At 32.3% G+C, this 144,179-nt stretch overlaps 6 protein-coding genes across 17 annotated transcripts in view; 4 read left to right on the top strand and 2 right to left on the bottom strand.

The window, feature by feature from the left end:
• Positions 1 to 52,414, top strand: part of LOC125065471 (disintegrin and metalloproteinase domain-containing protein 10) — a 57,776-nt gene extending 5,362 nt beyond the window's left edge. The window contains exons 2-16 of the mRNA XM_047673063.1: positions 17,788 to 17,981; positions 19,947 to 20,013; positions 31,826 to 32,017; positions 42,897 to 43,065; positions 43,349 to 43,514; positions 45,202 to 45,366; positions 46,407 to 46,578; positions 47,923 to 48,134; positions 48,540 to 48,774; positions 48,905 to 49,022; positions 49,113 to 49,282; positions 49,456 to 49,718; positions 49,983 to 50,215; positions 50,332 to 50,504; positions 50,582 to 52,414. Of these exons, the coding sequence (XP_047529019.1) occupies positions 17,788 to 17,981; positions 19,947 to 20,013; positions 31,826 to 32,017; positions 42,897 to 43,065; positions 43,349 to 43,514; positions 45,202 to 45,366; positions 46,407 to 46,578; positions 47,923 to 48,134; positions 48,540 to 48,774; positions 48,905 to 49,022; positions 49,113 to 49,282; positions 49,456 to 49,718; positions 49,983 to 50,215; positions 50,332 to 50,504; positions 50,582 to 50,676 (2,624 nt within the window). The 3' untranslated portion in view covers positions 50,677 to 52,414. The remainder of the gene's footprint in view (positions 1 to 17,787; positions 17,982 to 19,946; positions 20,014 to 31,825; positions 32,018 to 42,896; positions 43,066 to 43,348; positions 43,515 to 45,201; positions 45,367 to 46,406; positions 46,579 to 47,922; positions 48,135 to 48,539; positions 48,775 to 48,904; positions 49,023 to 49,112; positions 49,283 to 49,455; positions 49,719 to 49,982; positions 50,216 to 50,331; positions 50,505 to 50,581) is intronic.
• Positions 52,415 to 55,148: 2,734 nt separating this feature from the next.
• LOC125065211 (membrane-associated protein Hem) lies at positions 55,149 to 59,240 on the bottom strand. Its single transcript, XM_047672714.1, has 2 exons — positions 59,062 to 59,240; positions 55,149 to 58,762 (listed from the first exon to the last, which is right to left on the bottom strand). Exon 2 carries the CDS (start codon positions 58,759 to 58,761, stop codon positions 55,384 to 55,386), a length of 3,378 nt encoding a protein of 1,125 aa, XP_047528670.1. The 5' UTR covers position 58,762; positions 59,062 to 59,240; the 3' UTR covers positions 55,149 to 55,383.
• Positions 59,241 to 59,516: 276 nt separating this feature from the next.
• Positions 59,517 to 68,070, top strand: LOC125065106 (cell division cycle 5-like protein). Of its 2 annotated transcripts, none has more exons than XM_047672536.1 (16): positions 59,517 to 59,728; positions 59,837 to 60,102; positions 60,251 to 60,381; positions 60,589 to 60,748; positions 61,203 to 61,371; positions 61,612 to 61,746; positions 61,893 to 62,053; positions 62,793 to 62,951; positions 63,434 to 63,509; positions 63,594 to 63,686; positions 64,049 to 64,168; positions 64,849 to 64,969; positions 66,145 to 66,350; positions 66,717 to 66,879; positions 67,153 to 67,292; positions 67,775 to 68,070. In XM_047672536.1, exons 1-16 carry the CDS (start codon positions 59,684 to 59,686, stop codon positions 67,919 to 67,921), a joined length of 2,292 nt encoding a protein of 763 aa, XP_047528492.1. In that variant the 5' UTR covers positions 59,517 to 59,683; the 3' UTR covers positions 67,922 to 68,070. The 2 variants fall into 2 exon arrangements, with proteins under 2 accessions (XP_047528492.1, XP_047528491.1); XM_047672535.1 differs by having other exon boundaries at positions 64,049 to 64,217; positions 64,787 to 64,969.
• LOC125065105 (Fanconi anemia group M protein) lies at positions 68,054 to 80,763 on the bottom strand. 3 transcript variants are annotated; one of them, XM_047672531.1, is made up of 18 exons: positions 80,552 to 80,763; positions 79,868 to 80,000; positions 79,374 to 79,557; positions 78,438 to 78,703; positions 78,219 to 78,365; positions 77,152 to 77,276; positions 76,580 to 76,823; positions 75,734 to 75,842; positions 75,171 to 75,272; positions 74,855 to 75,038; positions 73,980 to 74,049; positions 73,078 to 73,266; positions 72,706 to 72,868; positions 72,160 to 72,348; positions 69,688 to 71,939; positions 69,438 to 69,613; positions 68,845 to 68,947; positions 68,054 to 68,621 (listed from the first exon to the last, which is right to left on the bottom strand). In XM_047672531.1, exons 1-18 carry the CDS (start codon positions 80,683 to 80,685, stop codon positions 68,403 to 68,405), a joined length of 4,989 nt encoding a protein of 1,662 aa, XP_047528487.1. In that variant the 5' UTR covers positions 80,686 to 80,763; the 3' UTR covers positions 68,054 to 68,402. The 3 variants fall into 3 exon arrangements, with proteins under 3 accessions (XP_047528487.1, XP_047528489.1, XP_047528490.1); XM_047672533.1 differs by having other exon boundaries at positions 69,438 to 69,610; XM_047672534.1 differs by lacking the exon at positions 78,219 to 78,365.
• A 1,184-nt stretch (positions 80,764 to 81,947) lies between these two features.
• LOC125065296 (DNA excision repair protein ERCC-1) lies at positions 81,948 to 84,870 on the top strand. The gene is made up of 5 exons (XM_047672829.1): positions 81,948 to 82,161; positions 82,270 to 82,325; positions 82,590 to 82,784; positions 82,900 to 83,085; positions 84,581 to 84,870. The coding sequence occupies exons 1-5, from the start codon at positions 82,065 to 82,067 to the stop codon at positions 84,860 to 84,862; spliced, it is 816 nt and encodes a 271-aa protein (XP_047528785.1). The 5' UTR covers positions 81,948 to 82,064; the 3' UTR covers positions 84,863 to 84,870.
• A 1,636-nt stretch (positions 84,871 to 86,506) lies between these two features.
• LOC125065079 lies at positions 86,507 to 143,743 on the top strand. 9 transcript variants are annotated; one of them, XM_047672488.1, is made up of 6 exons: positions 86,507 to 86,747; positions 92,375 to 92,615; positions 119,402 to 119,494; positions 138,218 to 138,520; positions 138,611 to 138,730; positions 139,153 to 143,743. In XM_047672488.1, the coding sequence occupies exons 2-6, from the start codon at positions 92,448 to 92,450 to the stop codon at positions 143,476 to 143,478; spliced, it is 5,010 nt and encodes a 1,669-aa protein (XP_047528444.1). In that variant the 5' UTR covers positions 86,507 to 86,747; positions 92,375 to 92,447; the 3' UTR covers positions 143,479 to 143,743. The 9 variants fall into 9 exon arrangements, with proteins under 9 accessions (XP_047528444.1, XP_047528452.1, XP_047528451.1 ...); XM_047672496.1 differs by lacking the exons at positions 86,507 to 86,747; positions 92,375 to 92,615 and adding an exon at positions 111,945 to 112,129 and having other exon boundaries at positions 139,153 to 143,742; XM_047672495.1 differs by lacking the exons at positions 86,507 to 86,747; positions 92,375 to 92,615; positions 119,402 to 119,494 and adding exons at positions 130,488 to 130,583; positions 135,735 to 136,025 and having other exon boundaries at positions 139,153 to 143,742.
• Positions 143,744 to 144,179: the final 436 nt, after the last annotated feature.

The following is a 144,179-nucleotide window of genomic DNA, read 5'->3' as shown; positions in this document are numbered from 1 at the left end:
CGTTGCACTCTAGAATACGTGCAGTGGTTGAAGGACAAATAAACAAAAATACTTAAACACATACAAAATATACTTCCACGTTTATCACATTAGAATGATGCTCTTAATCTATGTTTTAAGAGTTTCCTCGTTGCTAGCAATGTTTATTTTATAACATACATTTAGGTTGGTAGTGCCATAAACTTTTACGACGCTCATTATGTATAGATTGCGACTCGTTTTTTTATTTTTTATGACCAAAATAGTTAGTGTTCTTAGCTTTCCACTATAAAACACGAGGGTTTTCCCTGAATGAAACCTATGTACTCTTTTAAACTTTTAAATGGTTCTCTATTCATGAAAACATAAAATGTATTATAAAGTGGACTTACCTATTACCTAAGTCAACGATAACGAGTAGAATATGTTTTAGTTAGTCTTTGTTTATTCTGAAGTAAATTGATTCAGCTGCGTCAGTAAAGTAAGAAAGACATTTGATCGATTTTGCTAGCGTTATTTAAACAAAAGTCAAAGCGATACAGACGAACGTAAGTTTGAGAATGGTAAATATTGGAAGTTTGGCAGCGGTTTGCAGTCTGGGAGGCCGTCGAACGTATTACGGGAAGCGTTTAAAGGCAGCACACGTCACGATGGTCGTGACCTCGCCGGTTCAACGAACGCACCGCCCGTCACCGTCACAGCCCGCGCGCACTGTTCGATGCGTCAACCGTGTCTTTTTGCACGCTCTCGTGTGATTCAACGTACGATTACAACACCAATGTAATGTAGCTTCGGCTTATCAGTAATCATAAACGGATGACACGAAATCCGGTCGCATTGACAATGATAACAGACATAAGGGGAATAAACTTAAACCGTCATTGTAATCATATGGTAGGTTGTATGCCGAGGTAGCGTGACTAGATTGTTGTAATTAAAATTCATAAAGAGACATCGTTTTAAACCGTTTTGCGAGCCGTCTCGGTGTCATTATCTGCAATTATGAAACGTTGTTATACTCTAACATCATAATACACTCTCAATAGTGATGTCAGTTCACAGGTTAAAAATTCTCATGCACTCGCGCTCAAACGATAATAATTGTTTGCAAAAAACGTCTAGCTTGAGTTTGTACGTTAAGTTATCCCTAAGAGCTGCTATTACGAGCTTTTTGTCATTTAACTTTTTATTTAAAAATATTTGTAAATTGTTAAGCACTTTTTAACATTTAAAATTATAATGTTTATTTAACAATTTAAAGAACTTACAACAAAAAAAAAAGAAAATGAGAATAATAAAATAGACAAATAAATTAACACGTGAATGTTCAAATGTAATTACTATTACATTATTTGGTCGTGAAATGTTTGAGGTTCTATCTAATAAAATATATTGTGTATTTTCTTTATGTTTTTAATAAATTAAAAATAATGTTTGAAGAATGTTTGTAATTGTGAAGAAAATTTCGTATAGTATGAGGCTCTGACCAAAACAAACAAATATAATTTTTCTTTGTAGTATTTGTCCTTCAACATAAACTTCATGTATACACTTATTCTAGCCGTACGAAGCCGGGTCGGGTTGCTAGTATTTATTTAATTATATTTTTCAATAGGACAACAAACAGTAGATCACATTAAAATAAAAAAAAATACATTTCAAAATTATCTTTTTAAATGTTTTACTATATTTACAGGTAGTCTCACCATGCACTATCATTTTGCACAATATGTATTAAAAATATAAATTAAACATAATCAATGGTTAGAGAGATAAGAGAGAGATAAGTATTATAATACATTTGGTTAACTATTATATAATAAATAACAATTAATAAAACCAATAAGATATACATACGATAAAATTACTAATGGTCAAAAATAAAATTCTTCATTTTTCCATTGAACTGAGGATTTTTCGATTGGCTATCGTGACATATGTCTAAATTTAAATTTGATTATTATGCGTTGATGATGATATATTTCAGTTGATAGTGGTGACACGTGAAACCGATAGTGATGTCAATCTGCGTAACTATTACTGAGTTTAAGCGACGTACTTAGACGTTGCTAAAACCCTTCCATGTCTAATTTGTTTTTTTAATTCTACTTATTCTCGACTGTGACAAAACAAAATAAATTAAAAAACAAAAAATGGTCTGTCTCTTATGCGTATAATACATATATAAATATGTATAAAATTTTCGTTCAATATTTGATTTGTCATGCAAATATTATTATTATTTTTTTTTTTATTAATATGATTGTAATTTTAACGCTCATGCTTGACCTCTATAATATGAAACATAGTGAGCAAACTGATATTTTTTTTGCATCTGGTTGCATTTAAAAATTCATTAATTACGTGTACAACATTGACTAGTATGGGTAACTAGTAAAGATTTCTTAACATTCAAATTGCAAAACTTGGCGTGTTATCGTCGACTCAACCCTATGATAGTGTTCCGACTTAAGTGGGCTGAAGTCCCCTTAATGGCGTACGTTGCGGAAGCTAAGCGACGCCCCACTGAGCTACATGCAGGTAATCCCTGAACGCGATATCTGTTCAGAAAGGGGACGGACTAGTTCCCCCTATTTAAAGACCTTGGAAAGCTTATACGCCTTCAGTTAGGCTGCCATTGCACCACAATTTAAATATGTGTAAAAACTGTCAATTTCAGACTTTTAATGATAAAAATGTTTAAGTTATTTCGTATTTCAGTAATAATTATTATCGTTATTTGCTTTACATAACAAAAAAAAAACATATATTAATTTGATCCAGCAATTTATTTTGCGAAAGAAATTTATAAAGGCTTATTTATAAGCCAATTAAAATGTACGTCCTGATTTAAAAAAAATCCTTTTCGTAACGGGGTGCCCGGCAAATATGAAATATTAATTGTTGACGGTATTGAAAGAATTTATAATTAAAGAAAATGTATAAAAAAATATGAACTTCAATAAATAAAAACATAGAGCTTCGTTACTAAATAAATATATTTTTATTATTAAATAAAATATAATATATAATATATATTACAACGAAGTATTATATAGCTATATATAGGATAAGAGCCACGCAGCGGAGTTAAAGAGAATTTCATGTCGTTTGCCGTCACAGCAGTCAGCATACGAGTCGGTTTTATCCCAGAGGGGCGCCAATAGATGTTTCAAATCAAAACACTGAAATAGGAAGTTTAAGTGATTGTATAAGTTAAATGTTTTAACTCTTATTTTACATGCGTATACATTTCTAAATGAAAGTAAAATATTTTTTACGCGGGGACTACAAAAAACGAGTAGATTGGGCCGAGGTAATTGTTCCTGTGGTAATAAAAAAAAACTAGGTGTAGGGCTTAGCTCGAGGCGATTTAAATCGCGTTACAACCTTGGAAGGTCACGCTTGGCCGAGCATGACTCGCCACACGCAGTACCAATATCTAGGTTTAATCTTTGTTCCTTCCATATCTTGAATTCACGAATAAGAAATATTTTATTGCTCCGTTGATAACACGAAACTGACGAAAATTTGAATTATGTAAGGGCTTAATGTTCTTTTGTGCTTTGATGAAACAGTGTTTAATTTAAACAAAAAAAATTCAAGTAAAATTGCTCAATATTGCTCGAGAGTTAAACAAAAGTTAGGTAATTTCTTTTTATTAGTGATAATTTAGTAACATTTTTGTGATGCTTATAATATAATTGTATTTGTAATTGAAAGTACTCGCGAAAATGCAGTGGCGAAATTCTAATTAGGTTAGCCAGCCTTGGACGCGGTCGCTGACAATTTATTTAATTGCACAAAAAATGAAGTATTTATTATCTTGAATTTTATGTCTTCCTAATAAACGTTTGCAAAGTATCGTGTTTCTTATGTTATCACATTATATTTTTTTACACATCGTTTTCAAATATGCCTTTGCTAAAATATCTTATAAACGGACATTTTTTGTTAAAATGGGGGCTCATTAGGAAGCAAGAGTCAGCCGACTTGAATGGTAACAGGGAACGGACGCTTTGATTAAACACACTGAATGGACAGAGATGCGACGCCAGACGTCTCGGTCACCGGCTTATGATAATAACATTGACTCATGCTTTGAAGACATCAAGGGCTTAATTACTTTACTGCGTTGCCAAGACGTTATATTATTTGAATAATGGCCGTCTGTGGGGCCAAAAGATGCGACGCGACGGTCTCATAGTCTCGGCGATAGTACGCCGAGGTTGCTGGTACGTGAATACATACCGGCTCGTAGGATGACTCATATAAACAAACAATAATATGTTCTATTCATATAAAGTCGATATTATTAATATTACAAATTTTAAAATAATGTCTTTTTTTTGGTCTGGTTCTAAATCTACCAAAAAAAATATATACACTGATATTTCTTAACATTATTTTTGTAGTCATATAATTAATTCGATTAGAACAAAGTTTAAGTTTCTCTGTACTATAGTGTAATATATAAATAGAAGTCGTTTTTTATAATTTTGTATCATTTGAATGATATAAACCCGTTTTTCCCCCAAGCTCTTGTTTTCAGATGTCGTTACCGTCACAACTGAGGGTCATGATTCATTGACCATTAAAAGATATGTATATTCCGATAGAGCTCACTTTATCTCGGCCGTTTCTTATTCACAATAATAGTCTTAACGACCGAATAACATACCTACATATTAAAATACAAAACACAATTTTCGTATTAAATAAAAGATAAGATCCGCGGTAAACTGATGTCTTATATTATATAATATTTATAATGAAAATCAAGACGACAAGTAAAGGTTCTGTTGACAGACTTAAATCTTTATTAAGTATTGAATGCACGCTCTTAGAAAACTGCTAAATGCTGGAGAGTTTTATGCCATTGTGGGTGCTTTAAATTTATATTTCAAAAGGTATGATCATATTTTCAAGAAGTTCAACGTGCAGCGAAGCGATTAAACTTAACTTTGTAAAACTAAATAGCGGTCTTTATAATTACCCTTTATTTACAACGTTTAATCCATGACTTGCAATACATGCTCTGAAGTATTACTGAAATAATAATGAAACATTAATCTCCTACAAACATGCAGTACCAGATGAAATCCCAGTGGGGAGTAAAAGGTCGTTGACCTGTACAACCGCACTTTAGGGCGGTTTTGGACGTCCATGTACATATAGACAAATTAATGTTACATTCAATTTAACATACCTAAGTTTATGGAAAAATATTATAATAAATTTATATCTGGTAAAACTTCGTGTAGGTGCAAAGCTTTGTATTTGTGTATCCGGATTTAAATAGGGGGTGAAATAGTGTAAACTTCTTGGACGGTATTACACGTGGTTTAGTACAGCACAAGAAATGACTGCATGAGTTTCTGACCGCCACTTAGCGTAACAAACAAATTCATTTTTATATTTATAATACTGAGTTAAGATTAATCTGAATTCTATTAATTTAGGACTACAGTTAAATAAAAATAAAGGTATATATTTGTATATGCTATAATCTTGTCGTTATGTAGTCAATTTGACTATTAGCTATATTAAGTCCTGATATTTCAATTCAATTTCTCGTGAATAGTCGTAATTGACCTGAGTTTACTGCCTAACTAGATCGGCAGGTATCGATCGTCAGGATATGGTTATACATTGTAAACGTACACATTTCAACCCCTTTCCTACGCCTAACGTATACGGCTTTTAGAATTAAACAATCATATTTGAATACAAATATTAATTTGTAAAGCTAATACGTATAATCCAATTGTTCAATTAGCAATATTGCCTGTATGTATTATTTACACCTAGTGTTAATTAGTTAGGTATATAATAAACTAAAGTATATATAATAACTTGGAATAAAAATCACAATAATATGATAAAGCAATAATAAAAAATATCAAAAACATCAAAATAAAGAAACCTATAGGCTTTTAGTTTAAGTATAAGATCAAATGCGGAATCATAATTTAGTTAAGTGTTTCAAACTGCAGTTTTAGAATGTTACTCAAGTTTTAAATAAACATATTCGCGTGTATATAATTGGGTCACTAGAACTGTGTACAAGGACTCTTCTCGCGTCACGGATAACTGCACAGGTTTCATCCGACTCTAAACACGTATGCCTCTATAATTGTACTTATACGCGAAGCAGGTTCAATGAGAGCATAACATTCTAAAGTCTGAATATAAATATGATAAAAAAGTCTTTGAAATAGTATGTGTTTACTTTTAAGAATATTTAATTATACTTAACCCGTTTGAAAGTTCTTGCAAAGAAGTTCAATGAAGTATATTAAGTATGTCATTATCATCTCATATCGATTAAGAATATCGACATGACATTGTATTATAGTATCATTTTTGCAGGAACGTTAGTAAACGTCGCGAGCACTCTTGGACAATGAAGGCAATTAGTGACATATGCCGACTGCTACAGCCGACTCCGTATCCTTAGTGTCTAAGATTACTTCAACTATTGCGGTTCCACTCTCACATTAACTGTTTTCATTTATCTCTAACAAAACCAATTCTCCTTTCTTTTATCTACTCAAGATACATTTTACTGTTTAGTTTTTGTATTACTTTTAAGTATTCGACAAGCTTTTGTCCCGCGAGGCCCAACTTAAATAATTTTATATTTTTGAGATATATTCTTATGAAACAGATACTTAGTTTTGACAAGTTAACCAAGTATTACAAAAAATATATATTACGCGACGATACGATGCGTAACTGCTTCAATGTCGTAATTACGTGGTTCTTTATATTAAGATGTGTGCAAGCTTGCAGCGAAGCACTAGAGCGTAGAGAGGAGGTTTAAGGATTGTTTTGTGTCAATTTAATTGGAGCATCGGTTCAAATTCGCTACGTCCCGTACACAGTTTGTCAATTAGGTCGTATCGATAGTTGGTTCCCGCTAGTATTTATATTGCTCAATTGTTGAGCAATTCAACCCAGTTGAGGCGCTGATTGTATAACAATAGACGGCCAAGTTCGGTTAGATACAATGAAATATTCTTACTTTCATACTTATATGCACGTTTTGTTTTTTTATATTAAAATCAGTTTTTATACGACTATGTCCCGATATTACTTAATTATTATTAGTATACGCCAATTGTCATGTCGGTCGAAGTTGATATACTACAGCGATATCTAGAAGCGAGTTACGACGAAATGGATAGTATCCTTCTCCATGAAAAGACACGTATATGTGTAAATTTTCAGCTGAACCTGCGACGTCGTTCGAATGGAATTCAGTTTGTGAAGAAAATGCTTCAAGAACTTGTATACAACTCCTTATCCCAAACATTACCCTTTCAAAGAGTAAAAATGCCTATGTCTGTCCTTAAGGTTCAAACATACTTCTTACGAAATTTCATTACTATCGATTTAGTGGTTTGACTTTGAAAGCGACAAGGAGACAAACAGACTGAGTTACTTGCATTTATAATATAAGTACATATTAAATATTTCAAAGCACACACAGGTCTGCATGTAGCACATCAGCGTGGTAAATCTATCCAAGTGGATGGTTGCTGAGTAATTGGTCGCATCCCTTAAGGACCTTCCTTTCGTTGTTTTTTATTGACAAACCGGAGGTTGGCCAACTACTTAATCGAATCCCCTTTTTAAATCTTTCGCTTAGTTTGATCGTCTTTGTTTTGTTCGCTATAAGGTTAAGAGAGTTTATGAATATCAATCCAATATATTTTATGAGGTGTAACTATTATATCGATATAGCGTAAAATAAAATACAAATAAGTATTGCAATAAACTAGTTGATTTAGTGGATAGATTATAAGGTACTCACGTATTACGTAGTCGTAGGTTCGAATTCCGAATCGGCCTAAAAGCATAGTTTTTTCTTCGACGATATTCAGTCCGGACATCCATAACAGTTATTTAAAAAAAAATTCAAAACATACATTTATAACCATATCATTACGTACTTATATACATATGTACATAATTTTGTTCTGTTTTTTTCTGAAAAATGTGATTTCAACAATGCAACACAACTTTATATAAAATTTACGTATAATATTGTAACGAAGTATTTTATATGATATTGGTATTATTTAAAAAACCTTTTACTGAAAATATTTTATAATGAAAAATATTTTATAAGGCAACTTTAAATTATTAATCGTTCTCCTTTTCTTGTTTTAATATATTTTTTATTTGTCGTTATAAAAAGTTTGTAAAAACACCTAAAGTAGATGTTAATGTTTCGAAGACACCAAGTGAGCCTAATCTCCTGCATCAAGTGAAGTTTTTAAACTCGAGGGACAATCGAGTAATCCATAATCTCCCGGGAGCTTTTCTTTTTAAGGTTGGGTCGGGGATTACAAGTGTACAAACAAAGGATCTCGTTCGGTTTTTTTAATTTATTCTTTGGTTAATTAATATCTGCAAGAGTCAGCCATGACTAATTTTTACCTTTGTATATATTGTTCATAAAGTGGTCGCGAAGTGAATATTATCTTATGAATAAATTCATCAAGTTTATTGTTCTTGTTTAAAAACTTTATAGTTTAATTAGGGTCTTCTTTATTCAGTTGCTAATTAGTATGTATTTCAAATTCAGACTAAAGCGAAAGTGAACTGACATAATATAATTCGAAAAGCAAATAAATAACATAATATTTTTTTTGCAGTTAATTTTGATTCATTTAGTTTAATAAGTAATACTACCCTCATATTACAAAATTGCTTTATATGGAATAGGTATATATTATATCTTGCTTTATTTTTATACTATTTTCAAATACGAACTGTAAATTAATTCCCTTTACCTTCTTCGAAATTCAATCCAGGGAAGCGAAACAAATATTGTATGAAGTTATTAATATCAGCTCTACATGTTTTCTATTGAAAGTTCTACGAGTTATTTTTGAAATATATTCGAAATTTTCTTCAAAAGTAATATCATAGCCCATAAGATTTAAGCTCTTAGACCTTAAAGCGTATTTCAGCAGTTCTCGACGATCGGTAGATATACCACTTGGCAGAACCTTAATCGACTCATGCATGCTCTGACGATGTTTCCTTTCACTATCACGAGTTTAATTAAATACACAAATTAAGTACATGAAAACTGATAGGTTTTGTCCGGATTTAAAACCGCGATCTTCGTAAGCTTCCCGTTTTCGATTCAATGGTCATGTCGGCTCGCGGAAATGGTATATACAAAGCTTTAAATATATTATTAAGAATTCTATTGGAAAGATTATGAATGTTATCTAAGTCCGTCGGAAACTTTCTCGGTCTCGATGTAATTGTTACATATTTACTTTATATTACGAACGATTTCAAATTATATATTTGAGACACTTTTACTAGCTATTTTCTCTTTAGCGGTAGTCGTGTATCACGTAATATAGTGTTTAATCATGTTAAACATGTAATCATTTTAGATTGACTCAGAAGTAGAGTATGTGCTTTTTTTGCTACGTAATTGTATTCGCGTTTGTATTTAAAGTTGTTTTTTTAATCTTAAATTAGTAATAACTTTTTTTAAAATGCATATCTTTATAATTCATTACCTTTAAAATGCACGTAGGTACATTTAAAATGTTCAACTATGTACATAACTTTCGTTTTAATGCAAAAGTAGAATAAATTTTCATTATCAGACAGAACGCTTTGTGGAATAGTATTTACAGAGCATATGCTTAATTAAAAAATTCAAACTTGGCAAAATAAAATTTATGAAAGTTTTTGCAGGCTTTGCTTCACATAATTGGACGTTGCCTCTAGGTGCAGAGCAAATGTAGTTGTCTGCAAAAAATATGAGCAGACAGTATTGTTTTCGTGAATATTGAAGAGGCATTGTTTTAGTTTTTATAACGTAGGTATGAAAATAATTAATATATTTTGGATACGTAACGGTTATACGTTCAGATAGAATATAATAGAGTAGTAGATATCTATGCTAATATTGTAATTGCTAAAATAATTCTGTCTGTCAGTGTGTATGTTGCTCTTTCACGTCCAAACCGATGAACCGAATTTGATGGAACATGGGATACTTTTTATGTCTACGTGACGACCAACCCCTAAAATGCGACCGAAGCGCCGGCGACAACTAGTTGTAAATATGATTAACTAGTTTCCTCGCACGTGTAAGGGAAGGGAGTGTGCGGGTATTTCCATTTCTGTACCCCGGACAATGTGTATGCAAGTCGGTTCAGTAGTTAAGACGTGAAAGAGTAACAAACGATTACACTTTCGTATTTATATATATTAGTTGTGAATGAGGATCGATAGCTTCTCGCTAACAGCTCCATTATTCCGATAGGCAGTTATTAGGATATGTATTGAGGTCGCTGTGTATGCAAATTTTTAAATCATTTACCAGTTTTTTAATTAAATTTTGATATTATTTCGTGGTTATAAAGTCGTATACGATAATTATCTACACGTGTAAATTAGTCTGCTATCAGCGTAACGCTCTACGTTACGTTTATAACCGTAATTTTTCCAAGTAATGTTTATCGCGTTTAGTTTGAAAAGCATTTATTAAAACATGTCTCCCTTTGAGAGGCAATTTCCTCGATCGCTGTCAACGCGTCGCATCCGTTAGAAAAAAAAAAACATTTCTGTCAGCTCAGGATGGGAAGTTCGACGGCCTTTTTACAAATAAGTTTTGAATAGCGAACGGGAACATTATTTGACCTCAAACAATACAATTCAGCTACAATTACAAGGCTTATTCATACTAACATTTGTCAAGCATTTTCTTTGTTAATAAATTTTCACATTATGTATTTTGTATGGTCGGAATCTCTTAAAACAAAAAACCGGCCAGTGCGAGTCGGACTCGCGCACGAAGGGTTCCGTACTATATATATATATACTATATCGTTCATTTTTATTTTATTCTGTTTTTTAGTATTTGTTCTTATAGCGGCAACAGAAATACATCATCTCTGAAAATTTCATCTGTCTAACTATCACGGTTCATGAGATACAACTTGGTGACAGACGGAAGGCGAAATCTTAGTAATAGGGTCCCGTTTCACCCTTTGGGTACGGAACCCTAAAAAAGGAATTGAATAATAAGATTAAAATAGCTCATGCTTAGCGTAATAGGTATTCAGTTTATGATATATATTATATATAATAAACTATATAGGTATTTTTCACAAATCGATCGAGTCTAAATTATGCAACACAAGTGTAACTAACATACGCAATGAAGTCAGCCTTGATATTATTAAATGTATCTTTTTTAAGCGTTCAAACGCATGTAAATCGATTTTACTTTTAATTACATGACTTAACATTTATTATCTGTATTTAATAATCCGATTTTATAATGTATATTCGTATAATTGTATTTTTAAAAAACACAACTTTAACAATAAAACAGGGGCAATTTTTTTTTCAAAAGTAGATCTATTGATTTATTATTGATATCAAAACAAAAAAGTTATTTAATTTTGGCTTTATTTAACATTTGAGTATGATGGTGGATGGACCTAAGAAACGGGATTCTTGTTTATGAACTTTGATTTTAAATTAAAAAAAAAAAAACTAATGATGTGTTATCAAAGTCAAAGTCTATCGATAATATGAATACCTAGTTGATTAAATTTATAAAATGAAAAAGATATGCTAAAAGATTAAATGTTATTTAAATCAAAGGCAATTAATGTACCTTGTTTAATAGGAGCAATTAAAAAAAGCCGTTAGTGAAAATTAATTAAGATAAATTGAACACATGTCGACGAGTCGGCAGTGTGTAAACGAATAATATTGTTAGTTACATAATCCTATCTACTACTATAATGCTAATTTAAACATAATTTACATGAGCATATATTAACGGTAACATTAGTAATAACATCAAAATTAACTGCTTCGTTTGGTCTAGTGGCTATCCTGTAAGGTTGCAGGCTAAGTCGGCTCAATAAAAACCGTGTTCATCAGACATGGAATTCCCACAAACTACGACTTTGAAATTTACATCTCGCATTCCCTTCCTCGTGCCCCGTAGAGCACGCGAAGTAGTTGGTCCTGCCTCGGATCTTTTCGGTCGTGTTGGATTGCCGTCCTATATGACAAAGGGCTGTGCAGCTTTGTTTGCATGCACGCAGCATTATTCGTACATCCTACGCTTTAATATTTATGTACATAAACATATTGTTAGTTTTAGAGAAATAATGTTTATTTTGGTTAATTTTGATTAAATGTAAATAAAAATAATGCTGTTTTGAATTTTTTCTCTGAAAATAAAAATAGAACACTTCCCTACTACTCGTTCATCAATATACATATTTCAAGCCGCCATTTTTGTTGGCATAGTTGGAAATTTCTATCTGATTGATTTTTATGTAGTTACGCAAAGTGCATAAACTATAAAGCTGGAAGCTTTAAAAAATAATTGCCGTCATACAAGTGGTACTTCATGTATTACAAGATTGATACTTGGTATTTGGTCTTGTATGGCATAGTGAAAAGAATATTGAAATCGTAATCAAAGATTTAAACGGGTAATGGGTTTTTTTTCATAAGATACATATATTTATGAAAATTCAATTAGTCAGATTTTAAAAGTCGAAATGATTCTCGACCTGTTCAATTTTGGCAGGTGAATCGAGCGATTGAATATTTCGATACTATCGAGTTGGCCAGAAATTGAAACCTTCATGAAATTGGCTCACACATTAGCTCAATAATGAACCGCCCTCTAAGAACCGCGACAGGAACAAAGAGTCATAATAAAATCAAAGTCACGCGCTAACTTTACCATACAATATCACAATACACATTATGATTGTCACATTGTAACGAGTCGATTGTTATGTTCACCGGATGCTGAGTCTTATCTTAGAATACTTGATGGCTAAATATACACAATGAACCTATATCGATCGTGTCGATAAATATGAAGACAAGATATATGTTTACGTATTACATGTGATATACTAAACAATCGTACCTTCTTGACATGGATATATAATTTTGACTGTACCAGGTATCCGTTTGTAATAATGTTTATATTTATTTTATTGTTTCTGTTAGTTTATTATTAATACAATCCAGTTTGGTAATTGAGTCACTGTTACTTGAATAAAAAGAACTTATTTTTTTTTTATTATATAACTAGCAATTATGACAGGCTATTCGTCATGGTGACTGGCTTCAATTATGTTAGTCCATTTGATTCTAGATGTTTTTGCAAATGTTATTTATCATAATCGGTTAAGATCTTTAGACTCTACTTGGTTGGTTAAATTTTATATAAAATAATAATGATAATATTTCTTCTATTATTGCATCTGAATTCTCAAAAAAAAATGTATAATTAATGTAAGGTATTATTATTGATACGATGGTGACAACTCGTGAACCTTACAGGTTAATAACCTTGCATGTTTAGCGGTTGACATCCACGATTCTTTGTTCGCGATGTAAACACAATGAGTGTTAAATGAGACGCGACGCTGTACTGACTTAGCTTTTGTGCTCGTATCCAGGCGGCTTGCGACCCACTAACCCAGTGACACGACACTGCGAAAAGCTCCGAACATTTGAACAAATAAATGAATGTAAATATCGGCCCAGCGTCAACAAATCAAGTGTTGATAAGTGATTGATGGTCTTGTTTATTAACATATAATACAATTACTTTTTGATCGTTTATTCTTTGTATGATTTGTGAAATATTTCACCTAATTACTCTATATAGTTAAATACTTATAAACATTGTTAATCGATAGAAATAAATATTTCGATAAAAATTGTATCTTACGCTCACTTATTATATTTCATATATTTTAGAATTGAAATGTAATATTGTTATAACTGTTGTAGATAAATGCATCTCGTTTTTGAGAGCTTATACGATTGCATTATGTTTCCTTTTTACGGTAAAATATGAAGGATTATAGGATTTTTAACAGAAGTAGATAAATGTACGTACATATGAAAACACAATTTATAATAAAAATACCTCCTCCTTGCTATGCGCGTGGACTAAGTGTCTTGCAACAAAGAAACACAAAGAGTTTGCCTTTTATACAACAGCAGTGAATAATGGTAGCATCACTCTAAACCCTCCCACTAAAAGAGGACTTACATAGACGTACAGAGTGGAATCTTAAATGTAATTTTTCCCTTATGTACGCTTCACGAAAGATATTTTGATAATGTACCAAAAGCACGTTTCGAGTCTCTGTCCCGTTACTTGATGACAAAACCTCACTGTAAACTACAATATCTATTTCTTAGCGGTGAGCAGAAAGGTCAACGAGAATGTATTGGCTATTTGGTCGAGCTAGGCTACGTGTCCTGAGTAAGTACTATCGTATAAATTCTCAGCTTCCGTATAAGTATGTGGATACACTATCCTTTTACGTTCGTTAAATAAATAAACCAAAATTGATCGTTGTTAACATCGATTTGGACTGTTTCAGCTATTCAGGATTTGCTTTTATGTATAGGCTTATATTGTGGCATTCTCGGAGCAAAGGCAATAGTCATAATTCAATTGGTTCCTCCCCCGCAAGCTACACCGGTTCGATTGTGAAGTTATAGCCCGTTTAGTTAATATCTTGGAACTGATTTAGTGTCTTTCCTTTCCATTTTTTGTACGGTTTTTTTATGAAGAAAAACATTTCACATTTAAACGTAATAAAACGTCTCTTTCGGATTCGGGGTTCGTCATTACTCGGCTAATATTTTATATATAAAGTTTTTTTTTTATGATTTTGTTATTTTAGATATAAAGTGATATTATTTATTTATAATATTATGATAATAAATGTTCCAGGAGCTGATGTTTGTAATATATTTTATAATAAATGACATTATTAAAAACGATGTTTCAACACACGTGCAACGCACATGTGCATCGTCCCAAAGCGGCGCATCACATGTGAGATATTTTTTTCTTAAAGATGTCCTAACGTCATAAAGTCAAGAGAAATCGTTGAAAGATATTATATTTGAGTACTAAATTAGTAGAGAATATTCCTAAGAAAGCTTTAAATTTCTAAAGTATGTATAAAAATAAATGGAAGAAAAAGGACTAAGTAAGTAGACAATGCTCTTATATTTTACGAGGTTACTTTGTCTTTGAAATGTTCAGCGAGTAGGTGCAAGAAATAAGTCTTAAATTCAGTCGTAGTATTCGTGTTCGAAGCTACGTCGATTGTCTTTAACTAGGAGTTTCGAAAAGTTTATAATTAATGTCAGGGAAAAATTTATCCTGAGAAAATCGAATCGTTCGCCCTGCCGTTTAATCAACGCCCGTGGACTAATGACGACCGACTCTCATTTCTTTACTCTGAACTTTAAAATTTACCAACCTCTGTATTATAATAAAACGTGTTGAAATATATTTAAGCATTTTACTTCCTAACAGGTCTTGAATCAGACGTTATAATATGATGTTCACTTAAATGTTTGCAACAATTGCAACAATCTATATTCTGTGTCATTATAATTTAAAACACTTATTTATACCAAAAACAGAAATAATAATACACACCGAATACTTTTACATATGTAAAATTCACTCTACTACAGCCATTAAACATTATATTAAAATTATTAATGTCAATTAAAATAAGTCATATTTAAATTTTAACTAAATTGAGATAAAATAATACAAAATTAATATTAATGTAATTGTATAATAATAAATATTTATTTTGAAAATTCTACTTAATATAAAAAAAAAACCTATATATTGATATTTGAATAAAATATATTCAAATATAATACTCATTCAAGTAGCCTCCGACAATTTTACAAGCACTTTTAAATCATTTTGTAGGATTAAATTGAATGCCCGAATCACCGGTTCGGAATGTACATATATTCTACTGAAAAGAATCGGCAACAAATTCAAATGTATTTATCCCACGTGGAAATCAACGAACACTAACATGTTTTTTCATCATCTATTTAATAATGTATGACTTATATGCTTTATATATTAATGTACCTTTATTTACGCTTATTGATGAAGCTTTGGGTGTATATTGGTACAGCTATACCATAACATAGACCAAACAATATATAAAATTTAAATAATGAATAATTCTAAGGAGAGGCATTCAAATTGGCCCAATTCAATCTACCGGAAACGAAGTTTAAGGACTATTATTGTTGTTTCTAAAATGAATTCACCGTGAATAAATCTTGAGTAAAAGTCGATTTCATCAATCGAACTATAACGCTAGGATTTCTTTACGACTGAAATTTATGGCTATACTATCATTTTATCAGTTTTATATTTTTTATAATAAATTGTATAATGTCGGCGTTCTTTGAATATAATGTCCTCGTGACCGATTTCAGGTTATAAGTTATATTAGAGTACCCAAGTGTGTGCAAACATAAAGTCACTCTCAGGAATAACTACCAAAGTCTTGACTGTTGAAAATTTCTTAATCTAGAATATCCAGAACATTTTATTGACATAAACGCAACCCTAGAATCTATAGCATCACAAGCTAGCAACTAGGCAATAGAGAAATGTTGTAATTAAAAAAAAAATACTCTTCCGCCAATTTTATTGATTATTTAATTTTAAAATTTATAATTTTTTTTAAAAGCTATTCATATTACTATAAAATGAACATCCGCTAGTGTAAAATAAATAAAATGTTGCAATGTAAAAGGTGGTTTTAGGTCTACCACAACCTGGTCCATATGATTGTTGCTGCAATGACGCGAGATACGGTAACCATCAAGTAACATGAATTAAGTCCATAATAATAAAATATTATTAAAAAAATAATAACCATTAATAAATTACATATATTGCAATATGTTCAAATTGGGACACTTTTGAGTATTTCAAAAACGACTACGAACTACGTAGTTTGTTAATTCTTTTTTTTAAATTATTTATGTCATTGTCAACGTTACGAATCAAGCTGTTACGATGTTACGAGTCACCTTAATCTCCCTTAATATAAATGATGTCTACTATATGCAATATATCATAAGAACAAGTTTATATATTTTATTGTTGTTGACTAATTTCAATTTGTATGTAATGTTCGGTACATATCCCCTTTATTTCTTTTTACGCACGCCACTGTGGATTGATTGCACTATGTTACAATACTCCGCGAAATTGTGAACATAAACAATACAAATTTCATCTCATTTAGATAAATAGTTTAGGAACGAGATGCATACGACATAAACATGATAATTTTTTTATACATAAAGATAAAATGAATTGTATATCCTGTACAAGATAGTTTGATATTTTTGACAGTTGTATATTTTTCTGATCGCGCAACTTTGCAATGACGAAAATATTATTTTCTTAATTTAATGATTTTAAAAATTGTAAAAATATTTAAACAAAATACATATAATACAAAAGTACATAAATACGGTAACATATATAACATGTTATATTTTCTGTTTCTCATCACTAGCCCGTCTGTCAAAAAGATCAAGCTAACTTGAACAGGGTCTAATGGGTCAAATTTTTTATCCATGCCTCTGTGTGTGTGTTTTAAGGTCTCCAATTACATGTTCAGATGTGTACGAAAGTACAAAGTAAGAAGTATTTATTTCGCCTCGTATGTATACATACGTAAAGTAAAGAGTAAAATATGTAAAACGATTAAGTTTTGATTGACTACATACTTATTATTTTTCTATATGATACGAAAAAAATCAAATTTAAAAATAAAATTCATGTTGTCCACAATAGCTTCAAACAGGATGACAATGATTTTATAGTAAAGGCCGAGTTCATATGATTGCTCTTCTTGTAATTTGCATATTTATCATTAAAAATAATTTACATATTTGTTCCAGCATCTCGACGGCTCAGCGAATACGTAGAGCACTATGAATCACTGGAATACGACGCGGGCGCGGTGCACACGCAGCACAAGCGCACGCGTCGCTCGATCGACCCCCCCGACCTGCAGATTAGCTTCCGTGCGCACGGGAAGCATTTTAATATGCGTCTGCGGCGCGACCTTTCAGCGTTCAGTGAGGACTTTAAGGTAATTATAAATAGACATGTTAATGTATATTAGTGATGAGAATGATCGCATTACTATGCGCACGTTTATTTTAAACATTCGTATAATTTGTGTAATTATATCAAATGATACGAATATATTTATTTTTGATACAACACCAAAACCTGATGGATATCAAACTTAGCCGTTTGAAGAAGCTGTAGTTATATGAGTTTATTTCTTCCAATTTCTAAATTTAATATGGTTAATTATACATTCGAAATATTCTATATATACTATAAGTACAGCATGCCCCAAGTGCTGGGCTCAAGCCTCCTCTCTTTTGAGGAGAATTTTCGGCGCTTACTTAATCACGCTGCTACAATGCGATGTGAATGCACATTACACATGGCAGATTTTCGTCCGCCGCGTGCAAGTTTTCTAACGATATCAGCGCCGAGCATAAGATGAATTATGAGCAAGAACATCAATTAAGCACATGAAAATTCAGCGGTGCTTCCCCGAGTAACCACTGCGCCATCTCGGCTCGCGGAAGGCATTTAGCCTATACCAAATTTAAAAAAAAAACATTAACTGCAGTATATTATGATGATTAATTAGTAGAGCATTTTAGATTGCATTATCGTTAGCATATAGCTTTTTATGACTGTCTAGTAATTATGCCCAGGGCTTAATTATTCGTCATTGGAATTCAAAACAATACCATATATCCATTTTGTTAAATATGATTTATTTCGTTTGTCGTTTCATTATAGTATTTTTTTTAAATAATTGTAGTCTGATTGATGTATCAAATTTCTTTAAAATTCAAGATCAAATTTAACTTTTTACTAACTGATGAATTCATTAAAAAAAACTAATTTATCACTGCACTTCTCTCATAATTTCAGTGGTAATAAAAGCATTTAAAACAGCAAAATTGGAATGGGTACATTAAAATGGCTTTTTACCTTAAAAATTCAGTTACCGAACTATTCTCTAGCAACGGCACACGTAAATTGCCCACTTATAATGCGAAATTCACGCTCCGTGAAGCCCTATTGCACGACCGGAATGGAGCTGCATTCGGATAGCGAACACTACCTTCGCCGGTAGCCCGGGTACGCAGGCAATAAAGCTATCCGATTTTCGGTTACTCTCCGGAGTGATATTTAAAATTTAAATGCGAGCAATGAAAGAGCTAGTAAATTGGAAACATAAAGACCACAGTTTTCAGTCAGCTATGCAGATAATAAGATTAAATGGACTCGCTGCGGTTACGGCCGTCTCCTTCTCTTGTTCTGATTTATGAGATTATTATAAAAAAAAATTATATTAAAAGAAAACTAGTTTTACCTTATTATCACCTATTGTACAACAATACACCTAGAGCAGAATACATAGCGCGATACATAATGTCGTTAGACTGTTTTATATATAATACTTCTATACTTAATATTTAGTCAAAGGTTACTCTGTCTGTCTAACCTCTTCACAAGTAAACTGAGCTGAAACGATTTAGATAAAATTTGGTATGGACATAGTTTAAGCCTCTGCGAAGGACATAGGTTGGTATTTATCACAAAGATCATCATCCTAGATTTGGTATATTGGAAGTTTGTATTGGAAATAAATCATTTTATATATATTAAACATGATTATATATATTAATTTAAATATTTTTTGAGCATTTTTAAACAATCAGGTTAATTAAAAGATGGTTTATTTTTTTTAAGGAGATTGAGAGATTTTATTTAGTAATGCAAAAAGTAAGTCTGTTACTCTTTCACAACGAAAGTCACTGAACAGATTTTGATGAAAATAGTTACGGAGTAAGCATAGGTTTGCATAGGATACTTTTTTTTAGTTATTTCCTTGTGGGCTGAAATGGGGGCTAAAGGTGTTTGTACTATAAAGTTTCATAAATTTTGCTCGGGTCAAGTCGGGGTTTAGCTAGTGTATATAACGAATATATGCAAATTTTTTTAAGACATTTTTTGTTTATAGGTCGAAGGATCACAGGGGCAACTGCATGAAGTCGAAACATCACATATATATCAAGGCGAAGTTGTTGGTGAGTATTTTATCTCTCGTTTCGGCTTAGAAACGTCCTAATAACTTTCCAAATAAATATGTTGTGCAAAACAATCATTATGAACTATTTGATTTATATGTAACTTAAACGTTAGTTATAATACTAGGAAATATTTCTAATTATACACATTTGAGGAAGACATTTTTATTGTGCTATTACAGAAGATAACATAATTGCTAATGGTTTAATGTTTAGAACATTTCAGTAATATCTTTACATGAACGTCCTTAGAGTATGCAGAATTGGAGAAATGTATGTACGTCTGTATGGGACTTATGTCGATGATGTTTTTAAAAAGCAATAATAAATACTAAGCAGTATTACAGTTGTTTTGCAGTAGGTATGAAGATAGGTAAGTTATCGGTCGACAAGACAGGGACAAACTTTGCAGATGACATGACCCAGCTCCACTTGTATTGTGCAAACAACCCCAGCACACGACATTATCTTTATTCAAGATAGATGTCCATTGTCTACCCTTCAAAATTACTCCTCCGACCAATTGTGTTATCATAAATGAGATTTCATATCACTAAACAGACCCTGTGGTGTAAGACGAATCTCTCTGCGCCATTAGTAATTCCAGGAGAACACCAAAACATATTCCTTTTTGCAATTACGGCGTCAAAGTCTCGGCTAATTGGGAGCTTTCGACGGCCACTTGACTTTTAATGTTGGTACGTACGCCGAATACCGACATCCGAGATCTCAGCTCGCCTACCTTGCGGATGTTATCTGTTAAAATAATTACTTTGCTGGAAATTCTACAAACATTCCTCGTCTGAATATTTTCAGGAGTTATTCAAAACAGTCCTTTGCGAGCAAAACAACGAAATTTAACTTTGAGTTCTTTCGCATGCTGTAATATAATCGCTCCATAGCACAGATAAGCGGTGTGACATTATGTAGACGCATAGAAGTGTCGGTTTAGCAATGCGTTAATATACACAAGTCCTCTTGTAATAATTGTGAAAGTTTGGTACAGTGTAAATGGATAAAGTTGCGAGGGCGGAGCGGCATCGATCGCAGTTCGTCGCCCTACTTACCGCTGTTCCGATGCACTTAGCCACCGAGTTGCGAACCGCATTATAGGTATAGCAAGCCCTTAGCTGCATAATTTTAAGAAGTTCTATATTCTAATTGTTTTTTATAACGATGAACATAAATTATTATTTATTTGATAGCGTTAGAACCCACCAAATTTAAAGGATGATAAAATCATTTGTTTTGATTTGGTATTATATATTTCTTATCTCAATTAAATCGATTTAAGTCCTAGTATTTGTTAAATTCGTTGGAAGCGATACTTATAGTAAGTACATTATATGTAAAGTATTTTTTTATGTCATTTTTAATATACTAATAAAAAATTTTATAATCATTCTTACTGGTATGTTATAAAAATTCAATAAAATCTTATTATATAGTTGTGTATTCATAAAATTAACGAGAGTGATAAACATAAAAAAACAGGTAGCAACGAGCCCCGTTGAAAATGTATGCGTATTTTTTCAACGGGCTCTTTTAAAAATTTACTGAAGACATTTTCGGAGCCCTGCGGTTTGTGCAAAACATCACATCCCTCTCATATTTACGCTCCTTAACTTATGTAATTTCATAATGTCGCGGTCTGGCTCATGTTTTTTTAAATATAATTTGTATAATGTGAACTTTTAACTCTATAATGATATATTTAAAAACATTTTTACACTGCTAGTCCAATATCATTATTTGTTCATTTATTTATTGATAAGTGTTCCAAATGAAATGAAAAAAAAATGGAGTATTTGTTTTCGGTTTTCTTTTATCTCGTTTTTGTTTTTTGTATTTATTACCTAAAAGCATTCATTATTTTTAGAATGAATATTTAGATTTCCGTTGATTTGTTAAAATACATATTTTGTTAGATATGCTATGGACGTTTACACCGGAAGTAGAATAGAAATGTTCGCTATATTTATGACTAGTGACCCGCCCCGGCTTCGCACGGATGCAAGTTATTAATAAAAAAATATGATATAGATATAATTTTATAGATCTTAGGAATAATGTAGTGTTTTTTTTAATTGAATCATTAGTTTCGGATATTAGCCCTTACAAAAAAATAAACAAATACTTGTATTATATTAGTATAGATTATAACTTGCTATGCTATATAACTCGTATTTCATATAGTTTGTTTTATTGAATATAGTTTATGACTGCTGCTTCGCTTCTCAACCTCGTAGGATAGACGTAGTAACATAATCTATAATATTTCTCAATCAACGGACTATCTAACATAACGGAGCATTATTCAATACGGATTGATAGATTAGTTGACATATCAATATAAATACAAACTATATAGATTTATGATGTAAATCTAGATAAAGTATTAAATAACACCTTAATTGAACCTATACGATACATGCATGTATTAAAAATTTAGGAGTAATTGAAAGTTCGATTAAGTTAGATAGACGAATTAAATATTATATAGTATTTATTACGAAGACACTTGTTAAAGATTTAGATAGGTAGACAGTTTGTTAAAAGTCTTTTGTTTTTCGAAAATAAATACAAAAATTATGTTCAGCCATTGATGATTTTATCTTAAGAATTTCATCCGCGGAATTATTAAAATAGAATTGAAAGTTTATATGTGAATTTCGCAATATTTTATAAAACATACGCAGACGAACGAATTCCCTGGAGACGAGCGACTTTAATATAAAATTTTAAAATAAAAAGAGTTCTTGTCCTTTTTAATAACAAAAGTTAAAAAAGTATTATTTTTCACTATAGTACCTAGTTCATATCTACAATGCAGTTTGAATGAAAGCGATGAAAATGTGTAACAATAATAACAGTTTGTATGAAATAATATTCAGAAGCAAATTAAAGTTTCATTTCCAATTGTAGCGCGAATTAGTCGTACAAAATTCAGATAACAAATAAACCGGGACCCTTTTGAATAAATTGTCATATCTCCCTCCTGTCACCTGCCGCAAATGAAATGAGTCACCGCCAGTATCTGATGTAATCAATTTATACCATAATACTATTTGAACACGAAATGTTACCTATGAAACCTACAAACAATTTACCTATAAATTTATTATCCGAACTGTCGTCGAACTCTTATATTTATGAACACTGTGTGAAACTGTATATCAATTTCCCAGTCTATTTCAAAAAACGAAGCTTGTGATGTTTTTTTAAAATAGAACATACATATGTTTGAATGGGGTAGTAGTAAAATATGTATATTCATTTATTATTGTAGATCACTGAGTACGTAATTTTTTTTTGCATTACTTGGAAGGCGCGAGTCCTTTATACTCACTTCAAATTTTATTTATAAACATCTTCTGTACTTGTCGATTTCGATGAATAATTTTATTTGTATTTGAATGGTTTGTTGTGATTCGTTTGGGTAGTAAAATAAAGTCTGTATTAAGTACTGATTTTTAAAGAGCAAAGCGGCCCAGTGGTTGGAACTGAGAACACTGAATCTTAACCGTAAGATATTATTGATACCCTGGTGTACAAGCGCTACTAAATGTTGATGTACTTAATTTGTGTTTATATATATATATATATATATCTCGTACTCAGCGGTGAAGGCTTAATTATTGTTTTTTTTATTATGATATTTTGACCATTCCTTAGATTGCGATTGCGCCACTAACCTCGGGAAGATGTTATGTCCCTAGTGACCGTAGTTACATTGGCTCACTCACCCTTCCATACAACAACACTATAGTATAAGTATTTGCTGCGTGGAGGTAGGACATATGGAGATTGGGTATTACCTACCCTGAAGGGCTTGCACAAAACCCTACCACCAAGTCAGTTGTCCAATAATCTGCACTTCCCATGCGATATAAACGGTAAAACCTGGATCGCAGCAAAGAATTAGTCCCAGGTAAATAAAGACTAAACTGTTATGTTTCTTACCACAAAAATGACGCACTTTATGATAAACCTGACCTTTATTTATAATAAAAGTCACCAATTTCCATACTTCAAACGGCAAATCTAAAGACCTTCCAAATAAACATTGATTCCTGATATAACTCCCATGGGGAATTAAAATCTAAAACTACTTATACGATTGACTTCAAGCTTACTTGCAAAAAGAAGCCTAAGCACCATTTTCCGCATTTCTGTGAACTTCAAATTTCACCTTATTTTACCGCTTACGTAATCTTGAGTAGAAATATTTTTTATTGGTACCTTTCTTTATAACAGGACCTGTCATGTCCCTCATGCTTCTAGACCAAGTTAAATATTTTAGAAAATGTATAATATAGAAAATATATTATACATCTAAATTGATATGGTGGGATTTGAAATTATTATTAATTGTATATCGTAGATTCCAGATGTATGTTGAAAATCTAATATCATGTCGAACCATTGGAATAGTTGCTTAATTTACGTCTATTCTGAAACATTATGGTAATAATTTTAGAGTTCCATATCAATCAGTTTAGTTGGGTAAACAGACTTACCACATAAAATGAATAATATATAAAAAAAATTAAATTATAAAGTTCCCAAAGATTTTTTTTTTTTCCTTTAGTGTTCCGTTTATAATTCCTTCCCAACTTACTATCATTAATTATTATTATTTATAACTCTTTTAGCTTTTGGCAAAAATATAAGCTGTATATTTATAAGTCTCGATTCATAGCTAGTAAAATGTATTATTACATGCCATTTCAGTTTTTATTGGAACTCTAAATAGACCCCAGGGCTTTTTTGAGCATTTTATACTTTCACTCCTACATATCTACACGGCAGAATAATTCGGAATATATGTAATTATCCCAAGTATTTTACTAACGCCCGTATCCTCTACTTCCAAACGACATAGCGTTTGTCGTGTTGGGTGTCACGGTTGTGTGAAAGAGTATAATTAAAGGTGCATAACAAAGAAATCCCAATGGTTACCACTGTAATATAAGCTATGATTAAAATTATATTCTTCAATAACAAGTTATATTACTATTACATACATCCAAAGTAGTTATCGCGACCATTCAACTAGCCTGCATTGGAGATATTAGTGCACAAGTGTCTGCACTCTACTTTTTCTCAACTTCATATTCTGATAGGACGGCAATCAGTTTAGGCAGACTAAACATGCTTTCCGAAGCACGTGAGCGTAAACACAGCTTACTTCTAAGCTTCGGTCCGCTCCTGAGAATTTTTCAAAAAAACACCAATATCTTTTCTTGTTTAATTCCAGTCAGCTTAGTTCTATAATCATAAAATATTTAATATTATTATTATTATTAGTTTCACTTAAGAAAATTCGTAGTATTTATTATGTAAACCAATTTGATTAGATGCCTTAAAACATACTAAATTTAAAGGACTTTTTTACGATTATTTTATCTGTAAATAAAATATATGTAGTGGAATGTATACGTTGCTTTATTATTTAACCCGCATGATTTTTTATCTATGTGTTAAAATGGAGTAATTATAATGATACAATTTTAAAATAAAACGAAAAAAAAATATTAATAAATGCGCCTGTAATAGTATAAGTGGCCAATAAACATGGATGAGTGGAAACAATGGCTACGGGGTGAAATTCGGGCAAGAGTTCCTGAGTGCCTGAAGTGTTTAGGTTAAGTTTTCGTTTCGTTTACGTATTCTTATCGTGCTTTGCGATGAATAAAACATTATGAATAAACCTGCATCTTTCAATCTGAGTCATGTGAATACGAAAGAATCATAGTGGATTTTATTCAAAATACAGGAGACTTTGTGTGTGACATCACAAACTATACATCAGTCGAGTTGTTATTACGGAAAAATATGAATATTCATGTATTTATATAGTTTTATTGAAATTGAACAAGTAGATAATAAATTAATAATTGAAGTAATGTGATTTGTAGAAGTCTTGTAAATACAGAACGAACTGGTGGGATGTTACGTACCTCGAATTATTTAAGTTGGGATAATGTATGTCCGTGTATTACTTTATTGATAAAGGAAACCTTATCCGATGGAACATATAATGTGTACCTAATCCCTACTAAGCACTGGTAGCTATAAAATAATGTGTCCATACAAATTGGTACTTTAAGTTCGGAATCGTCGAACAGAAAATGAATGAATACAATGCTCGTTGGCACGTCAACTGTAAAGATATTATGAACAAGGAAAATACGCGGGCATTTAAAATTGCCTTGTGTGTTTTTGATTGAATGATAAGCCGACTGTCTGTCAGACCGGATTTTGCAACCGTTATAAATATGAACTTGACACCATTATCAAAAAAACATTCGTATACTCGTGTATGTATGTTCACGTGTGAAAATTAATTGTAAATATATTAATTAAATAAATTGTATAAAGGCTTCAGTTTCCGTTGTTTTGAATACTTATTTCTTGATAGTAAATATCTCGTAATTGTAAATTTTATTTCATCGATGATTCATTTTATTTCATGGTGGATGAGCTTCAAATTCTCTTCAAAGGGAGAGGATGCTTTTGCCCAGCAGTGGGTCAATTTCAGGCAGTTATTTTTTAATATCATTTAATATATAATTACATTGTGTAATATGATAATGCATGGTGAGACTACCTGTAAGTAGTAGAACTTTTGCCTTGATAATTTTGAAATGTAATTTTTTATTTTGGATGTGATATTGTATCTACTGTTGGTTGTCCTAATGAAAATAAAAATAAAATATACTCAAGTCCTAATAATATTTTTCGTCTAACAAAAGCATAAAGTTAATTCATAATAATCTATTTTTAAACGTAATATGTATTTTAAAGGAATTCTCATTACATTGTTTTTTAGTAAGACGAAGCAGGTTTTTGCAGGCCCGTCTAGGTGTGTGCCACAAAACCACCAGTTACTCAAACGCTTAGCGGTAATATTTTGTACAGCTTTGTTTCGGTTTAAATAGTATTAAGTGAGCCAGTGTAATTACCAGCACCGGGGCCAAAGCGTCTGAGATCACGTCGTTGGCCGCGTATTGACAATGTATGTTATTAATTTATTATAATTCAGTCACCAGTTATACGTTCTAACCTCTAGTCTTTGTCCGGATGTTATAATAAAATGCTACATATATTTTGCTTACCCTTAGGTGTTGTTCTGCCTACCTGCAATATATTTAAAATAAAATATCATTAGACGGGGCTGAGAACTAAAACTTTGCATAATTTGAAATGTTTCGCAATATTAATCTTGCAATACAAACTTAGCGATCTTATTACCAAGTAATATTTTAAGCTATTTACCGCAACAATATATTATAAAACAATCTAAATTAACATTAAAAAGCGATTTTAAAAAACGAGTTTTAATATATTATACAAAATTTCGTGTGTATGTTGTTGACCGTTGACGAGTTCTGTCAGGACCGTTCTTGGGTAGAGGGTAGAGAATCATGTCAAGTTTAACATAAAAAAAAAAATCATATGAACTGAATCAACTGAAATTTCAATTCCGTGATACTAGGAAGTGATTCTAATTTAGATTTAACCTCAGCAAACAAACATTGTAAGCCAACTTAATGTTTGTAAAAACACCTTTCGTTTGAAGTGGCATATATTTATTTAAATGAAGTTAATAATTACATAGATTAATTTTTGAGATCAATAACCCTATTTATATTTTAACGTTGAATGATGTGACGTTTGTTTATTTAGTATTTTAACTTATGCGGTTTTTGAGAGGAAGTTTTTATAGTAGAGTGAATAAACATTATGCCCCCTCTAGGCGACTTTTCCCTTCTCTTTATATATTATACGGTTTTATATAATACTATTGAAACTATTTTTTATGACATTTTAATTCAGATATGACCTCTAATAAATTCAATTAATCAATTCATTGTCTGTTATTTAAAAGGTAAGTACATAATATATAGCACATGTGTCTTCGGTCCAATGTGTCCCATTCCTTTTATATATATATATATATACTATAATCTTTAAAATTATTAGAATTTGTAACTTAATAATTATTCGTCCAGTCTGTTTGTATTAGGTGAGTTTGTAGTAGTTTCCAGCAGTATGCTTTGGTCGATTAACCAGGTTACATTCGAGCCAACTCAGCGAACCCATATTAAACCTTTGGCACTTAATGGTTCGTACAACTATTTCGATTATAAACTTATGTGCAACCCTACTCATTTCAGTGTGTACTTGAACCTTAGCGGATTCCTCGTGTCATATCTGCTGTTTGTTAATTTAGTAATATGGTGATTTTTTTTATTTATGTAATTGCAAATACTTAATACATTACGGGATTTATATTAAAAAAGGAGTCACGATTACGTTTGTTTATGATGGAAATAGAAAAGTCAATTTTATTATTAAAAGCTTTTATTTAACTTGCAATGTATGAATATATGTATGTGCGGATGGAATCTTGCTACTCAATTATGAAGCAGATATCTTTAACCGATTTGGCTGTTTTTTTTTTATACACGTTAAGTTTGGATGACAATACATGATAAGCTGCTAGATGTCATTATATGGTCCAATATGGTGGAACATCGGGGATGGCAGAATAGTTATTTTTTATGCACTTCTACAATATAGGTATCAAATCATAGAGCTTGTTGAGAGTAATTCGAAAAATAATGTGACGTCATTATAAGTCCAATACGGTGGAACATCAGAGATGGCAGAATAATTATTTTTTATGCACTTCTACAATATAGATATCAAATGATAGGGCTTGTTCAGAGTAAATCGAAAAATAATGTGACTTAATTCTAATTCCAATATGGTGGAACATTCGATATGGCAGAATAGTTATTTTTTATGCACTTCTGCAGTATAGATATCAAATAATAGGGCTCGATATACATCGAATAGACTCAGAAACCTTTTATGATTAAAGAATATGTGTAAAATGAGGTTATAAATTGATAGTTAAAATTTTAAAGGAAAATTTTATTTTCTTCTTTTTAGATCATTAAAATAAAAACATTTTTTTTAAAAAGTATTTTGCTTTGAATTTATTTTTAGTTATAAAATATATGCGATCATAAAAGTTTATATCTTCGCTGTTAGGTTCAAATATGAAAATAATATTGCAATCAATATTAATATAAAATATACAGTACGTATATTTTGTTATAATGTGTAGTAATCCCCCCTTTATCATATTTTGCACGTAAGGATTCTCATCTTGAAACGGTAGCTGTTCTAAGTGTAGTATGTGTGTCACAATTTCTCCCACAGTGTACACGTGGAGGGGTATAGGATTACGTTGTATTTCTTCGTCGCATTTTGCCGTCAAAATAAAGTTAGAATGTTGTGATATTGAAGCGACTGCTTGAGAATTTCCGTGTAATTTCTTGTTTATTCCACAATCTTAAACATGTTCTAAGCTTAGTGGTTAACATTAATAATATAAATCGTTAAACATATATATATACGTATAACATACCTCTCTAGTAAATTAGTCAAAGTAGAAAGCGAATAAAAATGTTTTGTTAAATCTTTTGGATATGTGTAAGGTATTGTGAAGATTGTCAATACGGACTCGAAGAATCGTATTTTTTGCTGTTATACTAGTGTTAACTTCACGATAATTTGTTTTAGCTTAATATAATTGATGCTATTTGTTTCCGCGTTTATCCTGCAACAAGGAAATTAGTTGATCTGGATATCTCCAACCTCTTCTTTCTCTTTCTGTCCCAGGTCTCCTAACACGGATGTCTTGCGTCGAGAAATAGCAACGCTGAGCGTTTTCTATCGACTGTATCACGGCGAGTGCTCTAAAGAATTATTCTCTCTTATTCCTGCTTCTCCGTTCCTTCACAGATCTACGCTTTTTAAATTTAACATCGATCCCATCGCGCACAAATAAATTTGGCAACTCTTTTCTTTGTTGTACCGTCAAGAGATGAAACTCTTTACAAGCACACGTGTTCCCCTCCTCTTAAAACCTGGGTGCCTTCAAACGAGGCGTGAAAAGGCATCTTGCGGGCCGGCATGGCCGGCATGGCCGGCAGTTCAGCTCATTCTTGCTGATTGTACTAGTTGTCTTCGCGTTTGGACTCCACTTCCGCTCACCATCCGGTGGATTGGAGTCATATGCTTACCCGGATAGTATAAAAAAAGAGAGTAATATACAATGTGTACTTGTGCACATGCCTGCGTAGTCGTCTAGTTATGGATATGAATGGCGAATGAGGTAGAAATCGATTATTATATAGTAAAATATAAATTTAAAATATCCTAAACATAACAAATTTATGTTATCTATAAAGGGTATAATTACAGATAATAAAACTAATATTACTTGGCAAGTTTGATACATGCAAAAACGAATAATACGATTGATATGGAAACATAATGGTACGTTTTATAGTTTTACGGACAAATGTTATATACGTTTTTTGCATTTATTTTTATAAATATGCCAATTTAGCTACACAAAATGGTCGGACCGGTGGTTTGAAAGTGGAAACTGCAAAAGATATGTAATACATAAACTAGCTACATTAAAACTTTTTATATAATATTTTTAATGTCTTAATTATCTAGAGAAACGCCGTCGACAACTTATATGTCAGATAAGTCAGAGTAAATATTTTTATGTTTTGAAAGAATAATATACATACAAAATACTCTTTAATTAAAATAAATTTATAACAACACAATAACGTAATTTGTTAGCTTTGCTATAAACATAAAACGCTGCTTGTATTAAACTTAAATGAATGAAAAATATATGCATATATAGGGAATGAGATTAGCAACATAGTAGCGGACAATTCATGGCTCGATGAGTATTATATTATGTACAATATTTCCAAGTTTAATGAAATTTCACGGGGTTGAATATCCACATATTACCAGTGTGAAGTAGTATTTTTTAAAACCAGTAATGATACCTCAAGTTTGCAACTAGAAGTCAGCATAACAAGGATGTTGAAGTAGTAATCAAAAAACCGTTCGAAAAATTTACTTATCAATTAATTATTAAAAAAAATGTTGCACACAAAAATGTTAGGATATATTTGTTGTGTAATATCATATTATGTACCGTTTGTCTGTTTAGCGTATCCAATACGACATTCATTCATACGACGGATACGACAATCATTAATTCGTAAATATAATTCAGCAACATTGTGATTATACCCTGAATCAGAACAAACCAGTTAAGTTTTATATATAACCTAATTTATAATTACTTAATATAACCTAATTTAGTTCAATTGCCTTTAGAGTTTTGTACCTGTGTGCTTTTCTTGTACTAAAAAGTAAACATGTCTAGAAAAAATATTATTTTAAAGCAGGATGACTTGAATACAGCGAAGCGCAGCTCGTGGTCGCGTAACGAGCTACTTAAATTTACGGTCAGACCGCACTTGACCGCTTTTTATTCGTTGTTTAACTCGAGACAATAGGCAGAACGCTCTTTGATCAATAGCGGTCATTGTCACTTATTTGCCACTTTTGTACGAAATTGTGGAACCGACACCTAAAAAGATTCACGTGTTATATTCTAGCAGGATTCACGATTCACGCAATTAAACACTGAAGTAATTTCGAAAGATAGTGTTTATTTTGGAAAGAGAAACATAACCCATATCTATATATATGTATCTCTTAACCTATATATAGCATTTTTTAAATGTATAAATAAACCACTACACTTACATTATATTTGTTGGTGCTAAATTGATGTGAAAACATAGCAATTAATGTATATTATGTGTTGATCATACCTAACTTCCTAACAATCGGATGTTTTTTAAATATATAATCAATAAATATTTTAATCTATTTTTCTTTTGAACAGACGAACCGCAGTCGACGGTGTTTGGCTCGGTGACCGATGGTGTGTTCGAGGGCAAAATTGTGTTGAACGACGGCGCTTACTACGTCGAGCACGCACGTCGCTACTTTCCACCCAACGGCACGCGCACCAGAGTCCATTCCGTCATATACCGAGAAGGAGACGTGGTCGACCCCTACGCGCACAGGAGACATGGTAAGTTCCCAAAGCATGTACATTGTAATCACTGCTTATATATCTTAACAACTGAATAGTATTTTGGTCCGTACTCATTAAAATTTGTCCTAGCATAGACAGACACGACAGATTTTATTTTTTCTGATAATGAGGACTGCTCTTACGTAAAGTGTGATTACTCCTATGAGTAAAATATTCATTTTATTTCAACGTAAAATATATTTCCTGAGATAAAAGAATTATTTGATGCAGACCAAATAAAAAATACGGAACAATACATCATGCAAAATTGCTCTTGACGTGGCGGTGCGAACCCCCGCCTGACTTCGGACAATTTGTCGTGCAGATTTTATGCTTTCTTTTAGTGCATATACAGACCAACAAATGAATTCTGTAAATATGAGTGTAGCTTTTTTAATCAAATTAAATAAATAGTGTATAATAACGCGTTTCATGTATTTGTGGTATTTATATAAACAAGCTACACATTACAACAATACAAAATGTAAAATCCGTCTCCAATCAATTTATTTACTTCATCTTAATGTTTATTTGTCATGGTCGGATTTCGCAAGCCAATAATTTAAGCCTAGACCAGAACGAGGTAAGTCAGTTTACTTGCTAAATTATACTACAATAATATTACTGGCTATTGCATTTATGGTATTTAAGTTCAGAAAACAATTGAATTTGTATTAAATGAACTAAGATAAAATAATTGTATTACATATATTAATGGTTATCTTAAATTTGGGTCTGAAACGTGAATACTACTAATTACATCTAATTGTATTTTTTCATAAGACGATCGCATTTAAAGTTCGAATAAAAATTATTATAATAATGGCAAAAAATATGGTATTCAATGCTTTACTAGATAATAATTTTTATTCGACTGAAAAACCCAAAGTATGTCAATGACAATATTAAAAAGCGTAACCGAACGAATATGAGTAGTTTTTAATATGTTTAGATATTAAATTACGTAGCGTGGAAATTATGAAGTAAGTGTAGTTCGTGGATCCCAGCGCCAGCCTCGTGCAAGTTTCACCGCAGTGTGTCGCGCAGCAAATGAATTGCAATGCAAGGTCGCTTAACAAACTTTAATCTCATTTGCGTCGCGTCCGTGCGCTGATCGTCTGATTACTACATTGCTTGCATCGGAAAATTCGCTATAATTGATTACAAAGCAATTGAACTAATAATTTAATATACAATCTGTATTGATATCGGCCTTCGTGGATAATTGTTGCCAACTGATATTCAGTTATTTAAATCGTGCAAAATGTTGTTAGGGACAGAGCTTAATTCAGCATGTTGCTCGCAATTTAGTTTTCCACAGATAAATTTTTTTTGCGTGCTTCTTCAATTTTACAAACTTACAAAATATTACTTATCGAATTATTTTTCTTTGTTAAACAATTATTAAATTATTATTGCTATATATATGCATTTTCACACCTTAAAATTTAAAGTTGATTGGTATTATTTTTTATGTAATACAACGAATACTACAATCCTATGCATTTAGACAAAATATCATAATAAAATAAGAATTACAGTAGAATCATTTTAAACTCGAAGCGGCCTTGACACAGTTCTACATAAATTGATTTCTACCTTGTCTATGATAACCCGAACTGATCTTAAAATGATTTTTCACATTAATTTACTGATATTATACAACAGATAGATTAATAAAACTGGAAGCTGCGTCCGTGAGGTAAAAGCAAAGTATATAATAATAATATTTGGCGTAAGAGAAAATCGTGTTCTTTGTTCTGAAATCGATTCTCGAGTCTTACCTACGGTTGCTTTAAGATAACTTTGCTTGCCAGTATTTCGTACAGCCATGCTCGAAGAACAATTGACATTCGCCATTCGCCATTCGCTTGCATTCCTCGGATTGGAACGTTCAAATGTATTTCGATTCAGTTTACGTTATTGTCATCAAACCGGTCCGATTCCGTGTTACGTAATACATATTCATCGGTCCGTAGGCTGAAATGGTAATTTCACGTCAACAACATTGCTTGCCGTCGCGTCGTCGGGGTTTGCATTTTTGTCAACTTAGCATACAAATCTTGGTAACGCAAAAAATGCTTATTCATTGCGATTGAAAAAAAACCGGGCAAGTGCGAGTCGGACTAGTGCACTGAGAGTTCCGTACCACCAGACAAATAGACCAACAGATACTGATGACCAAGAAGTAGGTTTAGATTCCTTTTGCGAAAGTATTGGAAATGCAATATAAACGACCAAATATTTTTTTTAGATTTGTTTTTTTCTAAGCTTCAAGGGACGTCATAGCTCAGTATTTGGTATTAATTTCAACTTTATACTCTACACGTTCCTAAGAAAAGGGTTCTTGGCGGACAGACAGACAGACGAACAACGAAGTGGGGAATAAGGGTTCCGTTACTGCTTAACAGGTATGGAACCCTAAACAGCGACAGTGACTTAAATAGATCACTAATACTAATTAAAAAAATATATTGAATAGCTATAGAATCTATTCATGCGTAAACATTTAATTTGATCTGAAAAGACCGTTTACGTAAATACGTAGATAGTTATTGAGCAAACAGGAAGGGTCGTGTTTAAATGCATTTGTTTTCATTACGGCTTATTGGACGTTTGTATTGGGGTGTCCCCTTTTTATACGTTCTCTATTGAGCTTCCATTTGAATATGAAAGACTAACTCGGCAGGATACTAGGTTCATTCAGCAGAGCAATTTATATTCTTACAAAATGAATGTAAACATTAAACCATCGCGCGAAATATTTTAAGCGTACGAAAATACAAGTAGGTGGATTTATTTATATCATCTATATCTATATATTAATTATTAGAACATATGGATACTGTATTTTAGTGGGAAATTAAACTTGAATCGTTCAAAATACACTTTGTCATATAATCGTGTCTAGAATTTTATTAGGTTCTTTAACTGGTTGAGTTTCAACAACACACTATGCTAAAATAAATTCATAGATAATCATTTCAATTAATTCTTCAAATAGACAAAATCCAGTACAGTATTAATCAAATATTCCTGTGTGGCAATTCTTAACACCTTCTCTGATTAAAATATTGTGTACTTGATAAACATAACTCTTGATTTACACCAAACACTTCTAAGACTAAAACCCTCTTTATTAAATAACATGTTTACACAAAAACGTATTAGCTACATATATGTACTTAAAGCTCTGTAAATAAATAATTAAACTTGTATATTGTACACGTATTTAAATATTCACTGTTGGATGTTAATGCTTACAACTATGTCGTTTTCGTTTTAAAATTATACCCCTATTTATGTTAGGCTCTCCTTGTACTTATTAATAAATTAATACATGTACAAATTTGTATATTTGATTTTACCCGATTTTATGTTAAATGTCCTCAAAACAAAGATTATGTTAGCTAATTCCACCATGCTTCTCTGCGGATACTGGATTCACGTGTAGCGGATTTTCATGCAACACATAAAGGTTTCCTCGCGATGTTTTACTTCACCGTCGAGCACGAGATGAATTATTAACACAAATTAATCACAAGAAAATTCAGTGGTGCTCGCCTGAGTTTCAACCAACAATATTCAGTTAATATTAAGGTATTCTTAACACTGGCCCCCTCGGTTCTGAACAAATACAATAAACGAGTCTAAATCTTGTATATTTCATTCGCGATAGAACGACGTAACCTCAACCACATTACAAATAAGTTACCTGAATATTTTATTCCCTGAGAGTATACTACGAATATGTATTTCAGGATAACAAGTCTCAAGCCGCAAGTAATGCTTTGAAAAATGGTGCATACGTAAGAATTTCAGACGTAAAGGAAAGTTAAATCACCTTGTTAAATTGTTTGACAAGAATCCTTCTATAAATATGGTACGGAAAACTAAATATTGTCGCTGTATTCTTACAGTATAAATCTCTAACATTTAATACAAAAGGAGCAGTTTTATTACCCTAAATGCTCAGTTTCCATGCTCAGTTCTTTAGTTTCTTTGTATGTTTTTGTTTAATTTGAGGATGCTTCCGTTAGCTATCTCCTAAAAGTAAGACTACCAAGATTATTCTTATTATGGGTCACCATATAGCATCATAGCATATTTAACTAAAAAAAAATTAGTTTTCGTCTGAAATTATCTACACAGTTCACATTATTATAGATTATTTATTAATACATTAGTTTTTGTCGTCTGTACGAATTCTCTGAATAATTTTAATATTGACATAATTCGGACTTGGTTTTACCGGTTCATATCAAATGTGCATATTATATAAGTGGTGAATTTCACGAGAAGAAAATATCGTAACAGAATAATAACTATTTAGATAATAATTTGATTTACCTATAATTGCTTAGAATATAATATAATTTTTTTTAAGGTAAATAAAATAATATGAACACACAAAGATTCGTACGAAGTACGTAAAAAAATTTAAAACATTATATTTATTATTATGTTTTAATGTTTATATTAATTGCACGTATTGCGTGCCCTCGTTTATCATTTAAGCCTTGTACTGTGGTTTTATATAGGTATGTAAATTTAAATTTGACTTATCGCCTAAAACATTAGTCATTTGTATATTCATATCCGTTATTGACGACAATTTTTAATATAAATTTATTTAAAAACCACAGCTATGGAACTAAATAATATTTATTTTCACAAACTAAGTGAATAGTTTGGTATCAACAGTATCTGAAAAGTTTTTATATAATTTTATTTCCAATAATAAACTCTTGTGTATACAATTCAATACTTGGTTTAATGACTTTTAATTGTACCGACAAGGCACAGATTATTTTGCCAATGTCACGTAGGTAGTACATACCATTGATGTCCGATATACCTGACGTTGTATATCGGACATCAATGGTATGTAATTTTCTTAAGAATTACAAAATACTGATGCTAGAAAGAGCAAAATTATTTTAAGAGATAAACAGGATAATTAAATAATTTGACGTGAATAATTTTATGTATTCAAATTTTCAAACTAAGTATACAAGAATACTTAAATATCTCTAACAAGCTTTTATGTCATATAAATTGTGTCAAAAGTGTCAAATCCAAAATGTTGTTACAAGTTAACTTGTAAAAGTTATTTTATTTTCTTATTAGCGAATTTAAATAAAAGCTTGTTTTCAAAAAAAGTTTTTATGATTACTTTTAATTTGTTTTTATGATTATGAACAAACCCAAAAAAAAAACTTGATAAAATAAACCTCGAAAGGCTTAAACTTAAGAACACTTACTTTCAAAGAATCACTAAGTAATCATTAGAAATTGTTTAAAAAAAAAAGTAGAAAAATTGCCAAGGATCTTGATTTATCTTAATATTTTCACCTTTACTTATCTGGTTTATTTACAACTAGTTGTCGCCCGCGGCTTCACTCTTGTTTTAGAGGTTGGTCGTCATAGATAAATGATGGTTTGGCCGTGAAAGAGCAACAGACAGACAGAGTTACTTTCCCATTTTTAATAGTAGTATAGATCAGAATAATATTAGTTACTACATAAAGTATTTCACACGATCTAAAAAGCTTCCTTAGAGTTTAATTTGTTATCGTTGTTATTGTAGGCCCTTGTGGTATCTAGAGGCCCGCATAGGCGGGCCGACCGTCAGGGCGTCACGGTAGCATGCGTAAGCGATCCCGCCGCCCGCCGAAAGACGGAGAGGGTACCGCTGGTTTTTTAGTGTGTAAACCCGGCGTACCTGGGCGCACTCGGCGTCCAGGGCTCCGGGGAGTCCCCCCCCCACTTTCCATCATGTGGGGGAAGCGCGTAACGCGTTTTTCCAGCGAGAAAAAAAAGGCCCTTGTGGTATGTTTTTCCCACAGAGTGTTTCCTAAGCTTTAAGCGGAAATAGTAATAAAAAATAATTTATTCAAGGCACAAAATTACTGTATGTTAATTTTTATACAAGAATTCTATCTTTGCATTTATATTTTGTAATTATAATGTTATTAATTTTAAGTATCTATATTTGCCGTGTGTTTAGTTAGTCTACCTCATGCTTACAAATAGTTTAACGATAAAGTAATACTTTGTATGTATCCCTGTGTTCTGTGTTGTAATGCCAATAATAATCATAAAGATGTTAGATCCTAGATTCCGTGGCTGTGGTACATTGACGGTGTCGTAAATAGTTATTCTTCTTGCAGTGCTAAAGTCGTATGGACGAAGGTAACTTACCACCTGTCATCGAGTAATGGATAAAAAAAAAAACAGTTTTTTAATGCTTTCAACCTTGCTAGACTTTATTAGAATTACATTTATAAATTTTATCAAGGATGATAGCAGATCAGGTATAATATTTTTTTTGTTTTATCATTCATCGGTCGCCACAGTATTGTTCTTACTTAGAAAATATATATATATTTTGATTGTAATAAAAGTATTTGATTTGAATCATAATTTACTTCATTTTTTTCGTTCTATTGCGGAATTACTACACAAGCAACAGATGACCAAACTCGATTCAACGCAAGCGTCTGTAGCCATAATTAAGCTGATTAAAGTCCGTCCTCAATCAATTTAATTTATTGTGTCGCTTTAAATCTATGGCGGAGACAGCTGGACGAATACTTAAATGGTTAAATTTAAACGAAATGTGAGAATAAGATGGAATAAATATAATTAAAACAAAAGAGCTCTTAATACAAAGTCAATAACGTTTCAAATTCTACAGATGCTTTCAGATTTTTGTTTATATTATTGGTAGCTTTGAATTAAAAAATCTGTTTTTTTTTTTAATTATATTAATATGTATAAATATATTCGTATATGGACGTAAAATGTATTTGTAAATAGAATTTAAAGATTATATTTTTATTATAAGTATGTTGCAAAAACATTTATAATTTAGGCGCACGCATGCCTGTTTCCAATGCAGAGCTTGAGACAAAAGTATAAACAGAAATGATAACTCAACTGGTTTTGCCTGGGTTCGAATCCGTAATCGATAAACATTTAATTGTTCTGGCCACTGGACAATCTTAATTTATTTTTATCATCATATTTTTTATGTATTCTTCGGTAATAGGCCAGTATCGGATCCATCTGAGAATGTACAAGAATGTATAATTGTCATCAAGCTACTTGCCTGCGTTTGTACTATTATCAGTAACGGAATTGGTATTTTAATAGGCATTAGGTACATATACCTAACCATAGTCAGCTATCATAACAGTGCAGCAGCATAACGACTAAAAAAAAAACAAAGCTAGCGCAAGGGAGATTTAAAATTAAAAACCGCTGAATAGACGTGGTATTTTTTTAAAGCTATATGTCGTGTTAGCTCACATTGGCGCTTCGCATCCGGCACGCTGCATTTTAACGAAGCTTCTATACGCGGCCGCCAGATAACGGAAATTACTGGCTGCGGGCATACATCTCACCGCGTTAATGCCTAGCCATCCTGCCAGCCTGCCTAGCCCATTCAAATACCATATTTACGTTATGAGGGCATCATTAGTGTTCTCATGCGATTTTTAATTTACAATAGAACTACGTTCAGAGCCCGCCCCTCCAACGTTGAGCTCGGGTGGTTCAATTATACTATCACCTTGTGTCTAGATAAAAAAACGAGAATAGACTCTGATCAGAATAAAAATCTTAATAAAAATCTTGAGTATTTTCAATAGAAATGTATTTATGATTTTACTATGAATTATTCGTATTAATATTAATAAATAGAATAATTTTATAATTAACATTCATTCATTCGTTCATCGCACTTGACATATAGATACCTGACATATATGTCTTTTTGCAATAAATATTATTTTTTTAGAGATATGATTGAAGCTTCTGATGGCCACATGCTCAGTTATTGTTTAATTTAGCTTCGTAAAAACAATTTCTGATTAATCGATATGTGTTTTTAAACAATTGTAATGAGGTTACATTTAGACTAGTTTCCCCGCGGGTTCTGTTTGTTCGCCCGTCAAAAAGTTGGTAGCGCACATGTTTAGTATTTGCGAACGGGCCTCGACAGAACTCTGTTCAACTTCCCTCATTTACATCGGCCATGGCCATAGGCGCTTGCTTTTGTTTGCTGTTCGTACGCTCTCTTAAATATATTTCGCATTGCACGATCACAGAACCAATCTATTACTATTTAAAAATGAATTTTACGTAATCAAGTAGTAATAACGATCTTTTAAAAATGGGTTAAATTGACTCGAAGTTTTCTACGTTTTAATAATTCTTTAAAGAAACTTTTATATATATTGTTCAAGTATTTAAAGTGTATCGATTAGATTATTATAGTAATAAAATGTAAATAATAAGTGGAGAGAATAACAATACTATTATTATTGGGTATTATTCCATGTTCACATAAAATAATTATCTAAATAGGAATATAAAAGCGAAATACCGCTCACTGATGTATCACGAAATCTCAGAAGCTATAACTCATACAACCTTGAAATATTGCAGGTTGAGACATGTTCCTTGTAGGGTGTACTCTACCCTTAAGGTAAAACGTGTTGGTAGTTTGTGTTTTATAAATTTCGCGCGGGTAAAGCCGTAGGTTCAGCTAATTTTCAATAAAAACATAGTAATCTATATCAAAGATCAATGCACAGTGATATAATTTTTTTTAAAATATTTTTCTTCGTGTAATATTTAATTTATTATATTTGTAATTCATTAATCATTTGTTATTCGAGTATCAGTTACGTATGAGCCTAATTGGGGCATTTAATTGCCATAACCTATTAACTCGTACACGGCTTTACAACATTCGAGATTATTTATCTGTCTTCCTCCCACATAGCTTTCATTCAATTTGACCTCTGCACGCTTTTAATGTAATAACGCGTATGCTATCTCTCAAAACAAAACCTTAGTGTACCCGAGTGCCTTTGCTCGAAGTGAGTAGCAGTTTTAATGAATTGAATTCAATAATTCAGTGTAGCTTTAGAGTACGTATCCTATAATACACGTCTTTGTGCGCTAAATCAAATTAGTGTATTAAAATCTAATTAGATAATGTAAACTTTGAGCAATATTTCTTCAATATAATTATATATAGAAGCTTTTTGTACGGTTTCCCTAATAATATAATTAATAATCAGTGTTGTTATCCGAATAGGCTAACTTGTTAGGGGTTTTATTATTAAAATATTGGACAATACACCGTAAAGTCGAGTTAATTTATGAGCTTGGCTGGGTTCAAATTAAAGTATTCATATTAGTATAAATCAAATAACACAACCTATTCCTTAACCTCAAGCGCTAAAACACGTAATCTGAGTAAAGACACACATTATCGATAGGTTGATTTATGTTAAGTTCATTCGAGCTAGACTTCCGGCTGCGTTCAAACGAAGTGTTCCTTATTAGATGACTCGTTAATCACAACAGGAAACTAGACTATAAATATACCGTTCTATCTTTATAATTTGCTTCGTAATCACTTGATGGGAAAATTATACGTTTTTTTAATTCTACCTTTTTTTAAAAATAAGTTCTAAAGTTTGGCACATTTGCCATATGATACTAAGTGATCATTAATACTCATAGTACATTTGCACTGTACGAATATTTACCAAACCTGATATCGTCAATGCGCAACAAACTTTGAGGATTGTGATGATATATCGTTTGTGCTTATTTTGTACACTACACTGGCTTACTCACCCTTCAAACCGGAACACTATAATTCTAAGTATTGCCGTTTGGTGGGCAAGTGATTGCAGATGGGCTAGCTCAAAGGCCTACCACCAAGTAAATATATCTGTTTCAATTCGTATATATTTAATCTGTGTAGTACTAGCTGTTGTAATTTGTTTCATAAAAGAGGGCTATTAAAACAATGCATTGTTACATTCGCATCGTGCAAAATTGAAATCGAAACAATGAAAAGTTTATGAAACTCCAATGTGCTTGTATAAGAAAATGATTCAAATGCGTCTCCATTCATAGCCCATGGGCGATACCGTCGCGACGGCTGGCGGACGCTTCGTTTTTATTTTATTTTCACGTCGCGCTAACTCGAACCGCAAACTTGGATTTTGTCATGAATAATTTAAAACATTCCCTTGCATTACTCGAGATATTACAACCTGCCAGATCGATTGCCTCGAAATACGAATGTATAGGTATTGATTTTGTTACGGGAATCCGAGTTCGCATATATTTCATATCTTATACGAATGAGGACGTCAAAACAAGAGTTTCCTTTTATTTATTATTATATTAGTCATTTTGCGTGCTGTCTTCGTTTCAAACGAAGTATTGTCTACCTTAATAAAGCCTGTTTAACATAGTTAAGAATATGAAAATGATTATTATATATGTCATTTTTATTATATATATGATTACTAGGCGTATATGATTGATGAAAAAGAATAACTACTGAGTTTCATGCCAGTTTTGTTGGTAGAAAAAATATAAAAGAATTTAAATATATAAAACATTAATAAAGAATAATCACTACCCCTCCTTATTTTAAGAATTTTGTAAAGAATCTGTCGTAGCGCTCGCTTACTTTATAAAATAAACCCATTTTCTAAACTTCAGCTTTCTACAATCAGTAGTTTTGGCTATGCGTTGATAATAGTCAGCCAGGACAAACGATTTTATAAGTTTATCTACTGGTATACTGTATGTGTCTGAGATGCTCATGCCGTCTAGACGGAATAGTAGTTTAACAAAGTACCTTCAGATAAAGTTGGCACATGCAGAATGGCAACATTTTGAAAATAAATCGCTTCGATAACTAAACCTCGAATACTATCTCAATTGTCATGATTAATATAATTTATATGAACATATCTGATTCCTATACTCTCAGACTATATAAAGGTATAATGACTATATATATATATATATATATATATATTCTGCTCCTCAGGTCATGTCGGCGGATGCGGCGTGACAGACGAAGTGGTGCAATGGATGGAGCGCATACAAAACTCCGGAGTAGACGACGAACCTCCAGTCTCTGTCACCCCTACACACACTCATCACTCGTCCGCACCAAATCCTCCTCATCCAAACAGCCTCAGGGACGATTCGTCGAGGTATGTATAACGAGCTTTATAAAAAAACTATCTACTGACTGCGAATATATTCGCTTTGATGTCGTATACGGAGAGACATGGTTTTTGCACTTATTCCTTTCATGTACATCTACGATAACAATATAGTTGTCAGTGTCAACCGACACTAATATAAATATAATAGTATTTATTGCCCTTTTAATCTAAATAAAACATATTGAATGTATAATTCTAGAAGATAATGCTCTACCAACACAAGCCTATACAAAAAATAAACAAAATGTTATATTTTGGTTAATTTTAGACACTGGGATTTCCTCCACCATAACAAATATTCGCGAGCCGCCAATTCCGGTGAGCACACGCGTGCTCGGCGTGCGGCCCCCGACGAGAAGATACGCAACATGTGCTCCTTGTACATACAGACCGACCCGCTGATATGGCGACACGTCAGAGAGGGCTTCCCGGATGTAAGTGGCTAACTCGTAGATACTTATTGCAGCTAACTTGGAGCTGAGTTCATTATATAACGGTGTAACAGTACGAAAAATGGACCGGTGCACAAAATTTCATATAATTTATTATGAAATTTGTCGCTAACACGATTACGATAATTTCGAAATTCTGTTGATAAAATATTATCTGTTAGTCTGTAGATTCAGTTCCGTGTTTGGATTTTTGGAACCTTTTGATTACTGATAGTATACTATTGGAACATTATATTTGCTTATTGACTATTAATATTTTGCTACCAGCTCGGAAGCTTACAACTCAAATCTGAGATGAAGCGGCGAAGAAAACTCAGTAGGTTGTTTTATTTAATGTGTTTAATTATTTATTTTTTAAAACTGTGCTATTATCGATAAAATCGTTATATTTATTATCAACTTTAGCTTACAAATTTTCTAACAGCGTTTTTGTGCTCACAATATGAGATCAGTACTCACCAAACTAATTATATGTATCTGCGCTTGGTATATACCTAGTAATTACAAGCATAATCAATACGCTATGCCCGTGATTATCCAATTGGCTTCGCATAGACAATTAAAGCAAAATAATATTACTGATTTATACGTGTTATATAAGCACGGGGTTTGAAAGCAATAAAATAGATTCTTTACTTTAAACGAAACTACACTGCTATTGTATTTAATTACTTATATTTAGAGCAGCGTCATTCATAGACCATAAGACAACCGCCTAGAGCTAATCACACTCAATCGAAAAAGGATTAAAAATATATTAACCTTACACAAAGCCATCTCAAGCTATTCTGGGGCCCTTGGGCACACATGAATTTGGGGCCCATTTGCTAGATATTTACTAAAATATTTAACAAAAATATTCTATTTTTAATTTTTAATAAATCATCTAAAAAAGTTTACTTAATTCTTAGGAATCTGATTGATGGCACAAAAAATATTCATAGCAGTCAACGTGTCAGAGGAAGTGTTTTTTCTTTGGGGTTCCCTCAAAATGGGAGCCCTGGGCACGTGCTACGCGATTTTCTAATAGCTCTGCTATACTGTAGCTACACTACTAACAGTTCTTGACTAATATGTCTTTCTTTTATAATCCAACACTATTCCACTAAACTACTTATATCCTTATCTACTTTAATTATCTGTCAATGTGCCGATAATAGTTGCCGAAGTTAAAAAAGGTATTTTTTTCGCAAAACCATAATGAATATGTTAGATTATTCAAGCTTATTTTCATTATTGGTCAAGCCAATAATGGAAATAAGCGTTGGGTTTTGGAACCCAACTTGGAAGCTATTTGCTGTCATTTTTTTTAGTTCTTCTTTTCACTATTGTTGTGGTTCCCTTTTTTTAAAATTAAGTAGTTTATATTCAATTCATTTTTGTTTTAAGGTTGTTTATACTGTTATTCAATTGTGCCGTGTCATAAATAAACTTTCCTTTATTTCTAATATCGCTTCAATTCGAAGTCAAATGTTGTTTATCCGTTTTTGACCTTTTGTGGTTGTATATAAGAAGTTATATCTAACAGACTATAATCAAACGTGGCGATGCTATATAAATTCAATTTAAAATTCAAACAGGCAATTTTCATTGAAATTAGACATACTTAATTACATTTATTATAAATATTAATCATTCAATATTATTATACGTGAGGTATGTGTTGCAGCACCGAGATCCGAACAAGAAGAGCGAAGTCGATATGAAGACGAGGGAAGAGATCCTGTCCCTGATATCACATCACGTGACCGCAGTTAACTACATATACAGAGATACCAAGTTTGACGGGCGTAAGGAACACCGCAATATACAGTTTGAGGTTCAAAGGATAAAGGTATGTCTCTGTCTGGTGGAATGTAAATAACTTTTGTTTAATGTGCCCTGACCTTATTAAGACTGCTATATATGGGTGATCTAGTTCTTTCTTTTTGGTATAATTTTACTTAATTATATTAAATTATTTGTATTTTATGGAATAGTAGAAAAACAAGTAATTCACGATTGTCAAGTCTAAATATAAAGCAGATGAAACTACGAAGCGCAACTATTTATTCAACAATATAAAACTAACAACTCGACAATTTCATATATTATTTTGTTATCTGAAATTCGTCTAGACGAATGCAGTGTTTCTGATCTAGTCAGACACAGATATGTCTTGTTGATATTTTAGTTTAAGTTTTACGTTGTGATTGTTAATCTTGTATTATTTTTTTTACATTTTATTTACTCAAGTAATACTAAATATAATAATCTACATACGAGTACATCTCTCGTTTCAAAACTATGAATATTTAAAATCCCAAAATAAAATGCAGGCGTCATTGTACGTCTGAAATTGTTATTAATATTAAATGAACATAAAAAATAAAAAGAAAGCAATACAGAGTTTTTTTATTAAAATAATTACACTTTCTTTTTATTATAACAATATTTATAAACGACGTGCATATATAGTTTTTTTTTTTTTTATGGCATAGTTTAGCGGACGAGCATATGGGCCACCTGATGGTAAGTGGTCACTACCGCCCATTGACAATAGTGCTGTATGAAATATTAACCATTTCTTACATCGCCAAGGCGCCACCAACCTTGGGAACTAAGATGTCATGTCCCTTGTGCCTGTAGTTACACCGGCTCACTCTCCCTTCAAACCGGAACACAACAATACTGAGTAATGTTGTTTAGCGGTAGGATATCTGGTGAGTGGGTGGTACTTACTGAGACGGGCAGGTACACAAACCCACATAGTATATCCGCCACGCAAACTCACAAGCAGGTATCGTTTACCGGCATACGAGTCAAAAGAGGGTCTCTAGTTTAGAAGTGCAGTTATATATATATATAATATTTAATTTAAAAAATGTATTTTAGATCGATGACGATTCTTCCTGCAACACTCACCCGTTCGCGAGCGAAACGAACCAATTCTGTTTGGAGAACATCGACGTGTCTAACTTCTTGAACCTGCACTCGCTCGGGAACCACGAAGACTTCTGCCTGGCGTACGTCTTCACGTACAGAGATTTCACTGGGGGCACATTAGGTACGTTTATTTCACTAATTTTAATAATAAGAAATTGGTATTATAGTCATTTTTATACATTGTAATTTAGACCACTCATTTCAGAGGTAAATATGAAAAAAAAATGTGAAACTAACCCAGGCTAACTAGGTACTTTAGGCTTTAGTAACGCTGTATGTGAATGTACAGATAAATTGGATCTATATTTTATAATATTATAATATATATTTAAATACATATATCATAATCCCAGAGCTGAGATGGCCCAGTGGTTAGAAAGCGTGCATCTTAACCGATGATTTCGGGTTCAAACCCAGGCAGGCACCGCTGAATTTTCATGTGCTTAATTTTATTGTGTTTATAATTCATCTCGTGCTCGGCGGTGAAGGAAAACATCGTGAGGAATCCTGCATGTGTCTAATTTCAACGAAATTCAGCCACATGTGTATTCCACCAACCCGCATTGGAGCAGCGTGGTGGAATATGCTCCAAACCTTCTCCTCAAAGGGATAGGAGACCTTAGCCCAGAACTGGGAAATTTACAGGTTGCTAATGAATATCATAATCATAATTTTATCATTGGAACTGATTATTTTATCTAATTTTGAGTGATCCACGCCAGTAAAGCTTTAGCTATGTGTAAACACGCTATTATAATTGAATAGCTGACTAAAGTACCGCCGTCTTTTCTTTACAATAGGTTTACATAAGATAATGTAATTGTGCCACGACAACATTATCCTCGTGTAAACAATTGTTACCGGGATGAGCCAATTAGTATTCGATTGTCATTAGAGATAGAACGGTGATCTATCTGTTAAGACAATATCGACCCGCTGGCGTTGTTCTCTCGTTGTGAAATGGTGATTATATCATCTAGTGTAATGTGTAGAATAGTAGGAATGATCAACGCAATCGTCGAAACATAACCGAGCGCGGGTTAAAAATATCACAGAAATTAAAACGAAAGTTTAGTGCAAATGTTAGAAAATATTTTTTGTGTAATTTACAGGAGTGATTAATCCATGTATATTTAATGACATTCGATATCGAAACAATAGTTAAGTCGAAAAAGTTTGACCTTGAATCTAAAATCAAGCTGTAACGTGGGCTACTTTGATGCCTAAAAGTCGTATATTGAAGGTAACTCGAGGGCGTCGTATGAAACAACTGTATGTATACATATATTCATCGGTATGGTGGCGCGATACCCAAGCGAATAGCTAAAGCATTCTTAGGGAAGGTTGGTGTCAGGCATACGACTGACCGTAAAGTTCTTCGAAAAATTTTCCAATCAATCCGCAATAAACGGAATAAGGGTCAGCGATCGATTATGGGACCGTAACGAGTAGAACTGGTGTCCAGGGTTGGCGTGGGTGGCGAGTGCGAGCGGCGCGTCGGGCGGCATCTGCGAGAAGTACAAGACGTACACGGAGACGACGGGCGGCATGTACCAGAGCACGAAGCGCTCGCTCAACACCGGCATCATCACCTTCGTCAACTACAACAGCCGCGTGCCGCCCAAGGTCAGCCAGCTCACGCTCGCGCACGAGATCGGGCACAACTTCGGATCGCCGGTTAGTTGACATTCCATACGTCAAGTATTCTGAATTTGTAAATTGGACAAGTTATACAAGTAGGATGTTGTGGAAAAAAGTACATAAGTCTAAGTTTTTTTTTCTTGCCGTCGTCCCAAACAATTTGGGGTCGGCGCAGGGTGACTTTCCTTTCCATTCTTCTCTGTGATTCGTCATCTGATCGTTCACGTCCATCTCTTTCATATCTCCTCTCACCAGTACATTTACTCTTCCTACTACTAATCCATTTACTTTACTATGTCATTAACTAAATATTTTATGTCAGAAAACTTGGTGAGTGTAATATAAGTTGGGAACAAATAAGAATTTTAACACTTAGCACGATAAGAAAACAAAATATTTTCTTATCGTGAAGACCTTAAGAATTATTTTAATTTGTAACAGCACGACTATCCATCGGATTGTCGTCCGGGCGGGCAACAGGGGAACTACATAATGTTCGCGTCGGCCACATCCGGCGACCGCCCGAACAACAGCCGTTTCTCTGCGTGCTCCGTCGGGAACATCAGCGCAGTTCTGGACGCAGTGCGCGACGGCCGCAAGCGGGACTGTCTCAAGGAGAACGCCGGTGCCTTCTGCGGGAACAAGATCGTCGAAGTCGGGGAGGAATGCGACTGCGGTGAGCACGACGATTAAATTACATTAGATTACTGGTGTCTGCGTCCAGTATAGTCACTATATACTAAACTGTCACTGCTGCCTTCCATTCGCCTGTCGATATTTCAATACAAGAGTGGGAATATTTTCAGGTTACAACGATAACGAGTGTAATGATCGATGCTGCTATCCTCGTCAGCTCAGTAACAGCGATATCGAGAGAAACAACTCGGCGAAGGGTTGCAAGAGGAGAGCTAATACTCAGTGCAGGTAAATAATTACGTTCGATAACTGCGAGTTTCAGCCCCTAATTCGAGCAATATACTATAATATGATACTTACGTGGTCGGCGACTTCCAGTCCGTCCCAGGGCCCGTGCTGCCAGGCGCAGACGTGCCAGTTCGTGTCGGCCGCCTACAACCAGACGTGTCGCGAGGCCACCGAGTGCAGCCACGCCTCCTTCTGCTCCGGCCGCTCGGCCGAGTGTCCCGAGCCGCGCGCCATGGCCAACCACACCAAGTGCAATAATGGTAATCATGATACGCGTCTTTGTGATAACGATTTTCGACACAGAAAAGAAAAAAAAATCTTAAATTGTAAATTTCGTCAGTCTAGTATTGGCTTCAAGACTTCCGTTGGTACTTTAATAATAACAAAAATTGTGTGCAAATAAAAAAGTTATAACGATTATTGAATGTTCCAGGCACACAGCTGTGTATAAATGGCGAGTGCAGTGGCTCGATATGCCTCGCGTGGAACATGAAGGAGTGCTTTCTATCGTCCTCGCCTACGAAAATCGGTGACGGTGTGACGGCAGTCGTGGATCGAAGAGCACTTTGTCAGTTGGCGTGTCAAACCGGAGCCGATCCGGATTCTTGTAGAAGTACAGCGGAGTTTGCGCAGTCAGTCGGTTTGCCGCCCGGCGGAATCAGTCTCAGGCCCGGGTCGCCGTGCGATAACTTCCAGGTAACTGCATAAACATGAGGAACTCTTTCGGGTCACTCATAAAGTCACTTATAAAGAGTAGTAGGTTAGGGACTGAACAAAAATAAAAATAAATTGTGCCTTTTTACATAGCATCATAGTTATGAAGTCCAAATCTCCAGTAAAATTTTAATTGTTATAATATCTAAACTTATGTAGTACAATATAATTATCATGGAATATAGAATTTACAGTAAATTATAAAATATAAAAAAAAAAATAGCTATAAATCTCTTTGATTTTCAGGGATACTGTGACGTATTTCTCAAATGCCGTGCCGTGGACGCCGAGGGTCCACTAGTTAGGCTCAAGAATCTCCTTCTCAATCGAGCCACTCTACAAACAGTACAGGCGTGGGTCACCGAACATTGGTGGGCCGTACTTCTCGGTGGAGTCGCTCTAATCGTCTGCATGGGTGCTTTCGTTAAATGTTGCGCCGTTCACACGCCCTCCTCCAATCCGAAGAGACCGCCGGCGAGGTCAGTCATATGTCGTAATCATCACATATAGTACAATAAAATGAAATACAATTTATGTAATGCTCAAGAGATGCTCGAACATGAGGTCTAATAATAAAAATAACCTCCTCCCGCAGACGGCTCTCGGAGACGCTGCGTCGGCCGATGAACACGCTGCGGCGCATGCGCGGCGCGGCGGGCGAGGCGCGGCGCGGGGCGCGGGAGGCGCGGCCGCCGCGGCCCGGCCATCGCCGCGCGCGCGCGCACAAGGGCTACGCGCCGCCGCTCGCCTACGCGCCGCGGGACCCCGGTCGGTGTCTTCGCTCGTAGGCCATTCGTATACACTCTACGGTGTACACTCTCTCTAAGCTACCGATTCTCCCGCAGCATCCGCCCCGGCCGGCCCGAGCGGGCGGCGCGCCGAGCCGTACGCGAACGCGTACCCGCAGTCGTACGAGATGCGGCCCGCGCAGAAAGTCTGACAGTACGAGGCTTGCGCGGCGACGGGCGCGCAGCTGGAGCTGGTGACGCTGGCGCCGGGCGTGCCGCTGGGCGTGCCGCTGCTGCTGGGATACGTGTGCCGGCCGCCGCCCGGCCCCGACCGGACCGTCACCGTCGCCTCGCAGACCACCATCACGCTGCACTCGCCCGACACGCTGGCCGTCACGTACCACCCGCCCGCGGACGAGCTCGACCAGTAGGTGCCCGCGACGCTCGACCGACCGGGCCTGTCCTACCTTCGGAGTTCCCGCGTATGCTGCGATTGTACATTTGAAGTTTCGGAGCGAGTGAAGTGTGCGTCGGAAGGTGTGAGACAGCTGCTGATGTAACTGTAGACGTAATATGACGTGGGAATCGAATATTTTCCGTATTCGTTTCCCGATAATATTTCACGCTGGAGCAGTGAGACAGGCCCTTTCGTAAATTGCTCAATCGATGTTCCGCGAGCTCAACCTAACCGCAAGGTGTTCTATGAAATTAGCCATTATTTTTATACGAGATTAATAGAGTAGGGCGCGAAGTTCCACCCAATGACGCTCGAAGGAACCGCTCCGACCGGACATTTATGTATATTTTTGTATATAAATGACGACTATATAAAGGCTACAATGTAAAAATATCATGCAAATACTTACTGTAATCGTACCGATGTTAGAATAGAGATAATACGTAAGATTGCTAAATAATTTTACTGAATCTCCATAATTGTAATTTTTATAACATGTTATTTTAAAGGTATATTATAACGTAAGTGGAATGTTGAGGTGCCATTATACCAATTTATATTCCAATTTTATTTAATCTTTTTTCCAAAAGGTCTTTAGAGCATTTTTGATTACGTAAATATTACAATTCTTACATGGAATTGTGGGCTTTTCGTTTATACTTTGTGCACTTGAAATTATTTCCAACAGTATTTCGTTTATAATATTAAACAATTAACTTTATAAGTGTTTTCCTTTTAAGCACAAAATTAAGTTTAAATATCCTATAAGAGTTACTCAAATACTGCTTAAATTTATTAGTCTTCCTATGACGATATAATTATTTTTAATTTGTAGAGATAATGTGAAATTCGAACAGTATTGCCAAATGATCAAATGTTACTAGACTGAAAAACTCTCAAACTAATGTTATAAATTTTGCATTTGTCTAATTTATTCCGCGCTCGTTGCGCTATTTGGCTCAAATGTACTTTATTAAGTGTATGATTTATCGATGTGTATCAATTAGCATATCACACTATAACACTCATAAACTCTGTTGTATAGTTCAGTTAAATTGATCTCTTATATATATATATATTTCATTATATTTCGTAGTATAATAATAATCGTCGTGCAAGCCAAAGAGCATGATGTATTTTACGATCTATACATTAATAATAAGAGTCAATCTTTATAAGTAATCCATATGAATGCCATTATATTAGAGAATGTCGAAACAATACACAAGCTCTTGTAACTTGTAATATAAATATTGTATATTTGTATGTAAACCGAGAGGGAATGATTCCCGCCGTAGAATGACTCGACCAATCGCCTGAGTGAGGGCAAGTTATTTCCATCGTGTAGTTATCATTGGCATTATGTCTTCTAAGTATAAGCTAGTTTACCTACAATAGAATATTTAAATGACATTGTGAATATTTTTAATTAATGACATGAATGTTACAACATGTGATTTCAAAATAACAAAAATACAATAAATTTTACAAGACGTTTTGTTTTTCTTAATATTCCTGTAAGGTGTAATCAAATCAAAACCTTCTTTATTCAAATAGGATCATAAAAATACTTGTTACAGTATTGAATAAAATATAAAGCCATCACATGTATTCGGAAAGTAGATACCACCGAGAAGAACCGGGTAGAAACTTGGTAGTTACTCTTTTTCACCATCTTAATTACAGTTCATGTTCACAAACTACAATTAAAGTTATATATATCCAGCCTGGAAACAAATACCAAGTCTACTTTTATCGTTAATATAATCTTGTAATAAGTAATATACCTTATTTCAAAGTTTTCGAATTCCATATCTCTAAAGAAAAAAGGAACTGTTTTGTTGTTACAACAAATTTACTACAAAATATTACTGCTCTCACGGTTCCGTACCACCAGAGAGATAGTGTCTTCTGGTACGGAACCCTCAGTGTGCGACCTCGACACGGACTGGCACGGTTTCTTATATGCTATATTAAAAACAAGTTGTAGTATAAACCACTCATCTCTTTATATAAAGATCTTTTTTTATTTTCTAATTACATTCTGATGGAATTCCTTAGCAATTTTTTGTGGTACTTTATGCCTTTTTTTTTTTGTTTCATTTCAAGATAATGAACATTTCGAGTAAATACTAAAAAAAGCTCACTAACCAATTTTAGCCGCAAGGCCCACTCGTCCTATAGGAGCAGCCCGAAACAACATTATATTATACATTTTGATTTTTCATTATTTAAGTTAGGTGTAGTAATAAGTTTCTTTGCCAATATCAAGTTATTCGAATATTTACGAGTTTTCCTATCGAAAATCATTATTTTATTCCATTTTAATGAGAACGGTTAATTCTACATCAAATATTCATAAACAATAAAAAACCTGCCTTTATTTTCCTTTAAAGCAAAAATATGGTATCAACTTTTTTATACATTTATAGATAATAAAAGTCGATTATACGTACCTACTACCTACCTACGTATATCTTTACCAAAAAACTTTCTTAGGTGTTTAAAATAGTTATTTTCAAAAATGCTATTCGGGCGCCATTTCTACTAACAAATTGTAATTTTATCATACGTAATATTTCTTAGTAATAAAAACTTACAGACCAACTTTTTTGCAATATTATATTTCTCTTCGATATATTTGATTTGAAAAGAGAAACCTAATCCAGGAAGTACTTATTGTGCACGCAAACTAAAACAAAATTAAGAAGTTTTTTCAGACAAGACTATACAGAAGGAAGGTTACAATGATTAGAACACGTGAATCCTGAGACTGAGGTTAAACCTGGGCAAACAACACACACACATACCACCCTATCATGCGCTTAATTCGGTTTTATTATTTATCTCGTGCTCATTTCCGAAATAAATTATTGAAAGGAACTACTAACCCAATTAGAGTAGCACGGTGAAATAATGTCCAAACCTTTTCCTCAAGAGGTGATAAGGTCTTTGCCCAACGACATATACACAGGTAAAAAGTTAGATAGGTAAATGTATATTGAAAAAGTATTAAAGGTAAATAAGAGACATTATTTCAAGTGTGTATTCATAATTATATACAAGTTACAAAAGTGTATCTTAATAATAAGCATATTTTAATTTTGCAATATTTTTATTGTTTGCAAAAGTTTTTATCAATGAGAACTAGTTTTAATACAAATATGAAAAAGTGTAAGATGTCGATGTTTGTTTTTGCGTTGCAGGCGAATATATATTTTTTACAAATCTTATAAAATACAAACTTCTTTAAACTTTGGATATTTTTATTCTTTCGTAATAAAAACTTGTACATAAAATTATGTAGATACATAAATTATATGCTTACTTAATCATTGTTGCATGAAAACAATTAATAGATTTAATATTACGTTACTAAAACTAGGCTATAGTTTAGATTTTCGTAAAAACACCATAAACTATGACTTCGTTAAACATAAATGACTTTAGTTTATTTGTAGATTCAAATACAATTAAAGATTGTAAGTGTTTTGAGAGTAATCATATTATATTAGTACGAATGATGTCACTGTTATTCACGCAACTATGATGCTGTTATTAAATTACTTGGAAGGGAAATCCGTTTTTAGAAGATAAAACGATTGGCAAACAATTTTGTATTTAAAAAATTATAAATCGGTGGACAAAATATTACGTAATATTTTTTAAACAACAGAAATATAAAACGAAATATATCTTAATTATACACAAACGGTTTTAAACTTAACACTATTTTATGAAAAAAAAAGTACTTATAATGGAAGTCAGAAATTGTATAACCAATGGATTTTATTCTTAGTGAAAAACGTATAAAATTAAAAATATTGCTTTTTAAAATCATGTTTCTTTACTAAATATATTAAAGGATTACTTTGTAGCAGAAAAATGTTTGGTTCTGTAACTATTTGTATAAAATATTTATACAAATAGTTACAGCGTTAGGGTCGGTGTCTAGTTATGCCAGTTTCTGTACTAAATTATTAGACTAAATCGAGTGCTTGTTATGTAAAGCTAAACTCCCACTAAGTGCTGCTGGAAAAAGATGAGATTTTTTTTATATACTCCTTTAAAAAAACAGAATAAATAAAGTACAACTAAGCCTAAACTACCGTTATCTATTTTATATAAACTATCTTAGCAAAAGTATAAAAATTATAACCAATATACTTAGATACAATATAAATTTATAAGTAAATGTAATGTCAGTAAAAAAACAAGTCAATTTATGTTGATATTTATACAAAAAAAAAAATGAAAAGGAATACTATACCAGTCTCATTAAATATCGATTAATATTTTGTTGAAAAAATGCAATTATAAATCACTTTGTATTTCTTTGATAACATAAAAAACAATGATTTCAATAATTTATAATTAATATAATCTATGGAATAATTATAGCAGTATCAAGAAAACTACATGTACGTAATCCTTAAATCTACTGTCTTTTAAATAAAATGAATTATGAATGCAATAGTATTTGCTCCTGTTTGTATACTTCGTGATAAGCATTCCTAATTAAAACGTAAGGGAAACATGATTCCAATAAGTCCATAGTAAGGAAGGGTGATTCTTGAACTATAAGATCGAGAAGTAAGTAAACGGATTCGCGATTTTTGATGGCTTCTTTTTCTGTTTCTTGTCCAAGGCGCAAAAGCGACGAGGAGGCCAATGCTAAAAATTCCTTCATTCTGTCTTCAATATCGGCCTGACCACAAATCGTAAAAAGAGCACCAAAGATATGATTAATAGCAGGAGCCATACAGTGTATATTATTTGCGTGGCCTTCCAACGACGGTCTATAAAACGAACCTTCACTACGGGCGAGTCTCGGAAGAGAAACTGCCACAAATACCATAAGCAAACAAACAATGAGATGCTCCTCTTCTTCTAACTCAGCCTTATGTTGGCGTAGAGCAGAAGCTAGTGTGGGATCTACCTTACAAGACAAACCAGCAGCTGAGCACATTTCGGAAATGACTCGAGTCGGATCACCACTTGGCAACTGCTGTTGGAAGTCTTTAATTGAACTTATCAAGAATGGAATACGTCGTTCCAAAACATCAAGTAACGACTCTTGGGCTATTTGTCGGAAACTCAGAATAACCCCAATTATCGTCATCCTTTGTAATACATTGTCAACATGTTGTAGCCTCTTAAATTGTTCTCTCATTATTTCAGGTTTGTCAAAATTAGTTCGTAGCATCTGCAACACCTCTTTATTTTGCACAACTAACTTTTTAAGTTCTTGGACTTGACTAGCTATATGCCACATCAATGTCTCACTTAATAATTTCATACCATATGGTCCAATTAACTCGGCCAATGCTCGTAGTTCATTAATATCTGAATATTCTTCCGCGTTGAAAGGAATAGCACCTTCAGCTGATAGGCTTACAAAAGCTTTTTGGTTCATTGAAAAGCAAATGCTGCCCGCGCTGACTCGTCTGAGTAAAATCTCCGAGTACCACTGTGTGTATAATGATGCGATCGTTTTCTCACCATGGCTATCCATGTTTTGTGTCTGTTGTAGTAGGCAATTGTTGAATACCCTAGTAATATCAATGTGTACATAATTTTCAACAGTTTGAAGAACATTCATGTATGCTCTGACACTGACTAATAATTCAGACGGTTTAGCTATTTCACTAGTGTCCTGATTGAACATAACCATTCCAACTAATGCTTTCGAGAACCTAGTCTCCAAATGTTGGTGTAAATATTCACGGGGGGCAAAAGTGTATTCCCAAACATTTACAGTAGAACAATAATTAATGGCAAAGCAGAGTTCTGTTAATGCCATATGAAGTTTGTCCATTGTAGTCAATTCTTCCCTGGTTTTTCTATAGCTTTCAGCTCCCGGTTTTATTACTTCACTTGGATTTTTCTTATTTTTATCTTTTTTCTTTCTGTTTGCAAGATGAGCAATTGTCTGCGCACAATGTTTTGGGAGCAATTTGTCACTCATTGTGCATTGTTCATCACAAATTGTTGTTATTATATTTTTTGCTTCTTTCGCCATTTCTTCCAGGAAAATATTAACAACAGAAAGACTCCTTTCACGTATATGGTGTCTTTCTTCTGGGCAAAGCTCATGAGTACAGTTTTGGAAGTGACTGCAAATAAGGGGGAATGCAATGATATAACGATTTTGAGCTGGAAACTCTAAGCACATGTGGAATTGGCTCTCAAATATTTTGCTGTAAAAACAGAACAAAGATAAGTCAGATGTCTCTACCATGATCTCATCAAGATTATCAACCATTTTTGTATGAAATACCATTTTATCAATGAATTGTGACAATTCTCTTTGATCTACCAAATTAAGTTGTGCTTTAGCAACAGATGTATATGCTTGTAACCTAAACCAATCTAAGCGGAATGCACGAAAATCAAAGAGCTCATTGCTTTCTACTTGTTTAACACTTAGATTAGCTGCTGTATTACAAAGAGATGAAAGGATGACACTTTCGTCCTCAGGACAGACTTGTAGATTTTGAATCATCAGGTTAAGTGCTACTGCATCAAAACCTGACAAGTATTGTACGTAATACCTTTGCATAACTTGACTATATTTGCGCACAAGAGCTCGAAGCTCTTCCATATGAAATAAAAGTTCTGGTAATTGACGATCAACTAAATCTTCTGTTGATTTTCCTTTTACTTTTTGAGGGGGATTATCATTATGGCGTAGTAGCCAAAAAACTTCATCTCTTGCATAACACAAGCCTATAAATATCAATAATGCTTTAGGCCCCAATAATCCAGGCTGGTCTGTTAAAATTAGACCTAATTCTTTTAAGGCCGTTCTTAAAAACTTTCGTCTCTCTCGATGTTTATAGCCTGCTTTTTGTACAGAGTGATGATAGCAATCCTTTACTTCAGAAATACGTTTTCCATATCCTTTAATACCATCGAAATAGCTCTGAATGTAAGTATGTATATAAATAACTTCATCTCGAAATAGTGCAACAACCCAACCGGACTCTAAAGCACTAACCCACATTTTGTTAGCATGGTCCTGTTGTAACATTTGATGACAGAGTGCAAAACCAAAAATGACCCATCTCTCAAGTGACTCCAATGAAATATATTCACATGACATAGTGTTAGTTTCTGATGGCTTTAAAAGCTGAGTGGGATTACTAACTAAGCTTAATTTCTGCTCTGACCTCCAATGTTCTGCTGTAAGATTTCTAGCAGGATACACATGCCATAATGAGTTCAAGGCACTTGATAAAACTTTCTGGTGGGGTACAAACTCTTCTGACAATTTTTTTAAAGGAGCATCATAGTCAACAATCAATTGGCCTAGCCGAGGAAAACTGGAATCTATTTGATTATTAAGCATTTCATGGGCTGCATTAAATAATCCGAGCACTGCTTTTCTATCTTCCACTCGAGACAGCAAAATCATTAAAGATACATATGTTGTGACCAGGTCAAGATAATTTTTTGTTAATTCAAAGTTCAATGTCAAATCCAGAGTCAGTTGACAAGCATCCATAATGTTCAGGAGCTCACATACATTGTCTTTAAAATCTAAAAGATCTACAAATGTGTAATAGTACAATGACAGTGATTTAATAATTTCATTTCTGATATTTGTAATTGCTTGAAGGCCTTTCACATCAATATTAGGAAACCTTCTTACAATGTGTTTGATGGACGATTCCAAAGTTTTATCTGACAAAAAGGCTGGTTTGGATTTGGCATCTCCGCATGCTTTCTTGATATTGTAAATTCTTGTCAACATACCGATGCCCCGGTCATTGAGTATGATGAGCTTTTCAGCCAGCTTTTGCTGGCTGATGTGAACTGACCTTGACAGAGTAGACATTCTGCAAAAACATTACTTATCTGTAAGACATATTCTTTCAAAAGTATTACTGGACGTCGAATCGCAATATCAATAAACGGAAATCAATCGGTTGCTATACGAACCGTGTCGGATTTAACGTCTACATAGACCCAGAATAATCCAATTAATCATTTCCGGGCACAAATTTTGTAAAATTACGAGATTATCCATAAAATAATTAAATTACAATAAATAGGTAATGAAGTATTTACTGAGCCATTAGATAATTTCATTGTTATTAATCTAATATTAATAAAAATAGTACCAAGTATAAGTTACCTGTGATTATTTAGTAGCGTTTCACTTCGAGGAACTTAGAAATAAATAAATTTTCTCATATTATACTTTCAGAGGATTCCATAACTCACTTCTCTTTTTTATTATTTCTAATTTATTGGCACAAATTGATAATAATTTATCTGAAAAGGGAGTGTCTTATCGAGAAACGCGTTGAACGATTCCCTTCGTTTGTTTAGAAATGACAGTTAAAGCTACCAACCTTGCAAATATGTAACATATTATCTACTGTAATTATAGTAATGTAAGTTTATTTCTTAAACAATTTGAGTTTTAAATGAAGTGACAACACTATTAAATACATCTGCTTATTTACATTTTCGTGAAAATTATATTAAATGCTATAGAGATTTAACGAAAAAAAAAAATAAACATGTTTAATGTCATTATCTATTTCAAAAATATTATCTGTAGCTTATGGCGTCTCCAGTCCCCAATACATTTTCGTTTGATAGGATTAGGAATTGAAGTTTAATGACGAAATGTCACAATCATAATATATTGCAATTGTGATGTTTTTGGGTTAGAAATTTAGCATCAGAAACTAAAACTTAAGATAAAGAAACTTTCTAATCACAAAATTTTGTAATATACGAATATCACCATGCCGCGAATTATGATAAAAGGTGGCGTTTGGCGGAACACGGAGGTTTGTTATTTATAATAATTAAGATAATGAGATTTTTTTAAATAAAATTATTTAATAACCAAAATTATCATTCTACGTATTATTCTAATTATCATTTTATGTACCCAGGATGAAATTCTTAAAGCGGCTGTTATGAAATATGGGAAAAATCAATGGTCTCGTATTGCTTCGCTACTTCACCGCAAATCCGCCAAACAATGTAAAGCTCGTTGGTATGAGTGGCTGGATCCGAGTATTAAGAAGACAGAATGGTCACGAGAGGAGGACGAGAAGTTGCTACACCTCGCCAAGTTGATGCCAACGCAGTGGAGAACTATTGCTCCTATCATTGGTCGTACTGCTGCTCAATGCTTAGAGCGATATGAATATTTACTGTAAGAAGTCTCATTCTCAATAATTAAACAAACTAAATCACTTAGAGAAATTTGTTCCAACATGCTGTACACACGTAATATGATCTCATTTGATTCACATTACGATATATTAATTTAAATATCTCACAAAAATCCTTTTAAATTTCAGTGACCAAGCTCAAAAGAAGGAGGAGGGTGAAGATATGGGAGATGATCCTCGTAAACTTAAACCGGGAGAAATTGATCCTAACCCAGAGACAAAGCCAGCTAGACCTGACCCAAAAGACATGGATGAAGATGGTAGGATTCTTCCATAAATCAATTTGTATTACATTGACCAATATTTAATTAAAAGTAGAGTATTATTAATTTTTTAATTCCTTTAAATGAAAAACAAATTTTTAACCCAATAAAACAGTGATTAGGTTTAATATAATTAAATATTATCATTTTTTATTATTTTGAGATATCTAAATGTCTGTTATTATCAAATAATTTTCTTTTTAGAATTGGAAATGCTCTCAGAAGCAAGAGCTCGCTTAGCCAATACACAAGGTAAAAAGGCAAAAAGGAAGGCCCGTGAAAAGCAGTTAGAAGAGGCACGCCGATTGGCAGCTCTGCAGAAGAGGAGAGAACTCAGTGCTGCTGGAATTTCTGTACCAATTAGGTTACTTTTTTTTTCTTTATTCTTTTCAACATATTCTTCTATTGTCTTTTAGTTTTTAAGTAACTATTAATTATTTAAAATAATTTTATTATTGTTTCATCAAATACAATTAACATTTTAACAACATGTACACATAGAAAAATGTGTTTTAAAATCTAAATAAGAGAACTAATCTTAATAATATAAAAACTGAACATGTGTTAATCCAAAAGAGCTATACAAATATATTTCCAAATAGGTGTACTACAAATCTCATAGCAAATAGCAAAAAAATCATATAGCAAAACAAATATAAGAAGAACAGAGCCAATAACACCTCTCGTGTTATTGCCATATTTATAAATTATTTTATAACTTAGAGGCAAAAAACTTCAACTGTAATTTCTTCAATTTGTTGTTATTACTTTGATAATTTTGGGTGAAATTAGTAACATCTATATTTGCAATATTTCAGGCGTAAGAGGAAACGTGGTGTGGACTATAACTCAGAAATACCTTTTGAGAAAAGGCCAGCTGCTGGATTCTATGATACATCTACTGAAATTGTGGATCCCATGGCACCTGATTTTTCAAGACTTCGTCAACAACATCTTGACGGAGAACTACTCTCAGAAAAGGAAGAGGTAGATTAAGATCTTGCATACTTAATATTCAAACTTAAGTATAAGATTTTATGTTACTAGTATATTTTATGTACCATTAATTTTACAATTTTATTATTAGTAAAATAAAAATGTTATATTAAATTTTCAGTTAGATGGCTAAATAAGTTTAAAAATTAAGTATATATGATTATTCAATTAAAACACAATATTACTTCATTATAAGTGCTTAAAGAAAACTTTACGAACTTTGTTTTTCAGAGAGAGCGTCGCAAGGACAAACAGAAACTAAAACAACGCAAAGAAAATGACGTGCCTCAAGCAATGTTACAGGGTGACAATCCTGCACGAAAAAGGAGCAAACTCGTTTTACCTGAACCCCAAGTTTCAGATCAAGTAAGCCCAAACAATATTTATAGCTTTTATCTTAAATAATATTATTACCTTGGTACACAGGCACATCGCCTTCATCGCATCGCATTCGTTTGCCGTTATTCCACGACTGGTTAAGATGATATCTCTTTACATCTTCTATCCCACAGGAGTTGCAACAAGTGGTGAAGCTCGGCCGCGCGTCGGAGGCGGCGCGCGAGAGTGCGGGCGAGGCGGGCGCGGCCACGGACGCGCTGCTGGCGCACTACGCGCTCACCCCCGCGCCCGCCACCGCGCTGCGCACGCCGGCCGCGCACTCGCAGCGGGACAGGTACACAAATGTTATATCATTACAGATTCTTTTTAGCTGACTTCAAAAAAGACGGATCTGTAGGAGTATATTACTCTACAGTGTACAGTAAGACAGTACTACAATTTACAATGAAATCTTTATGATGCGATTTTTTTAATAGATAGTGTTTCAAGAGGAAGGTTTATAAGTATAATACACGCATAATATAGTAGAAAACTAATTTAGAGGTATCTAATGTGATGTCATAAATATATATAATTTTTTGCGCTTACATTGGAAAAGCTGTTTGTACCTTACGAGATAGATAAAAAAAATGTAATACAGTATTGTACACCTTAAAAAGATATACAAAAAAATTACCGATGGTATATCTTAGGGATAACTCACATTAACCATTTTTTATCCTTTACTTTTTACAAGAAATAATGGCTTATTTACGAAGCGATTTTAAGCAATACTATATAAATCCTTTCTCAATTAAGTACCTTAAATATATTGTGCATTTAATATAGATCAATATGGCTCTTTACAGCATGTAATCTAAATGAATATTTTCGAAGATATTATAGATAAAAAATGCAGGGACATAGCGGACTGTAATGTCTAATGACAAATACGCTGTAAAAGTTGTAGTATCAGCATTGTACCGGTGCAAAGTTGGGGCGGGTCTTTTATAGACAATTTTTTATAAAATTAATTGTTATAAATTAATAATTATACGATTTTGTAGCAAATTAGAATTTATAATTAATTTCAGAATCCTAATGGAAGCACAAAATGTGATGGCCCTAACACATGTGGATACACCTCTGAAAGGCGGACTTAACACTCCCTTACACGAGTCTGATTTTTCCGGAGCCTTGCCACAGTCCCAAGCAGTCGCGACGCCAAACACCGTTATCGCTACTCCATTTAGGTAAGTTTTTGTATTAGATTTATGAGGTAAGGTTTTAAATAATATTGAGTAAAAAAAGCCGTGTGACCCCGGCGTCTAGCGGAATGGCGTAAGGTCTGAATTCATGGGTGTCATAAGAATCGTTTTTATGAAGGGCATCCATCAATCGAGCACGTAAATCAATTGATTGTCCCTGTCGTAGTGAGGAACAAACCAACGGGTTAAACTGTCTTCAAGGAAAGTTGACATCTAGTAGGCTGCTGTCTGTATAAGTCTGCAAAATTTTATCTATGAATTTTACACCCTGCGCCGGCCCAAAATAAATGGGATAAGGGTAAGCAAATGATTATAATGTCAAGTTAGTATTTATATTTGATAAATACATTTCAAAATTCATCATTTAACTTTACACTTTTTTTAAGTGATTTGAAAATAGATAGTTATATTTAATAAATCGTTCAGAGAGATATTATTCAAATGTTCTTTTTCACTTGTTTTTGCAGATCAACACGCAGTGAAGCTTCGACACCGGGCAGCTTCGCTACTCCTGGTCATGGTCCCCAGCAGCCCGGCCTAGTAGTAAGTTTTACGTGATCCACTAATGGGACCACTAATATAGTTATGAAATAAAATAATTGATAAATAATATTGTTCCTTCCATAGACTCCTGGCTTACGCGACAAGCTGAGTATAAATCCAGAAGACCAGTTAAGCACTGGAGAAACTCCACAACAAAATAATCAGGTCCAGAAGCAGGTAATTTTTTTTGTACCTATCTGTAAAGGCTAACACATCGATTACATATCTTATTTTATTTTTTAAAAATGTATACTTTATAAATTTCCTGAGTGAAACTTAAAACAAAATTATAATAAAATTCTCCACTATTGAAATATTTGCAACCAACCACCTCTGAATCTAACACAAAAAGAATCATATAAATCAGTACAAAGGAAAAAAGGAGACCTACTTTTTTTAAAGTTGGGTGTAAATGATATAGAAAAGGATGGTAAAAATGTAAAATTATATTCGATTTGGAAAATCATCGAATATTGAATACGTAAAATTTTTTCATCATTCATCTTTTTTCCTATAGCAGCGATACATTGTCGTTTCAGCTGAAAGCATCAGTGCGCACCGCGCTGCAGGCGCTGCCCGCGCCTCGCAACGACTACGAGATAGTGGTGCCCGAGCACGAGGCGGAGTCGGGCGAGGCGGCCGGCGACGCGCCGCCCGAGGACCAGGCCGACGCCGACGCGCGCGCGCTGCGCGAGGAGGAGGAGCGCCGTGCGTTGCAGCTCTTTTACTTTGGCTTACACGCAAACGGCCGTCCCATTTATGTCGAGACCGTTACTCTGAACGGAATAAATAACCTGCCACACAGTCAAAAAAATAAACTTATTCGACATGACTATAAAATATTGCTCTTTCCCTCGTCTGATACTAGCTAAGGGAAAAGCAGCCTTTTAGTTCTGTTAATCTAATTTGATTCCTTGAAAAAATTCTTTATTTATATATTCAGGGGAAGGCAACCGGTGCACCTGCCCCGGCCTCCACAACAGAGAAAATCGAAATTTACATAATTCCGACAAATTAACAATTTTAATGTCTAGACATAGTCAAAATTATAATAATATGACTTACTACTGTTTTAAAAGTTATTGCTAAAAAGACTAAAAACCTAGTCAAGGCTGTGACATAAATGAAAATATATTTAAATGAAATAGTAAAATAATTATTAGAGGCCTCTTCACTCTTCACTCTTCTCTTGCTCAACGGCCTTAAGTTCGCGTAGTGGAGACCTTTAAACCGGGTCCCGTAGATAGCGTACATAACGGTTCCGCCCCGGCGCACAGAGGCGGCGGCGCGGGCGCTGCGCTCGTCGGCGCTGGTGGCGGGCGCGGCGCGGCCGGCCGAGGTCAACGCGAGCGTGGTGCGCGGCGCCGGCCCGCTCACGTCGCTGCAGCGCGCGGAGGAGCTGCTCAAGGCCGAGATGCTGGCCATGCTGCACTACGACGCGCTGCACGACCCGCCGCCCGGTAAGTACACTACATTTATTCATATATACAGTAGAATCCGTTTATTATGACTCCGCTTATATTAACCAACCGTTTATTGTGACGTATTTACACTATGAAGTTTGGTTCTCATATAAAATTCGTTGTAAAAAGGTCGGATATAATGACTTCCCTTATAGTGACAGTTCGCTTATTATGACCCATTTTTAATAAATTATGTCCAGTTATAATGATCGCCATGATTCTTTACACCTTCGGTAATGTTTCGTTAAACACCCGGCTCGTTTTTATTTTTAATCTGAGTGAATAATTGACACTTGAAAGGATCATCACATATGAGACAAAAGGCGAGGAAGAACCATTACCTACCGCAGAAGATTTATTCATAGAAATAGTAAAAATGATAATTTGTCCATGGCTTTGTCCTCTATACACAATAGTATTAGGCACTGTTATTACAAGGCAAAAGCAGACAAAAATTACAGATTACTTACATGAAAATATGAATAATGTAGGACATACTTACATGTTTCGTATGTACTTATTACGTGCAAAATACCTATTATTATACCTACCTATATATTTTATTTTTTTCACAAAACGCTTTGTATGACGTCTGGTTATTATGACGTGTTTGTCAATTCCCTTCGATGTCATTATAAACGGATTCCACTGTATATTTTTTATCGTAGAATCCATATAGGTACTATATTTTTAGTGTCTAATGTCACCTAGTCTGGGCGGACTTGTTTAGAAGTTGCATTCGTTACGATTCATATTTCCTTATAGTACTGTAAGAAATATTAATTATTCTTTACATCACCAACGCGCCATCAACCTTGGGATCTAAGACGTTATGTTCCATGTGTCTGTAGGTACATTGGCTCATTCACCCTTCGAACCAGGAACACAACAATACTAAGTATTCGTGTTTGGCGGTAAAATATCAGATGGATGGGTGATACCTGCCCAGATAGGCTTGTACAAACACCAAGTAAAATACCTATTCTACTTTACAATATATCTAGACTGACACAGTGTAAAGTAATAACAAACTATAATTATCCAGCTGCCGCTTTGAGGCATACTCGCCTTATAAGGAGAAGGTTAATAGTTGAATAATTTAATTTTATATTAAGAAATTGTAACCATTTTCGTTACTCGAGCATGAATGCAATATTTTATAATTAATATAGGTGTGGACAAGAAACGTATAGTTCAACTGCAAGCTTCGCACCTGGCGTACCTGGAGCAGCACCCTTACGAGCAGTTCACCGCCGAAGAGCTTGATGAGGCGAAGGAGGAGCTGCGCAAGGAGATGGAGGTGGTGCGCGCCGGCATGGGCCACGGAGACCTCGGCATTGACGCCTACACGCAGGTCTGGGAGGAGTGCCTCGCTCAGGTCAGTATGTGCATGCTTTTATTTTAAAGCGGAGGATGCGCTTGTCACAATAAAGCTTATTTGAAATTAATTTAAAAAACACGCATGCATAAAGTGAGTTTCTAAAATAACCTGAAGAGGGATATATAGGGACCAAACCGCTGTCAACAAATGCGTCAATAATATAGGGTTAATGACGCAGGCATCAGGGGGCTCGGGGTAGAGTGCAGGCTCTCATAAAGCCGATGTCGATAAAGTTGTAAAGGAGGAATTTCATTACAAACAAGAAGAGCAATCTGTAACTTATACATTAACCCCAATTTATTTTATAAACAAGACAAAGTTTAAGGAAGTTCAGTTTGATATATGTTCAAATTCAATTCTCAGGTGCTGTTCCTACCTGGACAGAACAGATATACGCGCGCTAATTTAGCCAGCAAGAAAGACAGACTTGAATCTGCAGAGAAGAGATTAGAACAAAACAGAAACCACATGGCAAAGGAAGCTAAGAAATGCTCAAAAATGGAAAAGAAATTACGAGTACTTACAGGTAACATAAAAAACAAATTACATGAGTAATACATTGCAATAACAACTCGACTGCAAATTAATGGTGGTTAGTCAGCATACTGTAAAGTAATTCATCAAATCGAATCTCATAATGTTATATTACAGACGAGTGGTGCCGATGAGGGACCGCCCTTATATAAACGAAATAAATAAAAGCTTGTATTTTTTGATATTATATGAATAAAATTATTTTTACCCAAATTTATAGATGCCTGACTCTTTAACTACTATAAAGATTTATTTTTTTCAATAGGTGGTTATCAAAGCAGAACGGCATCTCTAATAAAGCAATTTCAAGAGTTACAAGATCAAATCGAACAGGCGAATTTAGAGTTATCAACGTTTAAATTTTTGGCTGAACAAGAAAAGGCCGCCATTCCACGTAGAATAGAGGTTCGTATTTCTTTTAGACTATTTCGTCTGTATTTTGATTTTATTATTAGAGGTTACGGGTCTGCGTCAAACAACTTTGTTACTCGGGCATTACTAGGATAAGAGACATTTATGATGTATATTCCATATGGTTTTTATATATTCAATTCGTCCTACTCTTAATCAGCACGAGACCACAGAATACGCAAATATGACGTAACATCGATTTCTAAAGGCACAATCTTACTTAGTACTTTAAAAGGTAAGACTAAGAGTCTTACGTATATTAAATTTAATAAAATAATCATAGCATAGCATTTTCGATATAATTAACTTATATTATAAAGAATTATGCTCACACTTTTTACATAGCTATACTTTAGCTAGTCTTTCCGAACGTCTGGTGTTCAAGCAGCAAAGTTAGATGACGCTAATTTTAAAGGGGAGCTTTTGCTGTTTTATTTACATACATCAAGTTGGTTACTAACATTATATTTCTTTAGTCTCTCACAGAAGACGTCAACCGTCAAACAGAACGCGAAAAACAGCTACAAAAGCGATATGCGGATTTACAAGCTGAGTTGGAAGAGCTGCATAAAATAAGAAAGACCAAGGAAGTGGAACCAAAACCCATAGAAGCTGAGGTTTAATGGAAATAATTATTAAATGTAGTAATATAACATAGTTAGACCATTTAGATTGTATTTAAGTATGTTATAAATGTCTGACTTTTCTCTTAGCATCGATACAAATATTATGTAAAGAGTAAATAAAAAGAATAATCTATTAAAAATACTTTTATTTATTATAATAAGAATAAATTATTGTTCATATTGGCTCATGATCCGTAGTAGAAGTGGACGAAGGGTGCTAAATTATATTTACAATAATTTGTACATCAACAGAATATTTTTTGAAAATTATAATCAAACGATTATTAGATGTTCTCATGATTAAGAAGCTCCCTAATGTACATACACATACACATTGCCCATTAAGAAGACAGTAACAATATTTTTACATACTAGGAATAATAAAATAATTATTTGAATAAAATTGTACACCTACTTAACAAGACACAAATATCACAGATAGAAGTGACCAATAAATGATTGGACAATGAACTTGATATCAACTACTATCATCAGAATCACTGCTAATTTGTCTTTTAACATTTTTAAATTTTCTCTTAATAACTGGACTTTCATCATTCCTTTCAGTAATTTTGGGTAAAGCTTTAGAAAACTTTTTATTTCGTTTTTTTTCTTCTAACAACATTTCAGCTAGCTCCAGCTCGGACACTTCATTAATTTGTGTTAGTCCAACATGGGAATCCACGCAAAAACTATCCTGAAATTATTAAGAGTTCGACATCAGTAATATGTAATAAATTGTTTAATTTTCTTACAAATTGTACAGCTTTGCTTGTAACAAAATTATAGAAATAACTACATATATATTTTTTACATCAGGATATCAAATATAATTGTAAGTACGTTATAACGGAAGTATTATTCACATATATGTGCGCCCAACGATCAATATAGTAATGTAATATTTAGTAAAATCTTACCATCTCATAAGTGTCATTTTCCTCAATATATTGCGATAAAACATCAGCTTTTTTGTACTTGTTCGTGAACTGTGGTATTTTGAACACTCCTTTTACTGGGCTTCTAAAATGATTAATTAAAAAAATATAAAGTTTAATTGAAAATCACACACACCACAAAAATGTTGAAAAAATTACATAAGCAAAATAATAAAATAATTAATCATATCGGCATATAACAAAACATTCAACTTAAATTACCGCTTTTTTATAATATAGGTTGGTGGACAAATGGGATATGAACCATTTCCGATGTAAGAAATATTATTTACATAGTCAATGCACCACCAACCTTGGGTGTTAAGATATAAGGTCCCTTGTACTACCACTGATCAAATTAGAACTAGTATTGCGAATGCCAGATGAGCGGGTGATAACAGGCTTGCACAAAGCCTTACCAAACGATTTTTTTATGTTATATCATTTTAACTAAATGAATTATTATTTTAACTAAACAACTGACCAATATTTTGTCACAAAAAATCAAATCAAAATTGGTTACAATAATATCGGTATTTTTTTTAATATTCTTTGTTCATAATTCAAATACATACTTGACAGATTTTAAGTATATAGCCTGTATATCCTCTTCATCGTGAGTGATATTTTCGTCACATATGAAATCTATGATGCTACCCACGCTTTCATCTGTGAGTTCATCACCACTTCCGTATTCATCGTCTTCTGATAATTCAGCTTCCAAGTCAAGAAATTCACTTGCTTTCTTCTTCTAAACACAAGTATAAATCATAAATATAAAGTAAATAATAATAAATTAACTGTATAGCTTTAAATAATACTCACTTTTCTTATTTTATTTTTGGTGACACCATTAGCATGAACATCGTTCGATTTTAATTTTCTCTGAGGTTTTTCATTACTAACAAAGTCATCATCGCTGTCACTAAAAGCTATTTTTCTCCTGTTCAATAAATGTGATGTATTCGTTGCATCTCGCAAAATATTATTTGTGGGACTGCATTTAGCATCACGTCGATACATCTGAAGTTTATCAAGCTTACTTTGTATTTTTTCGGTGTCGTTACATTTTTGACTTTTAAATAATAACGGGTTTTCATATTCTTTATGTAAGTTTAATCTTGGTGATGTATTGGGCGATGTGAGCACGAAATTAGCATACGTATTGTTATTTCCAAAAGAATCATTATTAAATTTGTTAGATGTGAGTGCTGCAAGAACTTTTTTTTGTAAAGTTAGCTTTTGACCGTGTTCCTTATTTAGTTTTTGTTTTTTATTGAAGTGTGATGAAGCAAAGTTATCGTCTTCAAATTTTCTTTTAAATGGCTTATTTTCAATTTTTCTTTTCTCTATGTCCAAACAGTGCTCTTTTGTGCCGTCTTCGTCGTCGCTATCAGAAATAAGAATACTTTCAGATAGCGGTAATAGAGTTGTCATTACTTTTTGCTTATCAGATTGGGTTACGTCCATTCTTATTGTTTTATCTCGCTGCGTACAAATTATCGGTGAAGTAGTTCTGTTTTGTACAATTTCATTTCGACCTTCATCACAAATATTCGATATTACTAATCCAGAGAGATTTTCCTTTTCGGTATTTGGTTCTTTATTGAAGTAGGGTGAAGCAAAGTTATCGATTTCAATTTTTCTTTTATTCGACGTATTTCCGTCTTTAATTTTCTCTGTGTTGGCAGCGTACTCATGCGTGCTGTCTTCATCGTCGCTATCAGAAATAAAAATACTTTCAGGTAATGGTAATTGCGAAGTCATTACTTTTTGCTTATCAGATACTGTTGTGTCCATTAGTATCGTTTTATCTCGTTGAGTAGATATTATCGGTGAAGTGGTTCTGTTTTGTACATTTATATTCCGTCCACCAATATTCGACGTTGTTAATCCAGAGAGGTTTTCGTTTTCAGTTTTATTAATCATATCTACGAGTTCAGTAATTGTAAACATACTCTTATCACTCGTATTTTTTAAGTCTCTTTCGTTATTAAGCGTCGCTTTTAGATTATCAGCTTTACCATTGTTTAAAGGCGTAGAGCTTTGAAATTGATTTGAAATAGCCCTCGTCGTATTTGGCTTACGCATTTGGCTACAAAGAATAGGAGACGTTGATTGTCCATTTATTTTTATACCTCCGGATAATATAGACGGACTCGGTGGTCTCACTGCTCTTCTTTGGTTTGTTCTCTCTTCAGTGTCTCCGTCTGGTGAAACTACGATCTTTGTTTTAAATGCACTGTTACTAATTAGTGCAGGCAAATTATTTTCTGTGTCTGACTTTGGAAGTTCATCATCTGAGTCTGCAAATATGTCTTCGATACTGTTCAGCCGAAAATAATCTAAAGTTTCTTTTGGTTTAGAATTATTTTGATCATCGTCAATATTCGAAACAATTTCAGGACTACTTTCAGCGAATATGTCATCTATATCTCCTATATCGAAATTCGTGTTTCCATTGGTTAGCTTTCTGTCTTGACTAACTTTCTCTAAAACTGGTGAATCTTGTTCACTCAAAGAATCAAAATCAATTTCTATATCAAAATTATTACTAGTGTCTTGAGCAATATTGTTTTCGATATCTGTTTTACTTGCATCTATATTAAGATCTTTTCTATCATCATTATTATTAGTTTGATTATCATAATTAAGAAAAGAATCTACATTTAAATCGTCTATCAAATCAATATTCGGTAAATTAGGTTCTGTATTAATAGGCATTAAAAAAGGTAAATTTTCTTTTTCTCGTATGCTTTGTATCATTTTACAATTGCAAACATTGAGACAAATATAGCAAGTCTTTGTTACATTTGTGTTTTGTATACAAAGATCCACTAATAGATTAATGACACGCGTCGGTATATTACCATCATTGTGTATACCTAAATCATTAATAAGTTTTGTATAATTCTTTGTTGACTTTGTAGCAGTACTGAATAACGTTCGAATATCACCGTCCTTCTTAGACGGAGATTTTATTAAAGGTAACTTCTGTTTTTTCTTTATTTGTTTAGGTTTAGTTTTTACCGGTGAAGAAAATACATTCTGAGATTGTGGATCTTGACTGGCAATAGCTAGAAATATTAAATAAAATAAAAACAATGTATACAAAAATAGGTTTTAATTTTCTTAAAAGTAAGTAGTCTGCTGTTCAACATACTTTTCAGCTTTTTTAGTACAGGTGTGGCACTTTTTTTTTTGTTGAGCATTAGAACTTAAGATTTGGAAATCTCCGCTTACTTGAAAAGTTCACAAGCACGTAATAAAATCAGTGTTGTAAAAAAATATACATACTTGAAATTTGAGTAGAAGGAAGTATATCCGAATTCTTTCCTTCGCTTATTTTCAAAACGGCTGTCAATATGACCGTGTCCTCAGAATGTCCAATATTGATGGTCTTTTGTAAATTTCTCTGCCATTCTAACCACGTTGATAAGTTTAGAAGGGAACCGCCGTCCACATTTGTGATTTGTTTAATTGATTCTGTGAGAAACATTCCCGAATTAAAACGACAGTCGTTATTATCAGAGCTGCCAGCAGAGCCAACTTATTTTATACGGTTCATTGAAATTATACAGAATTAAATCTTATTATACGAAGTAATAAATTTGTTGAGCAGTGTTGCCGTAATTTACAGACAACCTTTTTCTCAATTTACCTACGAATTTAATAAATATTAACAAAACTGTTACGTATTGTTCTGCCTTAGCAACAATGTATATATAAAAAGTATATCCGTAATATAGTATATTACGGATATACTTTTTATATCCAATTATACAAGATAATCTGACATTATACAAGATGACCTGACAGCCCTGGATATAACCGTTTGCTTACCTTTGCTCATTGAAAAATAAGCGGCGGGCTGCGCAAAAAAATTGCAATCCCGATAACCTCTTGGGTATATTTTATCAAAATCGTCCTTCTTTATCCATTCGTTTTGATTTGATGTCCCTCTAGATTCCTTCCGACATAACATACTCTTCAAATTTGTTTGACCCTTTAATCAAAAGGTTAAAATTCTTAGCTTAAGTAATTTGTAGTAAACAATCAATCAAATCAAGCTAAATGAGATTTAAACATAAAATTTTAATAATTGTTACTAATATGATATCTCCCTAACAAGTATTAATTATAATTAATAAAAACAGTATGTTTTACTAAAGTGGAATAATTATTTATTACAAGCGGATATGGGATATCGTTTACTTTTTTTGGTCGTTCCGAATCTTCTTTGTTTTTCGCTTTGTCAACAGTTATGTACATTTTTTGACACTCCGGCGTCAAGTCTCGAGGTACCATCCGAGGGTTCGTCTTGTATAAGCTATTTTCAACTTCTTTAGATTCCAATATTTTTTGATTTAGTCCGTCCCTCTGACGCATACTTTCTTTCAATGTCTATAACAGTAGATTTTTTAATATTTTTAATTAACATATTAAATATAGAAATTATTATACAAACTTATACTAATTTAAAATTAATTATATAATTATACATATATGTTATATCTTTGTTACGAACAAACGGCTGGTCCGATTTTAATGAATCTTTTTAGTGGGTATCTGGATTCTTTCTATTGGAACTCCAGTGGTTGGAGATGCGATTATTTTCAACAAAAATAACTTATTCCACTCATACGAAGTCTGAACGGGCAGCTTGTTTTATAAAAAAATATCTAAGCCTTTTTTTATTATTTATAGGGAATTGCCAATTCCCTATTCCATGCCTATCCTGTCCCATCGTACCCATGAATACCGGTGTACACACTACTCGACCACGGAGGCCGTGAATGAATGACAATAATAGCATAATAGTTCAAATTAATAACATTACATTTCCTTATCAGTCGCTTGGCCTTTTGTTTTCCTGCATCTCCGAGCACGAGATTAATATTATAAACACAAATTAAACACGTGAAAATTCAGTGGTGCGAACCCAAATTAGAAGCCGCAGTCGGTTAAATTCCACGAGTTATAACCATTGCGTCATCACGGCAGCGATATATATCCAAGTACAGGTTTATTATTATTAATACACTCATACAAAAGATGCGTCGCGCCAATTCTTAAATAATAATAATAATAATAATATGATCACAATACATGCATACCTGATGTTCCTTGCCCTCCGTGACGAGGATGAACACTTGCCCGCCGCGCTCGCGGCCCGTGCGGCCGCACCTGCGCGCGCGGGGACACTTTAGACGCGTCGTAGACACTTGTACACACTCTTTTCCAGTCATAACAGGGAAAAAAGCCAAGTAAACAACATTTGACAGCTAATTGACGCGACATCATTGGTCGACAGCTCGATTAATCTATGATATTCACAATGTCGTCTGTTGTATTATAAATAAAGATATATTAATCATGAACCCTTAATAGCTCATAATATAGCTCAGTTATTAGCAAATCGCTTGTAATATGTAAATCTAAGGTTTGTTTATCTTCTATCCTACTTCCATTGGAATAGGCTATAGGTACCTAAAGCCGTTATATGCGATATATGATTCATATAACAATCGTACAAGCATAAACATTGTGCTCTTCCGATTTAAAGAGTGTTGGAGTAACACTGATAATTGAAAATATAATGGTTTATATTTTTACAGCGCAAATATATTTGATTAGTATGCATAGTTAACTCTACGTCGTGACTGTGCACTGAACGATGGTACTTTTATGTAATCATATTTTTGATTAAATAATAAGATAACAAAAGAACCTTCTATCCGCTCTTATGTAAATACACCACACACATACATTGTTCGAATTGTTAATGATCGATTTTTTTAGATATAGTATCGTGTGTATTGTATTATTTATTACAACAGTATTAATTCAGCGCGATGTCGCCTTTAATATAAATGGTTACTGTGCTGTTTATCCAGTGTCTGTTATCTCAACGGCAACGTCATGCCGTTTCCCGGTACGACAGACGAGTCGGTCGCACCTCCGATATATTTCCCCGTAGAAGCATAAATACCTCTGCACGAGGCGGACGGGCGAGCGCGTGGACACGTCGAAGCAGAGGATGAGGTCGACGCTGCCCACGTCCAGCCCCTCCTCGGCCACGCACGTGCACACGAGCGCGTTGCAGGCGCCCGAGCGGAACCCGCGCATCACGCGCAGCTGCTGCTTCTGCGACACCGCCGCCTTGCCGTCCCTGCCTGCGGCCCGAACCGAGCGTCTTAGTCACTACTACCCCTGTGCGACGCTTCCCGCTAGGGCCGTAAAATCTTAGCACTCGTAGTTGGCGACGTATCGACGATGATAAAAATAATTCTATTAAGTTCACTTACCGGAAGTCCCTTGCCCCACAAACATCTGTGGAACGATCAGAGGTCGGCATTGCAGAAGTAAGCAGTGTACGAGATGAACGCTTTCCCGGTACTCGCAAAATACTGAAAACAAGTCGTATCGTTAGTACGTCCATCAATTCTGGGACATTTTAAGTATAAAATACTAAAGAAAACTTAGATAGAGATAAGTAGTAATCGGTTTAAAATGGAATTTTCATATATTTCATATACAATGCGGTATGTTTTATACGTTGCATATTTATCGGAGACAAAAATTGTCGGCCAGGCATTTTAAAATTTACAATATTAAAAAAAAAGTGTAAACAATTGATAAACATAATAATAAAAATATATACAGGCTCAGAGCGGGCAGATTACTACGGATGCGGCTCAGTATTGTTTGTGCTTATTATAATTATTGTTTGAATGTAATAATTAAAGCTTATAGCTAGTTTTTTAGGAATGATTTTCCGTTACCTAATTGAAATTGGATTGTGCCAAAAATTTGCAAATCATGCCATTATTAGAACTCGATTGTTGAAATATTATACCAAATATCATACCTATGGCTTTAGTTTCCTGTCCTTTTTGTTTTGCGTTAGTGAAATGTTCGAGCATAATTTCCTTCAATTTATAAAATTTAGGATGACCAAAAGCTAAATTCTGAGGTATCTGAAATTCCAATTGTGATATTACAAATTTTTTTTTATGATATAGTTAGCTGGATGAGCAAATGGGCCATCTGATGATAAATGGATACCATAAACGCCCATAGACAATGCCGCTGTAAGAAATATTAACCATTCCTTACATCACCAATGCGCCACCGACCTTGGGAACTAAGATATTATGTCCCTTGTGCCTGTAGTTACACTGACTCACTCACCATTTAAGCCGGAACACAAAAATACTGAGTACTGCTGTTTGGCGGTAGAATATTTGATGAGTGAGTGGTACCTACCCAGACGGGTTTGCACAAAGCCCTACCACCAGAATGATGGCAATGGTATTAATTAATAAAAGCACTAACAAATTTCAGTTAGATTATTATCCCGTAGTATTATAATCAAATAGATAATAGAAACACAAGGATTTGAAAAGTGTGTATAGCGTTTCGATTGGTTAACTCTGGTTTAATCATAAAATTGTCATTACAAACCAACCAATCAATGAGCTTAACATATTAAAACAGTAATTAATGTTTGGTTAAATTTACAAACAATTCATGAATGATTTGTAATATCACTGATTATGATCGATTGCTTAAGAAAACGATCGTCGATGTATGAAAATGGACGATGAACAATATTCCCTACAATTGGGAGATCAATAGTAAAATTATAATTGAACAAGTTCTACAATAAAATTATATGATAATGTAACTTAAACGACACTAAGCAGAAACTTACTTCTGGTATCGTTCCATCTGGTAATACACTTCTATCTAACAAGAGGGGATCAACGCCGAGATCGTCTCTTAATCTCTCTAGTAAAGCGGTGAGTTTATCATCAGCCTGTATCCACGACTTTTCAGGGTGTTCGTCGAAATAATTCAGAAATACTCTAGAGCCATGCTTCACGAGCAATTCATAACCATGGTACAATGCGATCAATAGCGTAAAATCTTTCATAATGAAGTTATGTTGTGGATGTCTGGAAATATGAGAACAATTCAAATTCAATCACTAAAAAAGAACGACAGCTCATTTGGGAAAGAGAGTACGCAAGAACGTACGCAAGTTTACAATTTATTACTATAAGGTATAGTCTGAAAAAAGGACAGTTTCATTCTCGAAATCCATATTAAAAAAAAATAAAGGTCTAAGTAAGTTTATACTTTTTAACTACAGGTTCGTAAAATACACAATAAGTTAGTGTTTGTTTATGTGTTAATGCTACATATATCAAAATGTTTCACATAGTCCTTAATAAAAAAAAAATCTTATTAAATTTTTTAAAATAAAAGTCGCTGTCTGTATACCTGGCACCACGTTCTGTTGTTTGAAATTCTTTGTAGAGCATGACAACCCTTCCCTTGGTTAAATTACCTACATCATGGGAAAGAATATTCAATTGTTTTAATCTTCTCGCATATCCATCAAGTATCTGTAACATTTAGATATTCTATCACAAAATGTGGCACTCTGTAATTGTACATAAAATGTGGTTAAATATATCATATATATGTGGTTATAAACTACCCAAAACAAATATTAACCCTAAGTTATTCTACGTTTTGGTGAAAAAAATATTTTTAAGGTAATGATTAGCGAAGTGAAGAATATTGAGACATTTATGACTTTAACCAATGTTTTAAGCGATAAATTTAATAAAATTCTCAAGTGAGTAGTAAAAAAATGTTAAGTGGTCAAAAATTCATAGCATAAATTCGCAATCTCTTGCGTTCCCAGTTACATTCTGAATTTGCCTTGTTTTCGCCGCCATATGGATATGGAAACCGCATCAAAACTAGTGCTGATGATTCAGGAAAGAGAACTGCAGAAATCAGGGGCAAGAAATCATGGTGAGTTGCGATGAGCAGAAGGTGTGGAAACGCTATCAGCGAATGGTATAACAGATAGACACGAGTAAGTGATCGGAATATTCGGAATCGATTTTATGAAGCTGGCAAACGTTCCAGAGTACATAACTCGAGAACTGTTTAAGGAATCTAAAATGGAGATTTTTAGTGATGATCGACGCGTCTGACGAAGTGTAGGCGAACGTTTTTTGGAATTTCGGGTTCCGGAATAAACCGTTTAGGGTACTAAACCAAATGTTTGGTACGGGATAAGTTTGCGTGGTAAAACAAGGCTGGTAATTCTGGAAAGAAGCTACTGTAACTACTGCCAGCTTCGAGCTACACGCTCGGAGTAGCTGGCAGCAGTAGTATCTGGCCTTATGTTATCCCATTTTCATAAGGAGTAGTTGAATACTTTACCTATAAGAAAGACAATGCTCGCGCAAATACCGCACTGTATAAGGTGGACCTTATTTTGTTTTGAACAGTTTCTATAAGGCGTCTCAATTTAAGCAGTTAAGACTTACCTCGACGTATTGCTTTTTCAACTGTGTCAATTCAGCGCCCAATGGGATCACGACTGTATTAATTTTACGAGAATGACTATATGACACAACATCTATACTATTTTCATTCCTTAACTCCAAGTGGGCTATGCGTAAATTTTTTACAACCTTAAATGAAAAATGAGACTTATTGAAATGTGTACTTCTACTAATGTGTAATGATTATAAAAAAAATCTTACATTAACGACATCTTCAACTTTGCTGCCAGGTGTAGCAGACAAAGCAAGTACTCTATATATTCTGTGTCCCATTTCTGTAAGAGTGGACATGATCTGACAATACGCATAGTTCCCTTTTGCCCGATGAGCTTCGTCAACAACAAGACACCTGATTTTGTCTCCCTGACATATACCCGACTTTATATCATTGTATATAACTTGAGGTGTCGCAAAGATTACTCGTTTTGTTATCCAATTTGTTTTTCTCTTATTTAATTGCATGTGTCCTGTAAAACATTTCTATTAAATAACAATGCATTGACTGTTGCAAGGATTATTTACATTACAATATTATTTTTTAAAATCAACATTGTAAATGTGTTTATTATTCAGTATTTTTTTAATTATAACAGGTTTAACCGAGAATATTAGGTAAGACAATTGTATGCAATATAATAATAATAAAAGCCTTTATTCACTGGCCAAATACTTATGAATAACTTATAACACTATATAATATTTAATAGTTATAATCAATTTAGTTAATTAAAGTGGTATGTAGAATCTTCAGCAACCAGTTTGTTGGTCAGATTGTCTTTCGACGATTACGAAAATAACGAAAAAGACAAAAGTGAGCGATATCTTACTAAAGATTAAAACCCTGAACTGGACATAATGTTGCCTACATTATGAGAACAAACAAAGAGAAATGGGCGAAAGACGTAATGGAATGGAATCCTAGGAATGGAAAAAGACAAAAGGGGTATCAAATCAAAAGATGGGAAGATATCCTAAAAAAAGGTTGGAGAAGACTTGCTCATGACAGACACGAATGGAAGAAACTAGGAGAGGCCTATGTCGAAAGACAACCTGACCAAAAAACTGGTTGCTGAAGTATTCAATATAATGGTTAGCAAATATTTTAAGGATTTTTTTTTATATTTTTATAAATAATACCTGTCATTTCTACTGTGTCATTACGAGGCAATGCTATTATATTGTAGCAAGCTTCAATCTGTTGAGCCACGAGTGGACGTGTTGGTGCCATAAATATAATTTTTCCCGTTGGATACCAACGATAGAAGTTAAACATTACAACTGCTGCTATGAATGTCTTGCCCAATCCAGTTGGTAGACTCACCTGGGTTTGAAAAGTATTTGTAATTTTCATTTAAATCAGGATCAACTATTTTATTTACATTTACTTAGTAACAAGTGCCTTCGGGAATTAAGCCCATTTTTTACCAACAATTTGGTTAATAAAATAATAATAAGTACATATATATTTAACAAACAAATGAATTTACATATTGGATCAAGTTAAAAACAAGTATTTTCAGTGGTTAGTTAAGGATTTTAAGGCCAACTTGTTAACAAGTAGCAAAAGAATAAGTTTATCAATCAATATAAACAAAATCCATCCAATGATAATTAGATGTTTAAGAACTTACTAAGGTATTTTTTAAAAGAGCAGCTTTGATAATGTTGTACTGATAATCCCTTATTGGGTAGTTTGTAGGATAGATCCATGTTTTACCAGTTAGTTTATCATAACCTTTAATTTCTTCATCACAGCAAAGAGCACTAAAAAAAAGTTATTATTGTTATTAATATGTTCTGATATAAAATAGATGATTGCTTATTTATATTTGTATCCTTTGTGTTGGACATTGTTTACTGGATTAAGTAGAAACCTCGTAAAATTTGTTAAGATTTGCTAATATACCATTGAGGTATGTATTAGTATATACTATGTAACTAAACTTTAACCATGTTATGATACATCTCAAGTACCACATTTGATTAACTTTGAAATCACCAATGATATAAAATAATTATAATAACAATATAAGATTATTCGGACATTATTCTGTACATGTTAGTGAAATGTTAATAAAACTTTTATACTTTACTATCACATAAAGTACAGTAAATGGGTCAATTTAATATTGTATTAGTATGATATATTTAGTTGAGACTTAATTATCTGCCTAGGAAGCATAAAGCCTACAGCATAAATATCAACAATCTTCTACATACATAACAAACAAGTACAATAATATAAATAGTCTGTATACGTACCAGTACATTAGAATTATTTTAGTATTATTATTATAAATGAGTATTTTCATTACCTCACATCCAAGGCACTTTCAGTGTTACTTTTATTTCCATTGGTGTCTCTGAACGAAAAATTATTGAAATGCGCGAACACAGATGATTCGTCAAACACTTCATCTTCGTCTAAATCATCATTGTTTATTTCCATTTTTATAATCTATTTGTTTCCGATAGTAATTTACTTTTCAATATTAAATATAAAAAAAACAATCGATGATATTTAACATTTTTCATTAATGTAATATTAAAAAATAACTAATAATCATCATCAACATCTTATTTTTATTTAATAACAAATTCACATTTTTACAGAGTTTGTTTAGTGCTGTCGTCTATAAAATACCAGCAAAGATTGTGTACACAATCGCTATGTTATAAATACCAGCGAGATAACGATACTATTGATTTATTGATAACTTAAACTTGAGCTTGTCACTTTGACAAATCACTATAGTCAGATTACTGATTTCTGACATGATTGTAACTGACAGTAGTGTTTAAATGTCAAATAAGTTGATTGGTAATAATTGTCATAACTCATGAATCTTGTATCTACGGTTTTGCAGGGGGAAAAGTATTTAGCGACATAAATGAAAAAGGGGTTCCGTAAATTGCGAGAATGCGTTGCCTTTATCTACTTTTGCCGCGGTTATAACAAATACGATTTTATGGACACGAATAAAATATTATAGTTTAATCAGTTTTACTATAATTCTTCCGATTTTCTACAAACCAATATTAGAAATAGGCCTCAACCTATAAAAATACGTAGTAAACTTTATTTCTTATGAAAGTGTTTTTAGAACCTATTTTAGAAATAATCTCTTAGTCTTTTAATCGATTCATTATGTAGTTTTAAAGTTTTTAATATTTTACCGAACTGTGTCAAAACGTTTTAATAGTAATCTAGAATAAGTACTTAAAAAAATTAACGTGCTTATGTGCTTATTTTACAAAACGCATTTATATCCAATGCTTGTTGTTCAAAAGCTCAACTCTCCTTTAAACTACAGGTTATTATTATTATATTCGTTTATTAATGGTCGTTATGTGAAGTTATGACCTTTCGCATTAAATGACTATTTAACTAAATATATGTTCGATTATAGTGATTGAAACGTTTTAAAAAGAGTGATATTTCTTTAATAATTTCCGAATCCAAATTAACACGTCTTACATCGGGTTACATTCTCTGATACCTGCCTAGTGTCATCATACTTATAAATAATAAATCCTCTAATAAGGAGGTGTAACATTAAAATAATTAAATTAAATATCTTAGTATACCACATATATATATATATATACAGGCACAATTATATTCTAAAGATAAAAGAACATCATTGGTGAGGCAACATTTCTTAAATGTCTATAATCTATATACTTTCTTATGTCTTCTATACACTCAATTGACTTAATGTGTCATAAATTTGAAACATAAATATTTGAATTTTCTGAATGAATACTGAATCGTTATAGCATACTGTGTATTGTATGTATTACTAGTAAAATATAATTAAGCCCGAAATGGAATTAGAAGACGGATTCGATGACATTCTAGCAGAAATAAGTGAACCGTCATCACCAAAGAAATTGAAAACTGAGCCCGATTTAGAACAACCAGGTTTAATACGATTTTCGAAAGTTTTATTATTATTCTGTATTATGGATATTTTATTTGATAATAATGATAAGTATTATATATTTTTTGATAATATTATTACTCTTTTAGGCACTTCAAAGCCATCTGTTTCGAGGACACACTGTGTTATAGTTAATCAAAAACAGGTATTTTTTATCGTACTTCTTGTCATTAATATTGTAAACGTTTGTAATATTGTGTCTTACTGCAATACGAAGTAGGTATATTGTTAAAGAAAATAATTTTCCATTTGCCAAATCATATAAAGAATGTTAAATATATTTGTGCTGCAACGGCTTGAGCTTAATATTTCTAATACCAAATATATTGCACAAAAAAGTATATGTTACACAAATCAACCAACATCTCTTCATTGTTTCATTAAAAAAAAATAAACATAACAATTTCAGCGTGGAAACCCACTATTAAAATATGTTACAAGTGTCCCTTGGGAATATGATGATATTATTCCGGATTACGAAATAGGCAAAACTATATGTATTCTTTTCTTATCTGTGAAGTATCACAACCTCAATCCAGATTATATAAATAACAGATTAAAGGAATTGGGAAAAAAATATGACCTTCGGGTATTGTTAGTACAGGTAATTGTACTTTTGAAAATTATCACAAATTTAATTTTATTAAATATAATATTTTTATTTTATTTCAATCACATATTGTTGAATAAAATACAATACAGTGTACCTTTATTTAAAGGTTGACCTAAAGGATCCACACACAATTTTAAAAAATCTAACACGAATATGTCTCCTTACTGATATGACTCTCATGCTGGCGTGGAGTCCAGAAGAAGCAGCAAAGATTATTGAAAACTATAAAATATTTGAAAATAAACCACCTGATAAAATTATGGAGAAAATTGAAAATGATCCTCATCAAAAAGTAAGCTTTAGTTTAATTAATTTGGCTGTTATTATATATACCAATCACCTTGTCATTGCTAACTGCTCTGTTTATCACTTGTGGCTGCTTACTGCATTGCTTCCCTTAGCATTCAATTGAACTTTCTTTTTATTTACTAATAAAAACCAATAAAATTATGTAATCATATCACACTCTCCTCTTTTCCCCAACATAATAAACTTCTTTTGCTATTGGATAAAATTATATAAGAAATTGTCCAGACATTTAAGTTAAACTTAAAGTTTAAAATGTAATAATAACAAAAAAATATATATATTAAAATTAAAAATATTATATTAAAAAAACAACAAATCTATTAATCACAAAATCTCAGAAACTATAACTCCTATAAACTTTTTTTAAATTTGGCAGCTAGGTTCTTTATAGGGTGTTGACATTTACTAAGAACTTCACCTCTAAAAAGGTAAAACAGGGTTGGAAGTTTGTGTTTTTTAAATTTCGCGCGGGTAAATCCTCAGGTTCAGCTAGTAATTACATGGTATAAAACTAAATTGCTTACCACTTTATGCCCCTTTGTATGCTTCGATGTTTAAAATTACACAACGGATTTTGATGCGGTTTTTTTTATAGATATATTGATTTATAGAGGAAGGTTTACTTGTATGATACATGCACAATATATTAGAGAAACACTGATAATTTTAGAGGTTTATAAAGTGATGTCGTAAATAAACACATTTTTTTGCGCTTAAATTACAAACGCTGGCCGAACCCTACGAGATAGATCAAAATAATGTACTATAGTATTGTACATATTATTAAGGTCTTCAAAAAAGTCTGTGATGGTCTTAGGGATAACCCAAAATAACCTTTATCCTTTAATTTTTATGAGAATTAATGGCTTATTTGCGAAGCGATTTTAAGCAATACAGCATTAAGTCTTATCCAATTAAGTACCTTAAGTACATTGTGCATTTAATAAATATGGCTACAACATGTAATTTAAATGAATATATTCGAAGGTATTGCAGATTTAAAACGCAGGGATATAGCGGTTTGTATTGTCTAATCACTGAAAAAATGTGAACGTTGTACGCATCAGCATTGCACCCGTGCGAAGCCAGGGTGGGTCGCTAGTAACTAATAAATGAAAATCAAATTACTAATCACCCAGCCTAGTGCTTATTAATAATGCAATTATGCAATTTCTACGCATCTAAAATCGCAGCGCTTTTCGCAGATAAAATGTATAGGATTATTACTAAGCGTAATCTTAACACTTATTTAAATGGTTACTAAATACTCATATTTTTTTCCCATGCGGTGATTGTAGATGATGTGGATTGTAATTGCTTAAGATACTGGAAACTTAAAACAACATGTAATTATTTAAAACATAGTAAATATAATGTTATTAGTAGTTAACTTTACTTAATATTTTATTTTATGTTATGTTATGTTATGTTAATTAACTGTTGTTTCGCAAACGATTAAAACCTTTTTTATTTTATAGATAGTGAATGCCTTGTCATCAATAAAGCCAGTTAATAAAACGGATGCCATGACACTAATTACTAAATTCGGTACACTGGAGAATATTATTAAAGCATCTGAGAAACAGCTCGCTGAATGTCCAGGTTTTGCGGCTACTAAGGCTAACAAGCTGTATAAAGCCCTACACGAACCTTTCTTAAAAGTAAATGATAAAATTGATACAAGAAACAAGCCTGATGAATTTTCAGAGAATCTTTCCTTAGAAGATATAGAAAAAATCGAAAATGAGATAAAAAAATAGTAATATGTTTTGGTTGTATACATTTGTAAATAAAAAAATATTAGGTATTGTTTTTATTTTATATTTTAAAATATTGTTCCTTTGAAAAATAAGATTGACAATCAATACTTTATCTAATAAAATTATTCACATAAATAATTATAATATAGATTTAAAAAAAAAAAAACTACGTCATTTTTAGAGGGAAATTATTTGAAAGAAATAAAGCAAAGGAATCGCCCGTATATGTCTTAATGCTAAGTTAAGGCCTCTAATTTTTTGTGACGGTTTGGATTTTAGTCCATGGTGGACTGTTCCAATGCGGATTGGTGGATACAAGTTGCCCCAAGATGTTTTCCTGTACCGCCGAGCACGGGGTGAACTATAAACTCAAATTACGCACAATGGTGTAAGTCAGTGGTCCTTATCCAGCTTGAACTCAAAAGCTGTATAATCTGTATCTGTAAGACTAATGAGTTATTCATTAGTGATAATAATACAGATTCTCTTCTACTGTCTACTCTCTTTTTTATCTACTAATTACATTGTATACTGATAATAAATATCTCCCTATTACATCATTTGCGCACGTTATTCAAAAAGTTAAAAGATCTCTTTCACGCAACTTCTACGACAAAAAATAACAATAAACATGAAAGAAATAATTAGTATTATTACTGTTTTGAAAATCGGGTGTGTGTAGCGTCGTGAAAGCATTTTTTTTGTGTTTTAATCGCACCCGACATTACCACAAACACATAGTGCCTTACCTTTATTTAACGAACTACTAAATCCCGTTTCTTGCATATTATCCCGTCCGAATAAATGAGACGAGGTTTTAGGTCCGGAATTATATCTTTATACATTCAACTTAACTCTAAACTATAATTGATTATTTGTAATACTTGGGAAAATTATTCGCTGGATTTCTGCACCCCGTCCCATTGATATCCATCTATTAACACCCATCAATGCTTTGTATTATTGTGTTCCGATTTGAAGAAAAAGTGAGCCAGCGTAACGAGTACAAAAGACACAACTTTTTCCCTAAGTATGAGGTGACTACCACTTACTATCAGATAATTCTTTTACCAGTCTGCCAATAATAATTTTATGAAAAGCAAAATAAATCCCGAACCCATAGAAGTAACGTCATTAATTGTTTGTATTAAATAAAGATAACTTCTTAATACTTACATAGCTTTACACAATTGTATTGACTGTAATGTTCATTTTTAATGAAACATTAAATTTGTTATGAAATGAATTTTGTGATAATTCTGCATACGTCATATATATATATTGCACTAAAAAGTATTGTTCGAGGATGAGGGACATGACTTGATAATTACTTTTTTTGTATCTCGAAAGCTGTGAAGTGTAAAGTATTTGAAGGCTTGCCTGCTGGAGTCGCTTGCTCGTCGAGTCGATGCGGTGTGCGCGGGGTTCAAAATAAAATACACTAACAGCGTCAAACCGGCTTCGCCAGCGTTTGGACGTGGAGCGTTTGGACGCTTGTAGAGCGAACGAAATTAACTAGGCGCGAAAATTTGACTACATAGAAATAAAAGCGTTGAAAACATTATTCAAAAATATACTACTTTATTTTAATGATTTGACTTAAAAACTATTTTTCAAACAATTTTAGTCATATAAAATGAAGTAACGTTATAGGTATAAATTTAAAATAACGGATGTAATTTTAAATAATTGTAGTAAATCGTAAATTCATTTTCGTTATATATAACAACTTTTTATTTAAGTGATTATGTAAAAGTGTAACGTTTTAAAACAATAGGTGTGAAGTAAACTATAGGTGTGAACTGTTGGGAATATAACAGGTCTTTTTGTGACTTTAAACATTGTTTTCTGAGACCAGAATTATTAACTGCGAGGAAAATATTTGGTAAGTTTGAATTTTATAGTATTACTGCATTAAAAAAAACATTAAAAAGAATATATTAATCAATCATAATACAATACTAAGGAATAGAATATAAAAACACTGATTAATATTTCCAGTAGATACAATATTTATCCAATGTTAATATATAAATACCTAAGTATTTAATATTTTTATACTATATTTCGTTTCAGATTATGTAAAACTAATGTAAACTTAGGATATATAAATAAAAATATCCATGTGATGTGATTATATATTTATAATTTATGTACATAGCATTTTGCTATATGTTTTCACAATATTATTTATTAGTAAAAAAGTTCTTTATTTAATAATTCAGTTATTACATTTTGATATCAATTTACAACGAGCTGATATATGTAAGTTTGCCGTTTAAAAATGTAAATTAAGTTTTTAAAACGAGAAAAAATAGACATAATCAAAAAGTATTAGAAATATATTTATGTATAGTTAATGAATATGTTTTTAAAGATTAACCTGTTTGATATTCTTAAAATACTTATTAACAATATTCCAAATTGGACACGTCAAGAAGAAATTTATGCATGCAATATTCACGATAAGCGTCCACGCGCTCTTATCGCGGTTTTGATATTTTGTTTGAATAAAGAAAAATAATAATTTTAAAGAATATTTTGTAAGTAATAACAAGTTAGTGCTCTTATTATTTTAAATCAGTATACTATAAATAACTATTTAATTAAATTTAAGATAAAAATCTACGATTTTTTTTTTTAAATCGTAGTTTTTTATCTCGACTTCCAAATCGACATTCGATATAAAAAAAATTTATATGGAAATAATATGTCACCGGCACTTAATATATATTCTTTGCATAGCTACCTACTTATTTAACCAGTTACGAAAGACACAAATACGAGTAGATTGTATACTATTATATAGTGAGGTATTCACTTTTAATGAGACAGTAGGCCTGTATTGTAGTAATTTCTTACTATGGTTAAAAAAAATAATGCCAAGCTTCTTAAGGTAGTTGTTGGCAAGTGTATGTTATTTAAAACTACTGCGAACAGGTGAATATAGCACGTGCCTTAGCCAGGTGGAACCAAGCATTTTTTATCATGATCAGATGCAAGCTCTTTTGATAAAATACTATTTTATTTTCATTTATCGCCTATTTACTCGATAATTGGATGCACGAAGTAACAAAAAAAAAATTAAGACTTAACTTTTTATTTGGATGCAGTATAAGCAAAGACTGAACAGTTTATAATCTAAATGTTTTATTCGTCCTTAATTTTTAAAATTGTTAAATATCAACATCTCTGTTAATTAAAAAAACTGTATATGAAAGTCTAACATTAGTTTATGTTATCCTAACACGAGCATACATAATGTTGCTTTTAACTTGAATGAAATATATTTTACTTACACTAGGTAGGCAAGAAGCGTGACTAAAAAAATAGAAATCTTTTGCGATGGCACTTGAACTTATACTGAATAGCATTTGTGTCTAAATGAAAATAAGTACATTGACTTGATTTTGGAAGGTAGCTGTAGAGTACTTTTTTAGGTTCGAACATTTTGAATTTAGCATTTGAAAAAAGAAGCCGTTTATGATCATTTAAAGTTCTTCGTTCAGACTTTGACTATTATTTAATTAATTTGACAATAATGTTATAGAATACGTATTTATTTGCAATTTAATAACCTTTCATTTTCATTCATTCAAAATATATTCCTTAATAACCATAGGAGGTGAAAGAAAAATATATTACATTAAAGTAAAAATAATTTACTCATACTTATACATACCCAGATATGGACTCATATAACACACATGTAGAATATATATATTTCACTACTGAAAGCGTAATGGATTGTTTTGTGATAAGTGAATCGTGCGCTGACTGTCGTGATCGCTTTCATCGAGATACAATTTTATATGACATTGAGTCCTTTTATGCAATTGCTAGCGACCCACTCTAGATTATTACGACTAGAACAATGGACTACTAATTGTGGAATCATTACACTTCTAAATATTAAACAATATATTTTATAATCAGATATGGTATTTCCGCTCCAAGGCCAGTCCGGCAACTACTTGAATAATATTACCCTGCGGTAATACATCTTATTGTTCACCCTATGCCATTTCCCTTGCGTATCAGCACACCTGCGCGATCAAGTCTATTTTAATACAACAAGACATTCTAATAATGCACTTGTAACACACCATCAAAAATATAATTAAAATTAAAAAAAAAGTTTAATAACTAATAATTCGTCAACGTTTACTATACGCATCAATAAATTATCTTCTAAAATTCCTATACACAATCTTCTTTAAATCAGTCACGGTGACTTAAGGCTTAGTAGTAAGAGAAACTTTCTCATTACTTCCACGGATAAAGTCAAACCATTTATAAACTTCAGTGTTCCAATATACTTAGGAATAAGGTTACGTTAAGAAGGGTTTATAGCATATTTATCTCGTCGATAAAGTACTTTTATTATTTTTGGTTAGAGGTTTTCACAAAATACATGAGGATAATGTCATTTTATTTATCGCTAAGAAAATTAAATATTTTTTGTAAATAATTGTAGAAAATAAAGCAATCTTATGTGATGACATCATTGTTTTATAAATACACCAATAATTATTAGAAAAAGATAGAATGGTGAAGTCAGAATTTATAATAGGCGAAACGCGTAGAGTCGTAATAATAGCGACTAATATAATGCGAGGCGCGGCGGGCGGTTTGACTCGTGCCGTCTCGCGGGTCGGCGCACGCGCAGCCTCCGGTTTTGCTCCTTTTGTGTCACGTATAATAAAGCATATTCTTTCGTGTGTGTTGTGCCTCTACATATTCGTACAGCACACATACACCGTACCTTTCTCGAACTGTGCATACTGACGAAAGATTATTTTATACTTGTATAAATGTTACAGATGCACGTAATGTTTTACGAGCCGTATTAAACTTTGCCTAATTTGAATTGTCGTCTTACATGTGTTTTCATTTCATTGTTACAAACAATAATGTTGAAACGAATATATTAAATACTAAATTACTGCAATTAAAAAAACGAATCAGTGTAGAAAAAAATGATTGTTTTGCAATAGCTACACATATGTATTTGCTTTAGGCGGCACGACAAAGCGGCTTCAACACGTACTTAAAAAAACATGCTACGTGACTCTACATTTTGCTAAGTATCTATATAAAGAAATTGATTCTTACGTTTCCACTTTTTTATTTATTCTTAAGTCTCTAGCAAATCTTTTCTGGCAAAACATACTCGTAGTTACGTTCCTTGCTATAGACAGAGGTAGGTTAAATAATTGTGAAAAAGATAATAGCCTAATAATTTATCGTTTGTATAGGTTTATTTAGAATCCGTATTTAGTCGTGGTATTTATTATTCAAATAAAAATAAGAAGTGGTTTTATGACGACGTCAGGTACAATATAGTCTTGAACTTTAAAGAGTTCAGTCCCCACTTGAGCCGTTACAAGAAAGCTTTTAAAGCTGTATCTTAAACTTATTTATTACTAATGGACCACTTGAGTTGGCCTTTTTAGTTCAAACTAAAGTTTCACTTTGATTTTTGTTCCCAAGAAATATGGTAACACTTCAGAATTTATTTTTTGCAGCATCTCTTTCACACATTTGACCCTGTTATGACCATAAATTAAAGTGACTAGTTTTAAGATAAAGAGTTAAAAAGATTTTAAAACAAAATTGTTAGCTTTTATTGAAAATTATAATTATATGGAGTTGTATGTGGCTGTAATATATTGATTGATCTCTACTTACCGTAATAACCATGACGAGTCAGAAAGTGTCTACAAAGTTTATTATCGATACCGTAGAATATGTTTTTATTTTTTATTTTATTTGTAACACAGTCATGACGATTTATCGATAATCATTTTTTCATCGTGTTTTCAAAACAGTACTAAAGATCAATTGTCTTAATGGTCTATCTATCGGGTTAACTTAAACGGCTTCCCACTAACAACGGTATCTCATCCCTGGTCCCATTAGTAGTGATTGGTGTTTTCTTTCATTAAATTCTCAGTAGCGTGTGTGAATTAGAAGACTGACAGTGGTACATTCATGTGTCTTAAAAATCACGTAAAGTCCAATAAAATATTAATTTTATAGAAACTTAAAGTTGCTGCTGATAACAGATTAATTGATTGATGCTATTAACGGGTGAAATTAAGTATATAAGCGAATTAATATTTTTGACAACTCCTAGGACATATTAACATAACACATAACAATAAGAATAGATATGTGTAAAAACAATAAAATTAACAACTAAGCGGACGATAGAGAAAAAGTGTTGAATGAATATCTTTGTAAGAGTAGTTTTAAGCTGATTTATTGCTTTTTGTTATCATTAAATATGTTCAAGATAATAGAGCCATGACTATTGAAAAAATCATTTAAACGTTTAAATTTTCGCGTACAACGCCTACCGATACTCAAAAACCCAAATTAGATTGAATAACATTAATATTATATTATTTTATTTTTAATATTTTTTATGTTTTGTTATGACATATTGAATTTAATAAACAACGTTGTAAATGATCTTACAATTTCTCGACACGTACATAAACATGAACATCCGCAGTAGATCCGTCTTAAACTATCTTTAAATAAATGTTTAACCAGAAGCGAGTTGGTTTGCGTAAGTGATATCGAGGAATTAACCCCAATTTTTGTTAAATTATCGATCTCGTTCCCAATAGATCGGAAGTGATGGCAAGCGTCTGACCAAGAATAACTCAGTTGGTTGCTTTGTATTTACACAACATTGTGTCCATGTAAAACTGTAAACACGTGTTGTGAAATATATAAGAATAAAGTTTTAAGAGATTTTTTACGCGAAACATTGAGTATTTTTGTAAAACGACTGCGTCTAGTCGTTCAGTTGGATTGGTAAATATTTTAAATCTAATTTCTCAGTTTACATTAAAACGATTTATGCCAAATCTCGAGGTGCTCTTTAATATTGAGTCTTACAGTGTTGTATTAAAGGGTGCTAATGGATTACATTTAAGAGAGATACCGGTTTATGGTGTAGGTAATGTTGATAGTCAAACCAGTGATTCTGATTATTAGCAACAATGTCATAAAGTTTAGGTTACACATGGTTTAATTGAACAGAAGCCGCGAAAGGAATGCGGCCAGACGATGGCTTGCCATTAGATGGCGTCGGCCAGGGACACGAGACTAATGAGCGCCCGTCTTTACCTTCCGTGTACATTCCCTTACAATAGTCGCAATTGCGATGCCTCGAATTTTTGTTGTGATGATGATGGAGCTTGACAGTGATATTTACTTAATTTTTATATTTTATAATACTGTACACGTATACTCACGTGTATAGTTTATATTGGGGTAAATGGTTATGGGCTTCAAGAATATTATATAATAAAAATAATACAAAATAAATAAAAATATTCATTTGTAATTTTATTTTTTTTTACATAATAATTATTTACAGCTTCTGTACAAATAATTTATTTATTTATTTGTAAAGAGATTCCAAACTCAAGATGAAATACTTACTCTACTTAAATGTATCTTTAAAATGATTCTTTTCATTTTTGATTGTTTCAGGCTCGTTGAAGATGTCACGATCGAATAAAATGTGCCGTACATAAATTATAAATATGGCGTATTGGTAATAGAAATGGCGACCACGATGGCGACTCCTGCGCACGATCTCTACCTGCATAACAATGAATTGCGCCCGCAGCACTCGCGGGAAAGCTCTAGAGATTCTGGAATCTTCCATACGACAAAAGGACTGTGGAATGCCCCGGGTCAAAATAATTGCTTCTTGAATAGTGCTGTACAGGTAAGTCATTATTTATAATATTCACTTGGGATAGATAATCTGTAAGTAACTCATGCACAAGACACAGATAATTAGTGATTAACATGTAGTTAAATTTTTAAAACCATCAATAAGACAACCTCTTCTATTACATTTCATTTACCGGTGTTTATTTAATTTATAAATGTTGTGTTGTAAAAAATATATATATTTTTAGCCAATTTCTGCCGTAAACATTCATTTTATTTGCGCATTCAAGCTTAACCCTCGAGAACGTAAACATATTCTCGGTAATAGCAGAGTTCTGGGAAATCTAAAGAGAATTTACGAGTACACTTGCACTGTTGTGTTGAACATTTGTGTTAATGTTGGTGCAGTTGTAATGGTTTTTTGATATATCTGTGTAATGGAAGTCCCTATTCTATGTACTTAATGGCTAATAATTTTCACAAATAAATTGTCACCGTATATGTCGATTTTATGTCTTTGTCTTCGCATAATCGTATTATCGAACGAGGTAATGATTATCTTTACAAAAGAAAGTAAGCTATGATTATATTTTCTGGTAGTTTTGACAAGCGTTTATTTGAGTATAACTGTATGTGTGGGTCAATCTCGCAACTGAATTTTAAACCAGTTTCAATCGAATCGGTTGAAGTGAAATTTTGGACACACTTTTGAAACTCTGGTGACAATAAATTATATATTTTAGTCTATGGATTAAAAACAAACCTTTTTAAATATTGGTATTCAAGAATTGTATTATATTAAGCACGATTTGAGGTGAAATGAGGAAAAGTTAGCTATTGAAATTATAATTCATTCAATTGTTTGTAATGCGCGCTTAATGTTATGACGAATGTTCAAAACGAAAGCAAGATAGTTTTATTGCTTATTATTAAAGCATTAAGTTTTTATCATGTTCTTCGAAAGATATGTTTCGTATTATATACGTTTACACTTAACGGTTTTGTTTCCTTTCGCTAATAATTCATCATATACTTTAGTCAAAACATTAAAATGTATAACCTTTTTTATTTTAAATGCTTAAAAAGAGTAAAATAGTGTTGATGTTTTGAACAAAGGCAAAGACTATATGAGTTGGTGACATTAGTAGCTATATTATAACTGTGAGTGCTCATTTACAACGGGCCATCTTTAATTACATGTTTTTCAAAAAACACGTCTATATCCTCACGAATAGAGTCTATTATATAAATATTCTTCTTAGATAATAGATTGCTTAGGACATCGAGGGTCGGACGATGACGTGACCAATAAACAAAAACCCGTTTGGAGAGCCTAAAGCACCTATTTAATGGTGACATTTAACCTTAATCAAATTTCCATCACGGACTTGCCCAATATTTTTTCTTTTATCTATTTTATAGATTAGAATGGATTTTTATTTTGGTACTTTATTTAATATTCGTATAACTTTTCGTCGTCGTTTTAAGTTCTAATAATTTATACAAGTTAAGTAATGCTCCTGCAAGATTGTGTAGCCAGTAAATAAGTTACTACTGTTTACTGATGGCTGATGTCGCTAACCTAATCATCATTTCATCAGTCATGCTTTCCTTTATAAATTGCCTAAAAGCAAATAAGTATTTTTTCAAATAGTCTACTGTACATAATAAAACTTTTCTACTCAACATTCGTAAATAAATGTTATTAAAAATGATCGCAATTTTTCGATACATTTGGTACACATATGATAAAAATTCCAGCGTCGTTGGCCGCGCTTGATAAACTGATCCAATTTACATATACGTAATTACGGTACAGAAGTAAGACAAAAAATACATGACTTGAATAATGACGGCCACGGGTGCTACGTCCAACGTCCATTAAAGTGCCTCGCCTTAGAAAAAAATGTCTTTAGATTATCATAGTAACAATTTACTTATATACACACTTATTCATTACATTTTGTATATTTTTTTCAAAGTACACATTGGAGTTCATACGTTAATGCTCTGCACATATTTCAATTTAAGCATTTATATCAATGTTATAGTTTTATTAAGTTATGCGATATAAGCCTGGTCCAGTATTTAGAATTTAGAACGCGTGAATTTTAATCGAAGATTTAAGGGTTAAGTCCAGATAAGCTCCACTGAATTGTCGCGTGCTTAATTCTTATCCCAGGAGGTCTTATCCCAGGTATGGCAAATGGTATATTTACAGGACTTATACAACAGAACATTCTACCACGTAGACGGCGAAATACCAGATTTGTTATAGCGATATTAGATAAAGGACTAACACATTACTAGAAATTGTTTTGTATACGCTTCTTACGCATGAAATTATTTAATGTTGCTGTATTTACAAGGAAAAAGCGTAAATTCCTGGCACGAGTCAAGAATGTTTGAAAAACTCAAGCAATTCTGTAAAAAAAGAAAAGGATAAAATAGAGCGAATGCGCTTGTGACAGAAAAAGGATTGCGGTCATAAATAATAGCATGACAATTTATGATGGTGTTGCCAGTTGAGACTGCGAGTTTCGATAAAAATATTAAACAATAAGTGTAATGTACTTTAAAATTTTTTAGTAAGTCGATATCATATTTTAGGTTTTTTTAAACTAATATATCAATATATGAACGTGTTCTTAATAAGATTATGTGTTCATTAAAAACTTAATTTGAATATTGAATTATTGCTAGTTTTATGAAAATGCTTATGCGATTTTTTAATCCTTTGCGCGTTATTAAATGAAATGATAAAACCGTTAACCGTAAAAATATAAGTTACAGAATATGTTTCACACAATAATAGTCTGACATTATATTTGATCAAATGTTCCGTAGGTATACGAAAGCAAATGGGATCACGCAATAGGCCTATCAATCTCTTGAAGATTGAAAAAAATGGTCCCATTGTATCGTGTCTATCCAAATTTTAATTAAAAAAGCCGGGTCAATACACTTTCTCACTAGGGCTTTTAGTTTGAAAATGAAATCTGATGTGCTCAATTAGCGGGATAAGGCTTATCTGCACTATCGCTGCTTATCGCTAAAGCTCATGTCGTTAGTCTAGTTCATGCACCTTTTGAAGGCTGATTCTCGTGTTATCATTATCACCGTCGTTTACACATTGTTTAACGAAAGTTTTACCTTATCGAGTATTTTTAGGGCAATTCGTAAGTAACATAAAGTACATGTATAATAAAATCTGTAAAAAGCAAAAGTAAATAAACATGTTTTAACAAGACTACTATTATAATTGTAGGAAATTATAATAGTACATTCTTATTCTTATTCTTATTATTCTAATCATATTATTTTTAAGTTTTGAAAACTGTCACTAATTGGAATTGATTGTATGTAATGTGTTGGCACACCTACGATACGTATAACGTAAGTAACTTAGCATCCCGTATAAATTTATACCTAAAAAATATTCATAAAAATTTACTAATTTTTTTTTTAAGAATAGAGTTAAAAATAGTAGTAATAATCAGTTTAGAAATAACTCAATAAAAATATTGTCTTAGGTAATTTACCTAATTGTGTAGTTTATCGATGAACTCGTACTGTTCCAACATCAAAGAAGTTCTATTAATACCTTAAACCCATGATGTAATTTGCCAGTAACGAGTACATAGTATCAAAAGAAAGTTTGTAAACCAGGCTATTTCGATGTGTAATTCGGATAACTAGTACGGTCACTGTTCCTCTGTAAAGATTTGTTATGACTACGTGCCCTCGTTATTTCGTAAACTTAAATAGTAAGTCTGAAGCAACTACCTACGATACTGTTTCTTGTTTTTTAATGTCTCTATCATATAAGAGTGAGAAGGGAATATGGCAGTGGCTACTGAAATGTAAGTCCCTAGTAGTGATCGTGCTCGGCGTTTCTAAACAATCCTCTTTGAGCAGGTGCACGTGTGCTTACATAACTTATTTTACTACTTACCAACTATTCCCCTCACGTTCAAATCCTCTGTTTATATAGGCGCCTTCACCAACTATGGCAACGAGTTTTCTATATGATATCTCACGTATTGCTAATCGTTGTTCTAAATGTCTCTATAATCATTTAATAGTTGAAGTTTAGGCTACCTATAGTAAAAGATTAGACGGGTACAAATTTAAAGGTGCGGGTGATATCCAGTCCTCATTATTATTCACGGTGGTTCATCATCCAACTCACCTGGAGAAAGGAGAAACACGTAAATTTTGGTCGTAAAAAGAGTAAAAAAAAGGGGGAAAATATATCATTAATATTAAAGATATTTATATAATTAATTGACTTGATCAATTCAAATATAATTTGCGTAGGTAGGTGGCATCATTTACGTCAAAAGGATATAAAAGCCGTTGAGTTGTTATTAATAGTTTATTGAGTGTTGCTCGCTAAATATTTGCAAAAATTTGTATATCAATATAAATGAAATGAATTAAAATAGATCATTCTATAACTGTAATATTAAAAAAAAAAGAAATTCAGATTGCAGTTTCTAAACAATAAGATTAATTCTAGGATAAAATTATATTTTATGCTGATATAAATATATAGTCAAATAGAGGCCGGACCATTTATATATATTCTGCTTTACATATACATAAATAAACATAATTTTGACATTTATAGTTCACGTAATTTGTATCCAACATTCACTTTAAACTGGTTGAAGATTCAACGTGACATAGATACTATTGGAAAGAATATTAATCGAAGTTGTCGTAGGATAGGCGTGATAAAAATATACATGCTTGCTTATTTTAAGCAAATGTTTCAGAATTAATAATTATTTATACATCATAGTTCTTGTTTAATGTGGTTAATAATACCTACGCTTGTATTATAAGGTGTTCTTGTTGATAAGATGCTTACTGAAATAATTTTTCAATCGTCACTCTTGTCTTAAAACATGCACAATAAAACAAAATAGTTGTAAAATTGCGTTGAATAATCGTTGATGTAATTATTAGTAGTATATTTTTTATTAAACAATTATTTAATACCTACTTATAATAATTGAATACGAATATAAAATACAAATACATCGTGATATTGCCAGTGTAAAAACAACAATCACAGAGTAAATTTATATTTAAATTCTAACATGGTAACGTGTTAGCAATACAAAGAAATTGCAAATATTCTTCGCATACAAATAATAGATTTAACATAAATTATTTGGCTTCTTCATAATGAATACTTGAACACAATTCTGCATTTGCAATTATATGTACATATTTCAATTTATAATTGGTTGAGTATACTTAGAAGTAAGAATTAGTATATAAATAAATAAATACCCTAATATTAAATACATTTCTTTTATAACGATCTCATTATGAGTAAAAAACCCGAGACCACCAAAGCTTCTGTAAGAAGCAACAGCGCTCGTAACCGGTATTTTAAGTAGGAAGACAAAAATGTAAATGTCACAGTAAATTTACAAAAGAAGGAGTTGAGGCATTCCCGCCTAATTAGGAAAAAAATTAAAGTTGTTCACTGGAATAGATCGTTATACTATTTGTAAGCGTTGTAATATTGTTATAATAATGTTCTTTACAAGATTCAAGACATTATAGATTACTGTGAACATATATTTTTCTCGTTTTTAAATTAATAATTATAAATGTTTGCATCATTATATAATTCTAATCTATATAGTTTTTTTCAATATTTAGACAATCTTTTTTGGTTATAATTGTTATCAAACAAATGTGATTACTTTGGTTAAATTTATTCAGTGCAACCAAACAGTGAGGCACTGCGCATATATCTTCTGCCAGTCTCACTCTAAACAACACCTGACCTAATCGATACTAACAAAACCTCATAAGTTTTATTTATTGCCAAATAAAATAAAATTATATGGCTAAATAAAAATAATGTTTTTTTTTTATCACCTTTTTGATCGTAGGCACTTTTTGTTTTGAGTTAAAATAACATATGAAACTATTGTAATTAAATGTCAAATATGTTACTTCCAGCCATAATGTCTAAAGGTAGTCACAAATGTAGCGTTCTAATTAGCCTACTTTATTTTATTCTCTTAGTCTGTTGTTATATTGTCAATCAAATTATATTTTCCAATGTAAGAAAGGTCCAAAAAATTAATGTCTCACTTTTATTGGGCTTATTATGGAAAAAAATGCTAAAAAAAATTATATGCTCTGAATTTAATATTGTCATACAATTTTATCTTCAAACTTTATTATATATATATATATACGAATATGAAAATGCCAAAATTCTCTGCCGTGAAATGTTACTGACTGAAAGTTTACATCAAATAACCTTGCAATTATAAAAAAAAAATGTAATGGACAACAAGTGGATACTTTTTGCTTAGGCACATGCATGAAATACCAACGTGTGCCTGACGCTTAAACCATTTCCGTGACAGATAGATGTTTTGCGCCGACCCTACTGTTATAAATATTTATGTTACAGGATTATGGGACTTAGCGGTCCTTTTGAATTGTTTTTTATTTTAGCCATTGAAGGTAAAATCCAGCTGTTCCTTACAGTTCAGCTGCATGTAATTGCACTATATTAGTAGTAAAACAAGAGAAAATAATTGCAACTTAAATTTTGCGACATTTTAAATTTTTATAATAGGTAGACGGAAGGGCAAATGGGCCATTATAAGTGGTCATCACTGCCCATAGTTATTGGGCGGAAAATCTTGAGATGTCCCTTGCGCCTGCAATTACAATGGCTCAATCTTCAAACCAGAACTCTACAATACTTACTATTGCTGTGTGGCGGTACAATGTATGACGAGAGGGTACCTCTCCAGGGCTTGCAAAAGGCAAAATTGTCCAGTATTTAAAAAAAAAAAATTCCAAAAAAAGAATACGAAGAGTAAAGCGAAACCTTATTACAAAATTGGAATCGATCTGTTTATAATTCAAAATGTATGTTCTATCCAGTCACACAAGTATCCGACTACAGATCTGACACCACTACAGTACCCACTAGACAAATTTATGTTTATTTTTATTTTTAAGTAATTATTCTAATTGGTACGCATTATCGTTATTTTCTGTAATATCTTATAAATTAAGTAAATTATTTACTTACATACTTACTTTTATCATATATAATAAACCTTCTCCTCTTGTACTCTTAACTCCTCTTAGACGGTTGGTTCGATTTAGATGATTTTTTCTTAAAACGAGCCCTTTTATTTGATTTGCCAAATTATGCTCTTGAAAATGTATAGTTTTTAATTTTTCTAATCCCTCAAGTGAGAAACTGTTTTATAGGTTCTATAAAAAACGAATCAAATTCAGCAGAATATATATCATCAACACCATTAAAAATGTTTGCATGATTCCAGCTAAATCGGTTGTGTGGAACTGGTTTAAAATTAGACTTACGCTTACTATTATTTAAAGTTAAACAGAAGCTTGTAAAAACGTTTATGAGTTTCAAAGAATTATTACGTCCCGTAAGTTTTTGCTCCAACATTACCAACCAATGATTATTTAGCCATTTACGTAAGTATAAAGACACCTCTATTCCTTTACGGGACTAGTTTGCATACGCTGTAGGAACATTATTCAAAATAATGGGAACCATTACAATGACAATATCACAGGGTAATTGTAGGAAATTGCAATTTTCTCAGTTTATTGCATTAAATAGCTTTTTATATAAAAGTTGTCTTGTCATTGTCTTTTTATTCAAATATGTACATACAACAATTACCTGAGTCTGTACATATCATATATCCTGACCATATCAATTAAACCAAACAATGTTATTTTAGCCGTGTTCCAGTTTAAAACTTTTTAATAAAATAATAGACACCCCTTAAATCCTCTTTGATCAAAAATGTATAGATAATAAAATATAATCCCATTAAAGACGGAAAAAAAGAAGTATTAGTATTAATTAGGATAAATAATTAAAACCTATATACTTTTAATTGCAAAAGTATAATAATCAATATAAGACAGTTATTACTGACATCGCAACTTTTCGTAAAATTTATTTCACACCGGCTGTAGCGTTACGTTTAGTTGAAAAATTACAAATCAATAGTTCTTGTAAAAGATTAATTGTAATAAATTTTATTTTTATTTTTGATATTGAACCTAAATATAAGACATTCAAAAACAAAACGTTTTTAATGTGGTACAATTAAATATACCTACATATAGAATTGAGTATAATCACTTTTAAATATGAAGAAAACTAATATTATAAACTTCAATGAAACAATTGTCATTGTTTTACGAGTTCGGTTCGCGTCTTATGTAGCTGGTCTCGCAGAACACGAGGTGGCCGCCAAGACGCTACCGTCACGGGTCGCTGGCTCCGGAAGGAACTGCGTGGGAAACCAACACGCCCTTCTTTGATTCACCTGTATAATGCGTGCATGCTATAATTAGTGATCATTGCGGTATACGCTGTTTAAATATATGTTATAAATAAGTAATATATATGTGTTAAATGTCATCACTATAAGAATATTTTATAGAAATTTAAATTTGCATTACAAAATTATTATTTACATTAAATACTTATGTGGTTACTAACACAAAGAATACCTGCTGCTACCGTTCTTAGCTCCATTCTATGCGTTTGTTATTTACGCATAGAATGGTGTTAAGAATGGATGGATGGATTTATTTGGAGCAAAACAAAATATTATGTTACCAGTGGAGGCAGTGAAACAAGGTGTTTAATATTAAAGTTATATTTATTTGTAATTTTATTTCAGAGCACCAAGTGAAACAAGTCGACATGTTTTTTTTCATATATATATTTGATATACATAATGCTTATTTCTGGATTATTTAAGCTCGGTGTTAAGTTTATTTTTTCTTGCCCTAAGACGTAAACGTTTATCGCGATAACGGTGTGTTTGTGAGTTTTTCCCAGTACAATAACTAACACGTAACTATTGATAGTAATGGAAATGTTTAATTTAATAAGCAAGCGATGTTTACACGGTTTTAGTTTTAAATCCTAGCCACATACATTTATTTTGAAGTTACAGGCCCTTAATTGTTCTTTATTACAAAACCATCTGTTCGTCTCAAACGTATTCTATTAAAAGGGATAAGAATTTACAAAAAAAAACCATTAACATTGATTGATATAAAAACAATAACATAAAAACAAAAAACTTAATTAAAGAAACGAAGGAAGAGAGAAAGGAAAATTTATTATAGCAAATCTTTTTCTTTTAAATCGAAGAGAATATTTTTTAGACTATACTAGTTTACTAGGTGGCAGGTATTTGAGCAAGTTGGGTACCGCCAAATAGCAATCCTTAGTATTATTATTGTTTTCCTGGTTTGAAGGGTGAATGAGCCAGCGCACCTACAGGCACAAGGGACATAACATTTTTGTTCCCAAGGTTGGTGGCGCATCGGCGATATAAAGAATAGTTAATATTTCTGCGTTGGTGACCACTTACAAACAGGTGGCACATTTGCCCTTTATCAAATAAAAATATCTTGTTCTTATTTAAATTATGAGAATGTAAACAAAGATGTCACAAATTCGTAGTAGCATCACAAAACTTTGTTCTACTTATTGCATTTGAACAATCATTACTATGTCTATATTATGCTAGAGAGATGGGTAAGATAATATCAATGTAATTTATGTCATTATATAATTTAAGACCACCCATAACTACGGAAATAAGTTGTCAAATCTTACCTGTGTAATATTCCACTTCCTACATCTTATTGTATATAAAATGACCACAGATAATGTTAAAATATTGATATACTTAGTGTATTTATAGCACTTAAATATGTACCACACGCTTAAAACTAGCAGTCTATGTAATTTTTACAAAATTAACAATATAATTTAATGAAATAAGAATCACCAAATTTATTACATAAAGTAAATATATTATTTAAATTAAATAAAATACTGGTTCAAATTCAAGCAGACGTTACTAAATTAGCAGATTAATTACGTATTATTTAATGCACATTGGAGCAGCGTGAAATAAGCTCCAAACCTTCGTCTCAATTAAAACGAGCCCCTTTTCCCAGCAGTGGGATATTAACAGGCTCTTACTTTTTATTTATTTATTTTTACATGAATAAAACCTCTTTCAGTCTTCGTAGCTAGCAAGTAATAAGCCAAGCAAGTAAATTCATCGCTTCAAGCGTTTTATGAATGAGTTATGGGAAATTTTAGTGTGTCGTGTGTAAATATAGCTATGGAGTATTGTAGAACTCTCGTGAAAACGTGAGAATTTAGATGAAGATATGAAATAATAATGGAATATAGTGTTAGAGAAATTTATTTTGCGCTTCATATTTAAATATAACATAATATAAAAAGTATATAACAAAATGCATAGAGTAAGATTTAAAAAAAAAGGGTAGCAGTTGACTCCGAAAAAGTAAATAGTAAATATTAAATATTTAAGTTTGTTAGTAGCTATATTATGTAGCGATTATGTTGACTTTGTTACATTGTTGGCTTTATTAAAATTGCTAAATAGTTAAACTGAGAAAAATATTCGATTCTATTTATAACAATGCGTTTTGTTATATACTAAATATGCGTATATTATTATGACAAATATGTATTGTCTTTTTTTTGTAAGTTTGAATACTATGGTTCGTGATTCTTTGACCCATTAGGAACATATTACGCGCTCTGTTGGTTCATTGGACACACGTCTATCAATAGTCTGTGGCGTACGACACTATGGTTCAACGGATCTATTTTTTTATTATTTTGTCGGTCGATAGAATACCCCATTCTATATAATACTAATTTGAATTAGACGAAATCACGTAATGGAACAGAAGCAAATTAACTTGTAGTTTTTGTTGTATTTTTTTTAAGAAGCTCATGTAAATTTAGTCTAAAGTTACAGACATAAATATAATTAGTTATATAATAATTTAATTATTGTGAATATTATAGCTTTTATTGCTATTTTATGTAATATTTAAATTTTAATACATGTTAGCGTCAAAATGGTTCATATTAGACAACAGGATTAATATATTTTATTGTAGAAAGAATTAATCGCTTGTGTAAATTTTATAACATAATTGCTCTATTTCTTTTATTTCTTTCTTATCTGTGTAAGTTCGCTTACCGTGACCTCACAACCTACGACTTGATGACTCACCATTCTTGCCTCTGTGACTAATCTCGGAAAAAACCCCTATTGTTCGTAAAAAACTACAAGAATAAAGCAGTTACATCCGTATTTCAAACGTACATCTACAAAATAAAGACTATTCTCGTGTTCCATACCACACCGAACTATACATTGTGGTTGCTGGTATTGGCTTTTATTTACGAGAACCAATTTTGAATAGTAATAAATTTGAAATCTTTCATGTTATACTATGAATCGTTTGTAGTATTTTTTTTCTATTATGTTTTAACGCGTTCTTTTATTTAGATAAAATATATATCAAAGTCTAGTATAACGAATCAGACGGAACCGTTGATATTTAGAAAAATCCCGCTTCAAAATAGTGATAGTTAGGTAATATATCTAAAATTCATATGTAAAAAAAAATCTTATTAAAAAACACAATAACAAATATAAAGCTTGACAAGATTAAAAATAGGTACATACATTATTCACCATGTAAATAGCAGGGAAATAAAAAAAAATCATATATAACAAAACATGGGGAAAGTATCGGATTTAAAGCTGAACCATAAATTGTTATTACATATTATTAATTGCAATGTAGCAGCGTTATGTCTTATTTAATTAGAGCGAAGTCGTTAAAATACTCTATCGTATCAATGTACGTATCAATGGATTAAAAACAAATTTACCGTAACGGAAGGTATTATAATAACATAATATAACACACTCTGTCTTAAAGACGAATGTGGGAAAGTCAGCGAAGCAAAACGTCTCACCTGGGATAATGTTCTAATTACAACAGGTGGCTGGCCACGGACATAGGGTCGAGGGTCTTTAAACAATCGTTTTTAAAATTAAAGAATATTTAAATTCGGTCTGTGTTGATTATTCCCGTCGTTAATTTGGTTATTGCGCAAATGCACGTAATGTATATCGTTCAAAATGAATAGTACAATTTCGTAACCTTACTAATTGTAATGCGAAAGTTTGGATGGATGAATGGTCCTTTGGTTTGGAACGATGTTTGTTCCTCAAGAATGTTAGAACGGCTGAGCGGATCTGAACGAAAGTTAACACGGAAACTGATTACAGTCCGAACAGCATAGATAGATAACACCTTTTATCAGTAACAATTGCTCAAACTCGCGGATCATTATTTAATTTGGAATGAAGGTTGTCTATATGAAAAAATCTCCGGTTATTGTTTATTTCCTACATTTAACCGTAGGGCAAAATATTTTTTGCAATTTTATAAATAAAATTCACTGAAGACCGTATGTAGTTAAAACCAACAGAAGTCTCAAACTAACTAACAATACAAAGTTACACGCTCGATATAGTGAATTTCATTATTATTTTTTTAACTTTCGCGTTTATATGGAAAGGTATGAGTTGCACTATCGATTTATGGTATCGAGATAACTGTGGGACCGCGGTCGACTCTTGCTTCCCGCTTTCATTTGAATCTGTTATTGTGGTTAAAAAGATTAATTAATTTTTTTATACAATATTTTAAAATTTAACATGACGTTGTATGAGACTTAATTTATTATTATTTTGTTGATTTCTTACAAAAAAAATGTAATACCGGTAAAAATTATTTTAAGAGCTCTTTGTATTGCAAAATTAATATTAAATTTTACGCTTGAATATCTTTCGATAATTTGATAACCTGGAAGTTATAGGGATTTCTCATTTCTCCCACGACGCATGCGCCCGCGCAACACACTGCGATCGCCGTGAGAAATATAGGTCGGTCGCGCTTCAAGAAACAACAAGTAATATTACATAAAACAAATGCATTATAAATTATTAAACCACAATTTAACTTATGTTATTTCTCAGATAAACTAGGAGGAGTATTTCGAGCATGTAGACGTGAGTTTCCTTCGGTGTATTATTTGTTGCGGAGGATTTTTTACAAATAACTTTGCTTATTATTTACTCATAAAGGTGTTATTTAAGTAACAAAAGTTTGTTAATTAGTTCGATATAAGTGGGTACTGATATATTATATGGTATATTTTTATTTAATAACGTAGAATAGCGCTTCCATTTTTATTTAATATATATCTACTTGTTCTTGCCGGTGGCTTCGCTCACATTATCTTCAGGCATAAAAAAGTTGCCTGTCTTTCAAGTGTGTTTGGTGTTCAAGCTTACTTCATATTGAATTTAATTTAATTCAGTTTTCGTGATTTCTGAAAGAGTAACAGACAGACAGACAGACATAGTTACTTTCGCATAAAGAATGGGTAAGTTTTATCCGAAACTTTACGATATTGCTAAATTAAAAGACATCATTCGTATTAAATTTCAAGAGGAATATGAAGCTATTTATTTTATTTAAAAACTTGATTTTGATGTGTGCGAAACAAAAGATCGTATTCTTCATAATAATAATTAAAATTAAAGCTTAAGTAATCTTATATGAATATTTGCACAATCATTTAAAAAGTTATGTAAGTACATAGTAATATACCATGTGATTTTTCTTAATGTTCTTAAGAGGTAGCGTGTTAAATTCTATCGCCAAATCTTTATTTGAAAAAGACGTTGAATTTTCTAGATGTAATAAAGATTTCATAACAAATTGCGTGTGAGCACGACTGTTTTGCAATGTTTAAAAAAGACAAATATTTTTATTTCCTAATCGTTCGCTTAATCTGTAGTGAAAGTCAGTTGTCTGACTTGATAATTAAAATCAAAGCTGGAACAATAATTTATCTGTCATGATCTAGTTTTTTATATAATTATCTCGTTCGTAGAATGCTTCGTACAACAGATAAAATAAGCAGCTATTACTTATTAAATATAATAATTATGATAGATTTTCGGCTATTTTTTTTACAATGATCTTTTATAATTTATATTTAATATAGATATATGTTCTTGGACTTTGAACACAGATAAAAAAAAAACTCGAATTGCATCAAGATCATTTTTGTGAAAATCTTCTAAATCTAAAAAAGATCGCTGTTTTATTGAACGTGAATCACACAAAAACTGCTGAATATTTAAACATGAAATTTTTACTTCTATATTTAGCAACTTTCAGAAAAAATTTTTAGCTAAATATTAAAGTTATAGTATATTATTATTATATTTGATTGTATATTATAAGTTAACAAATACAAAGATTATAGAAATTGAATGGCATTTGAAGTGTTTGCACTGTTATAAGTTTTGTAGCTAAGTCGTGGGAATCAAGTGTGTTGTTACACTGTACCGTGCTGTGTGTCATATCAAAAACTCGAAAGTTTATCAATCTCGGAAGTCGTTATTAAACTAAGAACAATGGCTGTTGTGTCGGTGTGAATGTTTATTGGAAAATTCAACGCGAAGGTGTCATGTTTGAATATAATGAGTCTCGTAATAGGATGCTTTTATTGACACCGGATTTATAAAACGAATCGCTATTTCGTAACATCATTACTTAACGAAAGCGTTTCCGAAAATCGTTTTATGCTACCAACTCAATATAATTTGATTATATCGGCTTTGATTGAATTATTATTATTAATAAACTACAAATATAATACTTACGTATGAGATTCGATCACTATATTTTATTAAAGTAAACAGATAAGTTACAATTATTGTAAAGAATAAATTTGATCTTGCATAGCTGCGATGGAAAACTTATGGCGGAAACTTGCATAAGTCGCTCATAACATCTGCCGCATATGTATCCAACTATCCGCATTGGAGCAGCTTCTCATCTTAAAGAGAGGAGGCTTTAGCTGCGTAGTGAAACAGTTAAAGACTGTTACTTTTATTTAATTTTAATGTGCTTAGTGATATGATCTACTATGTTCCTAACGCACAATATTCTATCACTCCAAAAAAATACTGTGGGATAAACCTTATTTTTGCAGATAATATTAAATATGATGTAATTAAAAAAACAACAATTACTTACTTGAAAAGATTACTTACGCAAGTCCCATTAATAACACTAAATGTGTACAATTATATTGTTATTAAAGCAAATTGACAAAACGTAAATAATTGCTCCATTTATTTTCCAGGCGCAACAAGATTTCTTTCATTGGTTTGCTTAGTGGAGGTATTATACGGATTCGAATATATTTATATAAAATTGAAAATACCGATCGACATGTACTGATCGTTACCAATAAATAAAACAAAAAGGTTGTATTTTATACAGGGATCGATTTTATATACGCGTACGTACTACGTACTACGTTGTGCGTACACACGTCTATGTGTATTTTAAATCTGTTTGCCCACTTCGTTAACGGTATACGATTTTAGGAAAAAGGTAAGTTGTACTTATAAACGCAAAACGGGTTTAGTTTTACTACGACTTACTACGAACTGAAATATAGGATGCTGACATTTAAAACGTCAGCTTATAGTAAGGGAATAGAGTCGTTTTTTAATAAAATATAGAAAGTAATTTTACAACCATAAGAGATAGTCCTGTAAGTTAGACAGGGATGCAAGAAACGAGTTCATTGTTTTGAACGTACCGGTCTGTTTTTGAATTCAAACTGTCGGCCATTGGCTTAGTACTGAAACTAGAAGCTCAATGCGCGTGGCGCGTGTCGCAAATATTAATGATAAATTGATATGATATATACATTATAATCAATCTATATAATAGGTTTATACCTACATACACCTTCTTGATAAAACATATTTTTAAATATACATATTTTATCCCTATTCAGTGATATTCTTTTTCTAACATTTGATTTTTTTTTCATGTCAGTAGCGAAAAACAAATTAGAACTGAGATTCATATTAGTCTATTAATTTTAAGTGTTTCGATTCGTCCACTTAAAAGAATTTTAAATTGTTTTTTTAGCTTCATCCGAGCGAAGGGTTAAAAAGAGAAGCGTGAAAAGGCTGATCGTTGCTCATAGAAAGGAATGTGGGTTATTTTTTATAACATACGATTACTATAAATTAAATTGTTTCATGGAAGATTAATATTACTCCTTCATTATTATACAATAAATAATATGATAGAGTGGAAAATAATTAAAAATAATAATTCGCTTAATTATATTATATTATAACTCGACATCTTTGTAGGATGATAACACTAAGTTATTGTTGGCAAGTACAAATAATACAAAAAATCCCAAAAAAAATCTTGAGCATCAATGGGGTTAATTTTCAATGGATTTATTTACTTTTTACGCGTATATTTTTTTATTTGAAAATATTTTTAACTCACAATAAAACATAAATGATTTACGTATGTTTTTTAAGCCTTCATTTATGCCAACATTTAAGTCCTCAAATTAACTAACATATAAGATGGTATTGTGTAGGTACGTTATCGAAGTAATTATAGTGTGTTTAAAACAATCTAAAAAGAGCCCCATTATCATAGAACCTTGTTGTACAATGGTCGTTTTAATTAAATAGGTCAAACAGTTTGTAAGAAAAATAGCCGTTGACATACAGACGACAGTAAATCTATAAACAGTCCATTTCGTTCTTATTCTTGGAACTCTAAGCTATTTAATTTTAAAAAACACGCTCGGTAGACATGTTTACGATACTAGTCACAGACCTAATGAAACCTAAACTAAATAGGTCCATCCAAATTTGAGCTTTATCATTCAATAAGCAAAATCTAATAATTGTTTTTTTTTTAAATTATATGCAACTTTTACAAGTATATTATAACATGCTTAAAATGAACTCCCTAAAGTGACGTACATACATCGGTTCTTGATTTTGGTAATAGGCTACAATAAAAGCTTTAGAGCGTGTATTAAAAAAAATATATTTCGTGGCACTATACTTATCACTTGTTAGTATAGTTTTGTGCAAGCCCGTCTGTCATACCATCCACACATCAGATATTTAACCGCCAAAGAGCAGTACCTAGTGTCGTTGTATTTCGGTCTTAGCGTTACCGGTTTAAAGTTTTGTTAACTACAGGTACAAGAGACAACATCTTAGTTTCTAAGGTTAGTGGCGCATTGGTGATGTTAGTACTTCTTATATCGGACACCAGGCCGCTTACCATCAGGTGGCTCAATTGCCTGCTATATATTGAAGACCCAAATTCAAGTAAACAGGAACGTCAAATAATTAACAATATTTAATATAGTTTACAATACTTATTTTTCCAGTTTTTGTTACAATCATCCATCATTAACCCAAATTAACAATTCCCATGTGCAACTTAAAAATATTCTTTTTCTACTTTTATTTATAAAAATGTCAAACCAAAAAGTATTTATTACATTATTATAATTCTGTGATTGAATATAAATGAATAGCTAGAAGCTATACAACGTTTAATTATTATTATTTATAAATATTTTATATAATATAATTTACAGGCTTACCTATACCTATGTATAGGTAACATATATATAATATAACCTTTATGTAGGCATTAACTTTATTATATAGTCAATCTTAATGCTTTCGGTTTTTATGTTTAATGTAATTTCGTCTACATGATGTCACACGGAATGTGTGGAATAATAAGCAAGGGCTTCGCTACTGAGGCTGTTTATGTACGAAGCTGTAAAAGTACGTGATACATTTTGAAGATGAGCATTTTCAAATGATAAAATCAAAACTTCTTTTAGATTTTTAAAAATAGTATGTTATGCGAATGAATCAAATGTTTTTATGCCGTTTTCACACTTAATCAAGTAAATTGCTCCAGTATGATCAATTTTGTAACAATTTACTTCCCCTAATGTTTTGTTAGGTACAGAGATAAGCCGCCTATTGTATGAATTTCAGGGTAAAACAATGTTTTAGACAATATATACATCTTAATTCTAATTTCGCTAAAGTAGTGCATATAATAATGTTATCTTCTAAAATCTTTTATTTTATTACTAAGTGAACAAATTGTAAGGATCGACCGTTGCTGGCTTTTTTCCTATTCTCCTCGAAATTCATTGTGAAAGGATTACGGACGTGAAAAGAAATTAAACCGCTTTGATATTTTTGGGATTGTTTCTTTTTTACTAGAATCACAGTTTATAAATGATAGAGCTGTTCATTCCATATTTAAAATAAAATGACGTTATAATTTCTTCTTGTAATTACATTTCGTATACACAAGGGGATAAATTGAAAAACAGAAGCTGATATTAGCCGTTTTTGTCATCATCTTTAAATTGAATTTATGATATACATAAAGTCACCTATTCCTTAAGTAAATAAACTTCATTATATCTATGATTATTTTTAATTATGTAATGAAGGTACACATTTTACACGTGTAATTATTATACATTCCAATATTTTGTAGACAAGCAACTTATACGTGTACAGATAGTACACGTGCGTTAAGACAAAAGGAATACGATGCCTTTGTTCTCTGTTATAGACACCTCCGTGTCATGGTTAGTGCAATACAGTTACTATCACTTATATCTAACTAAGGTATAATCAACTACGAGCTGAATATAAAGCTATATATATATGAACATATAATGTACGTAAGATCTCGAATAATACGGCGATATAATTTAAAATATATAGCTATATTATTCATGAAGCGCGATATGAATACCAAATTAGTTAGTTATTTAAAAATGAACACATTTTTTTTACAGGATATATGATAGAAGTTATAAAATCTTCAATTATAAGCTGAACAAAATTATAAAAATTACTTATAACCTTTTTATAACGCTTCCTGACGGATCACTACGTATTGACGGACTTTTTTTTCTTTAACACCTGCCTCGAACTTTCGACTAAAAAAAAAACTTACTTCGTTCGGGCACGTAAGTTAGATTATATTATTAATTTGGTCAGAGCTGTACGTGCTTCGTTGTAAAGATATGCAAGATTATGGAGTTTTTTTTATTAGAATATCCTGATTAAAAATAAGTAGTAACTTCTATAGAAACAGAAATATTCGAAATCGAAACATGTTTTTTTTTATATAAAAAAGTATCTAGAAGGCTTTTTTCAACTTGATATAGATTAATTATACGTAAATATATTACTTGTTTAATGGAGAAATATATAATAAAACTAGCATTAAAATTTTAAATGATAAACATGTACTTATCAAATTATATATATAATTATGACTCTCATGAATATCTATTCGAATTACGATTTTATTATATTTATATAAAATTATAGTCGCCATTATGCGTCATAAAACAAAATGGCCGCTTTTAAAGCCTCAAAGCGTAGAGAACTTCATCGTAGCCGGCCTTCTCGCCGGCGAGTTAGTTCCATACTACGCCGCTTCACGGGTCGGCGTCGCAGTCGCCGGAACGTAAGCGCGTCACTACACTCCCACGTACGTGCTCCCGTAGTAAACACAAGTCGTTCGCGACTGTACCTTATCCCGTCCATAAAACTTTTGACAACATGAAAATTCTAGTGCTGTGAGGAACTGTGTGTGAACTGATTGGATTACTCTGTGTGTACAATGACAAAGGCGAAAACAACACGAAGCAGTGCTCTATATCACGGCGCGAAGGTCAGTTCTTCCTAATATTTTTTTTACATGAGTGATAGTTAATCTTTACAGGGTTCTTAATTTAAAATATATGTTTGCAATTATGTGTTATATAATACTCAATATATAGACTTAAGTTATCAATACTAAAGAAGCGAAAGGGTCAAACAAACAAACGAAAAACTTTCGTTTTACGTACACGCATAGGTTAAGAAAAATATTTAAAAAGTGAAAGAGCGAATACTCGAATATATTTAGTATGCCTCGTCTTATACTCGAGTCAAGTAATCCGATCCAGGCTGATCTTTATACAGCTCTTGTTAATCTTGATCTCCCTCGCTCTCTTGAATTTTTGTTTTATTTGCATTTTTCAGATTCCTTTACAATGGTTATTTCATATATCTATTTCACGAGCCATAGGTATATATTTGCCTATATATATGTTTTCATTAGCCCATTTTTCCATTACAAGCCACTAATTTAATTTTATATAACTACTATAATTTTGTATTTGAACATGCCTTATATAGGAGATTCTATATAATTTACATTTGTGAAAAATAATAAGTTAATTGTTAATTAAATACTTGCAAGCGGACTTACAGAAAACGAATAAAAATGACAGTAAATTCACTTCCATAGCGAGAAGATTGTTCTTGTTTCCCGATGTCCTGCTCTCCTAAAAAGGCCAGTAAAAGACATCAACGGGTATGAGCGAAAGAGAAAACCGAATGTTTATATATTGTTTGTGAGTGTGGAAGCGAGACAAACAATCGACTATAGTAATTTGCTTATAGTTGTTTGGAGGTAATTATATGGACCGGGATTTCGTATACAGGTACATGTAGAGCCAGGTAGCCGTTGCACGGTTGGCCGGTCCCCCCATTTTAGAAAAGGGATGTTCCAATATAATAGGGCAGTTTTAATCGTATGTAAACGCATCAGTTTTGAAACTTGGGGCTCCAGCTCGTTTCGGACTGTGAATACTAATGACGCGTGAATTCGATTTGATAAACTTAGCATTAGTCAAAGATTTTATTTCTATTTAAGAATAACGCTACAGGTAATATTAAAACAATTTTAAATGTTTAATCGATGTGTAGTTTTTATTCAACTTAAGTATAAACATGACCAGAAGGTGACTTGATTTTTCGAATATATTAATAACTAATTTAATATTTTGCTTAAAAACAATAATTTAGATAAAGGAGTAGTCAACAATTATTTTTTCATTTTATAAGAATATAATTCATCGGTTCATCCTTTAATTTGCAACACAATAATTGTAAGTGTTCCTTGTTTGGTGACAGAATAACAGTGATGTTTGATAATAAATCTGTACCCAGATATGCAAAAAGCCTTACCAACAATGTATGTTATGTTTTCATAAGCATACATTGGTGGTTGGAGTTTTCAATGCGATAAAACCACATAAAACTAGACGCAAGGTGACAAGCAATGTATAAAAAAATATTGAAAATAGAAATAAAATGTGTTTGGTTCGCATTAATTAGTGTTGTTCCTGGCAAAATTGTAACAATATAAAAAACAAGATCGTTTACTGTGCTGTATGCTGCAATCCTTAGTAAACGCTTTTGCCCTTGAATTGAATCTACATAGCAACGGACAACGCAGTTAACTCAGTCAGTTCTACCAGGTTACATTTAAAAAAAACATAATTTCATTAAGTATACGTTTTTTAATGTATTTATTCCTGTAAATGTAATTATTGTCCATATCTAAATTTATCCATTATCTAATGATTATTATAGTAATGGACACTATAACCAATCAAAGCATATAATACCGTAATTTTATGAATATAGAGACTAGCGCGTTGAAATAGTATGTAAAAAAGTAATTGGTCGATATAAAGACTTCGTTAAAATAGCCCACCACACCACACTGACCGGTTTTCGATGGCGGCCGTTCGCCTCATGAATTACCTCTTTCACCCAAACTTAAGAGCCGTAGGACTCGACTCGTTATTATGTACTGATATTTTCTTTTTTTTTTAATAATAAGACGAGTGTATCATGTAACATTCAACTTATTTTTATATATTCACTTTATAAAAGTTTGCGGCATTCACAGTTGCTTTAGACACCAACGTATATTAGTAAATAAGATATTAGTGATTTTTTATAATTATTATTAAATTCTCTGACGGAGCCATTGTAAAAATTATAATTATAGAAAGAGAAACTCAAAAAAGCACGAATGAAAGAAACAAACCGCTTAAATATTCATTTTAATAAAATTATTATTACAAATATATCGCCATGTTCAAATAACTATTCCAAAAAAGCTAAAGAATATATAATTATAGCTATTAATTAAATAAAAATAAATATCATATTAAACTTATAAATCTAAAACGTAATGTTTACTGGAAATTAAATAACATGAAGATAACCTTTAGAGGTATATTCGACCAATTTATTACAATTTGCATAATATAGCGTTCTACGATTACAAGACCGCGTGCCAACAAAACAAATTTATATCATACGAGTATCTCGATACCTTTAACTACTTTCCTTTAGCTTGCCAAAACGGGTAAGGAATTTATGAAACAGAATCAGTTCCTGTTTCCGAATTCATTAATTCCAATATTCAAGTTTAAGATAATCACGAGCGTGCTTATTCCGACATTCTTGATCTACTTACCAGGATAAAGAATGAAGTTTTAAAATAATCTGCAGAATGAATGACATACATTGGCCTGGGATTGATTTGATTGAATGAGAGTTATAAATGTAAATTTTAATGATCGAAACGAGATAGTTATTTGATTTCTAATTACATAACATCAAACGTGAATCAATCGTACATGATATTTGACATCCGTTACTACTTGGTTGTAACTACAAAGCGTGACCGCCGTCACGCTGGAAATTACGCGACTAAATCATTCATTTCTTATTTTCAACCTTATTACAATTTCATAATGCTTTCTAGAAATGTATACAATCTGTATACGCGAGTTAAGTGATACTCTTGCGATTTTTATACCTAATTAGGCGTAAATTGATCGCTTTATTAATACTGATACAAAGGTGGGCAATTACGTCGTACGAGTAAATGAAATTATGACAACGTATTAACGGGTTTATGTTTGTACTTGTGATATTTTTATAAATGTTGGTTGAATAAAAAATGTTGTTTTTTCTTAATTCTAATTTCAAATCAATGATGTCTCAAAAGGAGAAAATAGTGTTAAACATAACACCTGCGAAACAACATAAGTAAGACTGCTCGTGGCTTTTTTGACAGCGTCAGCTTTATTGTTGACTTTTTTGTCAATACATTATTTCGACTTTCGTTCTCTATGCACGTACAGTGCGCTAAGCCTATTTATTCTCGACAGAGACTGTACACGCGCTGGTTGAACACGCTGTTGTATTTTTAAAGTTATTATGTAGAGCTTTTAGTAAATTTATTTAAAATCACTTGAAGCACAGATCCTGAAATAAAATATAATCGTCTAACATTAAAGCATTTGCTAAACAATCAGTTAAAGCTACATAATATTAAAATGCAATGACGAACTTTAATATTTAATAAGGCATAATAAATGAAGGCGAGTCGCTTCCGTGGGGGAAATACACTCTCTATATTTTGATTCAAATCTGTTTCCGTTTGTACACACTTGACAATAGTTTTCAATACATATATAACATATTGTATAATATATGTCCATATGAAAAAAAAAATAGATTAATTAAAATAGTTTTTTTATTTTTTAATATAAATGGAATAATTATGTTTTTATTTTCGAAAAATATTACCAAATCAATAGCCCAAAAGATATGACAAGTACCATCAAAATTATACGATTCGTTTTTTGATATTTTTCTACCACAGAATATATATACAAATAATTATTACTTTTTTGAATTTTGAATAGATTTGAAATTCGATTTTATGGTATTACGTTATAAATCCAAATCGTGCGTTCGCCATTTCCCACGCCGATCAAGAAGCGTCAAATCGTGGTTGGAATAGTTATTATAAATTCAATATGTTAGATGCACCACTGCACTCCCCTTTCAACAAAAACGTGAGTAAAACTAGCCTTCACTTAGTCTCGCACATTTCTTTACGATATAAAGAAATATTGTTACGCTTTATGACGCACAAGAATACACATAGATGTTAACATTTATTTTGCTACTTAAAAAACTATATTCATACACAATATCAATATCACGTTGAGAAGTAATAATTATCTTTTGTTTTAAAGGTTTTTAATCTGTCAATTTAAATATCTATACGAATATTATAAATGCGAAAGTAACTCTGTCTATCTGTTGGTTGCTCTTTCACGACCAAGCTTCTGAATTTAATAAAATTTGATACGAAACACGTGTGAACTCCAAAGAAGGACATATGCTACTTTTTCATACCTAAAATAAGACTTTCAATCCCTAAAACGCAAGCGAAGCCGGGAGTCAAGTTGTTTCATATAAGTACCTAAGAATAAAATTGGTATTTTCAAATCAAAAGCGCAGTGCGTTTCTTTAAATGTAATTTTGAGACTAAGAGGTATTAGTCAGTTTCTTTGAATCTCTCTTAATTGAAAAAAGTGTAAAATTAACACACAATCACCTACAAAATCAACAAGATAGAAGCTGGTAGCGCTTTACCGTTATTATCGACGCCGGTGTAACTCGTTGACACTCATAAACTTGATATATCAGTAGGTATGTATATGTCTAGTTCGTACGGACAAAAAGCGCGCTAATTTGATCATCTTGTCACGTCAATTAACGAGTTACTGAATTAAAGACTTGTTTGTTATTAACCACGCTTGTTAATAATACGTTTTGATCATTATAAAAGTTTAGACAAAATATATAAACATAGAAAAGACTTGTTTTCAGACAAATATCAAAATAAATCTAATAATCTTGTACGTTTAAGCATTTCGTCATAATTTAGCTTGTTTATATCAAAAAGGTCTTATCTTATCTTCGCTGTTGACTGAAGCCCTCTGTTTCTTTCGAAATCTTCATTTGTCTCCGCGTCCATTAGCATCAAACAAACTTTATCTGTCACGCTTCCAACGAAATAAGGCTATTTGTACACGTTCGCGTTTATTCACTTAACATGGTTTCATCTCGCCCTAGTAAAAAATAGCCTGTATTTTTAAATATATATAAAAAAGCGTGAACGGCTCTTGTTCTTTGTTTGCTTAAAACTTTTTGTGTAGAGGTGCTTTTATCGGAATACAAGGAAACCATTGGGCACGGCAGGATAATACAACGCGTTATGTACACATTTGGTTTTTAGTTAGAGGTTGTAGAATTTTTTAACGTAAGACGCCGCACCGACTACGGGTTACTTGCTAGCATTCGCCAAAATAGCTTAAGAAATATTTTCGTTTCCTTATGGCGTTGCCTTAACTATGTATATTTCAAAACTTAATACGATATAAAAAACAAAACCTATTTATGCCTTTTTTCAATCTTGATATTAAAATCTGTTGATTTATTACATCTAAATATGATTAAACTAACTTCCGTTTAATTGAAGCGGTCTAGTGTACTAGCAATTCAACAGTAAGTCGGTTACGTGACTTAGGCGAATCAGTACCAATTCATCTGCTTAGTAGCGGATTGTGAGAACGGCTACTGGCACCTGCGCGTATGTCATTCTTTAGCATTTAAAACATATCATGTAAATATTTAATTCGATTTTATTTAAACAAAAAATTAAATATAATAAGCGTATTAAAAGTTAATTAATTAGTATTTTTGTCCATCGCCTTACAACATGTTTCGAGTACGCAAGGAATTATTGGACTAGTTAGTGTTATGCGTATTGAATTTGTACCTGCCTACCCAGTTACCCTACTTTACAACTCTAAAAGATAACTTTATAAAAAATATAACCTGTTCGACCACAGTTATATTTGAAATCAATTTTAGGTTTATTTTTCATATCATAAATTCCAAAGGATTAAAACTAAGATGAGCAGCATCTATTTTCGCACATCTGCCTGGACCGGCCGTGCACCTGCCCGCCAGACGCCGAAAACAATTGCGAAAAACTACACAGGCAGGTGTAGTCCATAATCGGCTAACGCGAATATCAATTCGACGGATATAGGTTAGTATATGGAAGAATGTTCAAGGTCATGAATATACTTTTATAATTGCGTACGTTTTTAGAGTATATCGATAGAAATTTTTTTAGCGCTTAAAATAGTTTGTCAGTGTTTATTGAAGATATAAATAATCGCGTCTGTCGAATATTGCAGCAACATTATTAAGCTTGCTATAATATATTAGCATAACTTTATCCTCGCTTTATAATGAAATATTATTGTCAAATACTAATGGAATGATAGAGCTTAAAAATATGTATATCGCGTAGGCGATTTTAACAGGAAACAAGTGGGCGTTTCTTAAATTATAAAATGTAAATCATTATAAATGATAAGTCATCAATGAAAATGAATTGTCTTTATAATTTAGTTATGGTGTGTTTTCAACTTTATATATTCGTATTGTACGTATTAGGCTCCCTTTATGGTCGTTGCAATTTTTTTGCGACATCATATGCCATCTGCACCTGGCGTGAAACGTGCTATGAAGCCCGTGTCCGTCGTAATCTTAATCATATCAGACCTTGACTCCATAAGTATCATCTTTGTATTTTAAGTCTTAACGAAATGCAATGCCCTATAACTCGCCTCATTAAAGTGTTTCATTTCAGAAGTTAGCTCTATACGTTACGAAATATTTGTTTTGTATAAAATTTTAAATGGATTTTGGTTAATTTCCTTGAACAATAATTAATTATTATTCTTTACATATCCAGAACGACCGTAAACGACATAAATAAAATAAAATAATTTATTATTATATTTTATCGTCGGCTGGAGCAGATTAGAAAAGAATGAAAAAAATCTTGTTGTTATGCTTCTTTAATATTCCTATCTGGTTGTCCGAGCTATACCTACTCAGTTTGTACGGTACAAACAGTACGTTCTCTTCTACATTGTCTTTGACTCATTTCGAAAATGAAGTGAAATATATAAATATTTACAAACAAAATTAAGTAAGGAAACTAAAATAAAATGTAACTTATTGTAATATTTATATGTATTTATGTCATTTCTGTGTATTTATGTGTACGAGAAACATCGATGTTAAATGTGTTTGTTTTAAAAAAAAAGTTCTATATAGTAGGATAAACGATGTGCAAGACACAAGATGACAAGAAAGCCACACAGAATCTGTACTACAGTTGATATTTATGTATAATAATTGTTAATTGTTGCAGGTGCTATGGCATCTTGACATTTTCCGGCGCAGTTTCCGCGAGCTTACCGGTCACGCATGCCTCGGACCATCGTGTATTTTTTGCGCTTTGAAGGTAAGATTTTTATGATAATATTTTTTAACCCGTATATTATATTTATACATAAATGCACATATAGTGCAGTTAACAAACTGTTTCACATATCTTTACCTGTCTCTATAAAAGCTTATATAACATATTAGGTGATATTAACAGAATAATATGTGTTAAAACCTTGGCAAGTTTTATGTGCTTTTAATTTGTGTTTACAATTTGTCTCGTGCACAATGGCAAAGGATAAATAAATACATGGAAGAGAAATACATAATTAAATAGACATGTATATTTTAATTTGGTCAGACTATGATTTTTCGTATAGGCAGGCGAGCTCTCTACCTCCGACGGGTATCGTTTTAAAAACGTTTTCGTTTAGTCCCGCACGGCTCGAGTGGCCAATCAAACGTGACCTTTTCGTGAACAATGCACAGTTCAGTGCTTTGTTTGACCTCAAATCTGTGGGCCACAACTTTCGACACGTCTCGAACCTAAAATGATGACTTTGCTCATTTCGGAACGACAATAAAAGGATATTTTATACGCCTTGTATGTATATCACGTTTTTTAATATTATAATTTTTATATTCTGATATTTAAACCAAATGACAAACTGGTCAAATCTTTATAAATGTTTTAAACTGTATACAAGATCAAAATTGCAATAGTAAGCTTAATGTACCTACAAGATAAAACCACTACCTACATAAAGATAATCTTGATGTGTAATAAATAACTGAAAAATGAATTACTGCAAAGTTTTTCTTAGAAGTTATTATTTTAAACGAGCTACACACCTTAAATAGCTTCTGTATAACGCAGTCTGGATTTCATGGCGAGTTCATTCTTTATACCTACCCTCGGAACTGGTTTGCAGAATGCGCTGGCGTCGTGATTTATTTACCCATGTATATCTCGTAGTTACCTTTACCTTGGACTCTATAAGACGTTGCCTAGATTTTTTTTATCTAAATATATGAGAAAGTCGAAATGGAATTACCATTACGGCTTTATTTAGATAATACTCTCGGTAGAATTTAAAACGATTCAAAGTTATAGATAAAAAATCATAATCTGTTTGATTAAAAATAAATATCTCAATTAATATAAACCATTCATATATTATTTGAAATATTCTTTTTAAGCTTTATAATGTTATCATTATCATAATGACTAATTTTTAAATCTAATTATTATGCGAACATATATTTATGTCGTGTTACGCAAGTAGCTCTTATATAATTACGAAAATAATTAAATTGCTTATTAAAAGTTCTTATATATATTGGAAATGTTGTAAAATCCTATTGCAATATTGTATTAATAAAAAAAAATCAAGGTAATTGTCGGTATAACATATTATGTATGATATACATTAAAAAATATCTTATATATACTTACACAGTTGCTATTAAATATCAGAATATGACAGTTATATTTATAATAACGGTAGAAAATAATAGATACTAAATAACACTACCGGTATTCATCAATTATTAATATTATAACAAAACGATATTTCATATTATGTCATTTTTGATAGACTCGCTCGGGGGTTATTGCCATGTTATCGAATATGTACTGTATATATTGTGTAAATCATCGCGTTTTACGTTTTAATTCTTCACAAAGAAGTTAGTAGTGTTACGTAAACATCAAGCAAATAACCAAGTATTTTTTTAAGTTCATAGAACTTCATTTCTCGAAACTTCGGACGGGTTAAATTTAGATAGACTATAATGACGCGTCACGAGGTTACTTACCTTATGCAAAAAATTGCAACTTCATTATTAAAATATTAGCAAGAACTCGCCTCTTAGATGATATATCAAACAATACAAACGTTTAATAGAACAAATATATTATATAATGCATTCATATTACATAATTAAACCTTTTATTCAATCATGTAATAATTAAAGCAATTAAAATTGATATTTCATTAGTCAACAATCAAATTCAAAATAGGCATTTCTTAAGTAGGTAGGTGAATCGTCGTTACAAGCATATAACTATCACCAGTTCGGAATAAATATTCCACCGTGGAAATCCGTCAAGAAACTACGTAGTTGCTAGTGTAGCTGTAATTCTGTTAGCACAGAACACAATCATAAAATGTCTGATATTCGAAAACATCCATAAAGTAGTTTTTTAATATTTCATTTATTAAGTGAATTATATAATAGAATATAATTGCCTATACAGACATATATTAATTATTATTGTATAAAAGCTATTTTAATTTCTATTAGAATCGAAATATCTAAATGACAAGAGCCGAAGCGTGTAGCACTTATATTTTGAGGCTATTTTCATAATAGTGTAGTTCGTCAGTTTGGGAACCGCTGAGACCCCATCGTATATTAAAAATGTGAACAAGAAATATACGAAAAAAGCGATTTTTTTTGGGAATGTCAATGTGAAGCAATTAATATTACATTAAAATGTTCATTAAGGAATATTATTATCAATTAAATAATGCAGATAAATACATGAATGAATAGCCGGTAAATGGTAACGATAAGGTTTAATGCATATTTTAATTGCAATTTAATTGTACTTATGAATGAATTACGTAATCGCTGCATAATTTATAATGCAAGTGCTATATGATTGTTACATTTAAACATTTTTTTTATTTATATAATTACGTTACCGTGTAGCAAGAATTAGTAGATAGGCACGTTCTTAGAACTGTGTCGTGGCTGTACGTGCCTAAAGCTGCATACAAACTGGGCCAGCCAATTACGGTGTTATTACACCATGCAATATCAATGAACTAATCATTGAAATATTTCAAAAGAAAAAAAAACATAATTTATCTCAAAGATACAATATTAAATGTATATTTATTTAATATTGGTTTCTATACAAATCGTTTTTGTTTTTTTATTAGCGCCTTCTTTATAAATTTGCATTTCATATCAAAATTATATTTGTTTTATAGTAAATGAAAAGCAACAGCTCATCCCGATCTTTTCCCGGACAAGGTTTTCCTTTGAGAAGCCTTGAAACTTTTTCAAGTTTTTGCATGTTTTTGTCCGTTGAGCCCATGTAGTTGTAAAACAATAACTGTACTTGCAACGTCTGGGTTGGTATAATCCACTCATCACATATTCTATCGCCTAACAGCAATACGTGTAGCTTCGAAAACATCTATGTTAGGGATAATGAAGATTTCTTAAAGAGCCAATGTCTGTGGATGGGGGAGATAGTCTACCCGTTTTCAATAAATAAATTAAGCACATGAAGTGGCTCACTAAGCATGACATACTAATGAACACTAAGCAAACCATTGCTCGTATTTGAAGCTATGATCATCGGTTACAACACTAGTCCACCTCGCCTCAATATAAATAATCCTTCAGTATTTCTTTGTGTGTTTTTTTATTTTATTTATACGAATGAATAGCTCACAACTAAACCTACTAGCAATCTTCGATATTAAAAGTGCATAGTCTGCATAAAATAATTATTAAATCCAACAAATACATACCTACGACATTAATGTTACAAGTAATCATTGTAGCTTGCATTATCATACGGATTTAATTATGTATATCAATAGATTGTTTTTCATTTTTATATGCAGTCAACCACAACTTTTAACCTTTAACCCATTAGATCGTAAACATACAAGTTATTTAAGCCCAACTACTAAATTAAAGTCCAAGTTGACTTGTTACACGAATGTCCAAAAAGAGTTTAATTTTATCAAAGTTTCATGCATGTAAGTGAATTTCTATATAGGACCATATCTATACCTGAACGATACCCCACGTACGTACATTTAATATGATCGTACGTCTTGTTACAATTTTTTTATAATATTATCAGTTGTAACTTGTAACTTTACATATCCACTTTGTATAGATAACTTTGATTAGAATTAATAATGGGTTTGCGTGTAGTAAAACAATGATAGTTTTTAAACACAATTTACGAGTCAAAATATCAAATTATTGAGCGTATCATATGTAACATGCATTTTATGTGGTATTATCACGCACCGATGTTTCGTCTATATAATTTATATTCTGATACGGATTAAACTCTCAGTCTAGATCTTACATCTTGATTGATACTTTTGCTTATGTATGATATCTGATAAACTTATTAAAAGCTTAAATGCATATTACAAAGACAACTACTCCTAATATAATACTTGCAAATATTCTTTCATATATGATACCACATTTTATGTTTAAATATGCCATAATTTTGCATTCCAAGAATCAACGCAGCTCAACGACTGAGCTTCAACAATCACATAGACAATAGCGCTGGAACCTTGGGTTACAGAGCAGTCTATAGTGTGAGTTATTCTTTAATTATTCCTATATTTTGTTCGAATATAACGAATGTGAATGTTCTTCTTTAACCCTAAACTATGTGTCACGTGTATCTTTACATTTAATTTCCAAAATTAACAACAAAGGAAAAACAAAGAAGACAATGCAAATATATTTATTTTATTTGTGCAAATTATGTTTAAATGAAATATTCGTCAAAAATATTCTTTAAACTTTTTAGTAAATCATTAAATAAATTATTTTATAATATATTCATACTCTTGACCGACGTAAGTCCTAAAATGATAAACCACCAATATAACACGAGTGTTTACAATAGGAGTGCGCACGCGCAGCTGCAGAACTGGTTTTACTTCTCGTTTACTTCAGTCTCTACAGTGTACGATCTATACTTACCAACTTATACATTTTATAATATATATTATATTATTTATATATTAAAGAAAAGTTCGTGTTATAAATGGTGATTGTCATAGTTATTGACTTGTGATTTTGATAATTGAATATTTATTAAATAAACTCTAATGTTATTTGCTAAATTTCCTATAATATGTAGAATTTTTATAATATTGTCCATTTCAATATTTTTATAACGTATATGCAAGAAAAAGAGTGTTATTTTTCTGCAAAATAACTTTTTACCATAACTCTATTTGTAACGATACAAGACGTTTTACTCCAATAACTAAAGTAAGTAGATAAATAAAAATAATCAATGCTAATACATACCGTGTACCGCGGTAGGTGTTAATTTAACCTATCAAAAGATGTAAGACTTCTCGGCCACGATTTGCTTAAAGAGTTAAAACGTTGAATAAAATCTTTAGTGGCACAGTGTAGGTGCTTTATTATACAATTTTTTTTTTAATTTCTAGTATTAAGTAAAATGCATAAGAAAGTCGTAAATACAGCCAGCTGAAAAGAAAACATACATAAAAAGACAGTTAAAATGTTGGCTTCTAAGCACCCGTCTAATCACTTACTATAAAGGTTGTCACCTGCTTAAATAACCTAATTAATAAAATGCATGGTTTTGATAAGAAATACCAACAGCAATATCAGATGTTAACGTTGAAATTGATGTTTTTACTTTGTAACTTTTAATTAGTTGTTTCGGAGATAGTTAAAAGTGTTTTCAAGTAAGTAATAAGAGCAAACGACTAGTAAGTTAGGCATAGTACACATAGCATTAACTTATAAAAGCTTAATTGTAGGGTTGAAAAGTCAGGCGTGACGTCAGTATGGTAAAAAATTTAAGAAGTTGTCAGCTTAAACAATGATCACGACTGTATGTTTAAGGCGGTATGACTCATAAAACTGTTAGGTATAATCTCTAGGTTTCCTATGATTTTTCCTTAGAAGCTATGCTATAAGAATAAGGAACTTTAATCAGATAATATAAATAATGTATTTTGAATAAATGATTTCCTTGTACAATACGTAATCAACAATGTATAAAATTGTTATAAAAATTACTTGTAGATAAATATAAATGGATAAATATCTATGTATTCGTGTTTGTCAAAACTAAAATTAAAATAATGTTTATCTATAACATTGATAAAGCGCATACTTCCATTTAAATAATAGCTTTTATTTAAAACCTATTGACAGGTCGCTGTAAATCCGAAGTGTTGGCGCCACGTCGGCGTCGCGTCGAACGTTACGCCATGCGTTACTACCATATATTGTATTACACAATGAAAATTTCTCTAAATATATTTTTTATGTATATAGCTTTTAATATTACTAATTACGTGGGTAGGCAGAAGGCGGAATTAATATTTTAATTTACTTTTTCGATGGCTATTCGGAGGCGCGTGTTTTGTGCTCATAGTCGAACGTGATCAACCGCAAAATACATGTCAATGTCGAATACAACGAATAATTACTAATATTCTGAGTGCAGCATATAAAGATGTCTGCATATTCTCTTTCTATTCAAGTCTCATCTTCTTGGATACATATATTTTAATTCTTATGTTGATCTCCAGAAACGACTTCCAGTTAATTCTCAAGCAATCGACACGTATTTAAATCTATTAAAAGCATATATACTGTCCCTTCTAATAAAGACGAGTTAAGCTGGTAAGCGGGATCATCCTTGAGATTGATAAGGTTATTTTAAGTTTCAATACTCGCCCAGGCAAACAGTGGCCTGTTGGGCCAACAGTTGTACACACCGAGTACCTAATATGCCCGTTATATTGTTATTGTCCATAGACGTTTGAAATATTTACTCAAGCATTTCGTTTTATCCCAATTTTTTTTAGATTAATTAGTTGCGTATTTATTTTTTATAATACTGTATCAGACAACCGTCTGTCTGTAAACTGTTCGAAAATGACAGATGTTTAAAAAGAAGAATGACATAAAAACAACCATATCTGCATAGTAAACTCGATTCAAAGTTACAATGTTTGAAAAGTGCAAGTCATTTATTATGTATATACGTCTTTATGCGGTTTAAGCGCACGTCAATCTTCATCGCAGATGTCATTGCCATCTGACACACGACTTATGACTATGGGTACTGCGGTCGTTGAGGCGCTTGTGGGTAACTTATTATGCGTACATTTATTAATATACCTTAGAAATTGATACTTGGAATTAATATAACGTGACCTGAATTAAAATATTAACAAGGTCATCTCTCTCAAATACTTAAGGGCTTAGAAAGGATAGAGTATTGTGTATGGAATTAGATTAGAGATTGTGTAGAACAAAGTAAGCACTACATAAACTGGTCGTTCTGTTGTCGAGTACTAACCAGTGGTAAGACGTTTTCTTTACTTACCACTAGGCAGATACTTTCTCACCATTAAAGTTAAAAGTATTTGAACGTATTCCACCATGCGGTTTCTTGGCGGGTTTATGTACTGTAGTTGAATGTTATCCGATATTCGTCACTGTGTTTTCTTGAAATATAAACAGAAATAAAGCGCAAGAGAGTAAATGATGACCCGCGATCTTTGTTTACGATTCACATAATCTCCATAGCTCGGTGATTTTTTATGATGTCATCTACTGCAAAAAAATGCTTACTGCTTAGTAAAAGATTCGTACGTATTCTAAATACAACATAAACAGTTAAAAATATTGGAAGTGCTTATCCCACGTAATAATTAAGATTTATGCTTATTGAGCTGCTTGCAGATCTTATAGTATTGCGTTAATAATTTTTGTATTATAATTTTTATATAAATAACTTAAATACAAAATAGCAATATTTATGAAAGAACTTTTTACATAAATTTGCAATCGTATTCTACTAGTCTTACTTTTCCACAGTGAATTTTTATTTATTAGTCTATTTTAGTAGTACTAAAAAGGTTCGCTACATTCTTATAAAATGTACTAATTCTTTTATTTATGAACGTGCCCATACTAAGATGGAAATGTCAATAGACTAGAAGCATTTAAATGCAATGTGTTAATTAATTCCATCATTACTTTTTATCCGAGGTAACTTTGTAAGGAACTTTACCGATACAGTCTGTAACCTTCAACTCGCTGGTCAGCTAAAAGTTAAATGGAATGCCAACTGTTCCATTATCTTGACTAAATTTTATCTGTTGTAATTACTCTTGGTTCTGTTGTGACGTAATCGCTTAATCGTAGCTATACCTTTTAGTTACGGTTCATAAATAGAAATTGTTGATTTTTATCGTTAAATACATACTATAGTATTTCTGAAGCAAATTGAATTACTTTGTTAGGCTATTATGAAAGTTATAAAAATTATAAACAAACAACTGTATTGTTTCGTCTGATATTTAGCGATTTCATCAATGCCGATTCGTTTTTCTACGTTCGTATTTAGCATCAATAAAATATAATCTAAGTACTTTATACATTTCGCCATTTTGTTAGGTCACTGAATTTTAAAGAATCAAAAAGAAAATTCAAAATAAAAACGTTATTAAGTTATAAATTACAACAATATATTATAAACTAAAATGTTGATTTTATTCCTACATAACATACAAAGCAACTTCTACCAATACTTTGTATGTCTAAAATAATATATTAATTAATCTAAAATATTTAAAATAATCGTATTCTTTTGTATTTGCCACTGCTTACATAAACCACTACGTATTTTATATAAAAGGAGAGAAATGAAACTTGTATTACTTGAAAGGTACTATACCACAGGTGAGCAAAAAATGAAAATTTAATATAAAAAAGCCGGTATATAGACCACAGACTATGCAACAAAATTTCATTAAAGTTAAGACTATCAAGGCATAAAGATAGACAAGGTTATATAAGTACTAGTCATATCTACTAGATACAGTAAACATAGTTTGTAATATAGTATATACGTATTGAAAACAAAATGAATGGAGGGACATTTTCTTTCCTAATTGTTAAGGAAACCAGCACGTTTGTTTAAGTCACAAAAGAGATAGGTACGAAGATGTTTTCGGCGTAACTGGTCGTGAGTAGAGCGCACGTGGCGAGTAAGTAGGACAACGACACACATTACTATTAGTCGTAGATTTGTGACTAGTAAAGGGAGACCTTACCGTTTTTTATTTATTAATCAAAATCTTCATATAATTTATTGAAATTACTTTTAAATTATCATGTTTCGAGTTTAAATTTTATATAGTTTGAACCTATAGTCTATTCCGACCACAAGAGGACTACAGCAAAATATTTGACATTGAATTGTCGCGATATCATTGGTCGAGAGCCTGAATAATCTATGATATTCATTTTGGGTTGGACGAAACTGTTATCGGAACTTTGGAAGTAAAATTAAAGTGGATTTAAGTAGTTTAGTGGAAAAGTGTTTTATTATAAATATTAGTCACAAATAGATATGTATTTTTCATAACCACGTGAAACTAATAAAGTATAAAATAATTTATCATCTCCTTTCATATTCTGAAATGTCAAGCAAAGATTTCATATTATGTTATTTCAATATACCGCACAGACTGACAGTCCATTAGTCCTACTTTCTCTGTTCAAATCTTTTGAAGTTATCAAAGAAACGGAATAAAAGCCAACAGCACTGAATTACGAAATAAGCTCTACATTTTGTCGTGTTTTGTCATATTTTTCGCCGTATTTTTAATGTAATATATGTATATACATTATACATCCTATGTATATTCATACACATATAATTTAGTAGTCATAGATATAAAGTTATTAAGTTGATACTTTTATAAATTCTATATTGATATATTATTTATCTTAATTACATGCAATATTTGCATAAAGTCAACGTACCATATGCAGTAGGTAAACTTTTGACATTTATCTAATAGATTGCGAGAATTCGCGCCCGTTAAAGATCTAATCAAATTGCCTCGCGCAATCACTTGAGCATTTTATTTTTAATGGACACTTTGATTAACTGGTACAAAAAATATCATTTTACTTACCCACAAATCGAACAGAAAAATTAAATATAATATTTAAAAATAAACCTAATTAAAATATTATTGTATATATAATATATATTTGTGTACGTGTCTCTGTGTGTATTAAATTAAATTATACTTAAAATAATTTTTTTATTAAGTAAGGCTTCAGCCGTGTGCATCACTTACAAACAGTTAGCGGAAGAAATGTATCAAGTGCATAAACGAAATGATAAGACTTATCATGTTACGTAAACGTTATCATCATTATGTACACGGGTGTCGTGTGTACGTGGAAACGCATCGGGTTGCGTAAACCGGTTCTAGGCTGACCCTAGCTTCTAGCTCCTAGTGCTGTAATCTTGACTGTTTCTCAGATTACTGATTGAAACACTCAATGTGTGTAACTGTTATACTAAAAGAATATACACATAATATGTACGTCTATAAAAGTTTTTTTTTAATTATCTGTAGCAGTAATGTGGTAGTTATTTTCATTTGTTATTATTAATGAAGTAAACCTTATTATTCGTATTAATTTGAAGTGGTAATTATTCACTACTTTAGTTGATAAGATTTAAAATAAATCAATGAATTAATTGGCTACACTAAAAGATATAAACGTCAATATTACGACGTTAAAAGGAAAGCTTTCTCTCATTGCTCTATATCTTAAATAATCCACCCACATCGCAAGGGCCAATTCTAGGTCCTTTTCTATTTTTGAAATGCAGAAATGTCGTTTTCTTATATGTCAACGGATTGCCGATTATTTGCGATACGATCATTTTTAGAATATTTAAATGTGGACGATTGTTAGTTTCGAGGATGTTGGCAATAATGAATCAAAAAAATAGTTTTTGCAAAACTGAATTTCTTGTAGTTTCTTTCTTTTTCTTTATAGAATATATTATCCTCCCTATACTTTTTTTAAATTTTGTACTACTATTCTTAAAGTGACGTCAGTATGTCTAAAAAAATAAACAGGTTTTTTTTCAATTTTAAAGTGTATTGGTATTTTATTGCTAATAAGGAACTAAAATACAACACTATAAATTTCGCGAATTATAAAAGGTGTAAACAGTACGGGTACATGTGTTAATTGAAAAGCATATTCAAAAGCTTCTAGCTACAAAGGCTTCATCTTTGCTGTATCGAGACGAGATACGTAACTGGACTCCCGCTTAAGTCGTTCGTGCGTCTCGGTCGCACCCGTGCCACCTTATATGTGGCGCCGAAGCCTCTGACGTCTATCTCTGTCGCGCGCATGTGCCTACGCAGCCTGTCTCTGTGCGAGAGTGTATAAGTTGTTTCTCTACCGCCGCGAACAGACGCGTATCGTTATAAAAATACGACTCTATACTACGTATTTAACTGTTCATCGATACACTCTATATGTATGTATAGAGATTTTGTGTAAGTGTTTTGCAAATGGTGTCTGTGTATTGATGTGTCAAAGTTCATTATCGTCAGTGTTAGAGTACAGTGAGTGAGTAGTGAATATATTGGAAGTGATTTCTAGTGAACATTCACGAGGTAGTCACTCGTTAGCCTCGAGCGCGCTGAATATACAACCTGTATCATTAATTTATTTAAATGTGTCTGCGACAACTTATTGCATTGATACCGCTTGTTCATGGTCGAATTCCATTCATTAGGGAACACAATACTAGTTATGATGAACAATTATTGGATATAATTGAATGTACCGGCAATCAAGCTGTATCGAGTATCGAATGAACAATTCATTTTTGTCAAGTTATACACATTCCAAGTATCATTAATCGATATAATCATGTATATTCATCAGAATAGTTGATGTAATTAGACAATAATTGCGGCCACACGGTCCCATTGTCTGTTCACCCACGCTGCGACATATCAGACAACTCGAAACCGTATTCGCGTTATTTGGTAAACATCAACCTTAGAATTCGTCTTTACTTAAAACAATAACAATCATTACATTACGAATGGACTTCTTAGTACAATATCAACCACTTAATACTTTATCATGTGAGAAAAAAAAAACATTGTTTTAACGTATTTTCGCGTGATATACTTACACGGTTCTTGTTCTTTTAGTTTTAATTGTGATAATTTCATAAAGATGTAGATACATATGTTAAATGTTGAATATCCTTGTTTAACAAATGAACATATATTTTTTGTTTTATTACAGTTGAAGCCTCTGTCTGTCTTAAATAACCGTAAACAAGATTAACATTTAAAGTTTATTGTAATCGCTTATACAATGAGTTATTTCCTCGGCACAATTGAATCAGATGTTGCGCGTAGAACAAATCGATTGCCGTATATATAATTCAGCGTAAAACCAATCGAGTCGAATGCGTTAGGAGTTCGTCAGACTTGAACTCCTTTTACTTTATGACTTTTGTTCGAGTTGATTAGATTTAAAAGAACTGTTAGTTATTACATTCTATTGTAAAAAACATTATTACATTAAGTAAGCTATGTTTGATATACTATATCTATATATTTATTTTGTAAAGTTGAAACATGAAGGCAAATTAAACTTATGATACTCCAAAGATGTGCTCATTAAATGCGAATGTCATACATACTTAATACTAGTACATATATTAAGTGCCTATTTTTTAGTTTTGTGTGTTATATTAACAATTCAAAAATGATGTTAATTTAATCACTAAAACATAAATAGGTACGAAAAATGCAAGTGCTTAAACATAGCATGTCAATGAGATAAACGTTTAAAATAATTATCTATTACTAATGATATAATTAAACGAAAATTAAAAAATGTTTTTAATTTGACATAATTATTTCATGACATTGTAAAATATTCAGTAAATTTTAACCACAGATAATAAGAAAAGAAAATAAGGAAGCTCAACAGCTCTAACATTGCGAAAATAAAATATAGTTGAAACCTTTTTTTATTTACATTAAGATTTTAGATATCAACAAACGGCAGTTAAAATTTTATTGGTGCAACACAAAAATTCTATAACATTACAGGCTGAGAAGTATTGTTCATTTTCAACGAACCGTATCTGCATATTCGCACAAGATTGTGTATAATTTAAAACGTTACAAAATGTAGGCTAATTTGCTACTAAAGGAGCTAGAACTAACATTATGTAGTATTGCATTTTGACATCCACTAATCGATAAAATATTACTTAAATGAGTATTGCGAAAAATACTAATAAATAAATACCGGTTTTGCAATGGATTCTGTTAGTATGCGATCCATCTCCGCCCAAATCCGCTCTGTGAATGAGCCTGTTCTCAGAAACGATGACGAAATTTCATATGAACTGCAAAAAAACCATATGACCTCCTTTGTAGCACCTTCTTTTCCTTCTACATATATCATTTATTTTCTAAATTTAATTTCATGAATATCTAAATTAATAATTGGAAGTAAATATACCTTGCATTGAACATATGGCTGCAGATATATTTAATTAGAGAAAAAGAATAAGTACTGAGATTTTCGCTCCGTTCATTTTTCTTGATTCTCCTCGGCCTAATCTACACTCCGACTCTACAACCGCTGGCTTAATGTAACGAGATTGACTTGAATAAATAACATTTTGATAATCATTGAGGTAGTGAAAGTAATATAAAGAATTAAGTTGTAATAAACAAGATATTTTAATTATACGAGATGTCGTTTATATCATAATTGATTATTGTTTCTCACAGTCGGCACAGACTGTAACTGGATCGCAAGCTACATGTGAGAATCGTCCCACGGTTACAACGCTTGATTGAAATTATATCTTCGAATTACTGATACCTCATTTTTTTATATAGGTGCAAACTTGGATTTATATTAGAGACCTATACCACTTAAATTAAACCCACTATTACTGGGATAAGTCCGCCTTTGTACTCCATTTTGTTACAACACATTTATGTGCAATAAAGAGATTTACAACATTAACTGTTACTATTCTAACTCTCTACAACTTAAGGAACTTTAGCTATTACTTTATTAAAAGATATACATCGCTTTAATAGCTTGATATACATATTATGTAGACGAACATAATTTGTATATACTCATTGTTCTCGTGGCTAAACAATGCCGATGATCCGCTGATCAGGTCATGCGTTAAAACCACAGGTCAGTTATTGGGTTTTTCCATCGAAAAATTCTCGAAGTTGGAGGTGTGTCCTGCGCCGAAACTCTTTTCGGTCGTATAGGATTTGCCATTCCATCGGATTGTGAGATTAAGGAATAGAGAATACCCGTGTGTTTGTGCACACACTTGTAAAATATAATATGTCCTGCTTGTTGGCAAGTCTTCCTTGATATTGGCTACATATTATGGTTGTATTTTAATTGTTTGCTGTGTTATATTGTTACCAAGGTAATACAATACAGCTCTTTTGAAACATCTGAAAAACAAGTGTACTAATACTACTATATATATATATATATATATATATATATATACTACTAATTGCGATTTAAAAAAAAATTAGTAAATACAGTACGTGACATCGACACTTCAATATATAGATTTTTATTGTTAGTTATTATTAGAAAATGATAGATTTTATGGTTTGATAGTATTTATACTGTTATTAACAATATATGTCTATCTATCAAAGAAACTTAAATTTTGATAATGCTAAAATAAATAAATGTTATTCAAATTAAGATAGGTTAAACTTAGTTTGGTAAACTTATTACTGAGTGAATCACTTTTTAACCGATTTCCCATTACGATAACCAGCCCCGTTTAAAATCGTTCAACCTCACTTAAGTATTTCCGTTCTGTATATCTCTGTAAAATGTTCGTATTATTTACGTAAGTGGGAACTAATTAGGTAGCACGGTGTCAATGTTGTAATGTTGTTGTATTAAATGTTACACAAAAATCAATTGTATAGCGTTCAAATATAATGCAAATTTATAGACATTTTAGATAGAACTCAAATGATCCCTGGCTTGAATTTGATGCGTTCGTTTGTCCTTCGTGCATGTATTCCTTAATCATATTTAACATAAGAAGGTATCATAATTAAAAAATATATATAAAGTAAAATTATGTATACAATATAAGATAGCTCATTATCACTCAATCTTAACAATTACAAATCACTGACAATAAGTTATTGAGCAATGAAGTTGTACCGCGGCCGTTAATTACTTATATATTATTCTAGTTTGAATTTTCGATTACGAGTACCAACATACTCGTAATCTGCAAGGCCAGGAATTAGTCACAAGTCGCTGGAAATATTTTAAAGGATTGTTATAGTGTTATAACATCCTGGTGATGAATATAACCACATACATATTTTTACAACCGACGAGGTTGTACTCTGACTCACCCTGAGAAAGCGCGTCTGATTAATACATAACAAATTTTCAAACATAAAACTTGTGGTAAAGTTTGTTTCGACACTTATGATGACCGATATTAACTTCGTGGTCATTTGTCAGTTTGTTTATGCCCTTAAGATTCCTCTAATGTGAGTCATTCCAGAGCACAACAAATTGTTGATATGATAAACAGAAAAAAATACATTGTTAATAATATAATAGCGATCTGTTTTGTTAATACATATCATATTTTATAATGAGTATGCTAGAAGTCAGATAATCTGACAATACATCATACTTTAAATAGATTTCGAACTTCTTTTAAAATTAAACTTAAATTAAAATATTTTTAAAGCATTGCTGCGTGCTGTACTTAGTTTGTAAAATAAATTAAAAATAATTACGCTAAAGATACCGTTGTTATGTTTAAAAACATAATCCATCTGTTCTCAGCATCGTCTCCCAAATGATTGCAGTTTCAGTTGCACGTGTTCTCAAATTGTACCGCCATAAACTTTATGGCGCGGCTCATTGTGTTCTTAGTTTTAGTTATTGCCATAGAAACATAAACAAAGCATTGTGCCTTATAGATGATAGAGACGGTTCTAATAGTTATTTAAACAAGTTAGACAGGGACAACGTTAAGCCCACGTGAGGTACGTCAACAATAGATTACAAAAAAGCGAACCTACCTGGAAGGTAAAGGCGCTCGAATATCCCGCCCCCGCACCATTGCCTCAGCAGTCTCGAGCCAGTCTCATAGAAAGCCTTCGTGCAGACGATCGTATCGACCCCGTACAACTTTATAATTATTGTTAAGTGCTTAATCAAATAATGTGATTAATTAACGGAGATTATTAAAAGTGACTGAGTGGTTTTATATCTCGGATTGTGACGCAATTCGGCAGTTGTTCGAAAGCTTCCCGTTTCAACCACCTGCCGCTCTACCTGTCCGCAGCCGGTGTCTTCCCGCCGAAAATACATACATATTCACAAATTTCTTATTAAGCCTATCTATATATTTAAATATAGAAAATAGTTGAACGTAACTTAGAAGCGGAGTAGAATTCTAATCTTTTCTTAGGTGTACGTGTTTCGTTTACTTATTGCCTTATACGAAGTTGTTTGCGGACACAACGATTGATAGAGATATGTATATTTAGCGCGCGGCCATTGTCTTCGATCACGACTGCTATGGAGATTGAATCTAAATGAACCATCGAATTCAATTAATTCGCCAGGCTAACAACAGTGTGCGTACTTAGTGCAAGCGATGCGGACTAGTCAGTGAAATGATCAAGTTTCGTTATAAGCGTAAAGAATCAAACGATGGAGGTAAAGGTGGCACGGCGATACAAAAGCAGAAGATCGAAGGTCTGAAGGACAGGGAGTTGTTGCCCCCGAAGGATTTAATAGGCGGGTCTCTAGCAGGTGTGCGACACAATACTCTACCGCGGTCTCGGCCGCCTTCCGCTGCTAGACGAGACCCGCCTGAAACACTTCTTAGTCAAACTACATTGTCGCTCTTCAGAGTAAGTTTGAAAAGTGAATACGTGATGTATTGTTTTTATCCTCTACCCTCTCTAATAACATGTATAGACTTAAATATATATTTACGAATACAACAATTCACATACATTCTAATGAATTCTTAAATTTTAATTTAAAATCAAATTAAATATTTTAATTACTTCAATTATACGTTGAATTCCCATCATCAATTTAAATAGAACTGTACTCATTAGTAACAATTCCTGTCATTTATTTGAATATGCAATCAAGCCATTTGCTTTTAAACAAAGATACTAACACATTTCTCTAATGATTAAATAGTTCCTGCTATAAATATTCACCGACTTGCATTTTATTTTGTTTTATTAAGCAGCGTTAGATTTATTGATAGGAGCTTAGTAGAGAGGTTGTTATCTGTGCAAGAACAAAGCGCGTCATGATGGAGATAGGATAACGAAATAATGGACGCAAACTGAACCAGAGCGAATGTGTCTGTATTCAACACACAATACATACAAATTTAGATATTTTATTGCTGCAGGTTGTTCAAAATTTAAAGTATTTTATGAAAGGTACAATTAAAAAAATTGCGATACTCAAGACCCCTCTGGTATTACAGTAAGCTATCTCTTGGCAGGAAGTTTGTCCACGTCAAGCTGTTGCAATGTCATATACGATTATTCTTTTTAACTTTTTGATAATTCATTTAAAAAGTATAAATATAATTATTTTACGTTTCTTTTTATATTTAGTAAAACCTTTTTAAGATTGAAGCATGAAGTAAATACCTAAATGTATTATTGAGAATATGATAACTAGAAAAATATTATTTAAAAATTGGTTTGGAGAAATTTTTAGCAGGAGGTTTTGAAGTAACAGTTATGTACAAGTAGAATATTTGTGATGCGTTGTTCGTTTCTGACCCCTAAAAGGTAATTGTGCCGGTGTCTCCAACGGCAATTTGTTTAAAGAATATTTAAAATGTGCTTTGTATTCATGTCCAGACGAAGCCTACAGTCGGTTGTGTGTTGAATTACCTATTGTTTCTTAAATAAATAGTTGCAGATGACAAACATAGTTTTACGATGTACAGTATACAGTTCGCATAGTTTTGGAAATCTAAGACTGTTTTTTCATAATTTAGGGTATAGTCTCACATAAATATAATACATACTACACTTAGATTTTTCTTTAGAAATTAGCTTATGTACCTATTGTTCGATAGGAAGCAATCAGAATAAGACCGTGCCTGGGAGCGTAAGTTCGTTTTCTCACGCAACAATGGGAGAAGTAGCCGAGTTCTCACCTCTGTTTAACCACAAATGATTTCTTCGATACATTATTTTTGAGCATGGTTTACATTAATGTGTTATTAACTGCTTAATCGACTATCGAACGCGCTGTTGCAATAAATGTAAATACTGAACTAATTATTTCATAACCAATGATTTTTTTGTAGTTATACAAAATTCCTGTATTCCTAATATCAATATCTTAAAGTTGTTAGTTATTTCCTGTAGTTTTTATTACATTTACATAAATACTTTAGAAAATAACATAATGTTAAATAAAAAAAATATAAATTCAAATACCAAATTCAAAAATTCAGATGTACCAAAGACATATTACAATAGATTGCGAGAGGATTGACTGAACTGAAATATTATAGTTATTTTTGGGTCGTAATTTTTAATGAATCATATTGTTTAAGTTCTATGTTTAAATTGGATTTATAGAAATACCCTAAAAAGTTATATATGACCTACTTGTTATGTAATTGAAAATTTCAAAAATAAAAGAAATCACTTCATTTCTTGGATATTATGAATCGAGACCCATGTAGTTGTATCTTGCAAAAAAATCTTATTAGAACACAGTACATTATACTTTTAGTGATCTCGGAGGGTCACGGCGCTCGTGCCTCTGACCTATCATATTCGTGCATTACTGGTTTCATTCGAATCTTGCGATACAAGCAAGCTGATTTCAATCTTCCCGCTATTTCAATGAAAGCATATTTCGCTTACACACGCTTTCGGCTTTCTTTTTTAGGTCTGTTCAACATATCGTTTACGTTTCTTTAAGCAAATAAATTTTACATTTAAGTTAATACAGATAAATATATACTATTCAAATATTGTTATTAATTTTAGTTGATAAATCAAATGATAACTATACATATATAACTAAGCGAACATTATTATATTTACAGGAGCTTTTTGCACAACTACAATGGTCGACGGAACGGGCGCCGGCTGCCGATGGTCTTCGCAAGGCTCTTGGGGGTGGAGGAGCTCGATTCCAACTGGGGTGCATGGCCGACGCCAGCGAATGTTTCGAGCATCTTCTGCTAAGAGTCCATGCTCATGTTGCGGCCGGCACGGGTGATAAGAGAGATGATGACGCCTGCAGAGCTCCACACTGTGTGCCACACAGAAAATTTGCCATGATGCTTGTGGAACAGTCTGTGTGTGGTGCATGTCAAGCTACGTCGGAACCTCTGCCTTTTACCCAGGTAAATTTTAACAAATATTTACTTATTAATATGAAATATTAATCTATACTCAAAAAAATATTGCTAATTTTATGTAATCTATACCAACAGATGGTCCACTACGTATCTGCAACCGCATTAACAGCGCAAGCTGCTCTCGGAGAGCATGGCGATAGCTTCGGTTTACTTCTAAGAAAGGCTGGAGGCATGGGCGACATACGAGATTGTCCCGTAAGTATTTAGGTTTTGAACAATATATAATACACATGTATCTTTTATTTGTATATAATGAATAAAATGTCTTCTTGGTGATAGTGCCTTATGCAAACCAGGGGGGTTTGCATAAGGCCCACCTACTCGTCATATTTTTTACCAAACAGCTATGACAAAAAAATAACTTAGTATTGTTGTGTTTCGGTTTGAAGGGCCATAGAGCCAGTGTCACTACAGGCACAAGGGGTGGGGGATAACATATTAGCTCCTAGGTTTGGTAGTGCCTAGCGATGTAAGGAATGGTTAATTACAGCGTCAATCTCTATGTGCAGTGGTGAGCACATACCATTAGATGGTTCATTTGCTAGTTCGTTAACCTATATTTTAAAATAACTGTTGTTAAAACGTATAAAATATAATGTTTTTTTTTTTTATTCCAGAATGCTTGCGGAGCCAAGATTCAAATTTGCCGAACCTTAATGAATCGTCCCGAAGTTGTTTCAATCGGGATGGTATGGGACTCCGACAGACCATCGGCTGAGCATGTTGCAGCTGTGTATGCAGCTTTGGGTACTGAATTACGACCGACAGACGCATTTCACGCTTGCGTTGACCGTGCCTGGGCCGCCCGCGCTACGCATCGTCTCGTCGGACTGGTCACTTATTACGGAAAACACTATTCAACCTTCTTTTTCCATAGTAAATTACAACTATGGATTTACTTCGACGATGCCGATGTAAAAGAAATAGGACCTGAATGGTCTCAAGTAGTTGAAAAGTGTAGAAGAGGAAGATTTCAACCCCTTCTGCTTTTATATGCTGCAGTTGACGGAACACCTTGTGATACACGACATGCGCCGAAAGATGTAGTACCATTTCCTGCACCTGAACCACGTAGAGCGGTCACTCCCGCTCCAGAAAGACCAGTAGCGGGCTATGCCAGAAGGGCCGTTACTCCTGGTCCTGACAATGATAGCGATTATGTAAGTAGAAAAAGTGTCGAAAACATGTTAGAAGTTCAAGCTAGTCGACGAGCTCAATTAGCAAGGAGCTTAAGCACAAACTCCACGTCAGATAGTCAAGAACCTCGACCCCGAGCGCGCAGAGATTCTGGAAATTGGAGTGGTGACAGGAACAGTGCGTCTTCAGCTTCTTCATCTACAGTCGAAAGTCCATATATGTACGCAAGAGGAAGAGGACCAGGGAGTATTCCAAGTAGTCCTACTCGAAAAGGAGAGTTATCGAGTGGAGGGTCGTGTGATGCTGGCTATGACTCCTATTCATTATCGTCTACCGACAGCTTACCCCTTCAGCAAGGCTTACGCCATAATCTGCAATTAGCTCAAATTCCTGAACTGACTACTAGAGGTGATTGCGAAGCACTATGCTTAGAAGCTGATAGATTATTAGAAAAATCTCGTCACGCTGAAGATGATGCAGATTATGAAACAGCGCTTGTGTTGTGTGACGCGGCAGCTGCTAAAGCCCGTGCTGCAATGGATGCACCTTATAATAATCAACACACTATGACTTTCGCTCGAATGAAACACAATACTTGTGTAATGCGAGCTCGTAGCTTGCAACGTAGAATAGCTGGAATGAATAGAGTGACTGAAATCCCACAATCTGCTCCAATAAGAAATACCAAAGGTGGCCTTGAGAGTTCGGCAACTACTATAGAAATTTATGCTACGTTGCCTAAAAAGAAAGGATCATCAAAAAAATCTCCTAAACACGTGGAAGAAGATATTGATAATCCGCCAAGAGAGCGTCCACCAAGACATAAATCTCGAGAAGACGAAAAAGGCAGAGACAAACGTTCAAGAAGTGAGGACCGTGGTCGTGTGAGAAAAGAAATATCGGTAGCTCCAGAGAAAAAAGAAGAGCCCGTGGAAGATAAAAAATCAAATAAAAAACAGCATAAAATTCGTAGAAAGTTGTTAATGGGAGGATTAATAAGAAGAAAGAACCGTTCTATGCCAGACTTGACTGAAGGGGCTGACGCCAATACTGAATCGAAAAACAAGGAAACACGTGTTTCTTCAGTAGATGACGCCGACGTAGGAAGAAGAAAGAAAGATGAAAAGCCAAATTTAAGTGGCTATTTATCTGAGGGTCATTTGGAATACTCTGCAGCTAGTGGAACAAACCCTAATTTAGAGCGAAGTAAATTAATGCGGAAAAGTTTTCATGGAAGCGCTGGAAAAATGCTAACTGCGGCTAAAGTACCTCCACCTCCGCCGCTGCGAACGACTTCTCAGCTTAGCGGGCCTAAGTTCGAACCAGAAGTATTAGAGCACGGTATTCAAACAAGGCCACAACAGCCCTTACCGCCTGCTACTCATGGCGAGTACGTCTATACACATGACAATGAAGAGGATGGTGGATTCTCGGAACAATATGGTGATGAGCCTCAATCGTTACCGTTTTTGCCTTCCTATGATGGAAACCCAATGAATCAATATAATAATAATAGACTAGATGACTCGCCAAACACTTCTCAAAATTTTCATACAGTTGTTACTAAGGCCATGATACATCAAGAACAAAGTCCAATTAAAAGAGATGCGCTACCAAATATACTACCTACGCATAACAATATTCAGAATCTATCCAATGTATTCGATAATGGTATTGATGTTGTCGACTGTGTGATGCCAATGAGAAGATCTCCACAAATGTTTGAATTGCCACCTTATCCAAGTCCAATGAATTCAGTTAACCATTCAAGACAGCCTAGTGAAGAATTTCCTCCGCCACCTTCACCATCTGACTTAAGGTCACTTGAGGATAAATTAATGAAAATGGCAATACACAAAATGGTTTCTGATAACTATTCTGGGCCAGATGACAATGAAATTAATACATCAAAAGGTTCTTTATTAGCACAATTACAAGAGAAAAGAAATGAGATACTCAGAAACGAAGATGGCTCCACAAAATTAAATCAGTTGGAAACTATTGGGACTTCCGGGGATAATTGGCTACGAGAACTGCAAGCTAAACAAGCTGCACTTAAACTTAAAAGATCTGGTTCGCTAGATTGCCAACTTACAAATACTAACGAAAACATTTCTCAAGTGTCTGAAAATAGTAATAGTATTAGAGATATTGCTTCTAGATTTGAAAAGAATGCACAAAATATAACCAATGAAAGTGAACGCTCTAATGTTTCATATAAAGGTATAAATGGTAGCCGTGACATAATAAACTGTTCTAATCAGTCTAACAGCAGAGTATATAATCGACGCACGTCTTCTTCTTCGTTAGATCCTAAACAAATTGAAGATCAATATGACGATTCAAAGATGGTTAATACTACTATTTATGGCGATCGCACTAAACCGAAGAAAAAATCCGTATCGTTTTGCGATCAAGTCATATTAGTTGCAACAGCAGAAGATCAAGAAGATGACAGTTACATACCTAACCCAATTTTAGAAAGAGTTTTAAAATCAGCGATGAACAGAACAGAACTTATTACTGTACCACTGCAAACCGATAAGCCATCTCTTCAAAGAACTGAGTCTTTTGACAGCCAGTCCTCAAGATCTACAATTTCCATTTCGGCGTCATCACAAACATCATATCCTCCTAATGATGGTGTACATGCAGATTACTATAGAGTGCAGAATCCTTACCCATTTTATCAAATTGCTCAGACACGGCCTCAACATCAATATAATCCACAAAAAAGCACTTGTTTACATGGTAGCAATTCACCAGTACTCACAAATTCTAACTCTAGTCCGCAAAACAGCAGTCAGATATATCAAGCATTACCGGCCAATTCTGCACAGAGTGACAACAATCAAATACCGTATACTCAACCTCCATCGGTATACAACAATCAAAACAACACAAGCCCACAAAACCCTAACCAAACTCCTGCTAACAGACTGACTCCTACGCCGCATAATGGTACTTATATGTCAAAACATGTTCCAAGCCTTCAAAGATCAGTACCGAATACTTATCCTCATCCACCAAGTCAGCTACATCAAATCAATCAAGGTCAAAATAATACACACAACAACAATTACTATCATAGATTGCCACTGCTTCCTGCAGCTCTTCCAGTATCTGCTTATTCAACAAATCGTCAATACAACAAAAATGCACAAAATAACAATAGTAATTCGCCTTACCAAAGTGTTCCCACCAATTCACCAGCTTATCAGAGCTACCACAACCCACCGACAAGTTACGCTAACTCTGATTATTCTAGTCGATACTCCCAAGTGAATAATGCAAATCACTATAACAACAATCATCCTTCCTACCAAAGGGTTCCACCTCCACATGGTGACGTATCCGTCGATAACTATAATGGAAATTACCAGAAAATGCCTAATAACTGTTATGTTGACAATAATGCAAACAACCAAAACCGTCTACCAGATGGTAGACACTACGCAAATTCTCAACAACGCGCTCCTTCGTATAACCCAACTACCACTTCGGACAGTATTGCTAATAATGAGCAATATCCATACTCTCAAACAGGTTTTAATCCTTATCAACATCTGCCGAAGCAAATTCAAAAGAAATCTGTATCTTTCGAGCCGGGGACAAAGGGTGGAACAGAATCTCCCATACCAGCAGCTCCGATGAACGGAAATTACCCAAATGAAAACCAAACATCCGTTTCGACGACTTCACAAAAAATGCCATGTAATTTATGTCGAAAGAAAACAGTTAATCATCCTGCCAGCTATTGTCCTGATTGCGACTTTTACATGTCAAGGTTCAAACCCTCCTTATAGCAAAATTATGTGTCCTTAATATCTACATAAAATTTCCTACAAGTTATATTCAGACGATTAAAAATAAAATTACTGTAGGTATTATAAATAGTGTAAATTATATAATTATAATATTTTAAGGTAAGACTGATCTCATTTGAGAATAAAGTGGCTTATATTATTACTCACGATTAAATTTAGTTTTTGCCTACCTATGTAAAACGATACTTAATTATAAAGATTATAGTTAGCTAAGGATTTTTTTATATTTGACATGTTAAATACTTTTCTACGCTAAAGTCTAAATAAATAATTTTTGAATAAATAATCTGCTTTCTTTTTTCTTTACCTTATTCTATTTTAATAGTTGACAAATTATAATAAATATCTTTTTATTCACAAAATAATATGTTGTCTTGGAAAACTAAATAAGATTATATGTACAGTATTAGAAAATATCTTAAAATGAAAAATATTTAATTATATAACATAATTGAAATTGTATAAAATATAATAAGTTGTGCCGGTAATAAAAATAATAAATAGTATTGTTATACCATGAACCATCTTCAATAAAATTGAAATCTACTAAAAATATAATATGAATTCTTTTGAAAGTTAAACTAATTATCCGAATTTGAATAAAATTATTTTAAAAAATACTCTTAATAATAGGGTGTACATCCGGTAGTGAAAAATTAATTATGAAATTTGATAAAAAT

Source organism: Vanessa atalanta, chromosome 7 (assembly GCF_905147765.1).
Source record: "Vanessa atalanta chromosome 7, ilVanAtal1.2, whole genome shotgun sequence".
Taxonomy (NCBI): domain Eukaryota; kingdom Metazoa; phylum Arthropoda; class Insecta; order Lepidoptera; family Nymphalidae; genus Vanessa; species Vanessa atalanta.
This window is presented reverse-complemented; position numbering and strand designations above follow the sequence as displayed.

What these genes read in the sequence shown, in the direction of transcription:
- LOC125065079 (XM_047672488.1), top strand. Translation starts at nt 92,448, where the DNA reads ATGGCGACCACGATGGCGACTCCTGCGCACGATCTCTACCTGCATAAC. An exon ending in TCTTGAATAGTGCTGTACAG is followed by an intron (nt 92,616 to 119,401) that starts GTAAGTCATTAT and finishes TAATTGTTGCAG; the next exon opens with GTGCTATGGCATCTTGACAT. An exon ending in GTATTTTTTGCGCTTTGAAG is followed by an intron (nt 119,495 to 138,217) that starts GTAAGATTTTTA and finishes TTATATTTACAG; the next exon opens with GAGCTTTTTGCACAACTACA.
- LOC125065105 (XM_047672531.1), bottom strand. Translation starts at nt 80,685, where the DNA reads ATGGAAATAAACAATGATGATTTAGACGAAGATGAAGTGTTTGACGAA. An exon ending in CGGAGGGCAAGGAACATCAG is followed by an intron (nt 73,267 to 73,979) that starts GTATGCATGTAT and finishes CTACTGTTATAG; the next exon opens with ACATTGAAAGAAAGTATGCG. An exon ending in ATATACTTAAAATCTGTCAA is followed by an intron (nt 68,948 to 69,437) that starts GTATGTATTTGA and finishes TAATCATTTTAG; the next exon opens with AAGCCCAGTAAAAGGAGTGT.
- LOC125065296 (XM_047672829.1), top strand. Translation starts at nt 82,065, where the DNA reads ATGGAATTAGAAGACGGATTCGATGACATTCTAGCAGAAATAAGTGAA. An exon ending in TTATAGTTAATCAAAAACAG is followed by an intron (nt 82,326 to 82,589) that starts GTATTTTTTATC and finishes TAACAATTTCAG; the next exon opens with CGTGGAAACCCACTATTAAA. An exon ending in AAAATGATCCTCATCAAAAA is followed by an intron (nt 83,086 to 84,580) that starts GTAAGCTTTAGT and finishes TTTATTTTATAG; the next exon opens with ATAGTGAATGCCTTGTCATC.
- LOC125065106 (XM_047672535.1), top strand. Translation starts at nt 59,684, where the DNA reads ATGCCGCGAATTATGATAAAAGGTGGCGTTTGGCGGAACACGGAG. An exon ending in GAGCGATATGAATATTTACT is followed by an intron (nt 60,103 to 60,250) that starts GTAAGAAGTCTC and finishes TTTAAATTTCAG; the next exon opens with TGACCAAGCTCAAAAGAAGG. An exon ending in GCGCGAGGAGGAGGAGCGCC is followed by an intron (nt 64,218 to 64,786) that starts GTGCGTTGCAGC and finishes CCCGGCGCACAG; the next exon opens with AGGCGGCGGCGCGGGCGCTG.
- LOC125065211 (XM_047672714.1), bottom strand. Translation starts at nt 58,761, where the DNA reads ATGTCTACTCTGTCAAGGTCAGTTCACATCAGCCAGCAAAAGCTGGCT.